Below are 144,179 nucleotides of genomic sequence, written 5' to 3'. Positions count from 1 at the left end.
ACTATTCTAATATATGTACTGCGTTAATATAACTACGAAGAACTATCTATGAATCCTCATTCAACTCATCGAATCCGTCACAAGACGTACTACTTTCATCACGAGTCCTTCACTTAGACACTAGGGAATCCAATCCCGAGCCAAAATTCTGATCCCGGGATTTCGGGATTACAATTTGACAATCCCGGGACTGGTCCCGAGATTAGCATGTTTTTCCATTGTTAATATAACATTTTTATATTTACAAATAACATTGATAAAATCGGTCAAAAATAAAATAAGGGGGGACATGCTCGTCGAAGGTCAAAATTGAGTTTTTATTGTATTTTCAAACCATGATCCTGGACACTCCTTAAACGTTGTAGATAATCTATTTATATAATTTTGAAGCCTTATTATCCTTTATAGTTATTTTAAACATTTGATGACTGCATAAAGTATTTTTGTTACATAAAATAGTATTCTTTTAAACCTCTCGCTCTAATGTTTTAGAATATAGTCATATTTCGGTAAATAACTGTGCAGTGGTGTTAAGATTTTTTACATTTATTAATTTTTAAACGCATTTATAAAACCATTAGTATAATTTATTACGAGATAATTTTTGTAAAATATTCACGATAAAAAAATATATTGCGAGAGACGGCAAGATTAACACATTTGAAGATGATTCTAAAGATACATATTATAAGCTATGTCTTTGACCATTCAAGTGTGATAAACATTTTATGAATAATGATTGCTTTATAATAATTATTGACCTAAGAATAAGGTAGTGTTTTGTTGAAATACGCCATTTCTTTTGTCATTCCCTAGTGGTTAAGCTACAACATACGGCCGTAGCCATCAATTGACAAACTATAATTAGATTAGAGAATAGAAATCAGAAACCAAGATTATCTACAACGTTTAAGGAGTGTCCAGGATCAAGGTTTGAAAACCTACGACCTGACCTACGACGAGCACGTGGGCCGTTAAGACATTTATTGTTAATATTGTATACGTTCAATCTTGGAAATACATAAGTTTAATGGAGTAAATAATATTGCAATATAAATACTAATGTGAATTTAACATGAAATTGCTGTTTCTGATAGTAAAGATGTAATGAATGGGTTAGCGAGATTTAAAATAGTAAAGCAAATCATGGTGTACTAATGGCCTTTCCACTTTATAAATCTAATTAGTCAGCCAAATATGAAACTGCCGTAAAACGTATGAGATCATGGTGGAATTACTTTGTTAATAGTGCGAAGCATTGTTTTTTCCAATCTTTCTCATTTTTATTAATTTATGTGAAAAAATAAAATGAACCGACAACTTACAAATGGGTATAAATCAAACTTCATTCAAACTCAGTTTATTTCTAATGTAGTTATTTGTTATTAAAAGTATTTTTTCTGTTATATTTTCGTTTTTATTTTATTTTCCATAAAAATTGATAAAAAAAATCAATCCCGAAAGTTTCGGAATTATCTTTATCAATCCCGGGATTCATAGGTATCGAAAATACCTCGGGATCCCGGGTTCATTAATATAATAATTAATCTCTTCATCACCTCGTTCTCAGCAGTACATCATTATCCGCGATAATAATTTCACGTAATCATTCTTATTATTGTATTTAGTGTAATTCTTGTAATGATCAATAAACTCTCATCTAAATAACCAAGCAACAACGACATTCTATCTACTTCATGTCATCCTACCTCCAAACTAATATATTTTGTCAATTTAGTGTTAACGGCCCACATGCTCAGCGTAGGTCAAAATGGAGCTTTTATGCTATTTTCAGAGCAAAGAGCAAAGAGCAAAAGCAGAGACCTAACCGAATTTTTATTTTTTAAAACGGTACATGTTCAAACACGCGCGTTACCATGATCTTACTCCCTACTTCATTTATCGTTTGTCAATTTATGGCTACGGCCGTATGTTGTAGCTTAGCCACTGGGAAATGCCAATAGAAATACCGTATTTCAAAAAAAATACTACCTTATTCTTAGGTCAATAATTATTATAATGCAAACATTATTCGTAGAATGTTTATCACATTTGAATGGTATCAGTATCTTTAGAATTATCTTAATAATAAAATGCATAATTCTTCTCAAATTTGGGATCACAGATATTATCAATATAATTTTTTATCTTAAATATGTCAGTATAATAATGTCGCCACAAATTTTACTAATGGTTTTATAAATGCTTTTAAAAATTAATAAATATAAAAAATCTTAACAACACTGCACATGGATGTACTGAAATATGACTATATTCTAAAACATTAGAGCGAGAGGTTTAAAAGAATACTATTTTATGTAATAAAAATCCTTTATGAAGTCATCAAATGTTTAAAATAAATATAAAGGATAATAAGGCTTCAAAATTATATAAATAGATTATCTACAGCGTTTAAAGAATGTCCAGGATCATGCTTTGAAAATAGCATAAAATCTCCATTTTGACCTATGCGGCGCACGTCCCCTCTTAAGGTTTAGGCACATTTGTTATAGGTAGGCCTCCGTTACCCTAGTATTGAGTATATTTGCAAACCTTCTTGACTGTCTGCAATGAGTACTGTAAGTATAGTCCACATACCACAAGTTTCCACTCAATTTACTTTGATCCTCTCTTTTCAACCAAATAAGTACACTAAAATCTAAAATATGTAGGTAAGTATGTATGTCTTTATTAAGGTTGACAGTCGATAAAAGTACCTATCCAAATTTTATATTCCTTTATTGGTATATTGACCTTTCCTGCTACGTTTTTTGTTTTTATTTTTAACATTGTTAGTTTTGTATATAAACTAAATGATAGAATAAAACAAACGCCTCCTATAAACAAGTTTTCATCCGGGACATGATAAAAAATGAACAAAAAACTATTTCTGACGCAAGTAAGTTAGTAGGTAGGTATTGAAAATGTGTATAGGCTCGCGAGATTGTGTATACAAATTCCGATCTCAGACGTTGATACAGGTTATAATCGAGATTTCTTGTCTCGAGAAATCATCAATGAGACTCTCGAGAATTAGTTGAGATTCGGATGTCCGGATTACATTTAATTGATTATTTAAGGAGTAGCTAAAAAAGATGACGACCTTGAGAAAACACAAACTCTATCTGTAGGTATTCGATGTTTGAAAATAATTGGTAATACTCAATGAATGTAAAGGTAAATTCTAGGTAAGATTTATATCAGCCTTAAAAGTGGCATTATACCCCGTTTAGACGTGAATGGATTTACTGTTGACAGTAAGTATTATCGCGGAAATAACAAGAAAATGTACCTATTGGTAAACATGTATTATCCTGCAGTTGCAAGCTTGCATGCATGAATCTAAAAATTTTGAAGCTTCTGAATATTCATGCGACAGTAGGGATTTTTTCGATCTGCTCCTGCGCAGTAGAACGATAGTGGCGAATCTGCCGGCAAAAATATGAACCAATTTTACTAATTAGGTTAACCGATTTTCACTACATACCTATCAAATAATACCATAAAATGACAACATCGCGTCTCGCTTACTCTTAAAGAATGAGATTGGAGAGACAGTCAGCACTTTTACGTGTAAAGAGACTATTGCTGCCAGTAAATCCATGCACGTGTACAGGCGCTGTTATGATCGGAATGATAATATACAGATGAAGAGGATAACGAACAGGACAGTGAAAAACGCGAAAGAATATTATGGGGGGAGGGGGAAGGGTCGCTTTCGAAAAAAATATCCATAATAATATTTTATTATTGATTGTTTAAGGCGGCGGGAGGGGGGAGGGTCACCAAATCTAGCACGCACAGCTAACTTCTGCATTTACCCCGCCTATTATACACTTTTATGGGTAGATATATTCCCCATAATCAGACACTCCGTACATTGAGTATATCAATGAAGACTTGACTGCAGATATAACTACGGGTGCTCACCTACGAGTTATTGCGACCTAGTGGTTGTCGAATACGCGTGCCGTAACGGTAATTATTATTAAGATCGTAGGTGTCCTTTGGAGACTTGTCTATTAGATATGCCACGTCAGAATACAAGCTTTGTATAACGTATAATGCCGAGAGTAGAAGGCTATTCGATAACCAAATCATCCTGTCATGATCTTCAGTCCTTATGAAGAAGAAGGAGAAGTAGTATTCCATTAAACTTCTTCGTCGTATTGCGCCATCCCCTAGCGGAGCTCGGCCACCATCGGGGTGATCTTAGCTTTGTCATCTGCTCAGTTCAGTAAAGCTGCACTCGTACTAATCACGGAGGTTCTTACGCCACTAAATGCGGCGTCGTCCTCTGATACGGTTACCGTTGATCTTTCCTTGTATGATAAGTTGGGGAATGCTCTACTTTTGTCCTCTCATAATATGACCAAGGTACTGTCGTTTTCTGGTTTTGATTTATTACGCAGAACTTCTCGGTCCTCTTTCATTCGATTGAGACAACATTTCCCGGTCAATCCAATTAATTTTGAGAATGTGACTATACAGCCACATCTCTTACCATTCGACTAATTTATTTCTATTTTTTCATTCCTGCGGGAAGGGGGTCCGGACCCGAAAATACCACACCTATGGGTGCGTTTTTAGACCGAGAGGAATGTAATCAGAATCACTAATCAGCTTCGAAATGCCTTCATTATGCCGTTGATAGATACAAGTTCGTGATGAAGATGACATAACATAAAAATCGCATTCGAGAATTACGTAATTTAAGACAGTAATATAACAATATTATTAATTTAATTACAAACAGATATAAAAAGAAAACAAAGTGAATGAATGAGTAATTTCCCACCACAGCTGTTTACATACAGTTCCGGTTGGGGCCTCCCCGAAATCACTCACAACGTTTTAAATAGTTCCTACAGGTTCTACCAGGTGGTCGGTTACATTGTTCTTGGAATATATTGGGCGATTTTTGGAAATCATTCTTGAGTAATACGATTTTATTTTTGAACAGGTTTTCGGGATATCCCACTAGGAATCAAGTTGCACTTTGAATCATTAACACGAAGAGTAGGTTACTCCAATATTGCATAATTGGTGTATAGATAGATACTTTTATAAAACTATGAAGATGATCTAGCTAGATATTATTATAAACACACAATATTGATTTAAATAAAAAAAAAATGTATAGGATTAACGGCATGTGGGCCGTAAACCTAACCGAACCTAAAAAGTCTAACCTAACCGATTTTTTTTAAAACTGTACATGTTCAAACACGCGCGTTAACATGATCTTACTCCCTTCTTCATTTATCGTTTGTCAATTTATGGCTACGGCCGTATGTTGTAGCTTAGCCACTGGGAAATGCCAATAGAAATGGCGTATTTAAAAAAAAAAACTACCTTATTCTTAGGTCAATAATTATTATAAAGCAAACATAATTCGTAAAATGTTTATCACATTTGAATGGTCAAAGACATAGCTTATAATCAGTATCTTTAAAATTATCTTTAAATGTATAAATCTTGCCCATTTTTTGAATAATAAAATGCCTAATTCTTGTCAAATTTGGGATCACAGAGATTATCAATACAATTTTTATTGTAAATATTTCACTATAATAATGTCGACATAAATTTTACTAATAGTTTTATAAATGCTTTTAAAAAATAATAAATATAAAAAATCTTAACACCACTTCACATGGACGTACTGAAATATGACTATATTCTAAAACATTAGAGCGAGAGGTTTAAAATAATACTATTTTATATAATAAAAATACTTTATGCAGTCATCAAATGTTTAAAATAAATATAAAGGATAAAAAGGCTTCAAAATTATGTAAATAGATTATCTACAACGTTTAAGGAATGTCCATGATCATGCTTTGAAAATAGCATAAAAGCTCCATTTTGACGTACGCTGAGCATGTCCCCCCTTAATCCTCACAGACAATGTATTATTATCTAATTTTATTTTTCAATAGTATAACGCTGCTTCAGTAAAGGGATACACTATTTGACAAAATATAAGTTTTGACTTATGAATTACAAAATATGGAGACTCAGTTTCTGGGCAAGGCTGCATTATTTTTGTAAAAAAATATTTTACCATACTATTTCAGATAAATTTGTATGACATCAATATGAATATTAATGTAGTATAATAATTTTTATTGTTTTAGTGCAATACCATACTTTATTACATAAATTGATTTAAGAGCGTACATAAGTGAAACGTCAAATAATTTTCAACAGTATGTGGAACGAAATTTCGCAGTCGTCGCCAATCGGAGACTGACTCGAGGTGTGAGTACGTCAATTTGTTTTGTGATGGCGTCGGAGGAATATATTTTTAAATCGTGTAAATATGACTAAAAAACGTTCCGTATGTACTTGAAAAGGGAAACATGTCAATGAATATACTATTATTATTACGAATATAATAATAAACATAACATTAGAAGGACGCATTTGAATTTTTATGACAAATTATATTTCGTTCGGCTCGCGTCATTTGCACAATCCACGCATCGCCTAGTCATGATATTTTTAGACCATGCCTCAGCTAAAGTATAGCCTTAATTGAAATATGGAAGGAAATATTTAATGTGGTTCTTTATGACTATATTTAAAATGTTAATTTTTTTTTATTATATTAACATAATATTAATATATAAATACTTATTATTATATTTAATTACTCTCATATTGGTATTCAAAAACTGCGACAGCCATTTTCTCCTAACAGGTATTTTTTTGTCAAATAGTGTACCTACCCTTGTACTGAGGCAGCGATAAGTTATTGATTATTTACCAACGGGGTGGATCATTCTAAGAGGGTGGCAAATTAAGGAAGCAATATGAATGCATATCTAATTTACATTGCCATTCAAATCAGTGCTCGAAGTAGATCGGAGTGGACTGGAGCGAGCAGCTTCCTACCGCTCCGTCTCGTGGAAAAATTAAAAAAATGGCCAATAAGTACATAATAATTCCGGTTCGCGAATTATTAGAAAATTTATTATATTTATTTACTTATATTTTTCTAAAAGTTTAATGCAGAATTTAGGTAATAATGTCATGTCGTAAGCCTCCATTTAAGTGAGAAATTAATAATGAGATTCTGTGTTATTTTGCTACATGGATTTTTGAGCCGATTTCAATTGTTATTAAAATTTTGCGAATAAATATTGTTTTTTAATGTTACTTTTACTGTTTTTGATATGGTAGACAGAGCATACACTGCTTATGGGCGACAAGAAAAGGATGATAAGTGCATTACCCATATTTCGTAGAAATTAGTTTTTTTCTATCCAAATTGTCAATAGATATACCATGTCAGATCTTTAACGACTAGTTTGACTTGTACCAGCGCCATCTTTAGATTAATAAAGCCTGAGCATGTCTTTTTGCACAAGCAACGAGTGGTTCATGTTCAGCTGTCAAAATCAGATCCCAGATTGCTTGACATATTGATTCGCCCTTTCTCGTTTCAAATTGAATTATAAAAATATACTCAAATCAAATATATTAATAATTTATAAATAATATACATTCCTGTTATTCATCAGCTGTCAAAGTCAGACTAGTCCTTCACACAAAAACCGGTGGTTATATCGATTTCCAAATAATATGTAGCATTGATCTATGCATTACATTTGTAAAAGGTGTGTTAATGCTAGTGTATTATTTATCATGTAACGCATCTATCCAAATCAAACCATTCCCTGTGTGAACACTATACACGCGTCAGTATGAGCACTCTACAGACAAATGCCAGGCAATGATAGGTCATCATTAGACAACAATGGTAGGGGCGGAAAAAGTAGGACCAGTCATTGTGGATGTATCGGCTTTCTACTTGAGTTGGCAATGTTACACTACAATTTTATTTTTTACGTTTTGATCCCTTCATACGATGTGTAATAGCGAAGTGTTTCGAAACCTTTCTGTATATTTTCACTAAGCTAGATGATTAAGAATGACATTTCTTTTATTATCTTATCAAGTGTAGTAATGTTGTGGTTTAGAAAATATTAATTGCTGTAATATTGTTGGTAGAAAAACCAAGAAGGTGCCGCATATTAAAGATAACAGATTGAACAATACAAACAGGACATTGGAGAAATGCATTACGCATCATTTCCGGAATTCAAGAAATTAATTATTAAAATAACAGGAATACTAATCTCGTTGTGTCATATTATTTTTCAATACGTATAATTACCTATCTTTTGAGCGCTTAATAATTTGCCAAAAATATTAACATAGTTATCTAATTTTATGTATATTTTATGAAAACATGTGAGTTAGATTTTTTGTTGCTTAAATGGCTTATCTAGCTCAGATGGTCAAATTAATTTTTCCACGAGACGGAGCGATACTTTTGAGGATTTCATGAACTGGCGCTCCGTGCGTTCCGGTCCATTTTGAGTTCTGGTTAGATACAGAAAAGTTGTCCGTAAATCTAAATGTATACCAGGTTCGCCGATCTTGCAAACCGCCTGATTTTCGTTTTACAAAATATCATTAAATCAAAATTATATTCCATATAATATAATATATTCCATATAATATAATAATAATTATTGTATATATTATTATGTGGAGTAATTTAACAATTCCGTCGTGTTAAATTTTCTTATAAAGAGCGACCGTTACGCGAGAGTTAATTGTATCGACATAGTTAAACACTTCTTCCATGTCTGCCCCATAGTCGGAGCATATGGGCCTCCAAGCTCCTCCAAGCGCCTCCAAGAATCCCTGTCCCTCGCCAGTCTTCTCGCTTCGTTCCAGGTCAAACCAGCATCCCATAGATCCGCCGTATACACTCTATAGATCAGCGATACTCAACCTGCGGCCCTTTAAGCTTTTATGTGCGGCCCGAAACACATTTATTATCAGGAGTTTCGTATATCTTGAGATTCGTTTTGACTTTGACGCACAGATAGTGACACCCGAAGAGGATTGTCATTATGGTCCACATCAGATCTGGTATAAGAGTGTTGCTATTGCACACGATTAATTTAAAAAACACGCATAATTTTTAAAATCTCAAAAATGTTTTGTAAAAAAGGGGGGTTTCATGATTTTTTTCGTCGTTACTTTACAAATATATGTATTTGGCCCGAAGAAAAAAAAGGTTGAGTATCATTGCTATAGATAGTATTTAGCGGCCTTCCAGGACGTCGGAATCCGGTCGGCTTGAAGAACAGGCAAGCTAGGTTGAAGCTCTCTTCTGGCATCCGCAGCACGTGGCCGAGCCAGGTCCAACGTCACCTCTTCACTCTCAGCGTAATGAGAGGTTGCTTGGTGCGTTCCCTTATCTCCTCGTTGCTCCTAAAGTCATACCCAGTATCCGTCGCAAACGTCTGTTTTCGAAGCTCACTATACGGTTGCTCTGAGGTAAGGTGCCATGATTTGCTACCGTAAAGCAGCATCGTTAGAATGCAAGCGTCGAATAGGCGGCATTTGGTTTGACCGAGTACAATCGTGAGTAACCAAATCTAACCTAACCTAACCTAACTCAAACTAACAATTAATAATCCAGTATATCGGGTATTTTCAAAATGTGTTTTCCGCTGTATTCCTCATAACCGAATTGTACCACCTAGGTACTTACATAAATTATTTTAAACTACTAATATTATTGTGTTTCCTTTTCTTATCAACCATTAGAATTTAGTGCCCACTCAATATGTTTTAAATTTTCTTAATTGTAATTTTTTTATTTCGGAATTATGATATTTTTAACTGTCGGGATTTTGATTATTGTGATTTTTATCGGCATTCATACTTTTTTTTTTTTTCTTTCTAGATGCCTTTATGGATACCTCGCATTTACTATCTATTAAGGACTTTGGCACGGAAACTACTCTACTTGATGCTAGTCAAATGAAAATTGTGCCGGCTGAGAGAATATGCCTTATTGAAAACTGTTCTTCTACCCGCATCGGGTATTGCTAATTTGAATTCGGCCAAGGCCTATGAAACCGCCTTGCAAAAACCCTGGAAAATTCTAAGTAGCGCAAGGCGGAGGTGATTCTGATGAATATTTTGTCGTATTCATTGGGAACTGAGGACTGCGATTTGTAGTCGAGTTTTTTCCCGTGGTAAAAGAAATGTCGCATAGGACTGATACTCTAAGTATATACTTATCCTATCTAAAATGATTGCAGTCACTGGATCTGAAAGGCATGAATCATCTTTACATGTCACCATTTATTATTTTTATTCTTTTTATTACATCAATACAGAAATTAAAAAGTGCATCTCTTCCGGCCTCGTTTGCCATGGTCCCCGGAAGGTCTCGAATGTCCGCATCTGCCATCTGTAATAAAAAATTCAGGTTGTGCCGCTCCTTGCTAAAGATTTGACAATCTAGGAGTAAATGTAAGACGTCCGGTCGCTTCCGTCGTCGCATGGACACTTTCCATCAGATGTTATTTTAAACCGGTGCAGGTATGCTCGCACGACTCCGTGACCTGTAAGAATTTGAGTCATCTCAAAACACAGCCCCTTATGCACCCTGACGTCTCGTGCTGCTAAAATTGAAGGTCAAAACTTTCGGGTCAACTCCCCTGTCGATGAGTTTATGTATCGTAAGTTCCATTCGTTTTTCACCATATCTGAAATTGTAATTTTCGCGTAGCTCAGAGGAAATTTGTCATAAGCTATCGCGGTCTTGGGTTCAGAGGCACCATGCCGAGCCAATTTGTCAGCTCTTTCATTTCCTTCTATCTCGGTGTGTCCCCTTATCCACTTGAAGTGCACCTCGGGGTGGCGCCGTCTCAGTAGAGCGGACTCGCTGTGAATAGAAAAGACAATCGGATTAGTAGACAAGGGATCTCCAATTGCTTGGATTGAGCTTTTAGAGTCCGAATAAATACAAATACTATGGTTTTCGGTGAGCTTTCGCTGGATTGGATCTGAGCCTGCCCACTCCAGAGCGCATTGGATGGCATAGAGTTCGGCCTGCATTACCGTACAATAGCTGGCAAGGCGGTACTTACGAGCCGCTATCTCACCGCCATTAATGTATGCCACAAACCCTGCACCAGTACCGCCATCAATTTTGCTCCCATCCGTGAAAATCGGCATGTTATTGCATTCGTTGCTTTCCAACGTTGCAGGATAAGAAACCACTTCAGAAAATAGTCTAGCCGGGTGTGACAGAAAAAAAAAACTTTTTTTCCCCAATTTGATTTTCGTCCTGCGTTGGTTTTGTGGTTTGACCAAAACCTACATTGCGTTTCTATAATGATTATTATTTTAGTTTGTATGTTAACATTCAATTTGTCATTTGAGCCTTTGAGCGTCTCGTGGCCAAAAGGAGAAACGAGTCCACCATCAGTGAGAATCAGTGAGGATATTCTTCTCTGCTCGGTTTGCTTGTAATGCGGTTTCTATATTTTTTACTACAAAGGTCAAAAGGTAGATGATGATCTTATAAAACGGCCGATATTTGATTAGTTTCAAATCAAATCAAATTTATTTATTTTACATACTATAATGAACATAACAAATTACAAATTCAAAGCGTTCACGACATTACATAAAATAAGTGTTAACAATTTTTTAAATAAAAATACAGAGAGATGTGACTTCAAAGCATGGATAGTATGAGACAGAACTCTGTCAAAATATTTCATATCCTTGACCTTGAAACTGAGAATGGTAATCACTGAAACAACTGGTGATGATATTGTTATTAATTCAGTCGGGTTTTGGATGGTGTGGGTTCATTTAGAACGCGCACACCCTCGTGACCTCCTCTTTTCGACGCTACCAGTATTCAGTTTGGTGGTCATCTGATTATGTGACCGATTAATTAATTGATGAATGCTTCTGTTGCAGATGGCTAAAATTCGATAATGCCAAGCTATTTCAGTACATTATCGTACGTGAACTGGTGTATGACACCGCGCTGCGTGCATGGCAGGGACGATGGACCACCTCTTCCAAGGGCAGACAAACGCATTTGTTTTTTACTAATGCAAAGTGGCGCATGGAGATAACCAGATTGACTCCAGACTATTGGAATTCTCAGTTCTTAGCCGGCCACGGTAGTATGCCTCCAAGCTCTGTCAGATTGGCCTTATAAAATCTCCGACTTGCTTATGTGGCGATTTTGCAGGATGCCGATCACATCCTCTGGGAGTGTCCCCATATCGAAAGGGAAGAGCTTCTCAAGTCGGTCCGACCCTCAGTCGGTGGTCAACCGGTGGGCTATTGCAACTTGGTATCTACGAGGGAAAATTTCTCAACTTTTAAAAAGTTTGCGGCATTTTACGGCGAGCGAGAAGGTCTTTTCTCATCGAGAATTTACCGTAATACATTATATCGAAGTAGGAATCGCGCACACTCTAGTGTACACCAACCAAGGACTTGGAAGTTACTCTTGGGACAGTTTCGGCACAGCTTCAAAGAGCGCTTAACGTTCGTTACGCCACGTTATACGCCTGCATAACGGGTGTGGAGACGTGGCGGGTGGTGGAGGGAAAAGCAAGTACATTAAGACATGTGCGCATAATCAGCATCATATTCCGAAAGTGTCCATTCTCTTCGTGTTGAATTCTCTGTGATTCAGGATTTTAAACAGTACCTATATAAAGATTGAAACTATACGTTTTATCTTTAGTTTTCATTAGTTTTTGTGATGCTATGGTATTTTTATAGTTAGAGGGATAACTAGGACGTCAGAATTCTTCACGTAATTTACTTTCTGCAGCTACCTAAGTCATTGTGTGATCATAATGATTGGGTGGAACTGTTTTGTTCTCTCCTGTCTTTTAAATTAAGTTTCTCCGAAATTTATCCTTCATAATAACTGAACGACTGTATTTTTGATTGTATTTATTTTCTTATATTGCCTGTCTTCTTTCCATATATGTATATATTTTACAACGTTTTTATTAGGTCGTATTCTTATTTGTCCGGTGGTTGTTTATCCGGTACAAATCTTGCAATCGATTTTAAACTAACTTCCCGACTAGCTAGACATTTGAAACTTTTAGAATATATCAGAACACGATGCTAATGTATTTTTTAATACTTTTAGCCATCTTTAAGTAGAATTGAATTCATTTTCAGTTAATTCTGTTTTGTATGAAAAGTTATTTCGGAAGAAATCCGTAATCCAATCCACTATTATTGGTTGCTAGGGGTCTGGGGTCCTAGCACATAAATTATTAATATATACGTGTGTTATTATGGAAATCAATATGAATATCAAAATGACATTTCAGTATTATTTCTATCAAGTACAAATTTTTTTGATCATTTAAGCTAGTCAAGTCAAGTTTATATGATTCAACAGAAAATTTAAAAACGTTGTATATAAAAAGTTCTTTTTATATTGTAATTATTTATGTTTTTTAGTACATTATAATACCATTATTTTTAATTTTTATTAAATTTTTATAATTAATTAATATTTTAATTTTAGTTTTTCTCTATTAATCAAATTTCAATAGATCTCTCTAGTGTTTTGCTAGCTCTCGTAGTCCAGTACGTAAGGCGCTGGTCTTTCATCCGGGGCACCAGATTTGATCCCGGTGGGGTCATAATATATTCTCATAGCCTGGTGTTTGTGATGGTTTCATTTATATTACTAACTACACTACTGTCATTGGGCGCAGTGGCCTGTTGTGGTATTAAAAAATAATGTATATATATATTTAATTCAATAGATACTAAATAAATAAATATTTTTTCATAACAGCTGTTACTGTTTGTTGGAATTATGTTTTCAGTGTTAGTCTGTTAGATCATATTAATCATATTCTATTCTGCTGTGATTGATCCAATAAATGATAAATGAAAAAAAAAATCAATAATAATAATACTATCATCATCATCAGCCTGAATCTATCCACTGCTGGATGAAGGCCTCTTCAAGCTGCTTCCACTTCTCCCGATCCTGTGCATTGCGTTGCCACGTACTTCCGCAGAACTTTATCATTTCATCGATCCAGCGGCCTCTAGGTCTACCTTGCGGACGTTTTGTACTTCTTGGATACCACTAGATGACTAGATTTGTCCAATGATTGTCTCTTCTTCGAGCTATGTGTCCAGCCCATCTTAAGGCTTTTAATAAACTCAATACAATAAGTGAGTTGTAATTGTTACAATACGTGCTTTGTTTTAACAGCACCTCTCTTGGCTGTGATAAATATTTTAGAGTGAGATAGACAGTTTTGACAGTTAAGACGGCTAACTTATTATAATTGTTACAATAAGTGTTAATATTTTGATACTTTTCTATACTAGTTAGCTGCAGCAAAGGCCGATAGCAGTCTTGTGTATAGAATAGATGCGTATGCATTGAAAGTCTTGGGTTACGATGAATGTTATCGAATAACGTTTGTCAATATATGGATATCTTCGTTTTTAAAGTAGGTACGTCAGTAAAAATACTTAAAATTGAATCTTATAAGATTTTATTGGTTAATTATTTTATAGTCGATAAATACATTGGTACACAAACTAATTACATCGCAAAGCCTTGTCTGCTTCCTTATCCACTCATTCCTCTTCTTGTCCTTTCGCGTTATGCCCAGCATGCACCTCTCCATACCACGTTGTGCTACTCAAAATTTCTGGATCTCTCTTTTACTTACGGTCCATGTTTTACACGCATATGTGATCACGGGAAGCACACACTAGGCACAGTGGAAGGTCACCTTTGAAGACATTATTCAGGCGGCCAAAAGGACTCCAGCCTAGCTTTACTCTGCGAATAATTTCATCAAATATACATCCATCTATAGACACTTGTTGTGCCAGATAGTTGTAGCTTTTCACCTGTTCGAGCTGAGTGCCATTGATGAGGATCTCTTTTTTTTGGCCTACAAAGCAGTTGAACATGACTTTCGTCTTATCAATATCAATCGTCAATAATAATATGATCCTATTTAATGTTCTTCTTCTTTTTGCATCTTTTTATGCTCTTTGTTCAGATGAGTATATTAATTTAGATCTATAAAAACTGTACGAAAACATCTTCTTGGTTATTGGTTAAAACTGTGAACTGCGGCTCCGCCAATTTTTAGCCGCACTTCCAATATAAACTAACAAGCTCCTCCCATTTAGTAAACAACAGCGCCTGGAAGCGTAGCCAAGAAGATATTTTCGTGCAGTACCACATTAATTTTTATATTTAATTTGAATTAAATAATATTTTAATCTCCTGAGTTAGTCTGTAAAGCAGACTCATTCCTCACCAGGTGTGCCCGTTCCCTAACGGTACAGATAACAATAATCCAGTTCAAAATTGAAGACCGTGACATTGTGTTGCAAAATTTTAAACACCTGTCCAAAAACGTATCGCTAAGCGAATTACATGCAGTTGCACAAAGTCTCTAATATTTACTGTCAAACTTTGGAGGTCAATGTCTCTGTTACAATAGAACTGTAAATTGAAATAATGTAAAACAGAGGCAACAGTGTGACAGATTTAACTCTATCATGGTAGGTACGATTAATATTTAAATTTATTTCATTAACTAATAAAATTATTAAACGTACGTTGCGTGGTTACTGCTAAAAGTCTCAAAATCATGTTATAGACTACTTATAGAGTAGTTGCAATTTGAAGTTTGACATGTCCTCCAAAATCAGGCACAATGCTTATTTTTTGTGTTTTATGTGCACGTTATTACCGGAAGACCGTGATTTTTTCTTCTAGATATATAATATCATTTGTGTTGAGTATTCTTGAATATGCCAGCATTATTTGGAGTCCTAATAGGTTCATCCACACAATTAAGTTGGACCGAGTCCTCAATAGATTTCTTAGATTTCTCTACTTAAGAACATACGGGTTCTTTCCTTATGACAATGATAATAAAATGAATTTCCCGACTCGTTTTCTTTTGGGTATGCTATCAATGCAATCCATGTCCACCCGAAGAGTGATTGCTCTTTTAAAGCATTTCTTTTCACTTCTTCGTGGATTCATTTACAATCCGTATATACTGGCAAATATTAATTTTCATGTTCCCACCAATATCACTTGTAACTCTACGGTCTTCAAGATACCTCGTCGCAGGACAGATGTTATGTTTCATGATGCTGTGTATCGTGCAATTAACTTATATGATGGCACCATGAAGGTTGATTTATTTTTTATTAACTATATAATGTTTGTGGACATGTTAAAAAGGATAAATTTATAATTGTATATATTATCATGTTTCTTTAATATTTACATAAACACATGCTGTATTTTCTACTTTTTTGTTATATTAGTTGTTATTTGTAATTAAGATATTTTTATAATTTTGTATTTATTATGTATTATGGTACATTGGCCTATCGCTGTAATGCCGTAATACTCTTTTTCTAAATAAATATTTATAATATAGATACATAATCCGTTGTTAACTACTCTAAATACATATATTATCGACTTACCAACTTGTTACTGCTAAAATTTGGTAAGTCTCGAAATCATGTTATGGAGTAATAAAATTGAAATTTGAAGTTTGACATGCTCTCTAAAATCCCGAAAATTGGCGCCACTTTAAGTATAATATTATAATATGCGTAACGTCAAAATGTGTGTAAATAGAAAGTCGGCGTTTGTGGCGGTAAAAATATATTTGATTGGTGAATTGATGATGAAGGTAACTAAGATATATTTTTATTATTACACAAATATTTTGAATTCGTAATTATTGATTGGTTCTGAAAGTGTTTTTAATACCTAGTGAATAAACGAAATAACTAAATCAATCATGACGTTTGGGCAGTTACAAGTGTTATTAAAACAAATAAATCGAATTTTACTCATTAATTTGTCAATTATTCGAAGTATCTATGTATCTAATAAAATTTGTCAGCCTCGGAAATGGTCATTCTGCCACTACTGCACTGCAGACGCATTCCAATTTATGACGTAGGCTTTCTCCACCGTAAAACTCGTAAAATCATAATGTAATACCAAATAAGGTATTATGATAATAATGCACTTATACAGATAACAAACAGCCATTGTCCTTTACTAGATAGTATACTACGAAACGTGGGTATATTACAATATAAACATTGTTACGTAAATCAGGGGTCAGCAAACTTATTGCAAGACGCCAGGATAAAAATTTTCATAATCAAAATACAACACAATATGTTAGGTTAACACCGCTCTAAGTGAGCTGAAAAGGGGTTTGTTTAGCTGCGAGCAAACGTTGGTCAAAGTAAAAAGGGGTGATAGTAGGGATTGCAATATCGGTATATCAGTATATACCGGTGGGGCACATACCTATATAAATCTAAGAACACTTCATAATGTAAATTTATTGAAAGATCATTATTAACGTAGGTATTTGTAAACATCAGTATATCTAATATGTCTTACCTTTATCCATTTTAAAGGTTTAGATGTATGTAGAATTGGGTTTCGGGAATTTTCCGACGGGAATTCTCGAGAACTGAAATTTTTACCATTTCAGGAAATCCCGGATCTCGAGAATCATTTCCCGGGATTCGGGATTTCTTTATTATCAAATATTAATAATTGAAATATCGATTTTCTAAATGAAAAAAGTAGACAGAAAACACAAAACGTTCAAAGACTGATCGGGGCATTGAACACATTTAAGCCAACGTTAACTCAAAATGAGCGCAATTTTTGCAACATCAGGGAATTTTATGTCTCAAAAGCGTACGCGATTGTCAGACGCAGCGATTGACAGTCTGTGTTTTTTGAAATTCTATTTTAATGAATTAATTAAAGTGTTTTGAATTATTTTTGTTACTATTTCTATTTTGTTTGTCTTCTTACATAGATAAAAAAAATCATATTTTTTTTAGAATTTGCCTCTTTTTACACTGATTTTAGGATTTTTACAGTTTTTTTTTGAAATTCCCGATATCTCGAGAGTTCCCGAAAATTCTTTTCTGGAAATCCCGAATCTCGAGATTGAGATTTTCTCGGAAAATACCCAACTCTAGATGTATGTAAATATTTAGATATTATGCTATAAAATATAGTTTTTTAAGATATTTTTATGTCTATATTTAGTAGTAGATACTTTTCTGTTTTTTTTTCATATACTTCACGAATACCGGTATTTAATAAGAAATACCGAAATACCGGTATTGGTATTTTCATTCGGTCTTGCAATCTCTAAGTGATAGTGTATTGCATCAGTTGCGATGAATAAAGATGCATACTAGATCGGACTCTTATTATGATTTTGCTGAAAGTGTATGAAGCGAGAAAAATATCCCTTATTTGGGCTCAACATGTTCGTCTCATAGTTAAATTTAATAACATCAATTAGTGTTCGGCATCTGCTGACATTGTGTAGTATTTTAAATGATGAGGAAAGAAATAGAAAGAACCAGCGAAACAACCAGATAAAATAAATTTTAAAAATCTTTATTTCAAAAAAATCATGGTTGTTGATGGTATAAAAATATGGTTAAGAGTTGATTATTATTTAGACAGTCAGCGCCTACTTTCAACTCATTTGTTAGATATAGGGTTTCAGTATTGTAAGTATTGTGTGCTTCATTGTATATTTTCTGGAGTCTCTAGATCAGCTATCACCATTCTGATTTGTTGTCGGTCAGCTTTATTTCTTCTGATTGTCAATTAGCGCACTTCTCTGCCTCTTTCGCCAGATAGCAGTGACGTCTCGTGTTGTTAAGCAGGTCATGCGTTGCACGGAGGTGGCGTATTATAAAGAGCGACGAATGAAGGAACGAATGCAAATATTACAATTTTTGAGAGCAGTGGCGGTTTTTAATGAAGCGGACAAAGCTGTTGGATCATTAGAAAGCATCGCCATCTCAGTTTCAAAAATAATCGAAGCATAAAAAATCTTGACAAACATGTACCATTTTCACAGGGGTTGCCTGTCAGCGCCACAAACCTTCACGTCGGTACCTAAAACCATCACTATGGCCGCGTGGCTTAAGCGTTGATCTATTATAGCGTCGTGGGTCCCATGTTCGAATTCTGGGTCTGGAAAATACACGTATTGTTTTTCAATTTGTGTTTGAGTCAGGGTATGGACCTAATAGGTTGAGCAAGTGGCTGACATCCATTTCTCGTAAAAACAAAAACAAATCTGTTAATACAAACCGCTACTCTGTGGAGGGCCATATATGATCTTATTAGGATTGGACATGGTCAAAGAAGAAGATAGAAGAATTTAGAATAGTAGGTTTCATGTAAATGCTCAGATTCTCAGTAGATGTTGTATATGTAAATTTAAAGATTTTTAGTGTATTTGTATTTTTAAGATATCGGAAAATTAATAATAAAATAAGTAAGTAGGTAGGTACATAATAAATTCGCAAATAATTTAAAAGTAAAAAATGAAAAGGGACTGCATTCTAAGTCTGCTTAATCACGGCACTTTGCCTAGGGACGTTACTGCCAGACAGAGTTTCAGAGCACCATCTTTTTAAATGTTCCTAAATTAATATATTTTTATTTGTTAATTCGTTTGTTATAAAGTCTACGATACTCTTGGTTATTTTTACAGATTCATCCTAACGTTTCTCAATTTTGTCGCGAAATGTGACGGCATTAAATTATCGATAAGATTAAGAGCTTGCACCCACTGCGACGACCAGCCGCTTCAACCCGTTGTAGTGGCAGGTGGGTGGGCATCACTAAATTCAATCCGTGCAGAGTGTATTCTGTATTATTTGTAAAAATAGAGAGGAAGGATGATGAAGTGAAGGAAAACGGGGGTAATAGAGAATCATTGTGCACTAAAAACGTCTGATGATTGACCCAACCACAAACCGTTGCGACTAGCGAAGTGGTGTTAATGAAAAAAGTCCTGGACCGTTGATTAATTAATTATACTATTTAGGTACCAGTAATCAGGGGCGGCTCTGCCTTAAGGGTTCGTAGGGACCATCCCCACATCGATATCATGCCAACAATACACGTCGGATATTTTTATAATAATTATTATCTTGCAATGAACTATTTAATTTATTTTATCCTTCTACACCCATGGTAATTTTATAGATTATTTATTATTATTACTTATACAAATAAATAAAGCAATGATTGTAAACTATGTTATAAATAACAATATAGTAATGATTACGCGATGTTAAAATAATTAATTCAACTAAATACGCTTTATTTGACGGTGATAAATATGTACAAATTAAGAAAGTTATGGCGTTTTTTGCTGACCGGGGTCACTCAGTCTCATCCCGTCGCCGCGGTACAAATATCGTTATACAAAAGATGTGAATGCATTAGCGTTAGAATCATTGATATACGACTGGATGAATCATATGCTTCTTAAAATGACGCCCGATTTTCAGCGACTCGGCCAGTGTTAAAAGTTACTGTTTTAATATCAGCGGACTTAACTAGATATAAGCTCACTTAATATTTGTCTCGAAAACGACCTGGCAATAATTATGAGTAAGCCCGATCTAGCTTGCATCTTACTCTAACTAATAGTCAGCGCATGACGACTTGCTCTGTCCGCTCAGACATGAATTTTTGGTAGCTTGCAAGCTTTGGGTTGCAGACACCCTTAGGGCTACTATTCCAAGAGCGCAAATTTAGTTTTACAGCCAGGGCAATACGGGTAAAATTCGGGAATCCATGTTAACGGTCTTAACGCATTATACCTACAAGGAAATATTATAAGTCGATATTCGTAATATCTTCTTTTGTGGTACATTTTTAAAATGACATTTATATGGGAACTCCTCATCTAGTAGTATATCAATGGTTAGAATACGCATACTGGGGAGTGAATCAAATGACCAAGTGGTAAGTAAAATTGCTAGCTTGTTATCGTTGTTCAAAACCGACAATGGTAAGTCTATAATAAAAATTAGGTATTATTTATTAAATTAATATTAAAAAGCACGCATTTTAGATGTGATTAGGTATTGACTCAGATAATCATATTAATATTTATTCTGAAAATTTACTCATTTCTTCATTAATAAAATCATATTATTGTAAGTAGTTTGGTACATAATGTAAGTATAATATGAAAAAGTAGGTGGGTATGTATATTTAATAATTAATGGCTAAACACCACCACCTAGAAAGTCGTCGAGCCGCCAATGGGTACCACCCAGTGGCGAAGGGTGGAGGTAGGCTGTTAAGATTCGCTATAAATAGTGCACACTAAACTTTTTAATCATATGTATTGGTTTTTATTGAACTAAGACTACAATTTACAGATGGTGTTAGTTAATTTTTAAAAATCAATTAAACCATGCCTAAATGAAACCATAATAGTTTTGGTCTAATTTGGGGAATACGACAAAATTGTGGATACTTTTTCATTCTTGTTATTTGTTTTCGTTGGATTAAAAATACATATTACACATATTGTTGGTTAATTTTTTTAATTCAATAAGCCCCTGACTAAACCAAACTATAATAAATGAAAAATATTATTCTATTTATAAAATATTCAAAGTTATGTATGATTTAATTGCATAATTTTAGATATTTTATAGATAGACATGTATTTTTTGACTATTATCTATTATGGCTTGGTTTCTCAGGATTTAATTGAATTTTAAAAACTAACCAACACTATCTGTAAATTGTAGTCTTATTTCAATGAAAACAAATATGTATGTCTGAAAAAGTTTAATGTGCACTATTTATGGCGTATCTTAACAGCCTACCTCCACCCTTCGCCACTGGTACCACCCATCAAAATAATGTTGTGTTTTAAGATTTTTATAATGAAGTCAGTGAGAAGTAACCTAGCTAAGTTAGAAATAACATTGCTACAACACTACACCACTGGTTGTGACGTATTGCAGCGGCTGTCTGCCGAAGTGGGTGCAAGCTCAAGAGTCACCTAAAGCTATTATTTTATATTCATACGTACTTATGACTAAGCGTACGGTTTTGGCGGGTAAATATTGTGATAATTAATCGTGTTGTTGTAGAAGATGTTAATAATGTTTCCTCAAGTCTGTTTCGTGTGAGAGTGGTTCTTGGATCCACCACGGGCTCGATGACGCCGCGTTATCGATAACTGGTGTAAATACTACCACCGGACTACGTAACTCCTTGATAAAAATGATAGAATTTATTCTTCTTTTAAATATGTAATATTAGTATGATAAATTTAACCACAAAACGTCATAGTATTTTCTTCACTGGGTTACGGATAAAATGCGAATAAGCTGTATTACCATTGCGGTATCTGTATATAAGCAGAGACGAACTAGAAATTGGGATGTCTGAAGAATTTTTTAACATTTAATTAATTTTTTAATAAGAAAATTTAGTGATTTATCTTTTTGCTATATGCGTTCTTCTTGCTATATTCTTTTGGGGAAAAAAGACTGATTTTTTTAGAAACACACCTGTTTCAAAAATCCTCCAAAAAATTGACCGATTGTATTGTGACTCACGTCAAATTGTTTAAATTAATTATTAGTAATCTTTTGGATTTATTTATTTAAGAAAATAAAACACTGTATATAAAAAATCTAAATTCAAGACGTCTACAACATGAGATTTACATTATAACAAATATTACACTCAAAAGAGAGAAGAAGAAAATAATAACCAAACATATACAATTTTATACAGAAAAATAAAATTTCGCAAAAATATACAGCACGTCACTCATGCTTCAAATACACTCTATGACGATCGGTCATATATATGTCGAGAAACCCGTTTCTTATGTTGGCGTCCTGTGTCACAGGGTGTCACAAAGTGTAAATACGAAGTCATAGCTGTCATACAATATGTATGTATAAATGTCGGAATGGCATAGAATTGATCATAGACACTAAAACGCTCTTAGCATATATGTGCCCGATCGTCATATAGTCTATTTGAACCTTAACAATGTCTATGTCTTTGGGAAGCGCATTCACTAGTCTTGCGCCCTTCGCTAATGTTGCCTGATAGGCTTGACACGAGGAAACGGTTCCCAGCCGGAATGGATCATGGCTGCGACCACGTAGATAATTGACAGGCGCATGTAAATTCAGATTTTTTAGGGGACCAGGATTGGAAACCATCCCTCGCGATAACAGGCAAAAATGTCTCAACAGCAGAAGCTACCTACGAAATTAAAGAGATTGAAAAGTAAGCATGCCTTGTAGAAAGGCAGTCGGAAAATAATCATTTGACGAATAAATATTGAAAGGAAAATAGTTATATGTCTTGATTAATTAATTTTTATTAATCACCTACGTATCATATTTTCAATACAACTAATGTTTATATTAACATTATACATTACAATTTTGAAACGTTCACTACATACAATATGAAACATAATAATATTACAAAGAATAAACATACATAATTTGAAAACACCTCATACCGCATATACACAATAGCAAAATTATTTTGTAGAAAAAAATACGACACCCGACGGGACTTGAACCTGTATCTGCTGGATTCGCGCCAGTATGTTTTTTCCGATGAAACTACGGATATCTTAGTTAATTACGACAATTTAAACTAGTATTTGTTACATGAAATGCTTATCGAATCGCGTTATTGGCGCGAATCCAGCAGACACGTCATGTTCAAGTCCCGTCGGGTGTCGTATTTTTTCTACAAAATGATTTTTTCTAGTGTGTATACTGTATATGCATGAGATGTTTTCAAATTATGTATGTTCAGTTCTGAAATTTTGTGTCTTATTCGTTGAATAAAAGAAATAGTTTATTAAAAATCATATTATAAAAGAAAATAAAAAGTACATTGTTATATTTATGATAAATTGTATTTAGGTTTTTAGAATAGAAATGACGTGTTCGGCTGTCAAGACGAAAAAGTGAAGTATTTTATTTCTTTTCATAGATAATACACACACAGCATTCCCCAACTTGTCATTCAAGGAAAGATCAATGAGAAGCGTAGCAGAGGACGGCGCCGCATGTCGTGGCTTAAGAACCTCCGTGATTGGTACGAGTGCAGCTCCACTGAACTGTTCCGAGTAGCAGACGACAAAGATAAGATCGCCTTGATGGTGGCCGACCTCCGCTAGGGAATGGCACAATAAAAAGAAGAAGAAAATACAAGCCAACAAGTTTTTACCTCTACATCATGGGTGGGGTGGGGTTAGTGATAAGTAAAAACATGATATATTGAGCATATTACAACATACATAATATTATCAAATACAATATAAGCAGTGAAATATTATAAAAAGCGATATACCTACATATAATAATAATGTAAGTAGGTAAAAGTAAGTCTTCGAAAAAATTATAAAACAACAACTAAGTACATTAATTCACGTCACGTAAGTAGAATGTATTAATACTACAAGCGATTTAGTTGATATTACAGATAATAATATTATTTATTTATTTATTTATTTATTTATAAAAAAGAGTATTACGGCATTACAGCTTTTGGCCAATGCGCCATAATACATAATACATACAAATATATAACAATATCTTAATTACAAATAACAACTAATATGACAAGAAAGTGGAAAAGACAGCATGTGTAAATATTAAAGAAATATGAAAATATATACAATTATAAATTTATCCTATTTAAAACGTCTACAAACATTATATAATTAATAAAAAACAAATCAACCTTTATGGTGCCATCAAATAAGCTAATTGCACGATACACAGCATCATGAAACATAACATCTGTCCTGCGACGAGGTATCTTGAAGACCGTGGAGCTGCGAGTGATATTGGTGGGAACATGAAAATTAATATTCGCCAGTATATGCGGATTGTAAATGAACCCACGAAGAAGTAAAAAGAAATGCTTTAAAAGAATAATCACTCTTCGGGTAGACAGGGATTGCATTGATAGCATACCCAGAAGAAAACGAGTCGGGAAATTCATTTTATTGTCATTATCATAAGGAAAGAACCCGTATGTTCTTAAGTAGAGAAATCTAAGAAATCTATTGTGAACTTTGTAACAAATAACAAATAAAGTGATGATCCCGATTTAATTTTTTAATACTTAATTGATTTTTATAAGTGACATTTGATTATTTATTCCAAGTACGGCCCTGTTTCGCTGGATATGTTTTTTTCAATGCTGATTTAAATAAGGCTTTGATCAAACTTCCGTCAGTTACTAATTCCGCGCCTTCAAATCAACTTGTTTTAAGTGTTGCAGTGGACAAGTTTCAAGTGCTTCCTCCGCACATTCTCTTGACAAGTGCTGTTGGTACAAGTGGAAAAATATACTGTGCTTTGTTTGATTTGAAAGTGCCTTGTGTGTGAACAAGTGTTTCGGAAAATCTGTTGAAAATTACCTTCCTGAATTGGGATTTTATACGGAAAATGTGCTTGACCAAAGAAAGGTTTGTCTTTATATCCAAATACTATTCTAAATGTCTATCAATTTATAAATAGCCGACGTAACGTCATGGTGATATTACTATAATATTATGACAACGTTATATCTGCACGCGTATCGTAGAATTGATTTTTATAATGTTCACCGATAAATCGCCCGCTATAGTTCCATTTCATAGAACCTTTGCATACTAAAGGGTATTTTTTTCTTTTAAGTAAATACTAAGCAAAATTTTATTGAAGGAATACAATATCAGATCAAAATTCGTCACGTAATATCGTCTAAGTATCAGGGAGACATGATGTACAAGGAGGAATTAAATTTTTAAATAGTTAGAATTGATTATAATACAAAAGTTTCTGTTTGAACACAATAATCATTTTTCTTTGATACATACAATTTGTGATTTTGACGTATTGTAAAGACGTAACGCATGGTTAATTCAGATTTTAATGGTCAGTATTAAGTTTTACTTCTACCTGGCGTGGATGCTATACACTTTTTATTTCATCGCCGGAAAGCAGTTATGAATTTTGCAATACTTACCATCTCTGGCGATGCTCTTAACTAGGCTAAGCTAATGCTAAAGATTTTCGAGCCAGGACTTTCTTATTCTGCCAGGGCTTCGAGTCCTGGAAACCATCCGTTGTATAATACTATCGAGAAAGATAGTTCTCTGGATATTGAAACATTTGGCTATAGTATGCTAGATTTATATTTATAGCTTCGTTGGCTTTTAAATAATATTAAACATAACCTAGGCCCTTAGACGTTCGAAGAAAACGTTTGTACATGAACTTTTAAAATATTTATGACAGTTCCAATTCTTCACTTTGTACAAGAACACTGAAAATACATCCATATAACATTCTCGATTAGGTCCCAGGTTAAGGTTATGGATGCTTTAAATTTGGTGGCCTCAGCTCTACTCAATACTTGTAGTACTTACAAACACAAATCATATAATACAGCAAAACCTAGGGGCGGCAGGTTATATGAAAGTATGGGGAAGCAGGCGAGTATGGTGAAAAAGTATGGTGAGGCAGGCTGGTAATCAATTTGCGGCAAAATTTACACGTTAACATTATATTATATGGGTACGTTGTAATGACCAAAGTAAATCCTCCGTGATGGCCAGCATTTTTTTATCGCGTCGCTATTTCTCGTAAGTTGTCGGCTATTGTTGGCCTGCTTCATTCAGTTGTATGGTATGAGAAAGCCGATTCCTTGCCCCTCTTTTTATTTAAGACCTTTATGAGGAAAACCAAATGAAATTTTGCCAATTTATTTCAATGTGGATAATTTATAAATCCGATATGAGTTATTAGTGTCAAGTGCTACTAAAATCATCATATTAAATGAGGAAAAAAATATCATGTCACATAACTATTGATTGCTATTATGCACCTAGTTTGATATTGATAAGTGTTTTTATTAATACTTATTTATAAAATGTGGTTATAAATTACATCTCCGCTCCCAGGGAATTCGGAAATAATGTTCTGTGTTCGCTCCTAACCAGAGATAATGGGCCTCAAGAGAGTAGAGACATCTACGAGAAATATTTGTTAGCCGTTCGACTAACCTAACCAATTGAATCATTGCACCGATCAATTACATATACATAAAAAAACATAATATATTTTATGATAATTTTACCCTTTCGTAACAAAATTTAAATTTTGATCAATTATTTTGAGTTATTATTTTGAACTCTATGCTTGAAAACATTATTGGATTAAAATAAGATTAAACATACTTGTTTTCAAAATTTTATTTTTCTGTATAAAATTGTACTCAAGTACCAATGTTTTTATTTCATTTTTATTATTATTATTCTTTTATATAAATTCCCTTCTTCTCTCTTGTAAGGGTAATATTTGTTATGAGGTAAATCTTATGTTGTGCACGTCTTGAATTTAGATTTGTTATGTCCATAATATTTAGATTTCTTAAATAAATGAATTTTAATACACTTCTGAGAAAATATATAACCAATAGAAAAAAAAAATATTTTGAAAAAATACGACATCCAGCAGGAATCGAACCTGCATCTCACGGGTTTCGCGCCCATGCACATAGACTAATATGCTATAAGTATCATATTTTATTGCGAAAAATTTTAACTAATGGCTCTTGATACTCTCTGAAGTGCTTTCCAAAGTGAGTTACTATTGGCGACCGGCGTTTGTATTTTTAAATCAATGTAGGTATTACTTTAATTAATAACCGACGTCACGGATCACTCCAAGATTTATTTTGATGTAACTTACTTGAATTTGCTAATAATTTATTATTTTTTTCAAAATAAGATTTATTCTGTTAGTTATAAGTGTTTTCAAAATTATGTATGTTTAATAATTAGAATGTTACATTCTTAAGTCTTGTGAAATATTCGTTGAATAAAAAAAATAGTTAATTAAAATAAGATTACACACGTTAAACTGATTGTTTAACTGTATAAATAATTGTAGTTTTTAGTAATTTAAATAAGTATCAGAAATATAAAAATAAGGGAGGTGTCTTTGTAATAGGGTACAATTTTCGAGTGTAGAGAAATATGGTATAAATTTAAACACGTGTTAAAGAATGTATTATTTTCAATATTTTCGTTCATTTAATATGCATTAAAGTTTTTTTACGTAACCGTGACGCATATTCAATATTTTTTGACGGTATTCAAGGGGTTTGTATTCTTGCGTATTATGGCATTACCGTAATACTAACTCCAAAGTATTGGTCTATGGCGACTGGCTTTTGCATTTCTATATTATTAATCTTTATGTGTTTAAAAACACTTGCATAGTAGTGATTATATTATGTAGGTATAACATATGTAAGGTGTTGAAAAATGGCTATATAATAATAGGATAGCTTTGTAAACTATGATAATACCTACCTACATCCTTAAATATAAATAATATATTATGTACAGTATGTACAGTAAAAAATAATAGTGTAACTTACTGTCCGATAACAAGATCTCGGTGATAACACAGGAAGTCGCTGTAGTCGCGTGTAGAAGATTAATTCTCAGTGTTGTCATTTTTAAGAAATCAAATCCGGAAAAATTAGGGTTTTAATGTTGTATATTAATTGCAATTCTATTCTCAGTAATTCACTTAGAAGTCCAATTATTATTCGATAATTAACAATAGAAAAATAAATTTAAATAATTTCACCTCTTTATTATTATTATTATTATGATAGTTAGGTTACTTAATATAATGTAATTATTGAGTTTGGAAGGAAATAAATCATTAAATTCACATTAACTTACTGATTATAACATTATTTGTACAGAAATTTAATTTATTTCTGTCATAAGCAGAGAGAGTCTAAATTCGGTATGGTCGTGTGACTCGTGTGGCTGTTAGAAAATAAAAGGTTGAAAATTGTCCGATTGTAGGTATATTGAAGGAATCGTGGTTATAAGGGTGGATAGGGCAGACACTTTAAAAAAATGAAAGCCTCTCTCTAAACCTGGGCACTCAGTGAGGGTGATCATAATATTATTGTGACAATACTGGTTTACGAAGTTGAAGCCTAGACATTAACATTAAGAGCATACTTCAGTAAAACGGCAAATATTTTTCAGCAATAAGTGGGACGTAATTTTGCATGCGTTGCCAGTTGGAGAGCGATAGTCAACCTGTGCGCACGTCAATCATTGTTTTGTGATAGCGTCAGCGGAATTAATTCTTAAATCGTGTAAAGATTACTAAAAAATGTTACGTATTTACTCGAAAAACAAAACATGTCAATGAATATATTATTATTATTACTTAAATAATAATAAAGATAACATTAAATGGACGCATGTTGAATTTTTATGACAAATTATGTTTTGTTCGTCACGCGTCGTTTGCACAATCTGCTAAGAAAAACGTGATAAAAAACAGAGGTACCTGTATACATGGTGATACTGTAATATCATACTTATAATAATATAATAAAAAAGTATAAAGAACTCAAATAAAACTCGTCTTGGCAAAATGATTTGCGAATAATACAATTATTTTATTTATGTTAATGTTTCCAAATTGTTTTCCTGTTGATACACGAACAGAGATATTATAATAGGTACATAATGCATTAAAATTAATTTTATTCGAGTATTGTACGTATCTTCAGTAATATATCGTATAGAAAATCTTTGTATTCATTAATCGTTAAAACGTTATGTGTGCATTTGAGCAGTTGACATCTCTAATGTGACAATTCGTCTATTTTTTTTAATATTCTAAAATGTACATTTATATTAGACCGTAAATTTTAGTAAAATCCACAATGTTACATATTATACCAAAAAATAAATAAAATATAATGTACTACCTGAAGCACTCAGTTTCGTACAAATCGCTTCGTTGATCGGAATATGTGAAAATTGACAGCAGACAATTAATTGCTTAGTAATATTTTGACTCTATCATGTTTTAACATGTGAAGCGCGTAGGTCCAAAAGCCCCTAAAACGATTTTAGGTAGTTCTGAGATAAATGAGAAAAACGATTTTAGGTATCGTAGTTTTGAGAAAAATGAGAAATAAAACATATCTATTAAATCTGTGAACTTTATCGATTTATTTTTTAATTTGTTACATTCTAAAGAGTATTTTGGCTTTCCATTTTAGAGGTATTTGAAAAGCACAGCCAACCATTTTAGCGGGTTTTGAAATTTACAGTAATTTTTGATTATACTTTGACGGTTTTTGGCGTTTTTTTAAGTTAAATTTTTAGCCATCATATAGGTAATAAAAATATCCATCTAAACACATATCTAACTCAAAAATTTTCAAAAACCGTTTTAGGGGCTTTTGAAACTAGGCGCTTCGTGTATCTGTTTACTGTCTTGCTGAATTATTAATTAAGAATAGAAAAATATAAAATTTTACTAATGTACATAACCAAGTAGAAAGCCGATACATTCACAACGACTGGTCCTACTTTTTCCGCCCCTCCCGTTGTTGTATATGTATGAACTGTCATTGTTCTATAAAGTGCTCATACTGACGCGTCTATCGTGCTTACACAAGGAATGGTTTGATTTGAATAGATAAGCTACATGATAAATAATACACTAGCATTAACACACCTTCTACAAATGTAATGCATAGATCAATGCTACATAATCGATATTACCACCGGTTTTTGTGTGAAGGACTAGTCTGACTTGGACAGCTGATGAATAACAGGAATGTATATTATTTATTAATAACACTGATAGTCAATATTTTTGATTTGAGAATTTTTTATAATTCAATTTGTAACGAGAAAGGGCGAATCAATATGTCAAGCAATCTGGGATCTGATTTTGCCAGCTGAAAAGCGGACCACTCGTTGCTTGTGCAAAATGTTATGCTCAGGCTTTATCAATCTAAAGATGGCGGTGACATAACTCATTCAATTGCTAAATTGCGACTTACAATCAATGGTATATTGTAATGCGGTAGCTTGTTCGCGGAAAATTATGATTTTCTATTGCATATTTCGTTCAAATTAATTAACGTGTAAACATATATATTTTAATAAACATAATATATAAATCAATTTTTTTTACAGTTTACAATAATGCATTTGAAGTATGAGTAGTACTCATTGAGTACTAACCAACACTACGATCGAAATTCACAGTTTCGTGCAACGGACTGTGTAACGGAGTAGTGGGACTTGAAAATTGTAAAGTACATAGTCCAATCCGTATGATTAGATGTTATTTTGTGTATTTTGTAAAACATGAAATTTTCTGCAATATTCTAACATTATAAAGAAAGAAGGTAATAGTTTTTTAACGAGTTTCTGAATCTGAATTTAATTCTGCCGCAATTTGAGGCCAAATATTTTTTAATTTATCTCACAGACTTTTAATAATATTATATTACGTGTATTATCATTATCACTAACCGACACCAATCTGTATTATGTATTCTTAATTCAACGAAAACAAATAAATATTACTGAAAAAGTGTGCACGATTTTCGTCAGATCGCCCAAGTTATCAGTATCACATTTGTTGTGTTAAATATGCTATGACGTTGTGATTGTTGTGAATATCTTCAACTTGTAATTTGTAATATCAACACATTAACACGTATGCGAATGGGTTAATTCATGAGTCGGTAATATTTTCAAACTTATGATGAGCCATTCAGGGCCGCAATTCAGTAGTGTTGAAATGATTATCAATTTTACAACGTTTTTATAAGGTCGTATTCTTATTTGTCCAGTGGTAGTTTATCCGGTACAAATCTTGCAATCGATTTTTTACTAACTTCCCGACTAGCTAGACATTTTAAACTTTTATTCAGAACACGATGCCAATGCATTTTTTTAATACTTTTAGCCATCTTTAAGTATAAGGTGCATTGGGGTAATTCCGACAGGAATTTCTATGAGATGACTAGAGGTTATATATTTGGGTTGATTATTCAAAGTGTTTTATATTTACTGCCATTATTGTTTTACCTCTGTGTACTTAAAGAAAAGATGTATGATAAATATATATTAGATTCTTGAATATATAGTTGGTTTCTTTAAATTGAGAATTTGAAATATTGAGTCATTTTTTTTTGGCATTGGGGAAATTACGAACTATCTTGGGGTAATTCCGAAATTATTCAAAAGTTGATTTTATTGCACTTTGACCGAAGGTTTACCTTTCTTTTTCGACCGTAATTACTCCTAACACAAAATATCATCAATTTTGTTAATAGTATCCATAATCCTTAACTTTTGATACTATTAGTTCGGAATTACCCCAAAAAAAGATAGTGGTTCTCAACATTTCAGTTAAGAACTTAGGATTTAAGGGATTGTGGAACGGGATGGAGCAGAGCAGGTTTATTCCCGGTTGTTACTACCAGTTTTGTTCCCACCGGTGACAAATAATGAGAAAAAATATCCCAATATGACACAAGTACCTACCACCTTATATCAATAAAATAAAAACGAGGAAAATCAAAGAAAGTGATAATTTTTATAATGATAATTTGACTACCTTGATAGAACAATATTTTTTAAAAAGATATCTTTTGTTTACTTACTGCTTTTTGCATAGCAAAATAAACTTTCTTCATACCCATACAATTAAATTAGTCAACATTAAAAATGTTAAATCAAAGTCGGAATTTGTCTTTTTAATCATTTTCATCTACTTTTATGGCATAAACTTATAATTTATTCCTGCTAGCAAACTTAAAACTAAAATGCGGGCTACACTGTTAAAAAATATAACAGAATTGCTTAAGACATGGTCTGAAAGCCTCACATATACATAATAATGATCTATTAGTTTGGTACGCAATCAGTCAAAATAAATTCTATCTTTATCATTACATAAGTAATATTCTTTTTATCAGCACTTTTTTTTGTATATCTATCCTCTTCACTATTAATGACTCTGGAACGTTGTCACTATCTTTTCTTTTGATCGTAATAAAGGTTAGCTGCTGCTGTGGTCTCAATAGTTTTTTAAGAAGCTGATAGAGAAGTATGTTTCCTCATGTTTTATTATTTCTTCTATGAACCCAATATAGTACCTCCATTTTTTCTGATTGAATATCTGACAAGCACTGAATCATTTAATTTGTAATTTTCCTTCATGACAGGGTCCTTTCCTTGAGTTTTGTATACTTTATCTTTATTTTTCAGTTTTAGTAGCAGTTCAGTTCATCTTTGTCTTTTTCTTTTGAGTCTTCTCTAGTTGTCATATTTTTTCCTTTTATAAAAACATCAACGCTGTCTTTGTCATCTCTTTCAATGTGTCTTTTCTCTTCGTTTTTTTGTCTGTTTTATCCGTTTGATTTTCTTTACCATTACTTTTTTTGCGAACACCTTTACTCTTAGTACAGAGAGAATTTGAATCGTTGTTGGTGAGTATCTTTTCGTCAGTTAAACTTTCACCGTATTTCACATCTTTTGTTTTTTTTGTGACCTTGGTTCTTCCTTGTATATTTTTCTATCATCTTCAGAGTATTCATCCATCAATTCTTCAAAATCAAGATTATCTATAATATCAGCATTGCTATATTCGCTCATGATGTCGGATACACTAGTTATGCTGTTAAGTGGAGGCTGGTGTTACCGCACTTATCCAATATTATAATAGGGCGTGCGATAGCTTCTTATTAGGACGACGCTAAATTTACTTACTTTAATATTAATTTAATTAAGTATATTATGTACATCTAAATTAGATATAATTTTAGTTTCTTTACAGATTGAGAATCACTGCCAATTACTATGAAAAAGTTAAGTGGGCTATTGCGGAATGAATATATATCGGAATAACCCCAAAGGGGTATTCCCGAAAAAAAATTAAAAACACAGCTAGGACGTTGTGTTCTCTCACAAATTCGTAAAAAACGATAATCTATCGTAAAAGCAATCACTTATTCAAATAACTTACCAGAATTCCGAGATATGTAAGTTGGGGTAATTACGAATCAGCAAAAATGACGCGAAAAACACTTCTCCGAAAAAACTTAATGGTATGCACGCATTGTTGACACTAGCGACTAGCGACGACTTACGAGGCGATCACAATGAACATGGCTTCTAGACTAAATGTTGCCAACAGGAAAATATCGCTTCGATTGGTAGAATTTTTGAACTTTCGGAATATACCCATATTCGGAATTACCCCAATGCACCTTAATTGAATTCATTTTCAGTTAATTCTGTTTTGTATGAAAAGTTATTTCGGAAGAAATCCGTAATCCAATCCACTATTATTGGTTGCTTTGCTAGGAGTCTGGGGTCCTAGCAACTAAATTATTAATATATACGTGCGTTACTATGGAAATCAATATGAGTGTCAAAATGACATTTCAGTATTATTTATATCAAATACAATTTTTTTTGATCGTTTAAGCTAATGAAGTCAAGTTTATATGATTCAACAGAAAATTTAACAACGTTGTATATAAAAAGTTTTTTTTATCTTGTTATTATTTAATATTGCAATATTTAAAAAAAAACATTAATATAAGTAAGTATGAGATATAGAACATGATTTATAAAAACGGAACTGAAAATTAATATATTAAAAACAAAATGCAGTTGATTCTTTACAGTCTGTTTTCGTGCTAAATTTGAATCTTTTGGCTGCATTCCTACTTGATGTGTAAATTCGAATTAAATGCAGAATAATAATATTAGAGATGTTCAACAGTCACTCGAGAAGAATTATTGATTCCTTTTAAAACTCATGATAGAAAATGTGGTTATTCCCAAATCTTATTATGATGTAATTTCAAAATTTTAACCTGTAGTTGGTTTGATACATCATTGGTGTCTACATTAAAAGCATTTAAACGTTAATAATAATGTTATATTTTAATATGTTGAAAATTCATTTTGAAAGCACAAAACGAAACATCCATTTTCATCCAACTGCAGTTTCAGATTGATGCTACATAATATAAAAAAGATGTAGACTCGAGGATCTACGTTTTTGATGCCTCGGTAGTTTTAAGACGTAGGTTACCACCCACTCAAGTGCACTATAACCGAGTCTTAATAATTGGTTAATTTATTGATATTAAAAAATTAAAATTATAAGTAATTGTAATTATACACAATGAAGCTTTATGTCCATGAAAAGACGCCGCAAAATTTATAATAGCAAAAAAATGCCTTTGTGGCGACCAGATCTGAGAATTTCTTCCTTCTCGGTATACACATTTTAAGAAATTCCTAAAGAATGTGGTTTGTATCATGTACTTGTCCGCTACATGGATATATTGGTCCAGTAATAAGTCGGAACTCATAGATATTGTCAGTGTATCTACCAGTGGCGAAGGGTGGAGGTAGGCTGTTAAGATTTGACACAAATAGTGCACACTTAAGTTTATCGGTCATACGTATTTGTTTTCATTGAACTAAGACTATAGTGTGTCAATTGTGTAGGTTATTTGCATTGATATACTACTAGATGAGGAGTTCCCATACAAGTGTCATTTTAAAAATGTACCACAAAAGAAGATATTACGAATATCGTCTTATAATATTTCTTTGTAGGTATAATGCGTTACGACCGTTAACATGGATTCCCGAATTTCACCCGTATTGCCCTGGCTGTAAAACTAAATTTGCGCACTTGGAATAGTGACCCTAAGGGTATCTGCAACCCAAAGCTTGCAAGCTACCAAAAATTCATGTCTGAGCGGACAGAGCAAGTCGTCATGCGCTGACTATTAGTTAGAGTAAGATGCACGCTAGATCGGGCTTACTCATAATTATTGCCAGGTCGTTTTCGAGACAAATATTAAGTGAGCTTATATCGAGTTAAGTCCGCTGATATTAAAACAGTAAGTTTTAATACTGGCCGAGTCGCTGAAAATCGGGCGTCATTTTAAGAATCATATGATTCATCCAGTAGTATATCAATGGTTATTTGATAAAATATCTGAAAGTATGCCATTAAATCATTGATAATTTTGGATATTTTATAGATAAAAGAACAATGAAGCTTAATGAATTTAAATAAAACTAACCAACACCATTTTTGTAATATGTACCTATTAATAATTCAACGAAAACAAATGAGTAGGTATGACTGAAAAGGTGTGCTCTATTTTTGGCAGATCGTCAATAGCATACCAAACATATTATGGTTTTATTTAGGCAGGGTTTAATGGATTTTTAAAAACTAACCAACAGTGTCTGAACATCACGTCGCAGTTCAATGAAAACAAATACGTATGACTGAGATAGTTTAGTGTGCACTATTTCTGTCGGATCTTTACAGCGTACTTCCACCCTTTGCCACTGGTATCTACCGAGTCCAGTCAAGTTGTCAGAGCAGGGAACACAAAATTAATGGCTTATCCTATCCCTATTGAACTTGCTTAATGCATCACATTTTCACTACAAGGTCTTCGACGTCGCTCATAAAATATTATCATTGAAATAATTCAATCTACTGATCCAGCGCAACCTTTAGATTACTAAAGCCTGAGCATAACTTTTTGCACAAGCAACGAGTGGTCCACTTTTCAGCTGTCAAAGTCAGATTCTCGTTAAAAATTGAATAATTAAAAATTCTCACTTCAATTATATTAACTATCAGTGTTATTAATAAACAAAATATATTCCTGTTATTCATCAGCTGTCAAAGTCAGACTAGTTCTTCACACAAAAACCGGTGGTAATATCGATTTCCAAAAAATATGTAGCATTGAGCTATGCATTACATTTGTAGAAGGTGTGTTAATGCTAGTGTATTATTTATCATGTAACTCATCTATCCCAATCAAACCATTCCCTATGTGAACACGAGTGACGCGTCAGTATATGCAATCTATAGAACAATCACAGGTCATCCATAGACAACAACGGGAGGGGCTAAAAAAGTAGGACCGGTCGTTGTGAATGTATCGGCTTTCTACTTGAGTCGGCAATGACTGACTGCATGTTATATTGGTATGGTCAACCATTAATGGGCCGCAAAAATTCTGCCGGTTGCCAACCACTGGGTTAATTCATTTAGTTTCACCCGAGATGAGTTTTTTTAAAAATATTATTTTGCCTTTTGAATGTAGCGCTTGCATTATTTGGCTAACCTTCAAACATAATAATAATATGATTGCGTATTAAAATGTTGAATTATTTCGGACGTTTAAAAAACATACACAATTAATTATTATGAAATCAAAAATTTTTTTTAAGAACTGCCGTTCCGGTGTTTTATTTTAAGACTTAATTAAATAAATTAATTAATAAATTTGTAGGTTTGTTTCGGTCGGTTTAACTGTGAATATTTTACCACTTACCTTAGGAAGAAGGTGATATACCTATATTAATTATAAGACGAAGGTGAGAAAATCACTTACCGGCTCCGTATATTTCATATGTATGCTATCAATATAATATATGCTATATAAATATTGTAAACACATAATCGTCTTCATAATATTATTATGGTAAAAGTTTTTATTAAATTATGTAGAAGCATGACGTCGTAATAAATGGGCAGAGGATGTGAAAAATGAAATGCTCTCATAAACGACCCTTCCCCATAAAGATCTCGATCATACATGGTATGCGGACGTATACTGTGGCGTAAAGAACGTGTTGCGCCTATCAAAAAACGTATAATTCACATCAGTCCCTCTATTTTATTACAACGTTTTTCTTAGGTCGTATTCTTAATTGTCCGGTGGTTGTTTGTCCGGTACAAATCTTGCAATCGATTTTTAACTAACTTCCCGACTAGCTAGACATTTGAAACTTTTAGAATATATCAGAACACGATGACAATGCATTTTTTTTATACTTTTAGCCACCTTTAAGTAGAATTGAATTAATTTTTAGTTAATTCTGTTTTGTATGAAAAGTTATTTCGATACCATTATTGGTTGCTAGGGGGTCCTATCAACTAAATTATTAATAAATAATATATACGTGCGTTACTATGGAAATAAATAAGAAATGACATTTCATTATTCAGTATTTCTATCAAGTACATTTTTTTGATCGTTTAAGCTAGTCAAGTCAAGTTTATATGATTCAACAGAAAATTTAAAAACGTTGTAAGTATATGAAAAGTTCTTTTTATCTTGTAATTATTTTAACTTAGAAATCAACATAATATTATATCACTTGAAAATATATTATATTAATACCGTAAAAGAGTATTATTGTAAGCATCATCATTTTAACATTGAGTATAAAGCCATTTTTTGTATTTAAAGTAGATGTCCGTGGTTATAGCACCGTTAAAAATATTATTTTCTTAATACGTGGAATATACATTTAATTTTTGTAATAAATACCCAGCGTGATTTGAAATATTTTTTTTTCAGCGAATGGTTCATAAGATGTAAATTATAACATATTAAGTAACCTTTCATATGAGTTTGAAATCGAAATTTGGAGAAATTTGCAATATGTTACGTTATATATTTTCCATGATATGACGTATTCTTCGTGATGGTTTCATTCAATAAATGAAGGAAACATATTTTTTTATAATATAACATATGATTTCTGTTGGCAATTTTAAGGCAGACATGTAAAAAACACATTCTATCATCGAGCCCTTTGTTACATCTAAACCGTTACAGTATCGGCTTTTTGCAGTCTTCCGTGAGCACACCACACTATTATAATATAATAACAGTTTTTCGACACCCCCCCCTGACATTAATCTCAATCCCCTGTTTAAAAAACCCCGTGGACAATAATAACACGTAATATAAAAATAAATTCTATATAAATACAAAGTCCTTGATACAATAAACAATGTATACAAAAATGCAAAACATACATTACAAAATAATATGTACTTACTTCATATTTATTACTGTTTTATTTATATTTTAAATATTGGGTAATAGATTTTTTTCACAATGTAACATGAAAAAATAATTATAATTAGATAAACATGTAAACATATACCTAACAACATATAAAAAATGTTTTAAAATTATTTTTTACACGAGGGGTTAATAATATATGGTTTTTTTTTAAACAGGGAGCTAATACCAGTGTGATTTTTCTTCAGGGCTGTATTTTTGGTTCTGTTATATTAATTATTATGATTTCATATTAAGAAAAAACAATTGTTAACATGAATTATTGCACCTGTTTTTTTCTTCGTGCAAGAAGAAAATACGTTATAATTATGTAATGTGATATTGGGTGAAGACCAGTTGAGTGATGCACAAATCGCGGCCCAAAATAACAAGTACTTCATCACCAATATGTACCTGACTATTAAATTTAAAATAATAGAATATATAACTCTTCTAGTACCTATCATTATTTTTCAATACTTTGTTTTACTCACTGCGGTCCGTGAAAATTAAGAAAATGAATAAATTGGTTCTTATTTCAAATAAGTAGTGTACCACTGGTGTAGACAAATGAGTCGTAGGTATTTATTTGTTTTTAGTTGTCGCATACCTAAAGTCTCTCTGTTACTATTATATCATATTTTTCATTGAAATAAACTTGTTTGGTAGGTATTCAATTAAAATCTATTTTCATTCTTTATCGGTAGGTAGGTATGTGTTTGTTTATATTTCTTAGAATTCGCGTCGACAGTTGTGAATGATAACAATGTAATACAGGATATTTCGGTTATACATGGAATTGGTAACAAGAAGTAATTATTATTCATGATAATAATATATTAAGATCCGTTAATAGGCAACGGCGGCTCTCTACTTTAGGGGGGAGAGGCACGCCAGCAGAGAACATAGCGGAAAAATTCGAAGCTTGCAATTTGAGATTTTTTTTTGTTAATTTACAATTTCAACTATAATAATTAATTAATATGTATCTGAAAACATTCAAAAGATTTTAATTTTTTTTTTTAATTTAAAGATAAACTTACAATTGTAAAAAAATGTGAATTCGTTGCAGGGTCATATCTTATTATTACATAATATATTATGGTCATATTTATTATTAAAATTTAGTTTATTAAGTTTGAAATTTTTGAACGTTTAGATTTTTGACTAATTTATCGTTTTAATATTTTTTATATTTATTTTAAAAAACATCGATTTTTATAAAAAGTATAATTAATGTGTATAAATTAAAATCCTTTTTATTTATATCAACTCTTATTTAGGTATGTTCCCAATATTGAAGCTCGATTTGATATAAATAAAAAGGATTTCAAGTTATACCTACACATTTAATTTTTTATAAAAATCGATGATTTTTAAAATAAATATAAATCGATGAATTAGTCAAAAATCTAAACCGTCAAAAATTGAAAACTTTATAAACTAAATTTTAATAATAAATATGACCATAGTATAATATAATGTACTTAATAAGATATGACCCTGCAACAAATTCACATTTTTTTTACAATAATTGTAAGTTTATCTTTGAATTAAAAAAAAATCTTTTTAATGTTTTCAGATACATTATTTTTATTAATTAATACAGTTGAAATTGTAAATTATCAAAAAAAAAAATCTCAAATTGCAAGCTTCGTATTTTTCCGCTAGGTTCTCTGCTGGCATGCCTCTCCCCCTTAATGAAATGGCAACATTTTCCGTCAATGTCTGTAGTTAAATGAATTTTAACTATTCTACGTGTGGCTGATGTAGCGAAATAAATAACCTTGCAGGAACCTAATTAAGTGGTACGTATTTACAACCACTGGATACTGCACATTGGAAGAAGAAGTTTACGATGAATTATTTTTGTATGTATGCCATCCACGTAAAAATTATAATCTATAATAATATTGAGTTTTACTCTAACTGTAACAGTTTTCTGGAGAGTAAAAAAAACTGAATTATGTACATGTATAGCTATGTATAAATAAAACTGCGATTTCTGCTAAAAATGCTTTTATATGAACAGCGGTGAATGTTTTATTAGCGTATTTGTTTGCAGCCACTGTATTATTTTATGTATATTTCTTTATAATAATTAATTATCCACTTTGAGAAATTCGTTTAATTGCTATGTTTTTGTCTGTGGTCTTATAACTTAGACCAAATTAGTTTGACACGAGAGTGGAAAAAAAAGATCTTTTTTTTTACAGTCTGTGTTTACGCTAATTTGATATTTCTGATAATTTTTCTTGTGGTAACATTTATTACCTATATATTATTATTTTATTATATAAATGACATTTAAACGTATAAGCAAGCCTTGATTCCGTGAATAAATATCAACGAGGATGTTAACAATCTGTAACGTAGTCTACATCACCTGCACATTGAGATATGCGGATATAACTGATTAATTAGGTACCTTAACAGTTTTCAAGGTGTTTAGGCAGGTACCTACGTAGTACCTACGGTATAATTTTTATCGTTAGGTATACTTAGATTCTTTAAGTATTATTTACCTAATTTAAAATAAAGTAAATGAAGATCTAATTTTTTGTTTATTTATTTTTTCTTTTGCTCTACAATCTCCGCATCGTGAAGGAAGAGGTTATAAACCTTCTTCAGGGGAGCCGGATATTTTTATTGTTAAATTGTTGATTTGGAATTTGAAAATTGTCGCGCACCAGGGCTTTTCTTCGTTTGGTAACAGTACCTAATATTGTTTTAATAATATTTCGTTGTTTCTAAATGTCATGTTGTGAACGTCTTAAACTTATAATTTGTAATGTCCACAATATGTAAAATAAATGAATTGAATTGAATTGAACAGTTTTATGTTTACAAGAAATGTTGTTCACTTGATCGACGTGTTATGTATCAGTAACTCCCCTCTCTGTGATATCTCCCCAATGACAATAAATTGTCTTTTGTTTAATTCATCGACACCATACGTTACTAATTACGTACCTACTATTGTTAAGAATATTCAATCGGTGTGTTTTCGACTATTGCAATATACCTACTCAATATTATATTATTGATCAACCCCATCTTATCAACCCTATCTAGCTGTGTTACTACACACATATAAAGCATTGTACCTAAATGAACTAGGCGTCACTAATTGTACTTACTTACTATTTTCATATTTTTATACTATTGTAAATGATTCAATCGCCCACGGTGGCCGTGCGGCTTAAGCGTTGGACTATCACGCCGTGGGTCTCAGGTTCGAATCCTGGGTCTGACAAGTACACATATTGTTTTTCAATTTGTGTGTGAGTCAGGGTATGGACCTAATAGGTTGAGCAAGAGGCTGACATCCGTTTCTCGTAAAAAAAAACAGAATCAAACCTCTACTCTGTGGAGGCCCATATGATCCTATTAGGATCGAACATGGTCGAAAAAAAAAGATTAAACAATATCATTCAACTCGGACCATTCTACTTGTTCAAACTTAACTCAGCTCTGCCCACCGAGTTGTTTCACTGTAGATCGAACTCTCCTGAGTTCTTTTCCTTTTATTTTTACACCATCTAACTTTACTTTGAGACCTTGACGAATAAACATCTCTGAATATTAACATTAATCGGTCTTATTACTGACATACACCTTCCACTGGACCATGTGAAGTATAGGGATCCGTTGGTAAGGATTTCCGTTGCCAAAAACATATTAAACGTATTATATTCATGCTATGGCTACAAGCACACTTTGAAAAACAATATGTATTTTTTCGTCCGACCCGACTCGCCTATCGTGAGTGCATTTTTTAAGTTCATTGGGCAAGTTGTTTCATTGTAATCATTAATTTCATCCTAGAACCTACCCACCTAGGAAGTACATATTTGTAATATTGTATTCAACAGTAAAAAAACATATGAGGAAAAATTATAATAAAATATATACTTAAAAAAAAACAATGTTCTTTCATTCGCCACGATGAAAACATTTAATGTAATATATCAGTCATCGACAACGTGGTAACAGCGAGGTCGCCTGCGGCCGTGTAGGATTCGCAATCATTTGGTTAATGTTGGACATAACTTCAAGATATCCCATCGCAGGACGGATGTGGTTTTGACTCTCTCTATCGTGCGGTTAATCTATTTGAAAGCACTATTGCTACTATATATATTTTTTTCGGGTTATTTAATTTAATTTTGGAACTATTGGATGAGTTAAGTTTGTAATTGGCTTGTCTTTTCTAATTACTTATACAAACATTCTTCCTGATGTTAATGTTTATCACTGATTACTATTTTTTACTTATTGTATATTATGGCGTATTGGCTATAAATCTGTAATGACATATTATATTTTATGAAATAAATCAGGGCTTCGAATCGTTATTTTTTGTCGTTTCGGTTTTTGTTTCGGTTCAAGTAAAAATATATATCAGTTCGGTTCCGGTTTTCGTTCCGAAAAAAAGAACGGTTTTTCCGGTTTAACTTCGAGTGATCAATTTTTAAATGTTTCCAAGACCCAAGATGTAAGACGTGTTACGCCCACGCCAACTTAACGACAGATGAAGTGAGAAGTAAGATCATCGAACCGAAAAAACGATATTTTTTTCTGTTCGGTTCTAGTTTTCCGTCCGACAAAAATAACGGTTTTCCGGTTTTCGGTTAAGTTCCAGTGTGAAGCCCTGAAATAAATAACGTTTTTACTGATATGGTTGGTACATTTGTTAAAAATTGATTTAGTATTTATATAAAATAGACACTCGTTAATAACAGTAATAAATTCACTTTTATAATACTAACTAGCTAACATCCATTTTTCGTAAAAACAAAAAAATGTTAATATAAAACTCTACTCTGTGGATGTCCATAGTATGATCTTATTATATTATAAAGATTTTGGTACAATTTATTAAGCGTATGACCGTTTAAACTGTTTCGAGGTCCACTATTATAATATAATAGTGGACCTCTGACGAATATATTGCGTTATTTGCATCAAAAATAATCGCCGCTGCTTGCAGATAATATAGTGGAACGGTACAGTTCGGTTATGAGGAATACAGCGGAAAACACATTTTGAAAATACCCGATATACTGGATTATTTGTTAGTTTTTGTTAGTTTGGGTTCGGTTGGGTTAGGTTAGGTTAGGTTAGGTTAGGTTAACCTAACAAATAATCCAGTATATCGGCTATTTTAAAAATGTGTTTGCCGCTATATACCTCATAACCGAACTGTACCAAAAAATCATAAGAAGTCAAGTATTAAAAAATAAAACCATTATAAATTCAGGCCAATTTATGCTCGTCTATCCAATGTGTATTATGCATCTATTGGAGTTTCAAATAATGTTTTATTGGATCCGTATTAAACATGACAATAAGTTTATTATGAAAATTAATTGTCGACCGCTGAAATCGATTTTTAAAATAGCGTTCTTAAAAAGAGTTACTTTTTTTAATATTGATTTTTTTATTGAATATATTAGCATACTTTTAGTACAACAATATACTTCTCTCATGGGTCATCACATGACCTTTAACACATTACTTATATAAACATGATTCTAATAATGAACCTGCAAATATAATATATGGCTCCATAGACTTCAAGTTTTTTTAAGAGATTGATTTTATATATTATACTTTTGAGTACTTACCTATGTACAAGACGTTATTTTATATTTTTATTTAGTATGTATCGGGGGTTTGGTTTAAATTTTAGTTTTAGTTTAATGATTCGCGTCCTGTGGATTGACTGAATACAAGCGCAATTTACTTCAAAGTTAAATACATACGTATTATAATATAAATTCTCCACAATGTCAACATTCTATAACTGGCGATGTGTTCTCAAAAATGATTATTTCTATAATTGTGAGTGAGAATCCGTTGTTCTGGTACCATCTTAGCGTGGTCTTCCTTCATTCATAATTCCAGAGCATTTGCGTGTCCGGAAACTTGTACGTATACAGTTCGCCGTATCACACTTTACCGTGAAATGTTGTATCGGAAATACGAGTATATGGCCGCATATAAAAGACCGTCTAACCTCTTTGGGTCGTATATTAAGCGTCAATGACATTGAGCTACTTTACGAGCTGCTTGTTGGCGAATTTACAAAGTCGCCCAGTGTCATCATCGAACAAGCTAATGAGCAGATTGAGAAAAGTTGAAAGCCGGTCAACTTTACATGCTACACGCCGGCGTGTGGGCCGACTGCGTCTGCGCAGTAGAGCGTAGTAGCAACCTCCCGGTAAAAAAAACGAACTACGTTCTGTCAAAATAGTCGCTAGCTTGTTGGCTTCTCAACGAATGGAAAGTTTTGTGTGTCAACATCACAATCGCAGTAATTGAATCGCCCGCTTTTAAATTCGCCAACAAACAGCTTATAAAGTAACTCAATGTCATTGACGCATTAATGACATAAAATCTATGTCTAAATAAAATGCGGTTCTTGTGGGTTAACACTTTACAGGAAGCCATCAGAAAACAGATTTTGTAAGAAGCCGATATATTGGATTATTATTTGTAAAGTTAGGTTAGGTTAGGTTTTCATTCATTATTTCATGAATTTTGCCAAAATCAGCTCAGAGCGAATAAAATTGTGCAACGGTGAAATGTTTTACGTACAATTTACATGCAACCGAGCATTTGAGCTCCCCAATGTTCTCAAATACATATCGTGCAAGTCGCAACGCTGTGTAGCTCAAATGTAGGGCATTGTAGCACTGTGTGTATAATATCACCCCGAACAGCACGTTGCATAGTTGAAAATTGCTACTCCCTGTGAGGACATCAAACATTTTTGCCCGTTTTGTTACTTGATCTTAATGTCAATATCAGATTGACTCCATATCTGAGCTCAGAATTAACTTGACGAATTAGTGCAGCGGGCATGGAGAAGCTAGTAAGGAGTTATTCAATTGTTCATTATCTAGAGATATAGGTACTGAATCCATCCATATTTTTAGGTACATTAATGGTTTAATTCCAATCCAGACATTCTGAAATTCATTACTGATCATTATGCCGTATCCACACTGGCAAAAAGTTGCTGGTAACATTAAATTTCACGATAATTATCAAAATTTGTTTGACCAAAAATTATTTTAATCGAAATTTAACGAGGTTGCCAGCGCCATGTTGTCAATGTGGATACGGATTTATGGCTGATTGGGTGACTGTTTGGTCAAAAAATAATCCACTCAATTTTCTTGGGATGGAATCCATTGAAGGCATATTATGTATACCAGTATACCCCACTATTTTGTTTGCCTTTGATCTGGTCAAAGGAGGAGTATGGTATGCATTTTTAATAGTAATTGTATTGTGTCAACGAGTAGCCGTGGTTAAGCACAGCTGTGGTTAAGCACTTCTATCTATAAGCACACCGAGTCTATTAATATGATAATATTTAAAGTTTTTAGTGTTTAAAAAAACATGTCAAGACATAATATTATGTTTAATTCTTAGAATTAACAAAACATCAACTTAATATTATGTGACCACTGACCTTTACCTAATTAATAATCACCGTTTTTAAGTGTTCCTGTTACGAAGTTGTACACAAAACCAATCATATTGTGACAGGTTGCAATAAATGGTGAAAGTCAACCATTTTTAATTATATTTCGATTAAAAAAAATAGACCTACCTTAAATCAGATGTACCTATATATTTTTATTATTTTATCGTATTTAATGTAATTAGTAGGTACATATGCCTTTTCAAGTAATCTTGAAAAATCAAACCTGTCTCAATGTGTTAAACACATCAGTGAATTTTAAGGAACACAAATGTAATGGGAAGTGTGTTGTTTTCTGGGTCGATGGAAGAAATGTATAAATTTCAAGAAGGGAGAAATATTGAATATATCTAAACACGCGTTATTGAATAGTGTTATTTTCAATAGTTACATCTGTATTATAATGTTTTATAGGCTAACCATTATAAAGTGATAAACCGAATCCAGCTTCTGATTGTCACAGTTCTATCATAAGATTCATAAGAAACTGACCCTGTGGTGCATACTTGAAATATTATTTCCAACATATTAATTTTTATTTAGTAAATTGTAAATAGTTAATGACGACAAAATATATACCTAATGGTCTCAAAACAAACAAAACATTACCTTTATAATGAAGTTCTGCAAACGTCGGTTAAATTACTGTCCTACAACAAGGAATCGGCGATAGCAGGCAGTCGCTGTAGTCGCATATAGAATACTTCTCAGTGACGTATCTGTAATGACGGCAACGCGTGCTAGAGGCGTTTTAAATAATGTATCGGCTCTCCTTTAAGATGCGACTCATTTTCTTCTTCACAATAAACCAAAATTTTACAAATAATAATTCTAACATCACTCCTGATCGTTTAGACATAGTTTTGTTATGAAAAACTTCAAATTACGTAGGTACATCGATAGATTCGTACACGACGGAAGCGTAAAACTAAATGATACATTTGGGTGCGTTCCTCATTTAAAAACGGAAGTGGAATTAGCTGCACTGGAGGGGATTGTTAGTTCACTGTTTTAACACGTGGACAAGAAGTTCTTGTTCGACAATAGGGAAAATCTCTCTCAAATCTCCCTCTCTTGTATCAGTAGTTATAGAATAATTGGAAATATTTGCCACGAATATTTTCTTTTTCGAAATATATTATTAACTCATCGCGACAATTCATAAAAAAAATGATATTATGCGAGATTTTAGCTTAGTTTGTGCGACATAAGAATTTAAACGAAAAAATAACACATGTTATTATTGACTTAGTCGATAATTTAGAATAAAATTAAATATGTACTTAGTTACTTCCTATTGCATAGCTGATTGTGTTTTTTTTTCTTTCTGCAAACCTATCCCAACTTGGAAACTGGATTTGAAAGACCAGTATTATTTTGATTTGCGCGTTGAGATATTAACAAAAACAAGTTTTGATGCTGTATTGACGTCTGAGCCTTACTATTTATTACATTTTTAAATGTTTTTCAAACCGGATTTTGATTAGAATTAACTCCCGATATTATGATTGTGTTTAATATGCGCGTAAGGCACATTTTGGCTTGTCTATCAATGTGCTAAAATCACGTGGCTAGGTATTTTATAAATACTGTTAATTTTTTGGATGAGACACTAGAATGGTTATTTTTATACCACGCATACTAACGCGCACACAAAGGGGAGGGGTTTCGGGTCCGGACCCCCCATGGGACGAAAAAAATCGGTGTGTGTACTTATGTACGCGCGTTAGAAGTTATACTTCTTTGGCGTAACAAAACAAAATCAAAACTTCTGACAACCTAGATTCTTCGACTAGCTCTTAATTTCTTGATAAATTACACACTCAAGAAAACGGGCCGCTGATTGGAGCACCGTTGGTTTATTTCTATACACTTTAACTTATATTACTATATTATATTATATTATTATATCTCGGTGTTTTTATTTTTAAAGTAACAACTGTCACTCTGACGTTTAATCGTTTGTTTACGTAAAGTATTGCAAACAGCCGACAATAATAAATTCGTTGCCTAGGCAACGGAACACTTCTACTATCAAACTTGCGTTTGTGTACAGCTGACTGATTCGCAGCTAACTTCATACTGTCGCGCACTTTCGTAACGGTGTGCGCGCGCAACTCTATATTATTTCACTCTATACCAAACGTCCCAAAAGAAGTAGATATAATTTCAAAAGCACAACTTATTTAGGTAAATGAAATATCACTTCTTCTTCTTCGTTAGGAATTCATGTTTGAGGATCGTATCCTGGATGATTTATCTGTTAAATAGCCTTCTGAACTGATTGGTCTCCTTCCTTTCGGCGTTCTACGACGAGGCAGTGTCAGCGGAACTCATGAATTGATACAACCATCTGAGGCATGCAATGTTTAATATTCTGACGCAGTATGTCTAAAAGACAAGATAGCGCGGACAACACACACGGACACTAACCATCGTAATAATTATGACTGTTAGGTCACATGCATTCTATAACCAGTCAAGGATGCGACATGTCGTAATAATTCGTAGTTATAACTGCGAAGATTCAAAGTTCGGTGTGTCTAGGTATGGAGAATGTACCCGGAAAAGTGCGTAGTAGGCGAGGTAAATACAGAAGTCAGTTTCACCTCATATATTGTGCAAAGTCCACTCCCTCCTGTCGTCTTAAAAATAATTTATAAAGTATTGTTGATATTTTTTTCAAAATAACCCCCCCTCCCCATACCTACCACTATGTTTCTGTACGCGGCCTTGCATGTATAATAAAGATTTTGGACTATATAGAAGAAGTGCATAGTCTGGTATTCAGTGTTCCTATTATCACATTTGAACGCACTCATTGAACGAATGAAGCAAAGTTAAGGTGGTTAACTGTATAATATTAATTATTAAGATCGATAAAGTTGGCATTTCTGATTTCCTAACTCAAGTAATGGCTGTCACTACACATAATATGATTCATGTATTTACACATTGTGTTACCTGTTAGCTTGCAGTTAAGAATGATTTTACCGAATTTTCAACTGAATAATAATGCCGAAGTGTTTCATTTAATTTTTGATTATTCATCCACTCATCGTGGCAGAATGGTAGATAGTCTTTTTTATACACCTTGTAAATTATCAAATATATCTCACAGTAGAAGTGTGAAGTTATTTACAAATGAACTCGCAATCCAAAGTCACTTGTAGCTAACCAAGGTGTTTTTCTCCAGTTTCATAATATTATGTTTATGCTATATTTTTTTTTAATGTAGAAGTCATCTTTGATTTGTACAACATAATATGTAATTAAAAATAGTATGCCCTATTTCATTATAAAATACTATTTAGTTATCTGTACCTATATATATATATAACAAAAAAAACATACTTCAAGCGTCAGAATTATCACTTAGTAGGTATTTACTTAAAAGTATCTATTTAAAATTAATACGGTATCAATTATAATTGGATAAAACACAGTTCAAATGGCGGATTTAAATAAAGCTAAAAATATGTCATTTTAAATGGATAGATAAATTATTAAAAACCTCATATACATTTTTTTAAATATGTAATAAAGACTCTAGAAAATCATTTGTATATTCAGTATTGAATGAAAAAATAATAATTCAATCGGATAAATTTATAATTATGATTTGATATATTTTTAAAATATATATTAATAAAACGATCAGCAGATATTTTGCCAGTAGTTTTGCGTATTTTTCGACAATGTTGTACTGATCATCGTGCGTGGTTCAATACATTTAATTAACCAATTCGTTATAATCAGTGTTACAAAATGTATAAGTAATATTGTATTATTTGTAATTTGACTGTCTTGCGAAATGGTTCACTGGAAGCGTTTCGACCGTCATTCATTATTACTTACTAATAACGCGATCAAATTTAATTCTTGATTTAGTGAAATTATTACTAATATTAGAAAGTAATTTAATAACTATTCTATTTATAAAATCGGTGATTAATTGTGTTACATGTGGGTCAGGTGTTTATTTAAAAAAAATATACCTATCCGACTATTATATGGTTAAGTTTGAACATAAATTTAGAGTGCAGTGTTGTGTTCAAATAAAATTTATACCTAAGTTGTTGATTGGATATCGCTGTCAAATACAATAGGTAAATAAATTTACAATAAATTTATTAACGAAGTACTGTATAGGTACAGTTTAAAGGTTAAACTCCTTAAGTGAATTATGTAGTTAGGTTGAAATAAATTATATGTTTATATAACTGAATTACAATAATATCATTTAACATTATTTATATAAGACTATGGAGTTATAGATAAAGCATTGGTGGCAAAGAAATTTATTTCAAAATAATACATTAGCTCTTATGAAATATTTCTAATTTCTACTAACTTAGAAACTTCGAGTCAAGTTACTTAGTTACAATTAAAACCCTATAAATTTATTCACATTTCATTTTAATTTTACAACATAATTTCGTGCTAAGTAGGCTAATTAATAGTTGGTCATGTATATAGGAAACATTCAATTCATAATATTTTTATTTAACATACATAACTTGAAAACACCTCAGATATATACCTACTCGAAAAATTTACATTTAAAAACAATACGATGCTCGACGGGATACTGGTATCGCGCCAATATAATTTAACAATTTAAGCTAGGAGCCTCGTATCTAATTGCGATAATTTAAACTGGTAAGTCCTACATGAAATGCTTATCAAATTGCATTATTATTGACTATCGGTTTTTATGTTTTAAATCAAGGAATTTGAATTACCTTAATTACTAACCGACGTCCGGCTTTCGCTAAATATTGAGTTATAACGTCTACTTGCACTTGTTAACAATTTTTAATAAACCGTTTCTTTTATTCAACGAATAATTCACAAGATTTGAGAATATAACATTCCACATAGTTACGTTTGTATCATAACAATATGCATTAACGTTTAGTTGCTGTAGGATTGGTTTCCCGAATAGACCAAATGTTCAGGAGACGAAAAACAAATTTCATAATCCTATATTTAAATACATGGAGATATTTAAATAGTTATTTTTACAGTATATGAATGATGTATTCATTACCATTACAAAGTGATTTAAAGAAAAGGATGGTTCTATTCCGTTTAGATACAAAAAAATATTCTGCATTAACAGGTCTATTTTGACAAAAACGGATATTCGGGAAATCAATCCTATAGCGACGGTTTGTCACGTAAATGTAACGCGCATTCAATATTTGAGGACAGTCAACGCGCTTTGTTTTACTTGAGTTTTATAGCCTGACTATCATGAAGTACCCAGTTTCAATACCTTGGTCCATGGCGATGGGTTTTACATATTACTATCATCTTAAGCTGTTCATTAATTGATAATAACCATTGCGTTTTAGCAAACGATATTATGCACATAAATATGTACTTATTGTCACCTAATAATATATTTACAATTAGATATGCCGTAATATTTACGTAGTATATATTAATTAAATTTAATATTTGGGTACAGGTATTATGAAATAATAATACATATTGTTATTATCAATATCTCGAGATAGCTTGTTCTAAATTACCGATAACTTTGGCCGAAAAGGTCAATAAAGCACACAGATTGTTGAATTTATTCGATAAACCATAACGAAATTGTTTTTTTTATTTATTTTTTGTCCTGTATAACTTGGCGACAAAAAGCATACTAGCATGACGTCTTTATGAGATTTACCACGGCAATATATTTTATTGATACGGCCGATTGCCAAGACGCCAAAAAAAACGTTTCTTTGTAACTAGATAGATCCCAATTATATCGATATATCAATACTACAACTAGATAACTTGATTTTCACAGTTTTTGAGATAGTTATTGAGTATTGAATATGATTTCTACAAAATTATAAAACTGGGTAAGTCAGGAGTTAATGCAGTGGTCTCCAACCTTTATGTTACTACGCCTCCCTTTAAAAAAATCTAATCTTGGCGCCTCCCCCCCTTTATTTCATTAAATAATACAGACACTTTTTTAACACACAAGTTTTTACTACTTACTTATATTAAATTCATTTTTTAATAATTTTTTTTTTCATGCGACGAATGAGCTTGTTTATTACCACAATCAATTTTAATAGAAGTCAACCAAATTCATCATCGTTCATTGACAAAAATTAATGGATTCTATCATGGGCTCCACATACTGAATAGGGCCCACAGGCCAGGATCTTTCACCCATATATTTAAAATATTTAATAGTCCCGAAACAAAGCAGCGCCGCAGGCGACTTTTTTTACTAATAATAAAATAATATGAAAAATGCATTAGCAAACTAACCAAGAACTCAGGAAATAGATTTTTGTTTGCTTCAATATATCTGGCGTAGAAATCATTTAAAAGTGGAGACATGTATTATTGTTATATTATATTAAAGAAATCACGTCAAAAACAATTAAAAAAAACAATATCACACCCTGCCTTCACGCTTCAGTTGACACTTTAGCTACGAGTGACATTTAAATTTGAGGTTATTGTTTTCATGCAACCAGCGGTCGTTTTGTGCATTACCGAAACAGAGCGTTTGCAAAAGCGCCATTTTTTAATTTCTCCGCTCCAAATATTTTTTAATAGCATTTAAATATATGTATTATGTATTATATATTAAAATAAACATTAATGCACTGAATTTTCACTGTTACGTTAAGATATGAAGTTTTATTTATTTGTAGATATTATGGTATAAAAATTAATTTATTAAAAAATTTTGGCGCCTCCCCTGGCAATAGATCGCGCCTCCCAGGTTGGAAACCACTGAGTTAATGAGAACTGTATTAATTACCACGTTTTTCTTAGCTCGTATTTTTGTTTGTCCGGTGGTTGTTCATCCAGTACATATATTGCAATCGATTTTTAACTAACTTTCCGACTAGCTAGATATTTGAAACTTTTAGAATATATCAGAACACAATGCCAATGCATTATTTTATTACTTTTAGCCATCTTTAAGTAGAATTGAATTCATTTTCAGTTAATTCTGTTTTGTATGAAAAGTTATTTCGGAAGAAATCCGTAATCCAATCCACTATTATTGGTTGCTAAGGGGGTGGTCCTAGCAACAAAATTATTAATATATACGTGCGTTACTACGGAAATCAAAATGTCATTTCAGTATTCTATATTTGTTTGTTTGTTGCAAAATAGCAAAAAAATGATTTGTTTACAATTGCCTTATTTGTCCTAAATTATTAATACATAGAATTGTGAAGTTTATATGATTCAACAAAAAATTTAAAAACGTGGTATATAAAAGGTTCTTTTTATATGGTAATTATTTTATGTTTGAAAATATTAGATAACTTTAAACCATAAATGCATTAAATAAATAAAATACTAGATATCTCTACAATATTTTTTCACACAATTTGACATTTATTATTTAATTGTTCCCAATTAGACAAGTAAATAATTATTATAACCTAGATTTATGTCAATCAAATAAAGTTTTAATTTCATTTTCCCAACAATGACCAAATCAGAGTTATCTAGTTGTAGTATTGAGGTGACGAATGAAAGTGAAGCTAAAATGGATTTAAATACTAACGTTTAAATAAAAATATCACTAAAACTTGTATATTGAATTTGCAACTTCACTCTGCTATCGTCCGCATTTGCAAGTACTCTCAAAATTTCACAATTTTAGATAAACAGTGCAATACTCTGAAAACTATGGTATTGATTATACATATATCATAATGAAAGAGAAATACAAAAAATAAAAGTAGTGTAACATGGTATAGAAATGAGCATGTTGTGCATAACGCGGAAAAACCACAAAAGAAACCAATGGATAAGGAGGTAGACAAGAGTATGTGATGAGATAAAGGTCGCTAAGCAGATGTCAATGAGTAGACAACCGCTAACTAGACAGATATATTGGTATCCAAGGGGCACTATGACCCGTTGGATTGAATAAAGCATACAGCTCGTGGCTGTACGCAGCAGCGAAGAACTAAAGACCGATAAGAGTGGAAGGAGCAAGGATCCTATATTCATCCTGCTGTGAATCGACCCCGGCTGATGATGACTAAATTTTGCCATTTCGATGATGAAAGATTTTTGACGTTGGAGCCAATATGGGAATATATTTTGTTTTTTTTTCAATTTTCTTTCATGATCTAGTATTTTTACTATCTTTAAAATAGGCATATTTCACGTGGCGTTCATTAACACTAGATTTTTTTAAATAAATAAACTCATTATAAATATATTTTCATATTAATAATACATTTACTGTTTGGCGATTTTTTTTCGATGGGATTTTAAAAAACTCTTACATTTTTAAATGTATTATTTTTTTTTTGATTATGTATCACCAATCACATTATTAATGGACAACGCACTCAGTACAGTAGGTAGCAAGTATTCGACATTCGCACATGTATAGGTAGACGTCACGCAATTTCCATTATGCGATATCACGCATCGGGAATCTATAGCAATATCACCTTTATTGTAATGGAGTTAGAACAGATTATGCCATTTGGCAGACCCGACAAAAAAGTGAGTGTCATTTTTTTTTCTAGATGCTTCGTCCATATTAATGTCATTGCGTATCACAGATTAAAAAAATAAAAACTAAAAGTTATCCTCAGCGGATTTTTTCCTCGACAATAAACGATGGCTACATTTTTTATTTATCTAAGGTAATCTTAGTTAAGTTAAATTTCAAGTTTTAAAAAATCTCGAAAAATATTTTTTTGCAACTTGTGTGTTCTTTGGTCACGACTGTTTTAAATATAAAAAACGAAGACCACGAAATGACTAGAGAATTTTTCGTTTGTATCCGGATTATTACTGATGTGGTTGATAATGATAATAATATTATATTAGTCATATGATATTATTATCATTATCATTTTAAACATCACGTTCCTTTTTAACATATGAATCACATCAAAAATCATATAATCGTATTATTTCCCTAATTTCATAAAAAAATATTTATTTATGGTCACACTAGAGTATGACTGTTCATTCCACAGCTGTAAACTGAAATTTTCAAATATATGTTTTAGTCGTGTGACATAAAAAATTACATATTTTTATTTTTGAAAAACATCAGAATCCTAGAATAAAAGGTGGACTCGTATCTCATATCTTTCACAGCCCATAATAATTTTAAAATATTTTTTATTTAAATTTTAGAAATATCATTTTTTTGTATGCAATAAATAAGATAAATGACGTAATATTATGTTGACATCAATAACGTCTTGAAACTTCGTCCAGATAAAATCAGTATAAAAATTCATTAATGCAATTTCAGTTCAATAGTTTGATGCAAGTGCCACGCTTGTGTGTAATAAATAATAATATAAATAATATAAGTAAGTATCTCATTTGAGAGTTTTTACGAAAACTAGTGGTCATTTTACAATACAATGTTTTTCTTAGGTCGTTATTTGTCCGCTACAAATATTGTAATCGATTTTTAACTAACTTCCGGACTAGCTAGACATTTGAAACTTTTAGAATATATCAGAACACGATGCCAATGCATTTTTTTATACTTTTAGCCACATTTAAGTAGAATTGAATTAATTTTTAGTTAATTCTGTTTTGTATGAAAAGTTATTAAATTATTAAATAATGTATGCGTGCGTTACTATGGAAATCAATATGAAATGACATTTCATTATTCAGTATTTTTATCAAGTACAAAATTTTCTGATCGTTTAAGCTAGTCAAGTCAAGTGAAGTTTATATGATTCAACAGAAAATTTAAAAACGTTGTATATAAAAAGTTCTTTTTATCTTGTAATTATTTTGTCATCATTTTCAGACATTTTAAGCTTCTGTTCGCTATACAAAAAGGTATTCTTCAAGTAACTGTACGGTATAAATTAGTAAAAATTATCAGGACTAGGCATTTTTTATTAAAGTATTAATTATATTAATAAAAATAATTTTTATGACAGCCTCAATCTAACAAAAGCTAAAGGAGCACTCGAAATTGAGCGGAGCGCACTCGAACGCAGCTCCGGTTTATGAATATATCAAGATTACAACTGCGTTTCTATTCCGGTTCGTAAAGAATTAGGAAAACACGTTAATTTCCTCTATTTCACCTTAAACTTTCATCTGAAATTTGTCGGATGTATAGTTAGAAAATACATTTATGATATGTCGTAATAGGGATTGAAATACCGAATGAAAATACCAATACCGGTATTTCGGTATTTCCTATTTAATACCGGTATTCATGAAATATATGAAATAAATAGAATTATCTACCAATAAAAATAGATACCTACCTATAAAAATCTCTTCAAAATATAAATATTTTTTAGCAAACATATCTAAATAGGTAAAGGTTAAATATGGTAGAGATGCTGATGTTTGACTTATTAAACCTTTTATTTCCACTTTCAATAAAGAATGTATCGATATTGTCTGATTTTTAAAACCGGTATTTTGGTATCGAAAAATACTGGGATACCGGTCTTGAAATACCGGTATGTCAATCCTTAGTCGCAAACGCCGATTTCTGCAAGCAATAATAAGATTTTGTTTTGTCACAAAGATTTTAACGCGATTTCCGTTTCTATTAAATTTCGGCCTTCAGCAAACAGCCTTTGTTTTACATACTATATAAAATCTTCCTCATAAACAATAAAATCAACGCGTATATTTAGCATTTTTTTCCCAACTGCAAAGCCATTGCATGACCAAATCTCCAATGGATTTACGTGTCAGGTGTTTCAATATTGTTATTGCATGTGCCTATTCCAGATAGTTATATAACGTACATATTGAAGACATGTTAATATTTACGAAAGAGTATCTATCGAGCGGTCCGGTTCGAATTTTCTTTCGTTCTGAGCACTGGGGTAAAGATAATTTTACAACAGTTGGAATATAATATTAATACCTGAAGCGATTTCTCATAGTCTATATGAGTGGTGGCCAAACCGTGGCGCATTGCATCTTTGCGCATACTTATTCTTTTGAAGTAGGCGCCATAACTAATTCCATCTTCATATTTTCATCTTCTTATTTGCACCTGAGTGCTCTCAGTTCAATTCATAGAGCCTTCTTACCCATCAGTTAGTCCAATTTTTAACTGATTCAAATTTTAAGAATTCTCTGCTGCTCTCAGTAACAAATTTAACACCAAACAATAAAAGACTAGGGAATCCAAACGCTCAAAGTGCTCCATCTAGCTCAGAGCTCTTTCACTCTCTCATCACATCCAACAACTGTGGTCCAGAGTTATCTTCACCAAACAAGACTCTCCGGCAGCTGTAGCACCATCAGCGGGGTCCACGACAGCGATCACCCTCTCGTCTAAGAGATCATTTCTGACTATTGTGGATTGTTGCTCTAATAAACGTGTCTTTTTTGAACTAGCATTAATTAATTAATTTAATTGCGTGATTGAGATATTCCTTTTCCTCCCCAAAGCGAAGCAGATCCTACCCCATATTCCTATTTTTCAACCATAATCGTGAACGTAAGAAGGTGGAAAAGGTGCTTGAGTTGTATGGGGCATCTGAACACGTCTGTTAAAAAAATTGGCGCATGTTATGCAAACGGTTGGCCATCCCTGGTCTATATAATATGCGGAGCTGTGCAACTTTTTATTGTACACACAGTGACTCATGAAATTTACCAAAAGAGTAAGAAAACGTATTGAAATCATTTCATGAGTTAATATTTTAAATACCAGGTTAACTTTGCTGATCTGCTAAGAATAATATTATTGTATGTGAATGTCGGAACGCCTCACAAAGTACGATGAACCAAAATTTATCCAGTGTAGTTTAATAAAATTAAAGTAAGACTGATGTCAATATAGGAATACCCCCTTAAGCTGCGGCAATACCAGTGGCGAAGGGCGGAGGTAGGCTGTTAAGATCAGCCATAAATAGTGCCCACTAAACTTTGTCAGTCATACGTATTCGTTTTCATTGAAATAAGACTACAATTTACAGAAGGTGTTGGTTAGTTTTTAAAATTCAATTAAACCCTGCAAAATCAAGCCATAATAAATAATAGTAAAAAAATACTCGTCTATCTACAAAATATCTAAAATTATGCAATTAAATCATACATAATTTTAGATATTTCCGCTAGGTGCCTCAAGTAAGTAAAAGCATCCCCCTTAATGGTAATTATTCAATTTATTTCGAGCAGCTTTCATACTTCTACCGTTGTAAATAATTTTCTGACAATCGGGATTAAAAAATAGCAACAATTTCAATTCCAGAAGGCAACGTTGCCTTGTTAATTGAAAAAATTCTCTCATTCAATTTTTATGTAATTTGAAAAATGGAATTTGAGATGCATGAATGGCTTACGTCGTTATTTCGAATAAACGTAACGCCGACGCTCTATGCATCTGGGCATCAAATTTAGTAGTACCTAGCAATTGTTTGTTACTAGAAATCTTTATTTATTATATTAATTGACAGAATAAATGATACCATACGTTTATTTATTATATTGTGGTAGTGATATACACTTTAATTTAAAACGATATTCACAAAAAAATTTGAACTGTTGTGGTTTATGATCATAATGTTTTCACCACAGTGTTATTATTTTGTTATTTACACATTGATATAATATGACCAAATTCATATATTTGGAATATTCATAAGTCGGCACTGAAGAACTGTGATTTTACGCGTTTATATAGATTTATCGCAATCGTTTTTATCATTTGCGCGGTCATTGAAGGCTTGCGAGATGGGATTTCCCTTTAACCGATTTCCCCAGTGTCTGGCAAATCGTAAATTTAATAACGTGAATCATATCACAATAATATATTACAATTTTCATATTCATAGAATTGTGTTGCGTGTAATACAAATTAAGTACGTATATCACTGTTATTTATTTTAAATCTGGAAAAAACAGTGATGTAAGTAAGGCCTTTTTACTACGTGCGAAAGTAAAAAGATTGGATAAGTCATGTAATATTTTATAGAAATACCTACTTCTTATTCTTCTTCTTTTGATACTTCAACTTAGTATAGATAGGTCTTGGTCTTCTCTCAAGTCCATCTATATGACTCCATGTCCTGAGCAGCTTCTATCCAGTTTTTTAATATTCAGTGTCTAAAGGAGAGATCAACATTTTCCATCCATACTTCTAAGATTCAACTCGCTTAAGTAGATACGAGCTTTGTTCATCCTGTGTATAAATGGCTTAACCATCTGAGGTGTGACGAGTTCTTTATTGTTTCTCCTTCTCCCCTTTCACTGACCGTCATTTATGGGTTCGAAGATACAATGGAGTTCCAAATGTTCCACTGCTCAAATCGGTATAATCAGTTGTTGAGCCCATCGGGCCGTCCAACCTGGTCGCCACAAAAATCAATCTTGATGCATTTGAAATAATTGTGGTGTCATTCTCAGAATACTTCTTCTTTTGGATCGTTCGATAGTTTTATAATGCTTGTGTTTTATATTTTTAATTTATTTTTTGTCTGTTCTCCGTGGTTCACTTTTCTATGGGCACACTTAGTTCAAATTATTTTATACTTTAGTGTGTAGTGACTTCAGTTTTGAGTAACTGTTTCTGGGCCTTTATTAGCCATAGACAATACTGACGCTTTACACCTAAACGTGGAGTCCCGTAATTCACCCGATTAGAACTAGGTATGGTGCGGGGCGGTATGGTTTGAGTGGCGCCATTAGCTACTTTAATTTTTAGTCCTGATATAACAGAGTGATAATATTAGTCTTGGGATTGTACCATCAAAATTCAGAGAAAAGTACTAACAAATAACAAATTTTTAACCAAGTTAATTATGCTTGTTACTTCTGTTAACTAAATTTAATTATTCATCTTCTTCCAGGTGACACCACGCCAACGTAGCCAAGACGTAGGAAGAGATGATGCGCGTATTTCACCAGCACATGTTATGAAACTCGAAATGTTCTGAAAATGAGAAAAGGCGCGGAGTGGAAAGGCAGCCAGAATAGATATAGATGAGATTTAGAGAGAAGAAGTTGAAGACAGAGGGAGTCGCACTGAGAATGGCGCGAATGATAGCTCTGGTCGTCTCAGTGCTGCTGCTCATTCAGATCTTGGTTGTGGCTTCAAGTCCTAGTAAGTATTTTTTATCTTCTTAATATTATTGGCTTGCTTCTTTTCGCCATTAAATTATTGATTCACCATGACTTTCTCCTAACCAACTCGATTTTAATCATGCCTATTAGCAACTTTATACTGATTTAATCTTAGTATTACATAATTGAATAAACTATTTTTTTTCAACGGATAGATTCACAAAAAATAAAAATGTAATACTATAGGTAATATGTTATTGAACATATTCTATAATTTGAAAACAGTTCTGAGATATATATATATATATATACACTTGAAAAAATGTTTTTGAAAAAAGATACCCAGCAGGATTCGAACCTGCGCCCCTCAGGATACGCACCCATGTGCTCTGACTACTAAGTTGTGAGAGAGTTATTTTTACAATACTCTCTAAAGCGCCTTCTAAATTGCACTAATTACTGACAATTGGCTTCTTTATTTTAAATCAAAGTATTATAATTAAGAACCTTAATTACTAACCGGTGTCAGAATCACTACAAATTTTTGTTATTCATCATCATAATAAAATATCCAAGAAGTGTTTTCAAATTATATAATATGTTCTAGAATTGACTGTGTAATATTCTGCTATTATCGTGGGTACCTATTTATTATCTAGGTACCTCACTTCCGATCTCATTGCAGAGTTCCGTAAGCAGGCTCGCAACTAATACAAACTTCGTAACTGTGATATATTATGTCGTTCATAATAATATGAGTGTGACTATCACAAAACACATATCGTAATTGCTAGGTACCCTGCCGTACTAAGCACAGAGGCCGTATCTGCATTTTAGGCAAGTGGGAGATCTGAGCTTTCATATTATTTTACTTTTCCTGCTAATACTGGGAAACTTTTTATTTATTTTATTTGCCTATAATAGTTAATTTTGGTTTAAGATTTGTTTACATACCTTGAAAATTTGATTTATGTTATTATTATTATTATTATTATGTATTGATATTAGCCATATATATGTCAGATACGGCTAATATGCCTTAGTAAATGATAGTTACAACCAAATCGCTTAGTATTTATCGAGTTTATTTCTCAAACTCCGTAGATACGGCTATTAAAACCCTTGATTTCTCCGTAACTATAGCAGTTACGGCTTGGATTTATTCACCGATCTTATACAAAAACTCTGCAGAATCCAAATATCTAAAATTACGGCCTCTGTGCTTAGTACGGCAGTACCAGAGGCGATTATATTAGTAATTATTTGGAGCCAAACTTACTCGTAATTAGAAAAATACATATTAATTATTATTACTAACATAATATATAATAGTGTCGAATACTCAATAGGTATTCAGCCACTGGTATGTAGAGATACCGCATTTACATTAGAGTATAAACGAACGCGACATTCATGTGTCTCCGTCTGCACGCGTCCATTTATTTATGTGTTACTGTAAATGCAGTCGCTCGACACGCCGGTGGCTGGACACAGGTGTCCCGCGTGAAACAGGCCTTAGTTTTTTTTTAAATATTGTACTTACACCTACTTTTACTATAATAATATTACGATATTGCATTTTAATTTATATTTTATATAGCCATGCTAATAAATAAAATAGACAATTATTAGTTTTTTTTCTTGTATGTTTGTTCGGTTTTAACTCAAAAACTACTGTACATTGATGACACTTTCACGGCTTATAGAGAAGATTTCATATAATGGATTTATAACATATAACTTCATTGTGAATCGTGATTTGAGTGGTATAATAGTGGTCAGATAGCAGAGATGGAGTGGTGTAGGAAGACGTGACTACGTTCAACCATTGCCAATCGTGCGGGATTAGTTGATTTAACAGTCGAGTGTGATTATGTACTAATACTGATGAATGTTTATAAATGCACCGAATGTATACTTATAGAACTGTAACGGTTGGATAGAGGAACCCCCGTTTAGATTCAACCATTAATAATCTAATTGATTTGAAAAATAATTTGACATAGATAAATTCCATTCAAATCTGTTTAGTTGTATTTCCGTACATCACATAGACGATGCCGTAGGAGATTGCTAGTATTATACTATATTCTACTAATTATATAGGTACCTACTTCTTTACTATCATATATATTCAAGATCACATAAAAACTGTATAGAATTACTAAAACATTAAAAAATAGTATTCTTCATTTTGATTATAGCTCAGTATGGAGAAGCTCCGGTGTCACAGGACATGGGCCCGACAGCGCCTGGACTCTGGCGATTCTGGAGACAGCCTGCACGCTACACCAAAGCGCCCGAAGACAACATTGTCTTCGAAGTACTGGACCCTCACGCACAGAACTACGCGCCAGGATTCTGCGAGTGCATCGACATCGAGGAATGCCCTGCCATAACAGCAGTCTTCAGACAAAAGCCGCCTCTCAAGCAAGACCTGGATTTGATCAGGGCTTTGACTTGCGGATACCGAGGCTTAAAACCTTGCGTATGCTGCGAGGCATTTATTAGAATAAAGATTCTCAACAGGCACAAAAAGCAGAAGCGGGCGCATTTCTCTTACGGTGGATATTCTGGGCATAGGCCGGAATACAACGTTGATGCGAGAGCGAATCATCATTTTTATTGGGACGGATCCAGCTTCCCTCATTGGAGTCACGCCCCTGGTGGGCGCGCTGATAACGGTCATGACTGTAATCAAGAACATGGAGGAGGATCACATACTTGGTGGTCTAATATGATGCATCGAAGGCCGCCGCCTCCACCATCACCTGAAATGGACGGAGACGGCAATCCGTTTATTTTTGAAGGGGATACAGTTGACAGTGAGACACCACTCACAACTACAACAACTGTAGCCCCAGAGACTACTGTTGCTGAAGTAACAACCCCAATCCCCCCTCCAGAGACGACAATTGCGGTTGAAGTTACAACAGTTCCAGTAGTTCCAGCAGTTCCAGCAGTTCCAGAAGTTCCAGCAGTTCCAGAAGTTGTTGACAGAGACTCAAAAAGGACGCAATTAGTTGATCAAGTTTGTGGGACAAAAATCGAAAGCAGAATCGTTGGAGGACAGGACGCGAAGCTTGGAGATTACCCTTGGATGGCGCGGCTTGGTTATCAGAGTAATAATTTATATACAATTTTAATTTAATTATATTATCATCTACAATTTGGGTAGACAAACATATGTTTGAAAAGAGTATCATTGGAAACCCGAACACATTTATTACATTTGAAGAAGTCAATGACTTGTCAGAATGTCTGAGAATGTCAGAATCTTTAGCGACCACATTACTTCAGAAGTTGGCAGAAGCAACCACGTTTTTCTCAGCTTATATTATGTTCTTGTTGATATTCTGCCGTACTTCCAGATTATGTCACCAGAGATCCTTCGTTTCAGTATACCTAATAATATTAGTACCCCTACTTTATTTTTAAGTCTGTTGACTGCTTTACATATACTCTGATACACGACTTTCTTGTGTAACTAATACAATCTTCATTACGAATATAATATATATTTTAATATAATTATATTTCTCATAGCACAGTATTATTATACAAAATAATTTTAGGTCATTTTATGGCTTGACTAAAAAGATTTCTTACGAATTTTTCCTCAAAATAGATAATTTTAAAATTTGCACAACAGGTTATTTTATAATGCACTAGTCTTAAGCTATTGTATGTTATGCGAATATTGATTAATAATATGCTGTTATTTTATTACTAAGTTATTCAAAATCTTCAATAAACATTTTAAATTATATTTTTTTGGGTTTCATACAATAATTATACAAAGCGGTGCTTCCCCCAACAATTTGAGCCTAAGTTGATACCTGCAATAATATGACAAGGAAAAGGTACTATTTCTAAGCATATACTAATCATCACCTATTTCTTTTCCAGGAAACGAAGCTCCAAGAACTCTTTTCAGGTGTGGCGGAACTCTGATCAGCGAACGCTTTGTCTTGACGGCAGCTCATTGTGTCACGAATCTTCCAATTGGATTAGAATTGTAAGTACCTAGTCTGTACTTAGTCCTATGAACACATTATTTAATTTATATATAATATAATATGTTTATTATTATTTACTTTTATTAAATTATATTAGAACCTGTTACCTCCCCTCCCAGGTATTTCTTGAGGGAAGACCGACCGTGTCCGGTAACTTGTTACAGTTGTCCGTATCACACTTCACCGTGAAATGTTGAATCGGAAATATATGGCCGTGTATTAAAGACCATTGAAGTTAAGTGCCCTCCACCGAAACCCGCCCAGCATCACACTCTGTATTATTCGAGCGTATCGCGGGACCCTACAATTGGTGATGTGAAGCATCTGAAACAATTGGACTGGGGGTGTCCTTGGAGAAGATACCGAAGACTTAAGTTGCTACGCTCAAAGTGAGCTTTGACTGAGTTTAATGAGTTTAATTTAATGCAAACTGCCAGGGAGAAAAAAGCACAAGGAAATTACGAAAAGAAAATAAAGTTACGTTGTGTATATATAGCAAAGAAAACGAAGGTAATCATATGGACAGCAAAAATTATGTGAATAGATCTTCACGCCCGTAGTAAGACGCCGCAATTTTTTTAAAAGCAATATAAGTGGCCTTAGTAGCAACAGTTGATTGGACCGACTTGAACATTATCTCCCGTTCGGATCACATACTCAGACATTCCCAGAGGATGTGGTTAGCATCCTGTATTAAAGACCATCTAACCTCTTTTGGTCGTATACTACTGACATAAAATTGACACCCCGTAAGTCCGGGTAGGGAGGGGAGACGGGGCCACACGGCCGATCCGACCTCCGCACTCGACTCTCCGGTCGGCCTGACGTTAACGACGCCCTCGTAGCGTGCCGTCGGCAGAACGCGGGAGCCACACGACCAGCTTCCACCCTTCGACTAGCTCAGAATAGTTCAAGGCGGTCAATGGTAGCTGGTTTTTAGTTCGGTAGAGCACGTTCAGTGTACGGTAGGTCTTGACAGTTGGGGGTAAATGCAGGATTGACGGGATGGTAAAATGATGAACGCACGTTGTTCGTAGCACAAATCGTTGCCGAAAGTTTTATTATTAATTAGGGTTCACAACAAAAACAAAAAAATTACATACACAACACAATACACAATTATTAAGTTTTCACAGTTTATAAATTTTGAACAGCCCTAAATTTTTTTTAAATGGGCGCCTAGGCTGTCAATTAAAATCTAAAGGATCTAATCCTTCCACGTTCGTAACACGTGTACGCTGAAATTATTTTTTTCACAATAGGCGAAAACCCTAGGAATGGTTCGCGAGGACACACAGTCCTATCCAACGGCCTCGGTGGTACTACCCCGCCAGCCTCGACACCTACCGTGTCGCGGCTAGGTCTCCTCTTTTGGGCTTTATCGCTGTCCCTTTCAATCTACCCCTGAACGTCCACCCCTCTCTATCATTCTTGCCCGCAGCAGAATGTTTGGCTTTTGCCTGGGTTTTACCGTAAGGGTCGTCCAAGTTACCTTTTTGCCAGGTAGATTGAAAGTTACAGCGGATTTCAAAGAATTGAGCCCAAAAGAAACAACATTTGTAGTAATTACTAAAGAGCATTATATTCATACGGCGGCGATAAAAGACCTTTTGCTTGGCGGAATATAGGAAACATGAATGTGGCATCCATAACTTCGCTCGTACTTTAACCATAAAGGGGTCCTCCACGCACCTAGAAACGTGGAGGTATCAAAATCATATCTAAATAAAACACAGTTATTGTCGGTTTAAACTTTACAGGAAGCCAGCAGCAAACAAATTTTGAAAATAGTCGATATACTGGATTATTTGTTAGGTTGGGTTAGGTTTTCATTCTTGAATTCATGAATGTTACCAAAATCAGGTATTAAAATTGAATCAATATTCATATTGTATCTAATAAAATTGGTGAACGTATAGTATACGGTCAACTCTTTCCAATAAGAAAGCTCACGACGAACTGTGCCACGGTGAAATGTTTTACGTACAATTTACATGTAACCCAGACAGACAGGCGATACGTCTTTGCCAGAAGAACTTACAGACATATGGGAGAGACTTTAGGAAAATACAGATTGTAAACTATCTACCCAAAAGCACTAAAAAAATATAAATATATGGCGACAATTAATTATTTAATAATTTTCGCGTCTAGACAATGTGGATAGATTCGCCCGAATATAATGAATGAATAAGAGAAACCAAGTACAAACTAAAACAAAATATAAAGAATTGCGCCTCCAGATGGACAATAATGGATTATTTTGGCAAAAAAAATATGGCACAACCAAACTACAGATTATAATACATTGAATATTATATTCGTTTGGTGACAGTAATTAGCTTTACTGTGGGTTAACAGTTTATGTTAGGTTAGGTCTAGATTTAGGTTTTGATTATGTTAGCAGTTAGTACCTATTACGTCATGATACCATGTAAGCTGCTGACCTTATGCTCTCATTTCAAAGTTTATCAAATATGCTGAAAAAGGGGCTAAAAACACTCTGATATAATTATCTAATGTATTATGGTAACAATGTACTGTAAGGAATATATTTTGAATTTCAGCATGTTGGTTCGATTGGGAGAATTGGACGAGAGATCGAACCCTGACTGCAATCCTGACGGTGGACAATGTGCTGATCCTCCTCAGGATTTTTCTCCCATGAAGGTTGTAGTGCATCCATCTTATAATACCCCAAGGCTATCTAATGACATCGCTCTCATCCAGATGAACAACCCCGCCAAATTATCTGGTACGTTCAATTATAATTTATTATTCTAATATATAATTATTATTACACTTTTTTTGGTATCTTGAAATTGAAAAAAGTGTTGGTATTCGTATTTCTCCGCTATTGTCTTCCACGCACCAAGAAAGTAGCTTCCTGTCTCGCACCACTGGAAAGGTTTTCTCCAGAGCAGAATAATGACTTTGTAGCATCGCAATCACAAAGTCATATTATGTCATTCGTTATGATAAAATCATAGATTTAGAATACATACCAGCTGTTAATTTCTAATAATTTATTCAATTAAATAGTATTTATATATTCTAAAGTATTTTTTTCTATTTTAAGGATCCGTCAGCCCACTTTGCTTGCCGTTTGATGGAACTCCGGAAACTCTTCAAAATTTGACAGGGACCAGAGCCATCGTAGCCGGATGGGGTTCGACAAATACAGGTATATACAGAAGACCATCTCAGCATTCGCCATTATTTAAAAATATATATTTCTGTAAGGAGTGTTTTCAATTTGGTGACACTTCATTTCCATTTCAACAAAAATACGCGAATAGAAAACTGTAGGAATACCGTATCCGTGAATGCGTCAATTTATGCGATTAAGGCGAAGTCTTCACTGAGCCTTTTTTAAAGAGGCACCTAGCGGAAAAATACGAAGCTTGCAATTTGAGACATTTTTTTGATAATTTACAATTTCAACTGTATTAATGAATAAATATGTATCTGAAAACATTAAAAATAAAAATATTTTTTATTTTAAGTCAAAGACAAACTTACAATTCTAAAAAATGTAATAAAATGTGAATTTGTTCTATCGGTCCGCACCCTATTACATATATTTTATGGTCATATTTATTATTAAATTTAGTTTATTAAGTTTTCTAAGCATCACCTAAGCGATTTTTGACAAATTCATAGTTTTAATATTTTTTATATCTATTTAAAAAAACATCGATTTTTATAAAAAATATAAATGTGTATAACTTGAAATCCTTTTTATTTATATTAATATAAATATTTTATTTATATTTATAAAAATAATTGATTTGATATAAATAAAAAGGATTTCAAGTTATACACATTTATATTTTTTATAAAAATCGATGTTTTTTAAAATAGATATAAAAAATATTAAAACTATGAATTTGTCAAAAATCGTTTAGGTGATGCTTAGGAAACTTAATAAACTAAATTTTAATAATAAATATGACCATAAAATATATGTAATAATAGGGTGCGGACTGATAGAACAAATTCACATTTTATTACATTTTTTACAATTGTAAGTTTGTCTTTGACTTAAAATAAAAAATATTTTTATTTTTAATGTTTTCAGATACATATTTATTCATTAATACAGTTGAAATTGTAAATTATCAAAAAAATGTCTCAAATTGCAAGCTTCCTATTTTTCCGCTAGGTGCCTCTTTAAAAAAGGCTCAGTGAAGACTTCGCCTTAACCACTGATAAATTAACCATTTAATTAGTTCATTATCGTTTGTATTAGTTAATGTATATTGTGCAGTTTATATACGTTTACCATCAATAGTTAAATCAATTAAATAATACTTTAATAAAGTAGTAAATCTAGCGATTGATATACAATGTTACCTCGCTAATTAAGATTTGCACAGATGTCATTCACTCTTCATTTATAAGTATGCATATCTTTTGTAGTTAGTCACTCGACATTCCATGCATATCGGTCTAAGTTAAATTAGGTTAAATCATTGTCGACTAGGTAATGATATTTATTTTCAGAAATTATCTACATTAACAATATATTAATTAATCATTCGGCAACTATCACATAACTGTGGTTTTCCTTATCTTCAATATCATATCAGTTTTTTTAACAATTGTATGCTACGTGAATATTATTTAATACTTATGTTTATTTGCTAAATTAGGTATATTTTAAAACAATGGTTCTTATCTTTGATTATACTTAGTAAAATTATTATTGTCAGAAAGAATTAAAAGTAGTATAATTCACTAGCAGCAATTACCTAAAATTTTCTAACGTGATTGAAGCTGCACGCCGACATAACCATAAAACTTTGCGTTTTTCGCATCTTTGGTCATTGAAGGCGTCTCCCGCCGACTGCCTCTTACACTCCCTATCAATGAAATGTGGGAGTGGACGGGTCAAACGCGATGGCCAGATGTTGTATGGGAGGAGGTTATTCTATAAAGGATTAGATTTTGTATAACAATATTAATAAACAAACGATAATACGTAAAGTTCAGTGCTTCTCAAACCTTTTTATACCACGGCCCCCGAAATCAGAAAATAAAAATCCAACCTCCATAAAAATTTTAGTTTTTAGTAACCAACAATACTTTATTTACCATTAGGTATATTTTCATTAAAAATAATAGAACATTATTTACTAGCTTGTAAAGCAAACATTAAAAAAAAACAAAAATTTATTACATAATATACAGCCTACAAATACAATTTAATGAGAGGGGAATGATTGCATATTTTTACGTCATAATAAAGCAATATCAGATACAATGTATGAAATGATAATTCGCAGGGTTTCAGTCTTGAAAGAGTAAATTTTGTAATACCAGTAATGATGAAAATGCTGTTTCGCATAGGTATGTTGTCGCAATTAGGTTAACATTCATTATGTATAATATTTGTTTAACTGAAAAATTTTAATAATTTATAAATTTAATATTAGTAGATATTGTGATCGCGTGAAAATTCAACCTCGAGATTTTGACTGATTTGTATCAGTTATCGTCCAGTGATCACATTTTTATGATTTTTTTTCAAATACTGAAATATTTCGCGGCTCCTTGGCAGGGTCCCTCAGGGGGCCGCGCTCCAATTTGAGAAGTACCTATTGGTCTAGTTAATTTATGTGTGTATTTAATTTAAATTTAATTGTATATTAAGAAGCAACAGTGACATCTATAAGTGAACATACGAACATTTAATTTAAAATGAAAATAATGTAAGTACTTACGAATGCTACATTAATAAAATGCCATACTTATATTTTTTTTATTGATATGACTCAGGCATATCATATTGTTATATTTCATAAAATAATCAACTCTTCGATGGAAAACCCGTAGGAGGCTATGTGCCCATTTAACCAAAATACAACGTAATTCAATACCGCAGAACCCACTAAAAATGACTGGACGGAAGGGGCACGGTTTACACAGTTTACGCCGCTAGAGGCATGATAGAATTTTTGTGGTTTTTCGACCAAGAGTTTAAGATTCCAGAATTCTGGAATAAAAAAAATAATCTCGGAAATTCGAGGTTGGTTTATTGTTTTTTTTTCTACCTCAGGGAATTCAAGGATTTTCATATCAGATCAAAGTGTATGGCTTTCTTTTTCCATTTCAAGTTCCCTTTGATAGTAGTTTTTTTTACTTATTACTCTCTAGTATATGTTTTTTAAGAATTATTAATAACCATGTCTTTGCTTTTTCGTACAAGGTGGTTGTTAGTAATTTTGAACAATCACAAACACCCAGGCTTTGAAAATATCACATAAATATTGTGTTCTCACCGGAAATTTAACCCAGAACTCTCGGGTGGAAGGCCAGCGCTTTACGCACTGCACCACGAGAATCGTTTAGTATATATTATTATTATTAAGTAAAATCTTATCGTTGATTTTTGTTAGTTCATCGTGTTCCTTTCTCCCATGGACACATTTGTTAGAAAGTCTCTGTAAAATCAGTCAAAGCATATTTGAGTGTGTAGCGACCTCAGTTTTGGCTACCTACTTATGAGACTACTGCTGATGCTTCACATCAAAATCTAAGGCCTCGGGCCTCATGATATGCTTAATTAAGACCGAGTGTGGAGCAGGGCGAGAGGTCTATGTTTGTGTTGATGATTTATCGAGAAATAAGAATTCTCGAAATCTCGTCGTCTTAAAATAATAAACTATTATCCATAATTAATTAAAATACTCAAATAATAATTAAGTATTTATGTTTTATTAATTACAGGGTTCACCAGTGGTTCGCCGACTTTAAAATGGGTTCGTCTAACAATTATACCCATGGATCAATGTGTTACCACATACCGCTCAAGGTTTGACATCACTGTAAGCGATCAGCAGATTTGTACAGCTGGGGTGGAGAATATGGACGCTTGCGAAGGTACATTTCATTAATTCATTTTTATTGAGTTTTTCCTTTCTCCATAATCATCTGCCCATTTCAAAGGGATCGAGGAGATGAGTCAAAATCAGCGATGGCATTTTTTTTGCAAATTTGTCAAATTCTTAAGGCTATACTTCAGCTAAGGCATGGTCTAAAAAGATCGTGACTAGGCGATGCGCGGATTGTGCAAATGACGCGAGCCGAACGAAATAAAATTTGTCATAAAAATTCAACATGCGTCATTTTAATGGTATGATTATTATTATATTCGTAATAATAATAGTATACTCATTGACATGTTTTCTTTTTCAAGTACATGCGAAACGTTTTTTAGTCATATTTACACGATTTAAGAATATGTTCCTCCTACGCCATCACAAAACAAATTGACGTGTGAACAGGTCGACTATCCGAAAATTCATTCCACATACTGTTGAAAATTATTTGCCGTTTCACTTATGTACGCTCTTAATATAGTCAAACGTCAGATAATACTCTGAAAACTAAATTAATCAAAATGTATCGGATAATAGTTCTATTCAGTACATTCTCTTATGCTACGAGACGGTTTCTATAGGTAAATTAAGTCAGACAAATTTATTTATTACGATTAAATTATTTAGAATTTAACTAACGCCAATTCCAACTGTTTAAAAATTAGCAAAAATTTTTTGTTCCGTGTTATAACTCAGGGAACACAATAATATGGAATATAATGTAACCTTTTTGGTGTGGCCGTATTATGGTAAATTTTTCGAGTCTAGAGAAAATATGGGATAAACGTGTTAAGGAATAATATTATGTTATTTTTAATATTTAGTACGTCTTTAAACAGTTATATTAGTTGTAGCTGCAGAATAATAAGCGATAGAATATCTATTGTTTATAAAAATATCAAATTACTTTGCAGTAATATATTCCCAGCGAATCCATTTCCAGTAAACAATTCAGCTAGACCAGCAAGTCGATTGGCGTAGAGACGGTGTATTATTACATCATATTTAGTTTAATATGATTATGTAACAGAATTTAATGTTAATGTACTACCTTTTATTGTATAAATAACGAAGAACAATTTATCTCAATGTCACTCGAATCAAAGTACTTAGCTAGTAACTATCATGTATAATATACTATTGTACCGATACGCTGCTAATAAATCTCACCCTGCTACATCGTAGACTTCGTCATTATCATCATCCTCAACCCACACATCGAACACCACACTAGAGTGACCCAACATAGTTAAACAAATATTCTTACATGTATATACGTATATATACATTTTGACGATGTATACCTACGCCTATTGATTGTATTATTAGTGATTGGCGTTTTTTACAAACAATTCATAATTTGTTTGTTATATTTTGTATTGTGATCCTTGACTTAACCCATAGCTTACGGACCGCACAAAATTGTGTTTTTGCTAATTACTTTTCAAATGCAAATTAATACGTTAATTACAAAATTAATTAAAAGTGCCCTTAAGCATTGTGTTAATAGGGAGGTGATATAGTTTTTACCCACTTTATTGTATTAATTCATTCATTACCTATATAAGTTAGAATTAATAATTATATTCGTTGTTAGTGTATATTTTTACCTTTTGGTGATTGCACATAGATGTCGCAAAAAACGACTCAAATGGAATAGTACTAAACTTAAATCCATTAAAATTAAAATTTTAAATTCCATCAAGTACCTTCGGTTGATAGTATTAATATAATAATACAGTATATTATCTTATTTACATTATTGCCATCAACATTTACCTAACCTACCTATATGTTATACCTAATTTCTATTTAGATTTTAGAAAGTGTACAATTTTATTAAAATATGACATTATTTTAACAATATTATATTTTGTTTTATAGGGGACTCCGGTGGACCTCTCTTCATGGAAGGAAACGACGATAGAAGAGCCACTCTTATTGGAATTGTCTCCTTCGGACCTCGGAGGTGTGGCACTGCAGCCTTACCCGGAGTTTATACGCGGGTCCATGCCTACCTCGATTGGATTTTGGACTCATTATAAATCATTAATTTTGATTTTTTAGACTGCTAACTTAAAGCTGAAAACTTAAAGGAGAACGCATTTGGTTTTAAATTTTTACTTAGTCGAAAGAAGACGTACACATTCACATTTAAAATTTTCATTTTGGTCAAACTGAATTAATGAAGCCGGGCTTTCATATTCATACCATCTAAAATATAATAATATTATGTTTCGAAATATAGCATCCAAAACAAACCACAATAATCAATGTTTAAGTATTAATCCAAGTAAAGTGGAAAACCTACGTACTGAGTTTTAATGTATTGTAGAATAATTATTGAGGCGTGTATTTTCAAAGTGAACTTATTCCAGTTCAATTTTTTTTAGCAAAAGCCAAAAAACTGTTTGCGGTATTGATGTTACATATGTTTTTTGTATTGGAATAAGTTAATTTTGTAACTAACACCAATTTTAAATTCGATTTTTCTACTGGATTGAATGCTATTAGGTTATTTTGTACAAACAAATACTTATCCTACTATCCTTTAAAAATTCTGGCATTCATAACTCATTTTCGTCAAGTAGTGGAATAAGTTCACTTTGAAAATACACCCCTCAATTGTTCTTCTTAACATAACTACATGGTGTGGCTGTTAAAAAAATGATTGATATACCTACAAAATTATGGTATATTGTAAAAGTCTTATAAGGCTATTTTCGCCTCTTATAAATACTATCAAGCATTTTATCAAAATAAATAACTGAATACGGGTTATCTATTGTTTGAAGTAGTGGTGCAACTGATCATTTGTAAACTCCGTCAGCTGATATGCAATTTTTAGGGTCAACTTCTTTATAAACTGAAAATACCTTTTTTTGAGCCTCAGTAAAAAAACACAATAAAAACATGGTCTACATCTTGATGCGTTCGGTTAAAAACTACCACTATCACACTGTCTTGGTGCAGAATCCACGTACTCGACCTTTTTGACCATTTTGGTGTTAAATCAGTTATGGAAAAGTTGTCGTCCAGTCTTTTTGAATATGTTTGTAATCGATGGATTTCAATCATTTTATCAGTTATATATTACATGCCTGGACGACCTGCAAGTTCACTACTTTCTTATAACCATTGCCAAACCTTCTGTAGCTACTTTCACAAAACTGGTCTACCTAAGTGACTTGGTATTATCCCCATTTATTTTTTTATGGCACTACAGCTTGGGGTAGATTTTGAATGCACCTAGTAGACTCATCCATTCTGCTGGGTATATCGTTCTTCTTTTCCAGCTGATCACGTTCAGTGCCCGTAATGTTTTAATGTTTATGGCCTCTCTCCAATCCGTACTCTGTTTATTTTGGATTCACTAAACTTGATTCATTTTACTGTCCAAGCTTGTCCATGGCAGTCAGCGTTTTGTGATATATCTAAATTCAGACTCTGTGAATAATTTTCAACAGAGATGTTTTCAATTGGACGAGATCTAAAGACGTTACTTCGTTCTTTAGTTTGTTATGATGATCTAGTAATATTCGCTTTAAATAACAATCGGTGACCGTAAACTAAAGCTCTCCGCACATTACGATAGTTAGACTTTACCGCAAAGCCACAGATTGGACATGAGGATGTAATGTACTGGTATCGCACCTCCCTTATACCCAGTTCATCCGTCCCTCGCTAGACCGACGGGCATGCAATACTCAACCTAATATCTTGCACTGAACATTAAACCTGTGACTTATAGCTGTTTGGTAACGTGCGAGAAACTTAGACACAACATTTGTTTTGCTGGTAGGTACACTGATCCTTTCATACACTACCTATATACACAGGAAGTCAAGCAGACAATAAGAGGGCATCGAAAATGTCTGGTGGTTATGCTCACACATCAGTAGTTGATATGTGTAGCACCCCGACATGCTGTCATTGTCAGAGGCAGTAATAGCTCCATTTAACAGCCATATTATGTACCTATATACATGTAATATTTTTTATTAAGTATATCTTTATCTTATGTCTTATATAATTAAATTGAATGCGTTCTCCTGGTGGTTAATGGCTTATTCAACGAGACATTTTGATAGTAGCTGATAATACCATAGATATTACTATACGCGACTTTAATACTGTCCCCAGTGGATTTTTGACAATGTTCGATACTCCAAACGTGCGTACAAAGTTACCTAGTGTATAATTCATAGAGCTTTATGAAAATATAAGTGATTTTTAAAAAAAATATGAAAACAACTGGATTTTTACTGCTATTATGAAATACCAAATAATACAATAATGATAATTGATAACATAACGTAATAATATATACCTCAGACAGATTATGGTTTATCAAAAAAAATACTGAAATAATAATATTATCATCAATACACATACTTTATAAGATCCCTTGCACATTAACGCTACTAGATGGCTTCCAAAGATGTTATTCTATACATTATATGGCGCCCAAACATTTAAAAATTAAACTAATGAAAAGACCACTGGCCTATTCATTAAGTTAATTATAAATAACTTTGCACTGCAAGTTCATTTGAAGAGAACTTCACACTATATATATATAAGCATAAGCTATATAAGCAGTCAATTATACAACGTTTCAGGTTTATTTTTAGTCGAATAATCCGATGAAATCGTTTATAACTGCGTACGTAAATAGACGCCTATGATGTTCGAGCGGTTCGAATTTGGTATATTGTTTTTCTTTGTGTGCTTAGACCCAGAGGATGGACCTCATATACCTCATAGTTTATGCAAGTGGCTAACATCTATTTATCGTAAAAACAAAAAAAAAACTGTTCATATAACCTACACTCTGTGAAAGCCCATATGATATTATGATCTAGCATGGTAAAAAAGTAAATAGCGTAAAAACGATGAATATAAAATAAGTGGAAGCAATTGCGTAAAAGCTCACCTAAAAGCTCAGGGGAATGCAAAAGCCTTGCCAAATATTCATACTATCTGTGCATGTTAATAACTACTAATAAATTAACGATCTTTCTTTCGCTCAGTGAAGAAGACTAATTCTATATATTATTATTATTATGTAGATAGTCTAAATTCATTTGTAGTACCACTAAGTAGTGTTTCAGTTTTTGAAACATCACTAGTGACCAGTGGCCCTAGTTATTATTATTATGTATACACATGCACGCAATGTACCTACCGTGGAAGTAATGGGCAATTCGGCCATCCCATGTAGAAACACTGTATAAACCGTTTTGTTCCAAAATTACCTTTTTTTGCATTTTTGGATTACAGGATGGTTATCTATCATTTTTGTATTTGATTTTGCACCTTCAGATTCTCTGTAAATCTAGATAGGTATGCAGTTGAATGCTGTATATCCACTGATAGATAAATTGTACCAAGTATATCAAAAATGGAAAATTTTACGAACCAGAGCGTTCGATAATTTTACAAAAATATTAACATAGTTATCTAATTTAACCCACGATGGCCGAGTGGTTTAAATGTCGGTCTATAGCGTCGTGGGTCCCAGGTTCAAGTTCACATATTGTTTTTCAATTTGTGTATGAGTCAGAGTATGGACCTAATAGGTTGAGCAAGTGGCTGACATCCATTTCTCGTAAAAACTAAATCTGTTAATACAGACCTCCAGTGTGTGGAGGTCCATATGATTTTATTAGATCGGAAAGAATCTAATTTTATGTGTTTTTTTATTTGTGTTAATTTTTTTTGTATTAATTATGGCTTATCTGGTTCAGACGGTTAAATACTTTTCCACGCGGCGGAGCGAAAAATTTGGAAATTTTATGAACCGGAACGATATTTCGGTGCGCTCCGGTACATTTCGAGCCCTGATATACTGCACAGTGTTCTTATTTGGGAAAAGTATTTCACAGTGTTTTTGCATTCTATCATAATAATATTACTCACATGAGCAAAACCATTTATTGATATAAATCAATGATTAATAATTATTGTGTCACTGCGTGTTAGTAATTATCAATAATGGGACTGAGTTAACGAATGTTGAAAGCATTTTGTTTTAATTACATGACAGCGTACATTATTCGTGGTAATATTGGAAAGAAAATCAAAGGAGCTGGAGAAATATTTGATTTTAAAGATTTCATATGAACTAAATCTGTAACACAGAACTTTTTTGTTAAGAAAATAAATTAGTAGGTATGTGATTAAATGTGACAATAAATGAGAAAATTGTTATATTTTCCCACACCAAACTTATGGTCGGATGTAAAATATAATAAATTTATTGTAAATGGGATGTACAGTAGTCTGTTTGATAGCCACTTTATCGTATTGTATAATATTATGATTACCAAGTATAAACACTGTTGGCGCGTGTCTTGCGGTGAGTGAATGTGGACACCTCAATGAGGTCACCTGTACCGCGACAGTCTTCACGGCGCGAGTGCTTGTGGACCGCTCAATGAGGTCACATGTCACATGGAATGCGCGCGAGTCAAAAACGCGCCATGTGGACAAGGCCTAAAACGCCCTAAACTCTAGTCAGTTTAGGCATTATGGGCTTTGCATAAATGACTAAAAATACAAAATAAAATAGTTATTAAAAAACAATTAAAAAAAACTAATTAGTTTTTGAATGGCAACCAAAATCACGTTTTATCGATTGCTAAAAAATTTACTGACAGGCTTTTACAGTGTTTATACTTGGGACAGCCAAATTTCTCCCATTGGATTCGCAAGCAGCGGCTGCACTGTGGCGCTTCTTTGCCACGTGGCAGAACCACTAAAAAGCCAATGTGTAAGGGCTCTATTAATGTAATGGACACATAATAATATGACATTTAAAAATCTATATTTATTATTGCATGTTATTTATCTTATAAAATGTTATTATAAAACGGTCAGTAGTAATTAATAACTTACATTAAATGTTGTCTTCATCATTAAATATTACCTGTCATAGGTTATGTAGATAGGTTTACTATATAAATACTAGATAGGAGATACTATATAAAACTATAAGAGCATTTATCCTGTGAAAAAAAATGAGTGTTAAGATTAATTATATCTGACTTTACCCATTCTTTGAAAATTCGCAATGATACATTCTTTTGTGAAGAACAGCTGGATTTTCAGGAATAAAACAGAAATAGGATATTTTTTTGCAAAACGTTTAATATTTTCTTTATAATTAATAAAAAAATATATTCTTTTTAGGACTTATTCAGAGAATTTTTTTTCTATATTGCAACCAAACCGTAACATAATAATATAATCATATAATCAAATGATTTGAATTGTGGACGTCATCTGTTAGTGAAGCCTTAAACTTAAATAAGGAAAATGTATGCATGAAAAGAGCTTTGAATTAAGTGTATAGGTGCAGTAAGCGACAGATTAATTAAAAATTAATTACAATTTCGCCACCAGATGGCACTGGTAACTATTATCGCCCACCTTAAACACAAATTAATTCAATTTTCCTGAAATCTAAAAAAAATGTATAATGAAATCCAGTTTAATTATATTATTAAATAGCCAGATCAGTCAAGAGTAGTATTTGGATAATTTTTATATAATATTGTATAATTGTATGCAAAGAGGTTGTGCTAAACTAATACATTCATAATTATTAATAATTATACAGCGCTCGAAATGGAAAAGTTTACGAACCGGAGCGCTCGAAAATTTTCTGAGGATGTTAACATGGTTATCAAATTGTATGGGTATTTTATAAACATAAGTGTGCTAGATTTTTTGTTATATGGCATATCTAGCTCAGACGGTCAAAATATTTTAACCACGAGACGGAGCGATAACTTTACAGATTCCACGAACCGGAACGGCGCTCCGGTGCGCTCCGGTCCATTTCGAGCCCTGTAATTATATTCGAAGGATACTATAAATAATGTTCAATATTTTTTTATATAAATAACTACATAATAATTATTTTCAATGATTTTAATGAAATATTATAATATACCTAATGTTAAGTAAGATCATCTACCTAATTAAGTGATTTACTTGATTAAAAGTTCCTTGAATAAGATTTTATAATTAAGTATATATTATAATAGTATAATTTGAATTTAAAATATGTGAGAGCAGATTATTATAATTTTATTTTTGTATAAAATATAAACATTAAAAAATATCGAATAGTAAATGCAAAAGAAAAGTGATATGAGTGAACAGTCATAGTGAAATCTTAATAAACTGATAAATATACTTATAAGTTATAAGATACTCAACGATAATAAAGACAATCATAAATTAATTTTAAGAAGTTAAATGTGTAGAAATAAGCTATTAAAAAACAATCATGAAAATAATAGTCATAAATAAATAATAGGTGTTAAAATTGTTAATAAAAAAAACTAAAAAAAAAAGTTTTTACATGTTTCTTTTTTCAAACTTTCTGTATGGTAGAGTTTTTTTTACAAATATAGCATGGCGGAGATCGGAAGATAATCGCATCGATAATGCCTGCAGCGAGTCGCACGCGTTTGATGTAACAAACGCAATATGTGTATTTATTTTGTTTCAATTAACAGATGTCACAAACAGAAAATTATAAAAAAATACTTAAAATGCTGTACTATTTTTTTGTATGATATTTTTAAAATCCAATATTTATACTGTTTGGTAAGAATCCCTGCTATCTAATATATTCACCCTGTAGCGAACTTATCTCTAAACACATTTAATACCAGAAATCTTCAATAAATGCCCTAATATACTGGAAAAAAAACACGAGAATTTCTCGTGTTTGGTCGCCAGTGGGTTTTAAGCGGTGCTGTTTTTCCGGAGATAATCGGGGTATGGCGTCATATTCTTATATTTTTAAAAATATGTAAGTAAGTCAGTAGCGAAGGGTGGAGGTAGGCTGTTAAGAACCGCCATAAATGGTGAACGTTAAACTTTATTAGTTTTACTTTATTAACTTTAACTTTATTAGTTATACTTATTTGTTTTTAATGCCCACGGTGGCCGCGCGGCTTAAGCGTTGGACTATAACGCCGTGGGTCCCAGGTTCGAATCCTGGGTCTGGCAAGTACACATATTGTTTTTCAATTTGTGTGTGTCAGGGTATGGACCTAATAGGTTGAGCAAGTGGCTGACATCCATTTCTCGTAAAAAACAAAATCTGTCAATACAAACCTCTACTCTGTGGAGACTGGAGGCCCATATGATCCTATCAGGATCGGACATGGTCGAAAGAAAAGAAAGTTTTTATTGAACTAAGACTACAATTTACAGTTGATTGTGTTGGTTAGATTTTATAATTCAACTAAACCCTGCCTAAACCAATCCATAATAGTTTTAGTATACTTTGGGAGATACGACAAAATTGTGCACACTTTTTCATTCATGTTTATACGTTTTAGTTGGTTTAAGAATACATACAATTACACATATTGTTGGTTCATTTTTTTAAAATTCATTAAGCCCTGCGTAAACCAAACTATAATAGATAAAAATATTATTCTATCTATAACATATCCAAAGTTATGTATGATTTAATTTCATATTTTAAATATTTTGTTGAGAGACGAGTATTTTTTGACTATTATTTATTATGGCTTGGTTTCGCAGGGTTTAATTGATTTTTAAAAACTAACTAATACCGTCTGTAAATTGTAGTCTTATTTAAATGACAACAACTACGTATGCCTGTCAAAATTTAGTGTGCGCTATTTGTGGCTGATCTTAACAACTTACCTCCACCCTTCGCCACTGAAGTAAGTATAATACAGTTTTTAAATATTTTAATTTTAAAAATTTCATTTAAATAGGCACGAAACCATCACATGCACAATTTTTAGACTCTTAAAAATGTCAATTAGGATAGAATGTGATATTTCAAATGCGATCATTAAGAAGAAATCGTGCGATAAATTAAAATTGGAATGGCTCTCTGAAATCGACGAAACAGAAATGCCATCTTCAATGCATTCACAAAAAAGTTAGAATTGGTGATGTTTTTATTTATTTGGAAACAGTTTCCAAAAGTATCGCCATCAAATCGGGGCGAAACGCTTCACATGATAACTTGCGAGCTCGTGTTGCTAAAATTGATATTTTTTGTGTTAAACATAAAGTCAGTGGTAAATATTTTTGGTTAATTAAGTAGAAAAGATGGTTCTGTGTGTTGTCTTAACTACTTACTGATAAGCAAGAAGATGGTATTACGTTTCATAAGTAAGTTGATACATGTTCGTGATAATTTATTTGTATTTTATTATATATTTTAAAATCAGTGACCTAGTGTTTCTTTAAAATAACTTAAATTATGGATATCTTTATCTAATGGTTGCATTTTGACCGCTTAAAAATACTATATAACGTAAATAATATAAAATTATATTTTAATTCTGAGCGTCTAGTGCGAGCACTTTGGGCGACCACTAGCGAAATGGTCTATGGTCTCGAACATTTGTAGACGAATGCGTTTGCTCGCTCACAAACCAAACGCAAGGCACGTGGCTTCATTTAGCAATGCAACGGGTGGCGTCTAGATGTATCTATAGTCTAAGATTCTGACACTTTTTGCGGCGTCACAAGTTTCTTTCTTTTCAAAAATGGGACATTTTGGCGTCCCGAAGCTTTGTTCGGGGACACCGGGACACGCCACATGAAAACGGGACGTCTGGTCACATTAGGTATACATTGCTAGAATCAAAGTGCGGAGTATCTGGCCATGACAAATATATCCAAAAATATTCGGGTGTTCGCAGTGGAAATGGTGTAAGTATTAGGTAGAGTCAACACACTTTTAAGTCATATCATAATCAAAATTAATAAAACATCCCTCCTTGCAGTACCTAAATAATATACATTTATTACGGATATCTCGTCGAAATGGCACTCCCCCATTCCAGGTTTTTTTCACGCTTGGTGTATATACATAAATTTATATTTAGCGATATTATTGTGACTGTACTATACGACCAGGGATTTCCAAACTGAGAGGCGCCGACTGTCGATGAGGGAGGCGCGAAAAGTTTAACACAAATAATGTAGCCACAGGTTTTCAGTTTGCAAGTGCATGGTTCATAAAACGGCCGGTAGTTATAACTACATAAAAAACAGTCTTTTAAAAGTTATGTTGCTTGAAAATCTGTCTGGGAGACTAATTTTATTATATCTCACTTCTATACCATTAATTGTGAAGTGCGCTAGCTATTTCATGAAAAAATGATATAAAATGGTTAAATCATATTATTGAAGAGACAAATTTGTTTAGGAACGATAACTTTATTGCTGAACTTGTCTGTTTGGGTAAAATTGAGTGAATAAATAAATGCAAGCCCATTTAGTAGAAAAATAGCATTTTGTGCTAATAGATAAGCACACCAATCGCATGAAAAACAAATAAACTTAAAAATGAATATATAGTAAAACCTTGTTTTTTTTTTCATTTTTTGTATTAGTACATTATTTGTAGACGTAACAATGTGTCTATATTATTTAATGGAATAAAGGGAGGGGGAGGCGCCAAGATTAGATTTTTTAAAAGGGAGGCGTAGTAACATAAAGTTTGGAAACCACTGTTCTACGTTGTATGGGCGCATATTCGTTAGATGCAATCTTCGAAAAATAAAGATAACCCTCTCAAAAGGCTATCCACTCAGTTGGTAAGTATTGGAACATAAAATAATATGATTAAAATAAATAATACAATGATATAAACAAATCATATTTTAATTAAATAATAATAAATCACATATTTTAAAATATATTAGTCTCACAATATTCCTACGCTAATAATGTTATTTTAAATTTATTTAGTGCTTCTTTTTGGTGTAAATAATATTATTTATTTATACAAGTGATAAGTATTATTTATTATAGGTAAGAGATAATATATAAATTAATATTAATTGAACAATACAATTAGATTCATAATATTATTGAGAAAAATGCAATCCTAACAGAACTGATTTAAGATGTATGTGTATTTTATTTATATATTATTATGTGTGAATTATTCAAAACAATGGAATTTTAGACGTCGGTACTAGTAAGTAGTAGAATTTCAAATTCTGGGCGTCCCCGCCCCCACCCTTTTATTATCATATCAAACTATATAGGTACTAAAATATTTTTTTGAATAGGTATGGAATGTTTTTTTAACACCTAAAAGCTTCAAAATGTCATTTTGAAGCTAAAACTAAGTAGATACTATCTAAAAAGATTTTTTTTGTTGTAATATGTATACCAACCATGGCCTCCACAATCTGACGCGGTCATCCTTATTTCACACTATACGGTTTTAACCGTACGGAAAAAATTTGAACGGTAAAAATCCGAATCGGCAACAAGTTCACGCTCTTTTCACACTACACAGTTTATGCACGGTTTTTTCAAGCTCAGTTTGTGGTTGAGTGTTGTGCTGTTTGTATGATTTAAAACCGTCTAATGAGAAAGCAGGCATTAGGTCACGTACTCCACTGAGTCATCGGAGGCCGTCCGGGCGCTACAGTGGAAATGGACGGCTACTATATGGCGCCGTTTCGGTTTTAAGCCGTCTCTATGTTCTTCTTCACGCCACTAAAAAAATGTCGCTGTTCATTTTTTACCGTACGGTCAAAACCGTATGATGTAAAAGGAGCGTTAAAGGTTAAAGGCAGTGTCGATTCCTGCCGGGTGTCTTACTTTTTTCAAAAAGATTTTTTCTATTGGTTATAAAATATTTTCTCAGAAGTGTTTTCCAAAATTATATAGGTATGGTCAATAATTAGAATGGTACATTCTTAAATCTTATGAATTATTCGTTGAATAAAAGATATAGTTAGTTAATAATTATTGTTAATTATTACCTCAAACAATAAAATACTTTATTTGAGTTTCCCTAGATGGATATTTCGACAAGCTGTAATAGTGTGATGCAATACCTTAAATTTATGTAATTTTATATTATAAAAAAGGCTTTTATTGACACGCCCCCATTGCACATTACGCAAACCAAAATTACAATACGGATACTAAGAATAATATTTACAGTGCAGTTGCACACAATATACTGATATATTATGTACGCTTGTTAGTAAGTTAAGTATCGTGTAGGTAGTGAAAATTCCCGATAATCTCGTGAACGATTTCTCGAGAAATGAGAATCTCGAGACACGACAATGAAAATTATTCTCAATTTCTCGGCCATTCTCGATTGTAGACTGTTCATTCAAGACGATACTCAGTGTCATGAAACACAATATTATATAAAAGGATTGTAAATGTAAACACGATGTATCTATAGTCTAAGCCTAAGGTATACACGAATAAGACGTGCTTCTCGTACAATAAAGCATGAACTATGCATTTTCAATGTGTTTCGTTAATTTTGCGTTTATAATATTATTCTGACTCATTTTATTTTTCAGATAATTCTCGTGTATTATAAATTGTAACATAGACTTGTTTGGATTCTGACAATATTAATATATATCTTCATCTTAATATAATCACAAAATGGAGGATATGGATCGTTTGACAGCTGCTGTCTTCATCTTCACATTGTTCTTAGAAGCGCATAGTCGTAAGGATATTTTCTACATTTTGTAATCTATGTGTCTTTATCACCTTTATCTCTCTGTTTTCATATCCCTATGTCTCCACACTAGTAGGTATTCAGGGCATTCATTGACAACTTTACTGTTCATTCACTATTCACAGTCGAGACGAAATTCCGCCTAGAAACTGTTGCTGTTTTTCTTTCTCTTTGAGTTTTTTTAAATCAATTGCATGTGAATTGAATATATTTCTAGTTTTATTCTCTACAATTAAATTATCGATTTCACAAAAAAATGAGTCTCAGTATTTTTGAAAAATAAATTCTCGAGAAGCGAGAATACTGATTAGTTTTTTCATTGCTATTTCTTGAGAATTCTCTGTCTCAACCTCGAGGCACAACAAATAATTTAATTTATCCCAGGAAGTATATCTAAGTACATGCACGTTACTTTAGAGTTAGTCAGTAGGTAATACTTAATAACATAGATAGTAGTTATTAAAAACTATAACGAATTCAGAGAGAGTTAATATTAAAATATTTCTTTATTTTTGGTTAAAACTATTTCTGCGTTTTATAAGGCTGATGGCTTTGGCGAATTTTATTTACATACATATTTTTATATAAGTTACATATACTGCACTATTCTATTAATCACTAATTAATTTAAAATCACTCAGGTTTTATTATAAAATTAAGTAAAAACCATAATATTTAAATGGGTATAATTTGCAGAAGTCAGTTTGCCTTGTGGGGGCAACGGATGTTCTTCACAGCAATGCATAAAACTGAAAGACTGTACTGAATTGCTGGAAGGATATTTACCGTTAGAGTTTCCATTATCAAGAAGAGTTATCTCCATTTTGAAAAAGGCGCATTGTGGTTTTGATAAATGGCAACCAAAGGTACTTCCACATACTTTTTTACTTCACCTTGTCACATTACAGCCTATAAGGCCTTGTCCAGGTGGCGCGATTTGACTCTCGCATAACAAGTCGCATGTCCTCCAGGTACATCTAACCTCATTTAGCCATCCGCATGTGCTCACAGCGTATCGTCTGTCGCGCAATAAGCGCAAGCATCAGTTGAAAATGTCCCACTGAGGCGGACGAAACCGGTCCTAATATATATTAATTAAAGTGGAATAAGTACTATAAAAAAATTGCGTTTTATTAAATAAAAACAACAAGCGCAAGCATTCGCTAGATTCTTGACAACGCGACGTTTTTATAGAAATTCCAAAATTAATTATGACCGCTTCGCGCTCGACACAAGTTTATTTACAAATAAATTACTTTACCTAGCTTATACTGTACACCTACAAGAATATATCTTGCTAACTTGCTTGCTGATATTAAATCTCAGAAGCCGTGTGTCACGACTGAGTTGCAGTCTTTCTTCTCGCACTCGCGCTTATTTTTTTATACCCATTTAAAGTGAATTACGTCACCTAGCTTATTCACTACTGAATGAAACGTGTTATATGGGTGGAACACATATTTAATAATCGCGCGTAAAGCGTGGTGAGATACGTGCCACCTGGACAAGGTCTTAGTGTACGTCCTGAATGGCAGCATTCGGCGCAGCGTTGAGCGTTTTGCGCAACTCAAACGTATAACCGTGTGTGAAAATGTTCGTAGACAATGTCTTTTTTTGGTTATAAATTTATACAGTTGTACGTTTGAGTTGCGCACAACGCTCAACGCTGCGCTGAACGCTGGTACTGAGGCCTCACACTAAGAGCAACGTCTCGCTACTTCCCATGAACCACGTCAGACTCGAAACCCCCCTTCTTTGCGTGCATGCCTTAAACCGTTTATAAATGTTAATTCTAAAATTAAATATTAATCGACTATAGAAAGGAAAAAGGGCATAACCCTCAGTTTTTTCAAAATAGGTTTCATTGCATAATGTCATTGTACACGACTAAATACAAGTTGTGTCCAAAGGATGTAAGCGGTTAGCAGATTTATTATCTAAATTTAGCTAGCAATTAAATAAAGAGAAGGAAATGACGTGGGAAGAACGACTTAACCATATTTTTTTTGGTTCATTTAATTAACTTTATAATTAATATTAGATTAAGGATTTAAAAACCAAACTATAAATTACCATGCACGTCAAGGTTATGTCTATATTGTATTTTAACTTTGACCAAAAACCATAATAAAAACGTTTTCGTGGCTCCTGTAAAATTTGATTTGTGTGAATAACGCCCTTTTTCCTTTCCAAAGTCGAAATGTTAAATTAGTATTTACATTGCACAATGATTTTTAAATGAATATTTTAGGTGTGCTGTCCCTCAAAAGATTCACCGACAATTACAAAAAATAAAGAAAACAACCAGTCAGAATTCTGGCAACTTGGAGAAGATACTTCTCATTTTTTGGTTGAATCTAATGTGAAAGATAATTCGTTTTCTCAAAATTTGAATGAGTCTAGGTTTATCAATATACCAGTTGTTAAGATAAACCAAACAAGCCCATGGGAACTCTTAAACAAATTACCGTCTTCAACTCAATTGGGAACTGTGGATCAATTTACTCCACCACCAAATCAACAACCTCCGCGTGAAAAGGATATTTGGGACGACCCTATTGCATGGGGAAACCCAACTGACCCAACCGATTCTCAAGGGTCAACAAATAATTTCGGACAATTGTTTCAAGAAGTGACAACGCCGATACCATCATCACGTTCCAGTCTGATGACAATACCCTCAAAAGCTGCTGCTGTTGACAGATTGGCAGATGTAACTTCCATCTCCAACTTACCAGATGTCACTAGACATAAAAATTATGGTCTCTTGCCAAATGCAAATGATTGTGGGGAATCCAAACACAAAAATGGACAGACAAGAATAGGTGTTTACAAGCATTCTTGGATGGCATTACTTGCGCACAATATCCGTAAGTCAGCAGTATTTTAATCTTTATCTATATTTTAATTTCCTATCATATTAACCCATTTCTAAATATTTTGGGTATTCTGCAAAAAGTTTGAATATTGCAAGTGGTAGAATTTTAGAATTTTGGAACGAATTAAATTGATCGAAGCAAACATGATTAATTTATAATATTAATAATTTAATATATAATAAGTCAAAATACCCTATTACTCTCCAGCATCAAACCATAAGACAAGCACAAGGTATTTCCATTTCCTTCTATATAAAATTAAAAATGAATATGTAAAACAGGTCAATATGAAATTAAATGTAAGGGGTCCATCTTCACATTAATATGAAACAAATTTCAACAATTATTATGGATTTGTAACTCTGATATTTTTTGTTATCACAGAAGGTAGAATCAGATATGCTTGTGTTGGAACTATCATAAATAATCTGTACATACTGACAGCTGCTAGCTGCATCACTCAACTTGGCGATGGAGTATCTTTCGCCGGTTTGAGGGTAGGAGAATACGACCTCTCCAAGGATGAAGACTGTGATGATAATGGACAGAACTGTGCTCCAGCTCTCCAAGATTTTACTTTCGAAGATTTTAAGGTGCATCGTGAATTCAACAAAGAGACTTTGCAGAATGACATTGCACTTATTAGACTCACTAGAACCATTGATTTTACAAGAGGTAAGAATTAACATTATTTTTTCCATACATAATATTAATAGTATCGTCTTGAAAATAAAACGTAGGTACCCGGTTTTTATACCCAGGATTAGATGTATTGGATTACTCAAGGCCTCTAGATTGGCAGGGGTCTTAGTGTCCATAAAGAATTTGAAAACTTTTTTAAGTTGAGGGAGATCAGGCATATTTACCTGCGCAAATAAATTTACAGGTCCAAAGGGTCGACAAAGGTAGTATCATTTCCTTCCATTGTCCTTCCGAAAACAAACTGTCACTTTTATTTTGTTGTCTTTGTGGTTTTTCGTCTGGATTCGGGATGTGGAGGTGAACAGATAACACACCGGAATTGTTTTGGAAACGGCAAGGTATATTTACGTTAATATTATATAATAGTTACATTTTTTATAATTTAATTTTACGGATGCCGAAATTGGCGTGTTCGCGATTTAGCTGTTTGTAGCGTTCTGCGCGCCATCTTGTATTCCGTTTTCAACGGCTTTCAAGGCGACGTTGCAATATCTCCAACGGTCAAAATTTACGGCATTGCCGGCTCGGCTCTGTAATTATTATTTATTTTCGTAATCAGCGCTTTACTATTTTTTGGGTTTGATACCGATTCGGGCCTCTCCAGATACCAGAGACATCCCCAAATGGGGTCCATACGGGGGTGCCACAGTAGGTAGCTACTGCCAGTAAGCTATATACTGTCATTGAAATCAATCTTAAAAAAATATTTCAATGACAGAAATATATATAGGTACTATGAAAAAAATCAGAAGCCATGTTCAACGATCAGACGTTGACACGTAAAAATCACCAATAGCCACTGTTAGACAATACCTTTACCACAATAGATATTTTTGCTGTATTATAATGCATGTCTTTCAAAACACAGATGGTTTACCTGATTAGCCGCGTACTGACTGAGCGAGCAGTTTTGCCATAGATAATATACGTAAAAGCCTCCCGATGCAAATGCACGCGCCGCCTCGCCAGAGCGTTGCCGCGGCCGATCCAATCGTTGTCGGTTTGTCGATGCTCAGACAGGGGCTTCCTCGCGTAACATGAATTTTGATGCGAGCTGGAAAATGCCCGAGGTAGCCTCGCGAGGCTGCTCGCTCAGTTAGTACGCGGCTAATCAGATAAACCATCTGAGGTTGGAAGACATGCATTATCATATAGCAAAAATATCTATATTCTACATTTTGTAAAATACCATTGCTACAACTTGTTTTTCTGAGGGACTCAGTATAATATAATTAGTTATAAGGTTTTAAGTGTTTTATTTAAATATGAATTTTATCTCAATGCTATAAGATCATCTGGACAGGCTTTTTTGTCGTCTGTCTACACACGAACAAGTCTGGTTGACATACTAATGGAAATTTATTGCCAACACTTATCTTAGATTCTTAGAGGCCCATTTTTTGTCTCACCGCCCTCTTATCAAAACATTTTTTTAGCGTTTCCGTTAATTAAACGCTCAATATAAATTTATTTCAGAAAATGCGAAACCGATTTGCCTACCAACGGATGCTCAGCAGATGAATTTGGAACTGGAAAGCATGACTATGATTGTGGCTGGATGGCCTGAAGAAGATGGTTTGAAGACTCAGAAACTTGAGGAAAAAACAGTCGCTTTGATATCCAACTCACGATGCAAACAACTAACAGCAGGGTAATAGCAGTTAATTTAACAATAGATTCATTGTACCTACCCGGGAACTCTTTGTTGACAACCGGGAAATTGGAGTAAGCTACAGGGAATAGCGCATTTTTCTATCTCCTACCAGATCGTTGATGTTTACACTCACCCTTTTAAGTTTCGTTCACTGTAGAGAGCTAATGTAGAACAGATGACATTAATTGAAGAGACTACAAGCCATTTTTGTCAGGTTATATAGATTATTACTTATCTCCTCTTGAGCACTTTTTGGGTGGGAAAGGACCGATGTTTGCCGTGAGCTCGTGTACATGAGAGAAACATTAAAGTAGTGATTATATTGAGATGCACTTCGTGTACTATCCCTTGACGTCACAGTAAGCTGCCACTATGTGTTAAAGTATTTAATGCCGTTTATCTTGGTGTTAAAAATGTTATACGGTTGATGCTCCCATCCCGTAGTACATTTTGAACCTTTAAACTAATATTGTCAGTTAGCAAAATCTGTCGAAAACACCAGAATAACAATGAGGTCACCTCACGTTGTACCGTACTGTATCGACAGCTGCATGGCTCAATGAACGATTTTATCATTTCATATATTATATACCTACATATTTTCGAATCATGTGAAAATCGCGTGTTTTTTGTATTCAGCGGTTGGCACGGTATGTAATGTATTTTCTATAAAAATGTTGTCTATTATCTATGGTCTGCAGGTTGGGTTCTGTTCAAAATTTTGTCAATTTGGAAAGCGCTTTAGTGAATATTAAAAGCCATTAGTTCCAAGGTTCGAAATTAAGTCAAAGACATAGCTTATAATCAGTGTCTTTAGAATTATCTTCAACTGTGTTAATCTTGCCCATTTTTTGAATAATACTCGTAAAATGCCCAATTATTGTCAAATTTGGGATCACAGAGATTATCAATATAATTTGTTATCGTAAATATTTCACTACAATAATGTCAACATAAATTTTACTAATAGTTTTATAAATGCGTTTAAAAATTAATGAATGTAAAAAATCTTAGCACCACTACACATGCATGTACTGAAATATGACCATATTCTAAATCATTAGATCGAGAGGTTTAAAAGAATACTATTTTATGTAATAAACATACTTTATGCAGTCATCAAATGTTTAAAATAAATATAACGGATAATAAGGCTTCAAAATTATATAAATATACTAGCTGACCCAGCAAACGTCGTTCTGCCATATAAATTATTTCTAGTGAATATTTTGGTTGTTAAATAAAAAATAACGAATGCATCGTAAGTGTATGGGGATGGGATCTATGACAGAAAGAGGAATAGAGCGCTGTAGACGATGACCGCCGATAAAAACAAAAAAACATCAACCATTCATTTTCTCAATTCAAAATGAGTAATGATGTTCATAATGAATGAATTACCTGTGACAGGATCTCGTTGTTTAATGTTTATGCAATATCCGTCTTGTCCCTTCCAGAAAATTTGCGGATATTGGAGAGCGTCGTATGAACTGTGTGTGTCAGCGATGAACTCCAGATTATTGTTTCTTCTTCGAATCACGACTTCTCGCGTCGATGTGCGGTCGCCAACCATGATTACAGCAATGTCGTCAACAACAGTCGCATTGAATCAACGTACGTGCTCTCCAGCTGGTGTTTTATCAGGATTGATGACAATATCGTGATTGTCACTTTGCAATTCGTGTATGTGTGCTTTGAAGAATTTCAATAATTCATTGTGCTCATTCAAAAGGACGTCCAGTTCGCCGACGATGCGCCTGGTATTAGGCGAATTGAGGCTATTGTAGCCGCAACGTGCATCCACATGATTGATGTACTTACCACCTTAGAATGGAATTTTTGACCATTTGCCGCAGTATTGTGAACTATTTCTGTTGCTCCGGACGAAGTCATTTGGAAGCATGAATTAAATGTGCGAATGGACTTCAGGAACAGGTTTGAATCTGGAACCGTGCCGATGAGCAAGCCGTTCAATGGTTCTGGTGGTATCTTAATTTCTGGTAGTTGCACTTTTCCTGATGCGCAACACATCCCGGCTGACTCATGTTTGAATTTGAGCGCATGACAATGGGGACATTCTTTATCCATAGCACCAATCAGCACTTTCGGATGAGCGGAATATTCAATATCTGGCTCGTACTCGAATGCGAGACGAAGGAACGGAGCGGATGTAAATGTTCGATGTACTTGTTGGCGTTGTCGGTCATTTGCTCTGCGTGTGTTAACTACGAACCGGCGCGCTTGGCTCCGTTCCAATTGTCGTTGTTGATTTCGTTCAGCTTGTGCCTCTTGTAATTGAGATGCACGCAATTGCGACATGCTTACACGCACGTTTTTGTTGTCTTGTTAGATTTGTTCGTCTGTTCTTTCTGCTCTACTATTTCGCATGTTTGTTGCTTTATTCGTTCGACGGCCCAAATGGCCCCCCCTTGCGTCTTGTTGGCACTGTGCACTGTAATACACGCACATAAAAATAGATAAATTAAAATAAATCGTACAAAATTTTGCACGCACTGCGTTGTGATATGCCGAATGAAATGTCAAAATGACGCAACGCTTCTCTTGAATTCTTCTCGGACGTAGCGCCATCTGTCATTCAACAACATAAATAATTTCGTTCTGTTTGAAATACGAACGACGGTTAAATTTGTTCATACAAAAATAATAAAATCGCGATTAAAAAATGGGAGGGTGGGGGTAGGAGGGTGAAAATTTTGGGTTATAAGTATTTTTTATGCCAATTAATAAAAAAAATACAAAAAAAAATTGTCAAAAAAATAAAAGAAAATTTTTCTGGATAGAGATACCCTAATCACCTAGCGGTATGAAATATACTTGTTGACCTATTCTCATACCTAACAAATATACATAAAAAAATTCATAAAAATCGGTCGAGCCATTTCGGTGGAGTTCGACCACAAACATCGTGACACGAGATTTTTATATATATAGAGATTATCTACAACGTTTAAGGAATGTCCAGGGTTATGCTCTGAAAGTAGCATAAAACCTCCATTTTGACCTACGTGGAGCACGTGGGCCGTTAAATAAAAAAAAATAGTTAATTAGTAATGTTTTAATTTAGAAAATTGCCTTTATGATATGTACTTACCTATATTGAGATCATGTAGGTACCTACAATATCATAAGATTGGTTATGTAATGAAAAACACGAAAATATGATTGTTTTCCTGATACATCATGTTTATAGGTTTAAACCTCACATATTTATACCCTTTTCTAGTTTTTTTTTTAAAAAATTAATCATAACGTGTTTGCTATTCAAAAACCGAAAAAAGTCGAAACCAGGTGATGTTTGATGTTTTTCTTTCTTAGTCATTAGGTACTAACTTTGAATATACATAATTTGAAAACATATCATACATATTATACACACTAGAAAAAAGCATTTTGTAGAAAAAAATACGACTCCCGACGGGACATGAACCTGTATCTGCTGGATTAGCGCCACTATGCTTTTCCAATTAAGCTACGGGCATCATAAATAATTACGACGATTTTAACTAGTAGTTGTTACACGAAATGCTTATCGAATTGCGTTATAATGTTGGCTATCGGTTTTAGTACGTATATAAAATTAAGGTAGGTATCAATTAATTCCTTAATTACTAACCGACGCCGCGGATTACTCCAATATTTAGTTTTTATAACGTACTTAGACTTGCTAATAATTCTAATAAACTTGCTAACTTTAACCAGAAAACTTTTATTTCAGGAAGAACATTCCCATAAGTGACAAAAATGCATGTGCGGAGAAAACATTGCCATGTTCATCAAACTTTGGTTCACCGTTGATGCTGTCCAGCACAGTTGGCTCAAAGACTTCATATATCCAACACGGTATTGTCAGTTATAACCCAGAGAACTGTACACTGGCAAACGTAGTTCTCTTTATGAGAGTATCATACTATATGGATTGGATTCTCGATAACATTAACTCAGAATGAAGAAATTTAATTTATATGTACGTATAGTCTATTATATAAGAACTAAATATACTACAACGTGAGACTTATTGATTTTATTATTCTATTTTATGCAGCCCCATGTATATACGTGCAAAATATATAAAGGGTGATGAAAGAAATCAGTTTTGGTTTTCATTTAATGTTAAATGTTAATGAAAGGTTAATATCCTCCCTGTTGAATGATAAGCAATTATAAATTTCATCATCTTCAGCCTGAATCTATCCATTTCTGGATGAAAACCTCTCCAAGCTGATTCCACTTTCCTCGGTCCTGTGCGTTGCGTTGCCATGTACCTACTTCCGCAGAATTTCATCATTTAAACGATCCAGCGGCCTCTTGGTCTACCTTGCGGACGTTTTGTACCTCTTGGATACCACTGGATGACTAAATTTGTGTGAATCATTTTGATTATTATTCTATCGAGTCTGACCGAAAACCTACTGCTAGAGCTAGATGATTGGAAAATACGGACATACATTTTTATGAACGACCCCATGATTTATTTTATATTAATTAATAGTTGATTAACCCTTTACTGCATAGTGTCGCAAATTTGCGACATTTCAAACTATTTAGATATAGCCAATGCCACCTGTGTAAATTATCAAATAATATCCTTTTTTGATGCCAAGAAAACTGTTTTACAATAAACATCCTACTTTACCGATTTTGTTTGGACATTTCAAGAAATAAAGCATTTCTGCATTATAGTCTCTGCATTTCTGTTTTGACAGTAAAGTTGACGAATTCGTATGTACGCAAAAATCCGCATTTGTAAATAAATAAAAAAATATACAGAAGATTGAAATTGGTTGAATAAAAATATCTACACATCAAATAAGGTGTGTAAATTAGTTTTTTATAATTGTTTTCATTTGGTTTTGTATTTTGTCATACTAAAATGTAAGATTTCCAAATGTCGTAAATCTGCGACACCACGCAGTAACATACAAAATTTAATGAAATTTTCGAAAAATATTTTTTTCATTATTTTTCATTCATTCACAAGGCATTTTTGACACCAAGAAAAAATAAAAATTTTCAAAAAAAAAATAATCATGCAGTAAAGGGTTAAGAGGTAATTTTAAATTATTTATTTTTCACAATAAATACGTTCTAATAGTAATGGAGTTTTATTTTACAATCTGATTTTTCATTTAATCATTCTTCTCATTATTGAAGATTGTGACTTTTGAGTAGTCGCACGCAATTATTTTCTAGCTGATTTCATCTCTCTATTTTACCTTTTACATTGCCTATTATGACCAGGATCTTCAAGTTATTACCATCCTCCGAGTCTCGTGGTTTTTCTTGGAATGAGTGGCAATATTTTCACCAGCAAGCCGCAATCAGACCAATTAGTTATTGATTTACCATAGGACAGGTCTTTAGATTCACAGAGATTTGATGCGTACACAGTTTATAGGTCGGCGTTTGCCCAAACTGAAGGTATGCAATCTACGATTTTCATTTGTAAGAGCGTCTCAACGAAAGCAGCAAAAATTACTATATTATTATGTTCACTTTCTTGACTGTCATAAAAGACAATCTTCAGAGATCTAAGACCTTTTTAGTTAATTTGTTTTTAAAACGAGGTTGATTCCTGTAATGTCTAGAATATCGTCATTCATTCATTATTTGATAATAAAATATTGTAAATATTGTCGGTGTATTCAGATTTAAAATCGATATATTTTTGACATCGAATAATGTCTTCAGACTATTTATTTTGATGCTCCGTTATCAAGGTTATCGATTCAAAAATTAATACTGGTTGACATTTAAGTTGAATAATTTTCAAACAATCTTTAATTGAACTGGTCATTTCGAAAACCCCATAACTGACAGAAAGCAAAATTTTCAGGAGAGATAAAAAACTGTGTATTTTTTTGTTTAGTTACATACATTAAAAAAAACTCCTTGAAAGATGTAGAATAATATATGGAGAATTTACGTTCCAAAATAAATATGAAATTTTATCTAATTTAATGGCAAAATCTGTTTTAATTTCTTGTAATTGTCTTGTTTTCGAAATGAACATGTGAAATACTATTGTAATTGATTAATTTCATTGCAATATAATTTAAAAAAAATTGATATAGATTATACAAATTTAGTATTTCCAAAGAGATTAAAGAGTCCAATCTCTTTGAGTATTTCAGATAATAAATTTACCAAAAAAATTCATCAATCGTTATTTTCAGTTTTTGTGGTTTGCCCCTGGGAAATTGTTTCATAAAAAGAGATAAATTTTTCAGGAATATACTGCCAAAGTTTTTTTTAAGTCATTTAATATTTCGTCACTGTTCTGGCAGAAAACACTATTTCGAAAAATGACATATTGAGTTAGTACCAAAATGTTCCTTATTTCAAACTTTACCGTCTGGAAACCTTCTTAATAAATAAACAGTCTTTATTTTAAAGTCAAACTCACATGATAGACCATTATTTCAAACATTTTAACAACTTCAAAGTCAAACTACTCAAAACTAGTATTCTCCAGTTAGTGTGTTCTGCCAGAATAGAGACGATTTGTTGTACTAGATCTTTCTATGAGAGAAGATTACTCATATGGAGTATTGATCCTATATTGACGCCAGATTAAGCGTTTTGCAGTACCGAAAACCCCATCACAGGGAATAAATGAGTAACCCCGCATTGGTACAACATGAACAATACTTTGAAATCTTTTTGTGTTAGTCAAAGAAAGAAAAAATTGAACCACGGTCTGAAACAATGTACAGTTTTATAATTTGCGAGGGTAAAAATCGATCTATGTAGTCCTTCAAAAATGTGCACACTTCATTGGACCCTTTTTGTTAGTCCTTCGAAATAGCAATAAAATCCTGCCTTATTTGACTTAAGGTTGTGTATGAAAAAAGAGTTTACCCATAGCTGGCAATAAACAAAAAAATCATACACAGGAATATTCGGAAGTGAAAGATTTTGCATACAGTCGATATTGACTTAATGACTTGAAACTTTGATCAAACAAAATCGTGTTGCATATTCATAATTGAGTTGTTTTTGAAGAGAATGATAGGTATAAACAATAATCCGCAATAAAAGCATTTTGCCATTTTCTGTCAGTTATGGGGTTTTCGAAATGACCAGTTCAATTCCGTTGCAGTATTTCTTTTATGTAGGTATTTAAATGATGATGTCTAGAGTAAAATTCAAACGACTATTATTATCTTGTGAATTAAACCACAAATTTGCAATTTTTTCTGCGTTGATCCTAATTTAGACCAAGAAATCTTCAATAGAAAAATTAGAGCTATTGAGCTTGCCGGTTTGGTGCGTAGGAACTCTGACAAACTTTGTGTATAAATATAACAGTCGGCGATGTATTTGCGTTAAAATGCTGTAACTACAAAATGTTGATTGTTTTGAAATCAAAATAAAAAAAGTTTTTGTGCAACTTCAAAAACTATATTTCCTTGAAAAATTAGTATTTCTGGAAGAAACATATGATAATATCATAAACTTATTTGTAAATGATACTTATACTTAATGTAATATTTATACTTAATGTAATTGTTTTTTTTAGTAAAAAACATTACCGGCATGTGGGAACGCGGCATAGATATCGAGACTAGAGGTGAGTTGGAAATACTGTCACCAGTTTGTGTACTCAGTATGTGTGGCCCAATAAACTTGTTCCAAAAAACTTGTGATAATATCACCGTGAGTCGCTCGCCAGTTGGTAGATTTTCAACACTATTGACATTAAATGAGCGCGAGCGAGATAGCACTTGCATTCGAATGACATAATCGTATGTATGAACAATAGGTGATAAATTTTGTTTAGTAATCGCGAATGTAGTAAGATGACGCACAGGCTTGTTATGACCACTCAAAAAATGTTGAAAATATGTTAACAAGAATATTATAACCTAACAGAAAAATAACTCACAAATTTACAATGACGTGTTTAAAATTTTATAATAAATGGGACATTTCGAAAAGCCGAGCTCAGTGTATTTTTAGCGATTCTATTGAAACCGATATTTCAAATACTAATATGGAGTTGGTTTTAGTTGCAGTTGAGTAAGACTTCAATGTCGCATACGCACGCCAAACGCTCTATATAGTATTCCAAATACTAGTAAGTATTTTGTTATTTTTTTTTATACTGGTAGTAAGTATACTTAGTCTTTAAGATCGACCAGTTTTCCCACCTCTAATCAAGACGCACCATGCTGTAAATCGACGTAGACTGCTTTTGTGTTGAAATAAAACATTATTTCTTCAAAATAAAACATTATTTCTGTGTCGTGTCATTATCGACAGTCATTTTTTGTAGATACAGAAATTTGACACTAAGACCTCGGTATTCTATGTAGGTACTTGTGCAAACAATTAAAAAACGATAACCTCTATCACATGAGTTTATCGAGTTTTTTTTACTTAAATATATATGGGAATAATATTTGCTTAGTTCGTTTACTAACAATAAAAGTATTATCTTTTATGCAATGTTTTCCCATATTTATATTAAAATAACCTAGCCCAGTTAGTGTTAAATGTTACCTCTTATTAGTTGTGTCGTTTGTTTTAAATAGTGTGTAGCCAATGTATTTTATGTCTAGAAATAGCACTTCTATGGACTTTCAGCTCATTAGTGTTGGGAATTTCAGGCTAGTGTTATATTGCGTAAACTCAAAATTGGCTCTGAAATATTATACCTACTTTAGATACAAAATCTGTACTTAACTAATTTTTTTTAAAAGCATTTTATTAAAATTTTACAATTTAAAGTGTTTTAATGCATAAATACGTAGTTTTTTAAAAACATTGAATAAATCGATCACAAAATAATGTTTAACCATTTTTAAATATAAAATAATATGTATATATAGCATTCGAAAAGAGACCCATAGATGGCGCGGCCCATTTACTAGACATCTCAAGCGCTATGTATACAGATTAGGATTTAACTCTATATACAGCGGCATATTTTCGAAAAGAGACCCATAGATGGCGCTGCCCATTGACTGGACGTCGCAAGCACTCTGTAGACGGATTAAGATTAAACTCTATGTTGACTCCAAAATTAATATCTCTCAAGCAGGGCGCTTAACGTCAGCGGACAGCAGAGCCAGTCCAAAAATATTTTTTTTCTTCCTTCCTAACTTTATTCTTTAAGCACTACGGTGTAAGGTAGCATCAGTCTCGTGCGGCTCCGTTTCGGGAAGGAATGAGCACTTAAAATCACTTCTTTCAGACACGTTTATAGTGTCACAGAAGGCGGCTGTGCATATCCACGGCTGTACATACATGACGGGTGGTGGTGGAATATTTTTTATAATTTTTTAGATCTTTCACGGATCTCTCACAATTTAGTCTGATTAGCTCTGACCCTTTTGATCATACAGGTCCTCTATTTTAAGACTAAGCACTTTACACTATCGAGATTCGTTCCCTGTGATAAGTGTGGTATCTAGTTTTCAAATGTGATACCTACCTGAACTGAACTAATCCTTTGACAACTTCATCTGGTTATTTGGTCGAACGAGTCATCTTATCTTGTTAATCTATTTTCGTGTAACGTTTGAAGTCTTCTCTGTTATTGTTGATTAATCTCTGTGAACTCAGAATAAATACTAAAACCGAAAGTGTTTCCATTTTATAACTAAAATATACTATAACTGGCGACCAACGCGAGCCCAAAGTGTTTCTAAGTTATAAATAAATAAACTCATTATCATCATTTATGGCACTACAACTCTTGGTGGGTCTTGGCCTTTTTCAAAAACTTCTTTCGTCCTGGACGATCTAGCGCCAACACTCGTTCGTTTGATTTGACCGAGCATTCTTAAAGCGCATCTAGTCCGCCTAGATGGTATATCATCTGGCATTCTATGCATACTGTAGATCCAAGGCCTTCAACGGACTGTCCTCAGTCGGGACGCTACAGTTTTACTAATCTATTTGTTTATGTATTTTTTTGTTATAGAAGTAAAATTTGTAAGTACGTAGTCCCACAAATAAATCAACTAATTACACACATTTTCAACATGGGGTATGTAAACTATTTTTTGAGTGTGGCAATCATCATCATCTACTTCTCAAGAATATATGGCCGTAAGGAAACAGTGTTATTTATTTTGTATATATATTTTTTTTCAATAATCTAGATTTTATATAATATGTAGGTAGGTACTGTAACCTTTAGTTACTTTTTAATGGACGGCAGAAAACTATTCGTTGTGATTTAAATTCGATGGAGTGGTGTGTTTGACGTTTCAACGTGGTTACTACGTCGTGTTTATTATGATCATACTACAGTGACAAAGGGTGGAGGTGGGCTGTTAAGATTCGACCTAAATAGTGCACGCTAAACTCCGTCAGTCATATTTATATGTTTTCATTGAATTAATAATACAATTTGCTCACCTCTCATAATACTCATCTCCTCTCACCATACCTAAATTCCAAAGTATGATGTAATTCTTTCAACTCAAACTAAAATCAAAATGACAGTCATTTCTCAGTGCCGTGTTATCCGAACTTTATTAAGTACCATAAAATAAAACCAAGAAAATACCAACTCGTGTATTATTATTATAATATAAATGAAGGGTCTCCACCCTCCCATCAAGTAACTTAAATCATTGGTTCTATGCGGACAAGCTTATTTTTTTCAATATAATTTTCAGAAGCAGATATTTGTGGAGGGCATAGGAATCCACCTGAGCAATGCGTTGTGCTCAGAGACTGTCAACATATAATTTTCAGTCCCTCTTATAACCAACATAGGGTACCAGTGGAAACTCCATGGCAGTTACCATTAGCAGCTGAGGTTATTGCCATCTTGAGGCTAGCTCATTGTGGATATCAACAAAATGTACCAAAGGTAATATTTTAAATAATAGTACCTACCTACCATAAAATGAACACAAAGAACCCGTTGAATAATTATTATATAAAAAAGTGCTTACCGTGCGCATGTGCTAGAACAGGGTTACCCAAACTTTTTCTGCAATGGATCACTTCGCAAACCCGGAAATTTTAACGGAACACTTACTTTATTTTGTAGGTTATTTATTAGCGTATTTTGCGTAGTTATTGTCGTTGAACTGATAAGACTTGTCAGCTGGTCAGTTAAAAACAATATACCCCATCTTTTTCATGCGCACAATGTGAGAAAAGATGGTCTTCCGTCTGTACCTAGATCATGTCCCCCACATCAGCGGGCCCCCCAGGCTAGGATCTTTGGAGGTCCCCCTACTTATCGCTAAGGTTAAAGGCAATATGACGATCTACAGTTGCATATTCCAAATGGTGTTCGAGGTAAAATTAAGGGTATTTTTTAGCGATTTTTTGTATTTTTAATACACCCACTTTTATGTTGATATGCACAATTATGGACATGTCAAATATCGACAATAATCAAAAATTGTAAGTATGGCAAAACAACATATCATTAAATGTTAGTATGCTTGAAGTGAAAATACGCCGCAGGCGACATTTTTTACTATTAGTGCATGTTTGTGAAGTGTGTTTATCTCACTTGGCTGGTCGATCTCTCACGCCGGGCCCCCCATAAGTCCAGGCCTCCAGGCTAAGGGCCTGTCAGCCCCCTCCTTGTGGGAGCCATGACCTATCTAGATACTTGACGTCATAAACATCAGTGGAGATTGATCATCACTCGCCTTTCAATATGAAGTAGATTCTTTAATTATTTTAGTTTTACTTATTTTACTTCTACTTATAGTCCAGTCAATCTGTACTTTATGGTTGCAAAAGGTCGGGTAGAAGATTTTTTTTTTTTAATTTGTATATATGGTAATGAGTGATAAGAAAACGAATTTTGCCAATTCGGATGACTTTGGCACAACTTTTGGCGGGCAAAAAACCGCAAAATTTTGGGTGTTTTTTTGGTTTTTCGCTTATATCTCAAAAACGGTTGGTCGTAGAAAAATATTGTTTTACATAGAATTAAAGCTTATTAAATTTCCTAAAAATATTTATAAAAAACGTTTTTTTATATCTTTAACCGTTTATGAGATATTTGCTGTTGAAAACACGCGTTTTAGTAAAAATCAAACTTTAATGAGAAGAAATACTAATCTAAACTTAAGATCTTACAAATAAAGTATATTCATAGTTTTAGTAATGATTGAAAAACAAATGTTAATATGTACAGAATAATAATATTCACCAAATATCTTAACTTTTTAACCATTTCTGCCGCTTTGGTGAGGTGGAGTAGGCAAAGGTTTTACGTCGTCAAAGTCTTGCAATGCAGCTCCCATGTCGGGATCATTATCCTACAAAACTATATAGGTATATTCCGTTAATTTGAAAAGAATGGAGAGATATTATATATATATATATTAATTTCATATCATCCATTACCTGTTCATTACTGGGAAGTTCTGCTTGAATATAAAAGTCATCTTCTTCAGCGTCCTCTTCCTCCAATCCAGAAATATCTGCTACATTTTCACAATTTACTCCACTGCAGTTCTTTCAAATTGACGAACAGTTCATCGCTGATTTTCGACAGGTACATGCTTTACTGCACCCCTTCTTGCATGCACAAGAAAGTACTTTCAGTATTTTTTTAGGCGCTGGATCTTTAATGATCTCCACGGGTATTAGGCCATTGCTGGTTCGCTGCCACCCCCAATATTCTGGTTTTTTAACATTGCCAAGCCAAGTTTGCATTTGGTAGTAGGATCTTAAGTGAATGGTGTCGCGCTGCGTCTCGAGTTGGTGGTAGTCTTGAAAGATTAAATTTATTGTATTGTTTGTCCGATTTCATGAATAGCCGATAACGCAGTGTCCAGTGTTTCCTCAGGTCTACAGGCATCACTGTACAACCTCATAAGTACCTGTTCTCCTGCTACAGCTATTTCATCAGTGCTGGCATCTGGATTGTTGAATACTGTGACCACTTCCTTCAACTGAATATTCTTCTCCAAAATACCACACAATTTAATCTTTCCATGGCCAAATAGAGAGGATGTTGTATCACACCCACTGAACGCGTGTGTGAAAAGAATGGTACGTGCGTCATATTTAAACGATTTTGTCGAGAACAACACATCTGGTTTACTTCCCTTTCCAGGTTTTCGAAAGAATAAGTTGTTCAAGAATTGTCTTCTTGCCGACATCAGTACAAGAAGGTCAATATCTTCACCTATTATTACTATGCTTTTAAATTCATTTGATTTTGAAATGGCAGTAGTTACAATTAAAACATCGGCATCCTCTTCTGCCTGGTTCACTTTTATGCCAACCCGTGAGAAATGTGTTTTAAGTAGTGTTATCAAGTGATTTTTATTACTTCCGATGCTCAAAAAAAGTTCCTGGTCCACCTGATTGACAGTGTTTCATTGAAACATAATTTCAGGGCATGGTTTTAAATTTATACGGCGTAATCTTTCTACAAACTTTGTCCCACTGGATGCAGCATTGGATGGATATCCGTCAAATACAACTTCAATTTGTAACTTATAATGTTTTGTCAAATAATCCGAATACATCTTCGCAATGTCATCAAAGCATGAATTTCGGGGCCAAACTACTTTATGTATGAGATGTCCTCCGTCAACCACAATAAACTGATTGTTAATGTTGGTGCTGTGAGTCTCAATGCTGGTGAAAGTAGAAATTAGAATGTGGCCCTTTCTACCACTCCCACTAACTCTCCCCCCATCCCCACGCACCATCTGGAACATTGCGCCCATTGACAAAAAAGACTAGTTTGTAAACCCAAACAAATTAACTAATTAATAAATCCCAAATATTTTTTTTAATAGGTAACTAATATTTTATTGTTATATAAGTAGGTACCCTAATAATTTCAATTCTTAATAATTTTAATATTACTGACCATATTTTGAATCAGAAAGATATTCTTAAACCAATAAAAGGTAATTATAGGATAATTTCAAATAACAATAACAAAATATTTAATATCAATAGCATATTAACTGAAAAACCCCAGCGAAATTAATGGACTTTATCTAACTAGTCACTCCATTACCTGTGGCCCAAATTCCATGAATGTAATAAACCCACCATTACCTACCCAACCTATTTATTAAATGTAAAAATAAAATAATAATATTGAAATATAAGGTAGTGAACTTTGTTTTTCGTGTCCTGAACATTCTACATATTGTTGCTTTGGACAATATAATCCTAGAGCGACGATATACTGTTTTCAACAGCAAGTATCTCATAAACGGTCAGAGATAGAAAAAAATGTTTTGTATAAACATTTTAGGAAATCTAATAAACTTTAATTTTGTATATATCAATATTTTTGCTACGACCAACCATTTTTGAGATATAACCGAAAAACCAAAAAAACACCCAAAATTTTGATAAAACGCGTGTTTTCAACAGAAAATATCTCATAAACAGTTAAAGATAGGAAAAAACGTGTTATATAAATATTTTTAAGAAATTTAATAAGCTTTAATTCTATGTAAAACAATATTTTTCTACGACCAACCGTTTTTGAGATATAAGCGAAAAACCAAAAAAACACCCAAAATTTTGCGGTTTTTTGCCCGCCAAAAGTTGTGCCAAAGTCATCCGAATTGGCAAAACTCGTTTTCTTGTCACTCATAACCATATAAACAAATTAAAAAAAAAAAATCTTCTACCCGACCTTTTGCAACCTTAACGTATTTTTCGGTCTAATTTGACTGGACTATTAGTAGAAGATCTTTAAATGTGTTGAAGTGTATAAAAACTTTCCAAATGGTCGCGGAACACCTATTCAGGTTCGGCAGAACACTGGTGTTCCGCGAAACATAGTTTGGGAAACCCTGTGCTAGAAGATATCAATATTTGGCCACGTATATTTTTCGACTTAACGTGGTGTAAATGAGAACTCGGCCATTCTTGGTAGTACTGACTTGTGTGTCCCTGATAACTATCTTAGAAATCGGGAGCATCGGTTGTTTGTTCTCCCAAGGAGCAGAACTAACCTGCCATTGGTGATGCCAATTGGGACGGCAACAAGTCTGTTCAACCAAATCGCATCGGATGTTGATATATTCCACGTACGCGATGATGAGTATAAATAGGTGGACGTTATTTTATAAATTATTAAAATAGGGTCTGCATAGCTCATTCGGTGTAGGTACTTCCTTGTATCTGATTTATGTTTTTTTATATTTACACTTTCTACTGTTTAATACTTTGGACGCTGAAGACGCACCTGGCGCGTAATGACCAGGCGGTCGATCGATGTAATTAACGTGCATTTTGAAGGTGGTATTTAAAAAATCATTATCTAGTCAGCAGCGAATGAGAACTTAATACTGATCTATTTCTTTTTATATAATACTGTTTTAATAATATTTATTTGTTTCTAAATATCATGTTGTGAACGTCTTAAATTAATAATTTGTAATGTTCACCATATCGCACATCTAGTACAAGACTATCGTATGTCCAAATAGTTGATTGTTGGGTAATCGACTTTTCAAATTGCACATTTTTACTATGGAGTGTGAACATTAGAAAATACATTAAATAATGTGTTTTATTTTTTTCTTATTCAATCGGGTGTAGTTGAATTTATGATATTTGATAAATATTCTTTATTATGAGTTGGAAGAAAAATAAATAACGTAATAATTTTGTATGAAAAATGTATTCAAGTTTAGTATAATTTTATAACCGTTAAAAGTAATTTAATGGGTTACAGCATGGCCCCCACAAAGGGGGCTGACAGGGCTCTAGCCTGGGGGCCCGGGCTCACGAGGGGCTCAACGTGGCAGATCAACTAGTTAAATGAGATAAGCACACCGTAAATTTATAAGCTCTAATAGTAAAAAAGTCGCCTGCAGCGCTATAAGACGAGTAGAATTTTATTTTATAATTATTTTTAGTGTTTCCTGACTAATGAAAATGACTATTTATCCAACATGGCGAAGGGTCAGATGTAACTTGGCTATCACAGAAGAGGGTCGCGCTCAGTGCTTCATAATATGATGCTGAGTGCCGACAATCCAAACTGATTTATTTAAAAATACGAAAAATCGCTGAAAAATACACGGAATACCCTTTATTTTACGCGGAACCCTGGAGTTCCACGGAATATCTGGGAAACACTACTATAGAATCGTACACTGCCCTTAACCTTAGCGATAGGTTGGTGGGCCTGTCAAATATCGTGACCTTGGGGCCCGCTTCAGGATGTGGGGGCCATGGGTTACAGTATACACATTTTTACTCAGAATCAGAAATTGTCCCTTCATTAAGCTCAGCGGCAATTTGACGGGACTTTTCATGCAGATTTTCGAAAAAAGAATGAAATCCGCGCGGTATGGGAAGTTTCTGACAACTAAATCAGACCATTTATTTTTGGCAGATTACAAGTGCCTACGCAGTTTCAAAACTACGTCTGCAAACAGAGGTTTGATTCTTTGACATTTCTGTACATCGATTTCTTTGAATTGGGTGTCAGAGTATTCGAGTTTGTAAAATATTGAGAATGGATGGCTGGTTTCCATGTGTTCCTCGGCGGCATTTATCAACGATACCGTCTGAACTTTTTTCTTCTCGTTGTCATTTCGTCGCTATAGGATTTGTTTCCCGAATATCCATTTTTGTCGAAATCGACATTTTAATGCAGTTCAATTTCTTTTATTGAACTCTACCGAAATCATTTATAAAAACAATATATTTTTATCTAGAAACAGAGATATTTAAAAAAAAAACCCGAATACGCCATGTTAAGTTATAATTACTCCGTGGTGTTCTCCCGAATGTACAACTATTCGTACCTGAATATCCAAGTTAATTTCGGTCGAAATATATCTCTGGCTGAGTGTTTATTTCCCGAATATGACTTTAGCCAATCAAACCGCGCTCACGCCGTACATCTCGCTTCCACATTCACGCTGTCTAGCTCTAAAACAATCACTCCCACTTTCATATTTTTAGGCCGTCCGGAGACTTCTTTAAAATTTCGTCTTATTGATATTGTTTTTAACGTTACTATTGTTTTAATAGTGAATTCATCAAATTTGAAGAGATCATTCATAGCTGATACATCACCAGTTCGCCCTGAACTTACAGTAGAGTTGTGGAAGTGAGTATTTTAACCTAAATAACTGCATTTTGTTTTGATAAATCACACAAAATCCCAACGGTTATATGAATTCTACAGTATGACCCGGCAACTACTATGACGTAAAAAATAATTATTATTTCAAATTATTATTAATCAAACATTGTTTGTCTTTATTTTACTTTTAATCTAGGTATTTCTATGAAAATAAAGGCGATGCTATTATTTATTTTTGAATGCGCTGATAGTTAATTTAATTTAATATGTATGTTAGTAACTATTTATTTGGTGGATATTATATACTTAGGATATTGGTACCTACCTAATATTAGCAGCCAATGGTAATTAATTTATACATGATATTATTTTGTGTTGTTATTCCTTACAATAGTAAATATATAATATTTATTTGGTGGTTTGTAATAAGTTTAATTGTCAATTATAGAAATATATAGATATAATAATATACAGATATATATAAATAGATTTTTTTTTTTTGAAAAAGTATTAATATAAAATTGTTAGCAAGTACGAGTAAGTACCTACCATCATAAAATAATGGAGAAATGACCGTGACGGCGGTTAGTAATTGAAGTAGTACCGTATAATATATTTTCTCAGAAGTGATTTAAAAAAATTATGTAAGTATGTTCAATTATTAGAATGGTACATTCTTAAATCTTGTGAATTATTCGTTCAATAAAAAAATAGTTAATTACTTAAAAACTTTTTTATTACTTAATCCGAAAAAACCCGAAAAAGCGATTGCCGCATGTTATTATTACATACGAACTTGGGTAATTACGATCAGTAAGTATTTAAATAGTAGAGGTAATTATTAACAATTATCATGTAAATAAATATAACATTTGAGGCGCGTACTTTTTGACCACTCAGTAATCTGTGGGACGTGCAGCAATACGCTACGGTCTTAAATCCCGAACGTCCATGTTTTGTCACGAATATCCATTATTCTGAGAGAGCGCTAAAAATTTCCCGAATATCCACAGTGAGTACTTGTAAATAAAACGTATTTTCTGTGCATTTAATGATTTATACCAGTATATTATTCTTGGAATCTATTCTTAGATAATGTTGCAATCTTACAGTATAGAAAGAATGATTGATACATCTACTGATATTAAAATATACGACAATGAAATTTGTTTTTCGTCTCCTGTAAAATTGACATTTGGTCTATTCGGGAAACAAATCCTATAGCGACGATTTATCACTTACACACGAATTCGACAGAAATAATACTTTGCAAATCTCGATTTGCTGTCCATCAACGATAGATGTATACCCATTCCGAATGAATGTATCGCTTTTTTGAGTATCAAATTACTTTTTCAAGTCGACCATTGAATATTTTAGCATGCAAGTACATCTTCTTGTCTGATCCATGACCATATTACGTGGTGAAAATGTTATTCAATATAAATTAATACGAATTTTTTTTTGAAGGTGATTAAAACACTGAGAAGTCTTTTTTCAATTATTTTACGGAGACTTAATTAATTATTTATGTAGCAAATTGATCAATATAATGATATTTTTGTAGGTTTGCTGTCCACGAGTGGAAGATAATCCATATGCAGTGGAAGAACCAGTTTCCTCTTCAAATATAACAGCAGAAGAACAATTTCCAAAATACTCAACTGCTTCTCACGATATTACCAATGTACACTATAAGACAAGTCACACAAAGTCAACTACGGAATTAAGTGAAACTTTGCCATCCTCTTCTTTAAGCCCAGTTCAAGCACATACTATTATTCCTAAATCAAGCAATGTAAATTCATCAGGAAATCCACCTCTTTACAATCTAACTGATCCGAATTATGATGAAACTAAACGTCAAGATTACAATATTACTCTAACAAAACCAGCTATTGAATTATCTACAACTATTCAACCTGATGGTTTAACACCATTTCAAAGAGATGTGGTTTCTCTAAAACAAAACAATTCTATTACTTTACCAAGCACATCTTCAAATCAATCCGTACCTCTAGAAATTAATGGTTGGCGCCCAAATAATGAATGGGTCAATGGCGGGAAAGATAATTTGATAAACAACGATTCTGTAAATACAGTTCAGGAAAATAATAATGCTGTGAATATAGTTCCTACAGATTCTGTTATCACTGAGACTACGCCAAAACCATGGGAGCCGGAAAATGACTGGCAAAGTGCAAGTGACGTCAATAAATATTCTAATAATTGGGCGCCATTAAGTGGTCAAGATATTACAAAATATTCACCGAGAACAAAAACGCACGATAATAATGAATGGAGTAATCAAAACAACTCTCAAAATGATATCGATACTTCAGAAGAATCTTCGAAAGAAAAGGTATCACCAGGGAAGTTGCTTTCTCCAAATTTGATACTACCAACAAGACTTACATCCAAAATGACGATTTTTTCTGGTGTTAATGGACATAAAAATTATGATTTACTACCTACTGAATGTGGAAAAATCAATTATGAACATATAGGAAACAAAGTTTATAAGCAACCTTGGATGGCGTTACTTGCTCATAATATTCGTAAGTTAAAACCGTTATATTAAAAATAATAAACGTGTATACATTTAAAACTATAACAGGACATGACGCAAGTTGTATTGTAAGGTTTAAGTCCAGGTATTAATTGGGCGTATACATCGCCATCTTAAGACCCAAAGCCTGAGCATATCTTTTTGCAAAAGCATAATATTTCTCAAACGAGTGGTCCTACTGTTCAACTGTCAAAATCAGATCCTAGATTGCCTGAAATATTTATTTGCAAAACCACGTAAATATAAGATCTTTCTCGTCTCGAATTCCGAAAATTAAATTAAGTATAATGAGGTATAATGATGCATCTATAGTCTGGGCTTAATACAACATATTTTATTTAAACAACGTGTTTTACTTAAAGTGAATTGAGTGATAGTTGCGAATGATTTTTCATAAACATAACCTCAAATTGGGGTAAACAGCATTTATAATTTTACGAGAACTTCAATGTCTTCACCTACTGTGCGAAAACATCTTCTTGGCTACGTAAGGAAGCGCTGTTGGCGACTAAACGGGAGGAGCTTGTTAGTTTATAATGGAAGTGCGCTTAAAAATGGGCGGAGTATGTTAGTTCACAGTTTTAACACGTAGCCAAGAAGATGTTTTCGCACTATAAAATAATATTTAACACCCACGATGGCCGCATGGCTTAAGGGCCGGTCTACAGTGTCGAGGGTCCCAGGTTCGAATCCTGGGTCTGGCAAGTACACAAATTGTTTTTCAATTTGTGTATGAGTCAGAGTATGGACCTAATAGGTTGAGCAAGTGGCTGACATCCATTTCTCGTAAAAATAAAATCTGTTAATACAAACATCCACTCTGTGGAGGCCCATATGATCCTATTAGGATCGGACATGGTCAAAGAAGAAATAATATTTATTGATAATTATTATGATTATGACTGAAATGCGGTTTATTATACGGCTTTGGCGTATCACAAGGTCCTACGTTTTAGCCAAGACAAACACATCACTCAGTATTTATTCAAAACTTCCGTTCAATTGAACGAAAATCTCCGAGTCTTCGAGAAAAATAATTAGAGGTAATGATCGGTTCTGACCAATTAGTTCATTTGAGTCATTAGGTATTTGAGCCAGTTGGAAACATAAATATATTTCGCAATAGCATTTTAACAAGCGAGTCTGTTTTCTAATCTTCATCATTCATGACGTCTCACTAATCTCGTGGAAACTTTTCGTTATTAGTTCTTAGTTCTCATGAATCATGAAATTCTCGCCAATTTTTGAATCTCTTATGTCATTTAAATACACTAGAAATTTTCATTGTATTTTCACCATCTGCCTACCACTTTCAACAGTGCTAACGTATTGGTAGTTCTTTTCTTCGATTTTCAACTTTTCTAAAATTTGAACGCCTACTTGTATGCACACATAATATCGCACCCCCAGTAAAATACTGTCGTAAGTCTGAAATGGGCGTTTTCGAGTTATGGATGTGGTTGGATTCGTATTTTTTTTTGCTATTTTAATAAAATACTATCGTATCTCAAACTCAAATAGTGTCGGAGAGAAAGCACTTAATACAGTACATTACTTTCCGAAAACTGTTGAATAGATAATAAAATAGTGTTGTAACTAAGTTACGACAGTATTTTACAAGAAGCTTTCTAAAAAACTAAAACAATACTTTTCAAAAAAATACTGTTGTAACTCTGTTACTACAGGAAAATCTTGAGATACAGCGTAATTTTCTCACTAATTGCATGGATATTATTGTTCCAAAGTATTCAAACAAAAAACACTGGAAGCAGCAGAGGCAACAATTTTTGTTATCAACAATTAAATGGAAGTAAAATACAAGAAGTATGCAAAAAATACTTTATCAACACATTTGGGGTGAGTGAAAGGTACTGCTCCACTGCATGGAAAACAAGAGATCTTCTTTCCGGAACGCCAATTCCAGAACAAAGAGATCACAAAAATCACAAAAAAATTAGTGATGTTTAAAAAAATGATATAAGAGCTCACATTAAGTCTTTCCCAGTGATCGAGTAACATTATTTGCGTGCACAGACGTCCAAATTGTATTTAGATGGTAAATTAACAATTGCTGAAATGTATCGGTTATACAAAAAACAACAAGCTGACAGCAATATGCCATTTGGAAAAGAACACTATTATACGCATCTATATTTAATGACGAATTTAATATTGGCTTCTTTAAGCCTAAAAAAAGATTTGTGCGTTGAATGCGACCTATACAATAATTCTTCACCACCAGATGAAAAAAAACAACTTCAAGAAAAATATGAGACACATCAACCTGGAAAAAAGAGGCAAGGGATGAAAAGATCAAAGACGTAGCAGAGTCCCGAACTAATGGCCAAAATAGCGTCATTAATGTAGCTGTATATGATTTGCAGGCTGTTTTACCGCTTCCTTGCGGAAATGTGTCAACTTTCTATTATAAACGAAAGTTTAGCAATGTACAATCGTACAGTCTATAATATCACTGAAAATATTGCAAACTGATACATGTGGGACGAGAGTCAAGCTGCATGAGGATCCAATAAAATTGGTAGCTGTGTACTCGATTACAATGCATGTAAAAAATATCACCACAATGCGCATTTTATTTTTTACAGTGACAATTGTGCCGGGCAGAATAAAAATAAATGCATTGCTGCAATGTATTAATATGCCACCGGGATTCACAAAAAAATACAACGATCTCTCATAAGTTTTTGGTCACCGGGCATAAACAAAATGAAGGCGATATCGTCCATTCTACAATTGAGCAGCAGAAGACCAGGGCTCTAAAAAGTGGACCAATATTTGTGCCCAGCCAAATGATTACCATTGTACAAACAAGTAAGAAAACAGGACAACCATACATAGTTAAACCCATGACGACAAATAATTTTCTCAACATGAAAAAACTAGCAGATGAAATCGGTAAAAATTACAACACGGATGAAAATGGAGAAAAAGTTTTGTGGCAGAAGATTAAAGTTATAAAAGTAGACAGAGACTATCCATACATTATTTTTTTTAAAACCAGTTATCATGAAGAATGTAGGAAATTGAATGTTCGACAACAGCAAATAGGCAAACCGTTACCAATGGATGGTCTCAATATATCCAAAGCATATCAAGAGTGGCCAAAAATAACGACAATTAAAAAGAAGGATTTGCTTTCCTCTGCACCGCTAAACATCGTGAATTTTATTATGATTTTTTGCTTCTCTTCCAAGTGATGTTTAAAAATTAAAAATCGTATGTAAAAAATTTATTTTCCCATTAAATTAAATAATTAAGTATTTTTTTGTTGTTTTGAACTAATAATTGTATTTTTCTTTTTTTTTCAATAAATCTTTAAAGATTGTACCATAACTTAATATTTTGAAAACCTTCCTTTACAGTGCCCAACAAATTAGTTGAAATTATTAGAGTGATGGTAGGGAAATTTACATAGAAAGTATTGAGTTGATTCAAATTTTACCATGAAATTGTCAAATATCCTAATAAAATACAGTCGTAACTCAGAAATATTCAAATATCTCCGTTTGTATATGTTTTAGAGAAAAATGATGAATACAGTTGAAAATAGATCATGTTTTTCCATAAAAATGAGTAATAATTTTTACATTCAGACTTTTCCTGTATTTACAAAGAATATTTGAAACTTCAAATGGCTCTCCTGCAAAATGCCAATTTTTGACTTACTACAGTATTTTACTGGGGGTGCGATATATATGTTACTTTCCCAATTGCTTACTAATAAGGTTGAAATTTTCTTAAACATGTTCAAATACGAATACTTACGTGGTTATTATCAGATCGTTGGTGCGGAGCTCGGTGCAGGAACACGGAGCAGTGGAGCAATGGAGTTTTACCTGGAGCAGGAGTGTAACTGGAGTACCTACCGAAAATGTGTAGTACTCCACTGCTCAAGATGTTTTTCTATTATTAAATTTACCTCCTAAACTCCAATGAAAATATTATATTTGACACTTTGCAACACTGGAATTATTTGAAATAAGGCAATACTGCCGAGTGATAAATAACGTCAGTTTTTTTTGACAGAAGAGGCAGATAATGAAAGACGATTTGCTGGCGGTAATTTTGTTTAATATAATTAATAATGAAAAGGACGAATAATAAACCTTGTTTCAAAACTACTTACTTTACTAACATTTGTATGCATATAATAACTATTAAAACTTTGTACCAGGAGCGGAGTAGATCCTGGAGTGGAGCAACTCAAAAGGGGTCCGCTCCAACCCTCTGGTTATGATACAATTATTATTACTTCAAGATTGACACTTCCATTATGGAAATAAATTTATCACAGGTGTTCTTCTAATATTTATTATTACATGTTTAAAATTTATTTTTATTTGAAATATAATTAAGTATTTAATTTTGCAGGAGGAAAGATTGCATATAGGTGCATCGGTACTGTCATAAATAAGTTACATATATTGACAACCGCCAGCTGCATCACACAACTTGGCGATGGAGTAACTCTAGGAGGAGTAAGAGTTGGAGAATACGATATCTTACAAGACAAAGACTGTGATGTCAATGGACATAATTGTGCTCCGCCAGTCCAGGATTTATTGTTTGAAGATTACATCATTCACAGTGGATTTAATAAAACCACAATGCAGAATGACATTGCACTCATCAGAGTCAGTAGACCCATCGATTTTACAAAAGGTAAGACGTTATATTTAGGGATTCCGAGCTATTTTCGATACCTATGAATCCCGGGATTGATAAACATAATCCCGGGATTTCGGGATTGATTTTTTTTATCAATTTTTATGAAAAATAAAATAAAAGCGAAAATAAACAGAAAAAATACTTTTAATAAAAAATAACTACATTAGAAATAAACTGAGTTTGAATGAAGTTTCATTTATACCCTTGTGTAGGTTGTCATTTTATTTTTTCACAATAATTATTAAAAATTAGAAAGATTGGAAAAAAAACAATGCTTCGCACTTTTAACAAAGTAATTCTACTACTCTGTGGAGGCCAGGCCCATATGATCCTATCAGGATCGAACATGGTCGGAAAAAAAATCCACCATGATATCATACGTTTACGGCAGTTTCATATTTGGCTGAATAATTAGATTTATGATACGGAAAGGCCATAAGTACGCCATGATTATTTGCTTTACTATTTTAAATCTCGCTAATCCATTCATTATGTCTTTACTATCAGAAACAGCAATCTCATATTAAATTCACATTATTACAATTATTACAATATTATTTACTCCATTAAACTTGTGTATTTCCAAGATTGAACGTATACAATATTAACAATAAATGTCTTAAATAGTATAAATTATACTATATTTATTTTTGACCGATTTTATCAATGTTATTTTTTGTAAATATAAAATTTTTATATTAACAATGGAAAAAAATGCCAATCCCGGGACCAGTCCTGGGATCGCGGGATTGTCAAATTGTAATCCCGAAATCCCGGGATCAGAATTTTGGCTAGGGATTGGATCCCTAGTTATATTGTTCTTTTCAAATACTATCACAATCAGAATATCATACCTTCCATACCAATTCAGTTAGCATGGCCCCCACAAGGAGGGGACCGACAGGGCTCTAGCCTGGGGGGCCCGGCGTGGCGGGTCGACCAGTTAAGTGAAAAAACACACACCATAAAATTGTTCTAATATAAAAAAGTCGCCTGCGGCGCTATTTTCTTTGGTATTTCTTAACATTTAAAAATATGGGACTGTGCGGTGTAATTTGATGTGATATGACGATTGATATAATTAAAATATAATAATTTACGTAAGTATAAAATTTAATTTTATAATAATTAATGTAAGTGTGTTTCCTGAAATGGCTTTTTATCCAATATGGCGAAAGGTTGCATGTTACTTGGTTACCACAAAAGAAGGTCGCGGTCAGTGCTTCATAATAAATTATGCTGAGTGCCGAAAACTCAATAAATCAACTGTGTTCATTTAAAAATCGCTAAAAATACTCAGAATACCTTTAATCCTGGGGTTCTGTTAAAACCACTTGGGTTACACTACTGTAAAAAATCACATTATCCTTAACCTTATCGATAGGTAGGGGGGCCCGCTATAGATCTTGGCCTAGGAGCGCGCTTCAGTACGTGGGGGGCATGGCAGTTAGTATATAGTCGACATCATGGCCCCCACATTGTGAAGTGGGCCCCCAGGCTAGGATGTTTGGCGGGCCCTCCTACCTATCACTAAGGGTAAAGGCAGTGTGACGCGCTACATTAGCGTTTTCCATGGTGTACGCGGTAAAATTAAGGTGTATTTTTAGCGATTTTTTGTATTTTTAATATGTACATCCGTTTAAATTATGTAGTCACACAGTTAACAATTGCATCGTACAATCAAATATTTTATTTATTAATAATTATTGTAGTGGTATAGCCTTTTTTTACCATTAGCAAATTTGTGGTCTGCGTTTATCTCACTCATCTGGTCGACTCATCACGCCGGGCCTTTCCTGAGCCCGGGCCCCTAGGCTAGAGCCCTGTCAGCCCTCCCCTTGTGGGGGCCATGGTCGACATAATAACGGATATTGATTCTCACATAACCTGACATTTTATGGGTGAATCCAATTATTAATTTCAATTTATTTATTTTACATAAAGTGAACGTTACAAATTACAAATTTAAGGCATTCTCAATAATATGACATTATTGAAAAACAAAGAAACAAGTAACAACATTAAAAAAACAAAATGAGTGTAAATAGTAAATACAAATATCATTAAAATAAAGTAAACGGAAGTACACAGAATGAGTTAAGTATTTAGACCCTATTTATAAAATTTATAAGTCACTCAAACTCACATAAATCAGTATCCAAAGTGATTTAGAGATTAACCACCAATTATTTATTATAAGGCTAGGTATTCACATCCACATCACACACATCCATGATGGCCGCGCGGCTTAAGCGTTGGCCTATTGCGTCGTGGGTCTCAGGTTCGAATCCTGTGTCTGGCAAGTACACATATTGTTTTTTTCAATTTGCGTATGAGTTAGAGTATGAACCTAATAGGTTGAGCAAGTGGCTGACATCCATTTCTCGTAAAAACAAAATCTGTCAATACAAACCTCCACTCTGTTGAGGCTCATATGATCCTATTAGGATCGGACATGGTCGAAAGAAAAGAAAGAAAAAAAATTCTTGAGAGAACATTACCAATGCCAGGTTATTTCTCTACCTTCGGAGAACAAGGTTTTTATGAGTTTTAAAATAAAAGTGTAGTGATGATGATAGAAGAAAGATTAACGCAATTAAAATAAATGCAAATATGCAGGAAGATCATTAGAATTCCAACGTATTCTTATTTCAGAGAATGCCAGCCCAATTTGCCTACCAGTTGACTCCCATCAGATGAACTTGGCACTGGAAAATGAGACGATGGTTGGAGTTGGGTGGTCTAATCAGGCTGGTACTAAGACGCAAACACTACAAGAAAAGGAATATGTAATGACATCGACTCAGCAATGTAGAGAATTAACGAAAGGGTAACAAAATAACTTCTTCTTCATAATATTACAACCCAACATGAATTTTAAACTCTTCTGGTATCTGCTTACATCCAGGTCTACCCAAAGTGGTTACATGTAAATTGTACGTAAAACATTTCACCGTGGCATAGTTCGCCGTGAGCTTTCTTATCGGAAAGGGATAACCGTATACTATACAGTCTCTAATTTTATTTGATTCAATATGAAAATTAATTTAATTTTCATAGCTAATTTCGGCAAAATTCATGAATTCAAGAATGACGTAACCTAACCTAACAAATAATCCAGCATATCGGCTATTTTCAAAATTTATTTGCTGCTGGATTCCTGTAAAGTGTAAACCGACAAGAACCGTGTTTTATTTAGACATGAATGTTATGTCAGTACTATATAACCCAAAGAGGTCACGTCTTGAATATACGGCCATATATTTCCGATAAACATTTTATGGTGAAGTCTGATACGGCAAACTGCATTCGTACAAGTTTCCGGACATGACACAAAGTTGCTTCACTCCAGTCTCGGATAATAAAAGTTTAAATATTTTACAGCTATCAACTGAGGTTGATCAATAATTATTGCTGCATGAGGGTATCCCTATGGGTTTTTCACTCTATTAGGTCCCTTATTTTTCTGCTGCCATGCACTTAGGTACATGCTTTTCTCTTCATTACTTCTGACCCCCGATGTTATGTTTAAAGTTCACAAGATTGCTTGATATGTGTGACATGGTATGTTCAGGCAGTGATGAATAATACACGGAGTTGGTATTTTCGTGGTTTTATTTTATGGCAATAAATTTCAGATGAACACGGCACTAAGAAATGACTAAAATCACATTGATTTGAGTTGAAAGGTTTACATTAATTTGAAATTAAGATACGGTGAGAGACACAGAACAGTGAGGCGCGTAGGCTACATTATAAGTCTATAAATGGCCATAGACAATAACATGTCGGTTGTAGGGTTATTTACAAAACCTCTACACCACCATCTGTTATGCGACCATATGCCATGGTGTAAATAACGTAATATACTAATAAAAGTTATGATGAGAGAGTCCCAAGATCTTAGAAGACGCTCTTCATAGTGTATATGATTCCAATTCTAATTTATTCTAATATAAAATACTATCTTTTATTTTAGAAAAAATATATTCATAAGCGAGGAACAGGTGTGCGCTGAGAACATCTTGCCATGTTCCTCAAACGTCGGTGGACCCTTGATGATGATCAACTTAGTAGGTGTGGAGACCTTGCACATCCAACACGGCATAGTCACTTATAGTCCAGAAAACTGTGCACTTGCACATGCTATTATATTTACGAAAGTGTCACACTACATGGAATGGATTCTTGATAAAATGATTCCTTGAAAACTTAGTATAATATGTTTGAATAAATAAATGAATGTTGGTGAAACTACGTCTGAGATTTACTATTAAAAATAACCGTTGAAGTGAAGCAACAGATGACAGCGACAAACATTGAGGTAGGTCACCGCCATCTTTAGATTAATAAAGCCTGAGCATAACTTTTTGCACAAGCAACGAGTGGTCCACTTTTCAGCTGTCAAAATCAGATACCAGATTGCTTGTCATATTGATTCGCCCTTTCTTGTTTCAAATTGAATCATAAAAAAATTCTCAAATTAAATATATTAACTATCAGTGTTATAAATAAATAATATACATTCCTTTTATTCATCAGCTGTCAAAGTCAGACTAGTTATTCACACAAAAACCGGTGGTTATATCGATTTCCAAAAAATATGTAGCATTGATCTGTGCATTACATTTGTAGAAGGTGTGTTAATGCTAGTGTATTATTTATCATGTAACTTATCTATTCAAATAAAACCAATCCCTGTGTGAATTTGACAGACGCGTCAGTATGAGCACTCTATAGAAAAATGACAGGTCATCATTAGACAACAATGGGAGGGGCGGAAAAAGTAGGACCAGTCGTTGTGAATGTATCGGCTTTCTACTTGAGTCGGTAATGGCCATATACATGCCGACTCAATTAATTTATTGCACAAATTATGACTGTGATGTAGTGAATTTAAAAAATCCCATTAATTGGCACCCAATTTTGATTAAGAATGTTCTAACAGTTATCTACCGGCCTTACTTTACTATCAAAGGGTTCTAAAATAGATTCGATGGCACCAATGCAAAACTTAAAACGGTCAGGCAAAATCTTTAGACGTAATTTTAGACTTCTACGAATATCTTTTAAATATTTATTCCTAGATAAGCGCTTACAAGGTCATGCGATGAGTCATGTCATGGCGGCAGCATGGTCTGACAGCAAGTATAACATGATCGCCACAAAGCAGTGTTGCGAAACGTACTATATTTCTGGCCCGCGTACTATGTACGATACAAAAGTCCGAAAATACTATTTATTTTTGTCTGCATACTATAATTCGGTGACAAAAATATGGCAACATTGTCACAAAGGCAAAACAAATTACGGCCTTTTACTACGGACGTGAAGATCTCTTCACTATTATTATTAATGCAGGATCCCATAGACTTGTCGTATACATAATACGCGGAACGCATTCTGACAATTGGAATAGGTTTTAGGGGTCACCAAGATATATAATGTCGATGTTGCCAGGCGATATTAGTGGTCAATTTTTTTTTATTGACGTTTTAATTTTTTTTCTTATAACCCACCAAAAATTGTTCCGAATTCTTCAATAAAACCAAGACCGAATTAGGGATTGATTTAAAATGCAATAATTGTACCATGCCATCGGCATGGTCGTAGAACGGTTCGTCCCATTTGAAAAAATAAAAATAGCGGGTAGTGCAATGTGTTCAAAATTATCGATTCTTAGGATCCTCCTTGGCTTAAATTATTTTATTTAGTAGCATTTTTGTATAAAATCACCCAGATTGTTTCTTTACTATATCTATGCATATGACATTAGTTTTAGTATTATGGTTAATCCAGAAACAGTGTAGGTTACATATAGACCATAGACCATAGTACCATGTTATTATCTCGGATTCTATATACTATATTCTATATTTTCACGTATAGGTATACGTGAAAAGTCTAGGGATTGTCATATTAGCATTTTTTTGTAGCTTGGACTTTGTAACTTAAGAATGGACCTGCGCAGAAGCACACTTACTTTCATGCGCATGTAGTAGGTATGTAAACGATGCATCTGAGTGTGAAAAGTCTGTTTTATACGATAAAATAGTATATTTACACTTTTACCATCTCTATCGGGCTATTACAAACAACCATTACACAAAAATTATTGTTTTTAATGTGACCGAATATTTAAAAGTGATGAATGAAAAGTGAAAAACAGTACAATTATAATGATAGGTAGGTATGTTTTTACAACTACTTTACTAAAAATACCAATTAAAAAACATTATTTGTAAATTATAAAAAATGTGATTGGGTCATCGATATATTTAATATGTACACTGTTCACTTCTACTTATTAATTAGTCATAGTTTGTGTTCTCCTAATTATTTAATTAATAAATACCTGCAGCAATATAATCAGTAACAGTGGGTTTAATAATTTATTTTCTTCCAAACTCAATAATTACCCAGTTTTATTAATTAACATAACTATCGTCATAATATTAATTAAGATGTGAAATTACTTCAATTTATTTTTCTATTGTTAATTATCGAATAAGTGAAATTACTGATAATAGAATCGTTTTACCCAATTTTGCCGGATTTTTTTTCTGAAAAAAATGACACAGAATTCTTCTACACGTGATTATAGCGACTTCCTGTTATCACCAAGATCTTGTTGTTAACATCGTAATAGATGCTTGGGTTTCCAACGCGTTTAAGTACTTCTTCCTTCTTTCCTCGACATTTCGGGCTCGTTGCAGGGGCCATTATCTAGAGATATGTGTTATAATTTTTTTTTGAAGTGTAGTGTAGGTGTATGAATGCAAACGTCGCTCTAAGAATGCCAAATGGAATCCGATTAGCTAAAAGCAAACGTTGCTCAGATAAATGTGTCACTAATGTTGTGGATAGTAATTTAATAATTATTCATATTGAAAGTAACTTTGACGATTTGCTACGTGTAATACGGGCTGTTCCTTTCTTAGTCGCTCCCGTACTGGCCGAAAATAACCGAACATCAAAAATTTAACGTTTATGTTGTCGGACTTATATGAAACATAATATCCATAATAGAGTTCTGCAAGGGTTCTTTCTCGAAATGTATTAATTTTATTGATTATTAGTCTTAATATGTCAATGTTATAGGTATGCTGCCAACCTAATAAGCGTATCCGGTTAAGTTTAAGAAATGAAGATAGGTCCAGTTATCAATATACAAATACAATACACACACCATATGCGAATATTGCAAGAATGGGGCCAGCGCATAATACCCATTTCACTCCAAATAAAATACTTAAGTCTCGAACGCAAGGAGGAGTGATATTTCAATATGACGATCGTTTTGTGTCTTCTTTAGAAGTAGAAGAAGGTGAAGAAAATTATAGTGGTAATTTCGATGTATCTACTCCAACAAAAGTTTCATATCATCCAAAACAATATCCAACGACGCATCAAAGACTACCAAATCAAAATTCATTTACATCATCAAACGAAATACTTTTAACGACTCCAACAACGAATACGTCATCGTCATCTCCAATAGATAAAACGAATATTATAAATCCAGTAATCAAAAACGAGGCATATACTTTTAAGCTCTGGGGCTTAGAGAAATCACTACAGATCCCGGATAACTGGAAACCAATAAATGAATGGGGTACTCTAAATCCGGACAATGAAAAATCCGACGAAACTAATCTTCACCAAAGATTTGTCGATCAATTATTGGATATATATAAACAACTAGAGATTTCAAATGACTGGATACCACAAAATACATGGGGGGCACAAGATCAAAAAACTGATATAAATTGATGCGAAACGCAACCAAGACATGATTTTTTGAAGGGGTTATTTTAATAATTAAAGTACCTGCCAATTAAAAGGTACTATATAGTAATAAGGCGCATATGACTTAAAATTATTTTCAATTTGAAGTAACAAAACTTAAACAGAGTGAAACACCAGAATGAGGTATATTCAAGTGAAGGGAGGTGGCTATTCGGACTCTGATGGACCCCATGTAGCAAGAATAGACAGTGTTCAATAGTCGAGGGAAATCCTGGATATCAGTCCGGACAATGTGTTGGACGGTGTCAACAAAGATGTCAGTGCGTCTGGCACAGAAATCTGGAGGACACTGGCATATAATAGGAGGAGATGGAGGAAGACCTTTAAGGAGTCTATGACCTATCCTGGGTTGTAAGGCCACGTATGGTGATGATAATAAAGGGTGTTACGATGTAAAATCTTCAGGATATAGAGGTCCTGAAGCACATTAAAGTTTATTAAAATTTAATGGCAATATTTTTGTCTGTCAGTGTTGGTAACATGAACATATCTTTAGTTTGTTTACCTTGACATACTGGACCAAATTAGCCAATGAGCTATCATCATTTTTATAAAATATGTCAGTCGACGAAAACTGACCGATGAGGCGTTTCGTTTGGAGGTTAGATCGGCAGTAGTCACACAAGAATCTCTCTGTACGTTGGGAAGAGGGTCAAGTACAGACGTCTCACGAGGGACGGTTATCTGGTAACCGTCCGGTGGAACAGCACCTGTATTATCTTTGTATTTTATTTATGTAACTTCTGGATAATTATATATAGTCAACGGTAGCTTCACTTTAACATTATTCATTATTTTATGTTCTCTCAGTATTTTGCTCACTGATATACTTTTGTTGTATTATTGAAATTGTTAAATAGAATGGATTTCAACAATTTCAAGTCTTATTTATTTTTTCAGTGTTTCCTAGTTCATATGTTTCCTTTTCAGAGTATGAAGAAGGTAAATATTGATGGCGTCAGCTCTAATTCTTAAGTCAATGGCAGTGATATTCCGAGACCACATGGTCCAGCCTGACTGTGGTAGTGGTGAAAATGGTAGTATACATCCTGATAGGTCTGTGGGACGAGGCTCTGAACCGGGGTCTATTTCAGATGAAAGTATATGAAAGATCTGTTGTTGAAGATTGGTGTATTTCTGAGGCAACGGACATTTCACAACGTCTACGAAAAACAGCCGTTTGTCTTGCTTACGTCTATTTATTGCGCTTATAGCGAAAAGAGGACAACATGCATATACGTTGATGTTTAGAATGTGCCAGACGCTTTTACAGGCTGTTCCTTTATTGATTAGTTCGATGGATCTTTTTTTTGTGAGAGGTCGTGTAAAAGTCGGTTTAAAAATTTGAAACACTGTTTGTAAACAATGCGTCTGTGTGAGTATTGTCGTCGCCTCAACTTTGGTTGTGAGATCTATACGCAACAATCAAGAGTTATAATAGTGAAGAGCGGTATTTATTTGAAGATCGAGACAACTACAACATGACATACAATATTCAAGCTGATTATACTATCTTGTAGGGGAATGGGACGATTTGGCACCGCGAACTGGCCTCCGCCGATTGGCCACCGGTAATTGGCCGCCAGTACAATCGGACGCCAGCCCAGTTGGACGCCGACCAAATTCGACGCCGACCCAATTGGCCTCCGGGAGGATTGGACGCCGCACAGTTGAATAAAATGCGCAAAGGAATAGACGTACGTTACGATTTGTTGGAGTAAATAAGCAAGTCAGTTTAATATGCTTCTATCTTCTCAGTAGTTGTACCTTATACATTTCGCGCTTGACACATTTTTAATATAGATTGATAATAATTATTATGCCTTGTGATGTTTATTAAAAGAAAATAATTCTTCACTCGCTAAAACTTAATGATGTGCATAATCAATTAATTTATAGTCTATACATGGGTAGTTATTTATATTTACAACAAATAATAAAAATAATGTTAGATGTTAGAATGAAAATAACATTATATTTCAGCGTTTTATCGACTTAATATTATAATAAAGCTCAAACATGTATAGTATTATGCATAAATGCGTATTTTAAGATAATATGATTGATAAACTACTTAGGTACAGGGTGCCGGATGAAATCCCGAAGGCCGAAATCCCGAATGCTGAAATCCCGAATGGCCGAAATCCCGAAAAATAAAAAAATACAAACATCAATAATTGCGCAATTTTTGCAAGAGAGACAAAAACCCATTTTTTGTGGAAATAAAAAAAATGCAAAATACAAACATCAATAATTGCGCAATTGTGTGCGCAATTTTTGTAAGAGACAAATCCCATTTTTGCGGAAAATGGGTTTTTCCGATTGCGCAATTTTTTTTCAGGAGAGACCATTTTGTAGAATGAATGGATTTTGTGTCTTTTGCAAAAATTGCGCAATTCACGATTGCGCAATTATTGATGTTTGTATTTTACATTTTTTTATATTTCCACAAAAAATGGGTTTTTGTGTCTCTTGCAAAAATTGCGCAATTATTTATGTTTGTATTTTTTTTATTTTTCGGGATTTCGGCCTTTGGGATTTCGTCCGGCACCCAATACCTAAGTAGTTTATTAATCAAACTACTGAAACATTTATACTTAGCAGATAACTTACTTAATATTTTGTTTGTAATTTCATACTATCTGAAAATACGCATTTATGCATAATAATATACATAATTAAGCTTTATTATAATATTAATTCGATAAAACGCTGAAATATAATGTAATTTTCATTCTAACATCTAACATTATTTTTAAAATTTTTGTAAATATAAATAACTACCCATGTTTAGACAATAAATTAAATAATTATGCACATCTTTAAGTTTTATCGAGGGAAGAATTATTTTCTTTTAATAAACATCATAAGGCATAATAATTATTCTCAATCTATATTAAAAATGTGTCAAGCGTGAAATGTATAAGGTACAACTACTGAGAAGATAGAAGCATATTAAACTGACTTGCTTATTTACTCCAACAAATCGTAACGTACGTCTATTCCTTTGCGCATTTTATTCAACTGTGCGGCGTCCAATCCTCCCGGAGGCCAATTGGGTCGGCGTCGAATTGGGTCGGCGTCCAATTGGGCCGGCGTCCGATTGTACTGGCGGCCAATTACCGGAGGCCAATCGGCGGAGGCTAGTTCGCGGTGCCAAATCGTCCTAGACCCATCTTGTAGTACATATGGCATGGAATCTACGGCATGCCTTCCTGAAATTTGGCCAGCTCACCTTCGGCCGGTAAAATGTTTGTTACATTCTTACTGTTAATTTTGACATAAAACACAAAACAAAATTTGATAATAATCTAAATTTAAACTACTCCTAGTTATGAGACTGCTAGAAGCCGGTTACAGTATATTCCCCGATTTGGGTCAATTTAGTGGATAAATACTACTTGCTTTTATTTTTTTAAATGTTCAGAAGCATTGAATTTATTCTGTTTGCCTATACATTATTATATTATTATTTGCAATTTGAAACACATCTTAAACGTATAATGTAGCTTGAAAAACTGTTATAATTTCCGTGAAATGAATAGGTAAGTCCATAATCAATTAACATGCATACAATATTATGCTAATATTATAATTTTAGCACTTTTAACAGTAAATCAGAAATGTCATCATAATATTTTTTAGATGTATTCAGATATCACCAAAACAGTTGATTTCTTTCCGTTTTGTATTTAAAGTTGTTGAAAAGTTTCTGTTTTTTTCCTAGCAGTTAATAAACAGGTATTTATTTTTGTTTATATGCCAAATTTTATTCAGTTTAGTTTATGTAATAAATAATATTGAGCTTGACGCATCGAAACTTCATACCATTGGACTTCCAAGTTCGTCATTTCGCACAGTGGAAGCAGGCTTGAGAGTGGGTGTATTGTTTGGGCACCGCATCAGTTGAAGTATGGCCTTATGGCCGAGAGGCTTCAGAAAAAAATCTTGGGACTCCTTTACTTGTGGTTGTATGAATACTATCCGTGGCTTTTTCCAACTGACTTTCTCTTAGGTATGCTTACATACTGCAGACTGTAATTTAGAAGAGAACTTTATTTAGTTACGTATTTTTTTCGACTGTTCCTGTGTGTCCCTGATAACTATCGTAGAAATCGAGAGCAACAGTTGTTCATTCTGCCAAGATGCAGGGCCAACTTGCCACTGATAATGCCAATTGGGAGGGCGATAACTATGTTCAGCCAAATTGCTTCGGGTGTTGATATATTCCACTTGCGTGAGCTGAGCTTAGGTGGACGCTATTTTATAATCTCCTTAGCAAACTCTGTGTACTTGTTTGAACTTCTATTTTCACTGCTTTTGTATGTTTATATTATTATGTTCTCTTTTTATACTTTCATTTTTATCGTTTTTATTACTTTTTTCTTTATGATAATGTTTCATGTCATATTGCGAACGTCTTAAACTTATAATTTGTAATGTCCACAATATGATTAAAAAAAATGAAATTGAAAATGCTGCACTAATTAAAAATAAAAGATATCTAAAAATAGGATAAATTGATAGTGATTTCAGATAAATTACCTTTGCTGAAAAATGCTGAACAAAAGTGTATTTTTAATCCCGCTGTTGATGACTACAGCTATAATAATAGACTTCGCAAGAGGTAATCACGATTATTTAATGACACCAAATTGTTAATGTAGTAATATGAGGCAGTTATTCACAACTTTTTTTGTTTTGTGGAAGCCTTGAAACGTTTTTAAAATTTTTGCAGGATGGTAATATCTAGATATACTAATAATGATATACTAATAAAACCATCCGTATTAAATTAACCTTTTCTACAGTCATGTTGACAGTTTAAAAATTCCATACCCTGCCGAATTCACGCACTCGGCAGATATTTTGCCTAATTCATGAATAAGACAACGGGCTTGCATTTTTCATGAAATAGGCAAAAATTTGGCGATTTCATGTAATACGCAATTTCACACATTCGGCGTAACGTACATACATTAAGGTCCAAGGTGAAAAATTACAAATTTTCACTGCAGGCGATAGATTTGACATAATCTACTGTCAAAAGTCTTATTATTCACATTACTTCCTTATTCTGTCGCCCTCTTAGTATAAGTTTAAATAGGTCGCAGTGACTCGAAGACGATCAATATTCTATCAGTGGTTATTACACCTGCATACCAGGTGTTCATTGCTGAAATTACATTAGAGTGTCTGGGAATTGGTAATGAATGCAGAAAGTCGTGAATAATCCTAAAATTTTGTATTATGTACATACATGTAGATTTACTATATGAAATAATAATATAGGAGTGAGAACATGTGAGAACAACACACAATTTTATCGTTTTATTTTAAGAATTCCATAAATTCAAATATAATAATAATTGCTGGAAATAAATCTTTCATTTCTAATAATACATAAATTAACAAATAAACCGATAAAAAAGTTTAGAACAATAATAGATATTTTTCGATCCGATTAATTGCGTATAAAGCTGTAGTTATATTATGATGCACGTCGTGCACTATCACGTGAAGTGACAGTAATTTGACGCTATTGGAAAAAAATTGTAATGACGTTTTTCTTGCTGTTTAAAATATTATCAGACTGATGCTACCAACCCGTAACTTTGCAAAATCTGTCTTAATCACCAGAACAACAATGAAGTCACCTCACGCGTACCACACTGCATCGACAACCGCATGACTCATGAATATTTTTTGTCATTTTCTACATGCCTACATATTTTTGACTCATGTCAATATCGCGTGTTTTTTTTTGTTTTTAGCGGTTGGCACTATGTATTTTCTATAAGAATGTAATTTCAACGTACGCACACGTAGAAACTGTTAAAAGTAATTGAAATTAGTATGTATGAATAATAAATAATATTTCAAAATACTATAAATACACTAGAGTTGGCACTCTCCATCATTGGATTTATAGAGATGGTGATCGTTCAAAATATTCTGCAAAATGATGAAACCATAGACTAAATTTGTCGCCATGACAGCGTGACAGTACGCGACGTGCATCAAAATATAATCACAGCTTTAATGTCAGACTGAACTCAGGTAGTGGTTGACGGCCGATTTCTGGCAACTCGGCCAGTAAAATATTAAACATGTTTGAAATTCAACGAACGAACTTAAAAGTCCGCAGATTTAGGGTGCTTAACGTGAAAAAAAGTCCGAAGACTGAAGAAGAGGGGTTATCGAAGATGCTGATGTCGCCCCGATGCTAAAATTATCTTATTTAGAAGGTTGTGTTGAGTGTGCGTGATATGGTAAATTCGGGTAGTAATGAATAATACACAGTGGTGGCATTTTCTTGGTTTTATATTGTAGATTTAAAGTTTGTACAAACACGGCACTAATAAAGGACTATCACATTAGTTTTATGTTGGGTTGGAATGTTTATATTATAATTTGAATTTAGGTTGAATGTCACGCGGAGTTGCGCGCGTAAATTGCCTACACTGTTAAAAGAACAAAATGCAACTGTTTTAGGACAGTCGAGATGCAACCTTTTCCGTTTTTGCGTAGATGTCTATTGTCTATCAATGACCATAGACAACAACATGACAGTTTTTAGGTTTATATACGAAACCTTTACAAGCTATCATAATGGACGATGACCCTTAATTTTTAAAAAATACTCTGAAAGTACCAATTATTACAGTATTCTTTACGGCATACAAAGTAATGTTTCTCTAAATCAATTTTTGGATTCATATTTTATGTTGTTTGAACTAAATTTGAATAGTGATTCTTCTTTAAAGTCCCTAATAATCAAATAATCTATTTATTAATATTTCACCAAAGGTTCACTGAAGCATCCATACGAATATTCACCAGGTGTTAACCCGACATTTTGGAATTACTTTGATTTAATCCTTGAGTGCGGAACACACGCTTCGAGTGATAAGGATACTGGAATTTATAACCGGTACACCATTGCAAAGCATCCTTGGGTAGCAAAGCTGGTATACGTATGTGAGTACAGTTTTGTTGAACATTTTCGCTTCTTGTGGAATTATAAGTACTATAAACATGCACAAAACATGTGAGTTTTCCTAATATTTTTCATTTTTAGCACCTGCTTCGACTCCTAAGGATATAAAACTGATTTCAATATGTGGTGGTGTTTTAATAACGTCTACCGTCGTCCTAACAGCTGCGATCTGCATCAGACCTGGCTTGTAAGTTTACAGTTCATCGATACAGTTTGTACGACTACATTATGAGCGAAAACATTTGTACCTATTACAGATGGAAAAATAGCATTGTGTATACATGTAGCACATCAATAAGTATCTTTGGCGAGCTAATGTAGGATTTAAACAATAAGATAGATTGAAAAAATAATACAATTTATATTAATATTAATACGATCAACCGAAGGTACTTGATGGAATTTGGATTTAAATTCTTATGGATTTAAGTTTTAAACAATTCTATTTGAGTCGTTTTTTTGCGACCCGGGTTTTGCCTTTCGGCACCTTCAGACACTATGTGCTCTCACCAAAAGGAAAATACACACTGTCGTCAGTCAAATGGAATAGTACAAAACTTAAATCCACTAGAATTTCACTAGAAATATAATAAGTTAAGTTAAGTTAAGGTAATATGGAGCCAGAGCGGTTATCTTCTTACAGTATACCTATTTTTAAAAACAGAAAAAAACAAACATACCTAATAATAATAATTATAGCCTGCCCTTGCTAGAGAAATCTCACCTATTTCGCCAAGTTTTCAATATCACATCCAGCGCCATGAAACGGATGGTCCACTTCCTCATATAAAGCTTTTCGCTAAGTGAATGAGGAGGCGGCATCATGTTTCTCAGGTGCTTCCGTGATGTTGCTTTTGCTTAGAAACAAAGACAAGGACATTGATAACTTGTAGGTACATGATTAAAGACCAGTAAATGAAGCGAGTCCTCCGTCTGACGGGAGTAGATGTGACGATGACACCTGGCAGAGCAGGTGCCTGGTGGGATCCATTCGTGATGGCAGGCAAACACACTTTTGTTCTTGATAAACAAGTGGAGAATGGGGATAACTGTTTTGTCCCTGGTTCATCATGTAAATATCAATTCTTGACTGGTCATTCATTGGCAAGTTCTTTCAGCTTGTCGTACTAAATCCACATATATGCATATGTGGTTCTCACTTATAAAATTATAATCACATTCAGTGGGAATGTTCTGAAATATGAACCGGAAGAAAAAAAGGTACACAGGTCAGTCTAACTAGCTGTTCAACCTATCAGGCTATCCGAGTTGCTTACCATAAGGGCTAACTATAAACATTTAAAAAATGTGGCACATGATGATTATAAAGATCTCTTCATATTATAGTCAAGTCAATGGCGTTTTAATTTTTTATTATCACGTTTTTCTTAGCTCGTATTCTTGTTTGTCCATTGGTTGTTTATCCAGTGCAAATCTTGCAATAGATTTTTAACCAACTTTCCGGCTGGCTAGACATTTGAAACTTTTAGAATATATCGGAACACGATGCCAATGCATTCTTTTAATACTTTTAGCCATCTTTAAGTAGAATTGAATTCATTTTCAGTTAATTCTGTTTTGTATGAAAAGTTATTTCGGAAGAAAGCCGTAATCCAATCCACTATTATTGCTTGCTAAGGGGGTTGTCCTAGCAACTAAATTATTAATATATACGTGCGTTATTATTGAAATCAAAATGACATTTCAAGTATTCTGTATTTTTTGTTTGTTTGTTTGTTGCAAAATAGCAAAAAAATGAGTTGTTGACAATTGCCTTATTTGTCCTAAATTATTAATACATATAATTGTCAAGTTTATATGATTCAACAGAAAATTTAAAAACGTCGTATATAAAAAGTTCTTTTCATCTTGTAATTATGTTTCTTTTCTTTATTTTCTATTCTTCTGTGAGCAGTTTTATAAATAAATTCAGTAAAAGCACACTTGAGTACGTGGCAATCCAAAACTCGGATAGTTTACTCCTGAAAATTTTTCAGATCTATAAAAATACATACCTACCCATGTTACCGAATATATAATACTTATGAGGTAAGTTTAATGGTGGATTCTAAGTTATTCTGAATATATCGTGTATCAGAAAACTACCGATAATACTTACTAATAATACATAATACTAGATAATAATAGATAATACTTACCTACTATCTAGTATTATTTATGCTTCGTTGTTTTAGGATGGGAGCGAGGCTTGGCGATTATGATTCAAAGAACGAGCAGTATTGCATTGGTGATATATGTGCTGATCTTCCTCAGAGCATCTTAATGAAGGAATATATTAGGAAGACGCTCGATAGTATAGCTATCGTCGTCCTGAAGGAACCTGCTAATTTTACTTGTAAGAAAATTATATTTTTGAAGAATCTCGGTTGCCTCTTGTAAACAGAGCTGGTCCTAGCAAATGCGAGGCCGGATTGGAATATTTTCGTGAGGAAATTTGAACTAGGAATACAATGAAATGAAAATTCTTAAAAATATTGCAGACAGACGATACGTCAATTTGCATTTAGAGCAGAAGGAACATGTAGTATTTCTATTTTCCACGAAAGATAGTCTGAAATATTATGATATTCACATTTCTTGCCCACTTTTGCAGCCGCTCAGCAGTAGTGTACAAGTTTCCACTGCTCTTTCTTCTTCGTCGTCGGCCATACCCGGCCCCTAGTTAGAGCATATATGGTCAGCGCGTGGCGCCTCCAAGAATCCATGTCGCTTGTCAGTCTTCTTGCATCATTCCAGTTATAAAATATTACATTCACATTGATTATACATACTTTCCAACAACAATATCTAGTCGATGACCGGAAGTCATTGTAGTCGCATATGGAAGACTTTTCAGTAACATACCTGTCATGGCGGCAACGCGTGTTTAAATACTGTAGCGGCTCTCTTTTTAGGTAGGCACGACTCCTTTACTTCTTCGCAATAAACAAAAAGTTTATTAATAATAATTTTAATATTTTTTCCTATAGTTTTAGACATATTTTTATTATAAAAAACATCAAATTACGTAAATGTATAGATCTGTACACCACGGAAGCGTAAAATGAAATGATTAATTTAGGGGCGTTCCTAATTTGAAAACGGAAGTGCGATTAGTTAAACAGGAGAGGATTGTCAGTTCACAGTTTAACACGTGGACAAGAAGTACTTGTTGGACAGTAAGACAGATATCTGTCGGAAATATTTAGATGTTTGTCAGGAAAAATTTTGTTTCACTGTTCACAGGTTTCGAGATAATATATGGCTGCGTAATAGAGCGGGACCTATATTATGCAACCAAATTTCCTTGGACTGACAGGGTGTTAAAATAATATATTGACGTCCTCAACCGATTAAGAAGTTTTGAGTCGTATCAAAACTAGATAATATAAGAGAGTATGAAGATCGAAGACGATATTGCATTTCGTGTCTTGGGAACATCCACGATTAGTACAAGTGCACCTCTACCTAAATTTTCCGGGTAACAGATGGTTATGGGTACAATCCATGGCTTTACTAAACGGATTCCCTCTTAGGAATTCGTACATACTGTAGTCTAAATGCTAGAATATATTATTTACATTTGGCAACGTATTTTTTCTGACTTATACGCGGTGTAAATGAGACTATGCCGTTCTTGGAAGTATTTATCTATGTATCCCTGATTTTTAAAATAGTTGTTTGTTCTCCCAAGGCGTTGAATTAACCTGCCATTGGTGATGCCAATTGGGAGGCCAATCACTCTGTTCAACTAATTATTGTTTTGATTCTTACTGATTTTTTTTAAAATTGCAATGTTGTGACCGTCTTGAATTTATAATTTGGAAAGTTCACCATAAGTATCTACATAAGTTTCAATTTATTGACAATTTTATTTTAATGAAAATAAAATGAATTGAGTAAAATAAAACACATTGGTGGTGCTTTTGCAGTGGGCTGGCAACGCGACCGCTTTCTTGATGTCACTAGAGCTAACTGCATGTTACTCAGTCACCGTCGATTGATGCCCCATAATTACTCGTAGTAGGCGGGGAAATAAGAGATGACGGCCACCATATTTGGTTCAACCACACATTATACAGAACTTATTCAATAAATTCGGTTTTGTCCGCGCCAAGTTTAGTGATCCCAAATGTAGGTTTTTAAACAAATTTAGTATATGAATTCAATACAACAAACATTTTTGTATGGTTGCAGCTTTCGTAAGACCCATATGTCTTCCGTGGAGCAATGGCCACATTGTGTCAAGTAATGGAACCAGTGAGGTAGCTGGCTGGGCCTATCGACACGAAGTAAAGAAGAGAAAAGAATACACCGTGCTTCATTCTCATGAGATGTCTATAGTGGACAAAGGATTATGCGAGCAAACTTTGAATATAACTGTGACGGACCAACAATTTTGCGCCGGAGGACATTTTGGTCCAGATCTGTGCAGAGGAGTTGAAGGAGGTCCAATTATGAAAGTAATCATACTTCTTCTTTGTTGTTTACTTTATTTGTTAAGATCGCAACTCTATTAAGTTTTTGTTCATTTTCTCTCCGGCGAACAGCACCGTCCGTGTGGCTAAACATATTGAAAGAACTATAGTGTCATTCACCGGGTCATATACAATCGAGTAGTGGAATACCCTTTTCTAAGTCTGACATTTCCGCTGATGATAAGCCTCTCCAAATGATTTTAGTGCTCGGCCGTAGTGGTTTGGCGGGCGCGGCGCGGCGGCGTTTTGCGGAAATCAAACTTATAACCGTATGTATTATGCCCCGAAAAAGACACTGTCTACGAACATTTCACACACGGTTATACGTTTGAGTTTCGCAAGTCGCCGCCGCGCCGCGCCCGCCAAACCACTACGGCTGAGCACTTAGGCTTGACCAAAATATCACACACAACAGTGGCGCACCCAGGATTTAATATTGGGGGGGCCCAAGGAGGAGAATGTTAATTAGCCCCATAGGATCTTTGCTTCTTCACAGCCTAATTTCTCGTTTATCGGCCTTTTGTCTATTGCACTCGGTGTACCTACACCATGGTCCCCACATCCTGAAACAGGCCCTCAGGCTAGGATATTTGGCGGGCCCCCTACCTACCGCTAAGATTAAAGGCAGTGTGAAACACTACATTAAAGTTTTTCAAATTGTGTTTTAGTTCAAATTAAGGGTACTCATACAGTGAATTATTGGCGATTTTTAATATATCTACTTTAATAAAGGAGCTGTCAAGTATCGACACATAATAATCAAAAAATATAATATTGCATAATTGTATAATAGAAAATGTTTATGGCCATGAAGTATAATAGCGCCGCAGGCGACTTTTTTACTATTAAAGCTAATTTATGATGTGTGTTTATCTCACTTATCTGGTCAACCCGACACGCCGGGCCCCCAGGCTAGAGCCCTGTCAGCCCTCCCCAGCCATGACCTACACCACTCCGGAATTCGGGTGGACACCGAGAATTTTTTGACAGTTACATTCCACAGGGATTGGGTTTCTAAAAAAATCTGACATTAGTGTTTCGAAATTTTTGTGTTAGAAATTAAAATCTAAGATTTTTTTCTAAAAAGGGTGCTGGAGAATTACAAATCATTTTTTTGCCGTGTTTTTATTTGTCTAAGCCCAAAGGTATAGTTTATCGGCTTTCAATTTCAATGTTTAAAATCATTATGATAATTTTGGGGGGTGCCAGGGCCCCTTGCCCCCCCCCCCCCCTGGGTGCGCCACTGACACACAAATAATACACACGTTATACGCCGGTTGTTTATCATGTAAAGATACATTTTCTGTCCATGGCGTCCTTAAAATGCGTCAGCTATGTCATTACCTAGTAGGTATAATAAAATGTAATTATGCTTTACAACAATGATGGCCAACAGAAAGTTGAATAAAATTATATTCTAATGGATTTAAGTTTTGGACTATTGCGTTTGAGTCGTTTTCTGCGACCGAGCTTCGCCTTTCGGCGTCTTCAGGAACTATAGCACTCACCAAAAGATAAATATACACTGACAAACAGTGACGTCCCTAGACAAAATGCCGCCCCTAGGCAGCAGCGCCAAAATGCCGCCCCATTTCGAGTGCTTAAAGTCAGACAACGTTATCTACAAAAAAGTGTTTTTTTTTGTTTTGTTTTTTGAGATAACGTTATTTTACATTTACGGCTACATGATAGTCAAACAACGTTATGTCAATCTTTTCTAATTTTTAATTAAATCGTCAGTAAAGTTTAACGCTAACTACATAAGTTACCCTTGTTTTCATATTTTTTAAAAACTATCCCTATAAATTTTAACATCATCATAAGCAAGATAAATGTACAATACACAATAAATTATAAAATATTAACATTAGGTTTTAAATAAACATTACACTTGTTGAGTTACAAAAATCTAAAATAACGATTTTTGGCTCTCCTGTAAAGTTGCACTTTTGTAGATAGTGTTGTTTGACACTAAGCCCTCGATTTTATGCAGTATTTTTTTTATCATCCTTTCATGACTCCAATATCTAAGACACGTGTTGTATGGATACATTAATAACAAAATATATGCCACTTGATCTAATTTAAATGCCATTTCTACATCAATAGATAATATTGCGGGTCCACAGTTTCAGATAATGAGTGGTAGACTGGCAAAAATATTTGTATACTTAAATTAATTAGGTAAGTTTGTACCTACCTATATTTCAAATATAGTTCGCACTCTAATAATCACAATCTACACGTGTCATTGCTGGTCATCAATGAGGCGACGTTCAAGGACAACGGAAGTAAACTAGATATTGCGAAGCTGACAAAAAATTACAGTCCTGTTAAGCCTTCATGTTAATTAATACATTTTGTTTCCAACCAGTGAGCTGAATTTATGAATTACTAAGTTTAGGTAGGTACCTACTCGTATTTATATATATAATTTTTCTCGATTTGCCGCCCTTCGAGTAATTGCCGCCCCAAGCGACGCTCAATCTGCCTACCCCCACGGAACGTAACTGCTGACAACGAATACAATTAATTCTAATTTATATAATAAATTAATACAATAAAGTAGATAAAAACTTTATCACCCACCTATTAAGTCAACAAATTATGAATAGTTGAAGTGATTGTAAAAAAAAACCCTATCACTAATAGTAAAATCGATAGGCGTATACATCGTCAAACCCTAATAAAACGTCATAATTAAATAATAATCAATAACTACTACATTCAAGAGGTCTAAAATCGTCAATGTTAGAAAGTGAAGTTAACTAATGAGATATATCATTAATACCTATCAGTCTTTAAAAACTAAAGTGAAGATGCCGAAAGGCAAAACCAGGATCGCAAAAATTGACTCAGATAGAATAGTACAAAACTTAAATCCATTAGAATTTAAATTCGATACGTTTTTATAAGACGGAAGCGCTCTGATTGGGGTTTTCTATAGTTTTGAATCAAAGTATTTTTGTTAATTCTACAATATTTGACTTAATATTTATGGTGAAAACTTACTGTTTCTTTTATACACATTTATATCCTCAAAGTGATAATTAACAGGTTTTGTATAGTTTTATTTTAAATTTCTTTGAGTGGAGTATTGATCTTAAGACCCGTTTCACACGGGACACCTGTGTGGCACTACCGACGTGGCGAGATTCCTCATGTACATATAAATGCGTAATTTCGCGAAGCCGGTGGCGTCACACAGTGTCCCGTGTGAAACGGGTCGAAGAGTTTTTTAGAAATCATAATTTTGTTCCCCATAATAATTCTTTCACTTATTTCATCCACTATTTCGATAAATTGAGAATATACTTAATATGTACTTACTCAATAAAATGCTATATTTTTTCAGCATACGACTTCATATGGTCTCAGACAGTACTATCTCACTGGAATAATGACTTTTGGTGAAAATATTTGTGACGTAAACAATCCTCTTGGTTTTACCAACATTTCTACGCAATTAAGATGGATTCTCAACAACTTGGAGCCAGTAGCAGGTCAAGCCAGAAGTTTGTTTGAACGCATTTTAGATTAATAGGTTGTGACTATTGTATTTTCATGTTAAAATTGTGACAGTAAAATTAAGTATAAAATAATACAAAATTTGTGTTTAAATTACATTTTGTTTCTGTGCAACATTTGCCTTCCTTAATAATGCCTTCCGTGTTTCCGAGTTTGCTAGTTGCCACAGGCCTTGCATATCGTAGAATGCAGAACCACCAGGGACACGATCCTTAGTAATGAGATACCGCGGAAGACTGGGAAAAGGTAATATTACATTTGCTTAAAAAAATGCAAAATTACAAGTTATTCAATTTTTTATTTGAAAAAAAATGGATAATACACAAGTGTGAAAGATTTAAGAATTACCGAATAGGTAAAATGCTGATCGATGAAAATGGTAGTCATTCTGGATACATTTTTTCCTTTTTGTGAATTATACTTTCAGCAAAATTGTGGAATAACCTTTAAAAGTTGGGCATATTATTATTATATTTCCAGTATGTATAGTCAGTGCCGCAGGCGAAAAGAATATTATCATATTGATGAATTCTTCTCTAATATTTGAATTATGTACTTACTTCTTTTATTTTCCGCCCCTTTAGAATGTGTTGTCCCAAAGCAGCCTACGTGGCGCATGTGGGCCTTTAACCCAAAATAGCTGTCAATATAAACGTCTCGATTATTAATTAATAAGAACTTTGATTATAAACCATTAATGAAAAGCCACATTAAAAAAATAACATGTCTAGGTAATCAAATGATAATCCATGTGTACATATCCAAACGTTTCATTTTAAAATATTTTTTTTAGTTGGTTTTCTCTTCACTTTTTGAATCTATTCATATCAAAAACCGTAAATTCATTAAATTATAAAGCAATAAGTACGTTGATGTGTCTTATTTTTTTTTGTCCTTTGTCGATATTTTTTGTTGATATGATTTATCAACAAAAGACAAAAAATAAGACACACAAAAATAAGAAATATTTCAAAAGCTGCAGGCGCTCTAATCCATGCTCAAAGACTTAAATGGAAATGGGCGGGTCATGTAGCGTGACTAAAAGATAAGAGATAGACTAAAAAAATTACTTCATGGCTAACGCTACAGAGGAAGACCCTATGCGAGGTGGCAAGACGACATCACAAAGACAGCGGGCCCAAATTGGTTACAAATAGCCAAAAACAGGGCCCAGTAGGACTCTTTGGAGGAGGCCTTCACCCGAGGAGGGGTTCTTGCAAACCAAACTAACTAGTATCTTAGCATTAAAAATATTATTTAAGTTACAAATACATGATATATGCTAATATAAACGTAACATACCACTGTTTAATATATAAACATTATTTAATAATATTATATACAAAATAAAAATCTTAATACATATATGTATTATACAAAAATATAAAAATAGTAATAATTAATATTGTATAAAACTAGATAGGAAAAGAATAAAAATGAAGAAAATACAATCATAGATAGATATATATACAGAATAGATATATTAATCATAGGTTATAAATATACATTAGATTTAGTCAATTCACTGTTATTTACTTTTTTTGTTTGTAAGAAATAAAAGGCTTCTTTATTTTTTATTTATTTTATTTTAAGTACGTTGATAATACAGACATGAACAATTATATTATTGATAGAGATCTGGTTTAAATTGGTTTTTTATCAGTACTAATTCCTGCCATTTACATGGTTTTGCTTAAGTATATAAAAATACTAGATATAAAAACGTATACGTATTTAATTTAAGTGGAATTATCTATTTTAGTACCTAAACAATGCCCAATTGTTACCACCTAGATTATGCAATTAATATTTACATTCAAATCCAAGTGAAAATAAAGTTTACTTATAATATAGAATAACGAAGACACCATAGAGCTATGGAACCACAGATACACAACATCCGCCACAGGATCAATAACGCAGAAATTTATTCCAAACATAAACTGTGCCATCACTCTTGCCAGGAACTTAAAAATATCACACGAACTCACACATATACTAAGAGGCCACGGAGTGGTGCGAGCTTATCTAAAAAGATTTAAATTGAGGGATGACGACTGTTGTCCATGTGACGGCAACACATCTCAAACTGTGTGGCATGTCATCAACGACTGCCCTATACTAGAAAGGGAGCGATAGACTCTCAGGACTCGATGTAGACAACATAATCACGAAATTGACCTCCGAAAGTCTCACGAAGCACTAAGTAATAGAACACAAGAACACTACACAAAATATTTAATCCTGGCCATAAAGAAAATTAAAGATATAAATGGAGGCACCTAATTAGCCCCACATCAATGCAACTAACCCACCCAACCACCTTGTACGAAAAAGCAAGGGCATGGTTATAATTAAAAAAAAAAACCAGCTCGTAAATAACTAAGACTAACGAATATTAAAAATATCAATTGCAACTTTTCATCTAAAATAATTTGTCGTTAAACACGAAACCGTCCCACCAGAACAATTGAATATTTTCTTTTCTCTCTTTATATATTATGTCAGTATTTCTTATTAATTAAATATTAAACCACCCACGGGCATAGCAAATATATATTACTGAGTTTTTGATGGCAAATGAAAAGCACCCCACAAAGTTAAATTAAGTAGCCCCGAGCTTGCTCTATTAGGTTTGTGTGTGTCGAGGAAGGAGTGCGTATCAGTAGCTACCAGTATCAGTAGGTACGACGAAAAAGTGTTTTGTCGTTAACTAAAAGCTTATTTTAAATTTGAATAACTTTATTAATAAAATATATATTCATATAAATTATATTTTTCTCTCTATTAACCGTTGGCACGTGAGCACAAAAAAGTTTAAAATTTATGTGATTGGTACCTAATAATAAAATCATAAATTTATTATCAGAAAACTTGTATGACTATATCTGTAATTTCTTATAAGTAACATTTTTACCGTCTATATTGATTAGCAACGCATTTTAAATATTCATTAGGTACGATGATTAGAAAATGTATTAGGTACACAATTTCATATAGGTAGGTACATAATATTTTGTTTGAATAAAATACATTTATTACAAATCGCGATTAAAAATACAATAACGAACATCACAGCAAATACACATATTGTTATTCATATTAATGGTGGTTTATGCGGATAAGATTTATTTAAATTATTTAAAAATGATGTGTAATATATTGTGGATTATCCTGGTTATATTTAGTCCATATTTATCAATGGCAGGTAAATACAAATTAATGTAGTTTATGTTTACATTATTATTCAATGATTTCTATTATATTATAGCCTTATGTGCATCGGTACACGCGTCCACTTTGCGCTGCGATACGTCGAAACGACTAAGAATTTAAAAAAACTACCAGTCGTTTTTCACGTCCATAGATTTTTCCATATCTCCGCACACCATACACGCAGGAAGGTGCACGTCTTACCAAAGCCTGGATAAAAAACTAACTATAATTAATGAGAGTGAGAAAGCATTGACCACGTTTAATCTCTGCAATGTGCGTTAGAGTAAGATAGAAGACAATATATGAATAATCGACTTTGTGACGATAGAAGTGAAGCCTCTAAATATTGGTATTATTTACGTGCTTAGGATGCGTGTTTAAGAATTACATAGTTTTTTACGTGACATAAAGATACTGATCAATAATATTATTAGTTAATTTATTAGAAAATATTATGGTTAAGTATGAATGTTGTACTTACTACAATTAAAAAATCGCATGCGGCGCTATTTTACTTTAAGAATATTACCATTTCAAAATATGTGATTGTGATGCAAATTTTGAATATCGTATGTCGATATTCGAAAACTTCATAACACAAATGAATTTATTGAAAAATACAAAAAAAACGTTAAAAATACACTGAATATCCTTAATTTTACCTGGAATACCATTTGGGAAACGTTTTTGTAGAGCATCGGTTTTTAAACCTAATGATAGGTAGGGAAGCCCGACAATGATCCTGGCCTAGGGGCCCGCTTCAGGATGTGGGGGCCATGCAAGTTAATAATAATAAAATATACGTTATACCGTGATATATATATATTAAAAACGGCTTCATATAGCTGAGCAATATCTTCTCTCTTTAGTAGTATTAATTATTTCTCTGAGGCACACGAACTATGCGTGCGGTGTATGCGAGGTTTAGTATGCTTCGAAAATGACTATGTTTTTCAGTAACCAGCCGATATGCGTTTCACCGACAAGCCATCCTAGTGGGGGAAGACACTAACTTTAATCCAGACCAAGACACATAGGTTCGGTGATCAAATGAACATTGTACAATAACTGTTCTGCATTACATTTACGTTCTAGCATCAGGAGTATTTATATCTGATTTAATAAATAACATAAACTGGTTATACTTTACAGCTGGAAGTGATCAATCAAACGTATATTCGCCAGGAGTAGATCCTACGCCCTGGCACTACTTTGATTTAATTGAAGAATGTGGTCTGCAAAATTCATCCGTTAACCTGAACACAACCCTTACCACAAACGCAGCAATTGGTCAGCTGCCTTGGATTGTCAAACTTGTCTATGTTTGTGAGTACTGTACGACAACATTATTTAGGCGACAACAGGAAGTCGCCCTTGTCGCCCATAGAATATTTCTCAGTGTTGTCATTTTTTGAGAAAACAAATCCCGCGAAATTAGGTTTTTAATTTATATCAATCAGTTAGTTCTCAGTAAGTAATTAATTTAGGAGTCCAATTATTGTTCGATAAGTATCAATAGAAAAATTATTTTAAATAATTTCACGTCTTAATTATTACTATTATATTAGATAATTAATACAGCGTAATTATTGAATTTGGAAGGAAATATATCATTGAACCCACATTTACTGTGAATATTGCTGCAGGTATTTATTAATTAAATAATTAGGAGAACACAAATTATGACTAAATAAGTAGAAGTGAAAGATATAACATATTCAATATGATTTTGATGACCCAATCACATTTTTTTATAATTTACAAATGATGTCTTTTATATCGTATTTTTAGTAAAATTGTTGTCGAAACACATACCTACTGTGAAAATAATTTTCTATAAATTAAATTATATCCACCTAACTTTATAAATTTTAAAACAATATGTACCTACTTATCGGTTTAAAAATACAAGGACAATTAATTAACTGTCTAAATACATTAATACTAAATTAAATGTAACCGTTGCCGTAAAAATTCTTTGCTTCCTTGAAAATCCATGCACTCTCCTAAGGAAACCAGTAAGTTTTGCAGCGTCGGAACTTGTTTGTGGACAGTATAAAACTCCTGCACTTTTTGACGTATGGTGCATAAGTCCATACTGTCCAATGCAATCTTATTTTTTCCAGGCGTTACGATTTTTGAAGAGGAGGCACTCGCTGTAGTCATTTCTTTCATGATTCTAGAAACTGCCCTTGGGATATTCTTGTAAATTAATGATATACTACGTATAAGTATCTAGATAATTTTAAGCATTTTTGTAAATTTTACATCTCCGTAATAATTGATTTAATGCCAATAATGTTTATTCTTGAAAATATTCTTCATGCCAATTTATTATTACACTGCCAGTGTACTTAAATGATCATTTATACTTAATTATTATACGTCAAAAATATTAATAAAATAGATTACAATACACACAACTATATAATATACAAACATAATTCCCAGTTTTTGGGGAAATATTTCTAGTATTACAACACCGAATTTTGACATACCTGACAATGACAGCAACCCGTGATATAGTATTGTATATGCTCGCCTTTTAAGGGGGGACATGCTCGTCGAAGGTCAAAATTGAGTTTTTATTGTATTTTCAAACCATGATTCTGGACACTCCTTAAACGTTGTAGATAATCTATTTATATAATTTTGAAGCCTTATTATCCTTTATAGTTAGTTTGAACATTTGATGACTGCATAAAGTATTTTTGTTACATAAAATAGTATTCTTTTAAACCTCTCGCTCTAATGTTTTAGAATATAGTCATATTTCGGTACATAACTGTGCAGCGGTGTTAAAATTTTTTACATTTATTAATTTTTAAACGCATTTATAAAACCATTGGTATAATTTATTACGAGATAATTTTTGTAAAATATTCACGATAAAAAATTATATTGATAATCTCTGTGATCCCAAATTTGACAAGAATCAGGCATTTTATTATTCAAAAAATCGGCAAGATTAACACATTTGAAGATAATTTTAAAGATACTTATTATAAGCTATGTCTTTGACCATTCAAGTGTGATAAACATCTTATGAATAATGATTGCTTTATAATAATTATTGACCTAAGAATAAGGTAGTGTTTTTTTGAAATACGCCATTTCTTTTGTCATTCCCCAGTGGTTAAGCTACAACATACGGCCGTAGCCATAAATTGACAAACTATAATTAAAATAGGGAGTAAAATTATGTTAACGCGCGTGTTTGAACATGTACCTAACTGAATTTTTTTTTATTTTTTTTTAAATGGTACATGTTCAAACACGCGCGTTAATATCATTTTATTTCCTACTTCAATTATAGTTTGTCAATTTATGGTTACGGCCGTATGTTGTAGCTTAACCACTGGGGAATGACAAAAGAAATGGCCTATTTCAAAAAAACACTACCTTATTCTTAGGTCAATAATTATTATAAAGCAATCATTATTCATAAGATGTTTATCACACTTGAATGGTCAAAAACATAGCTTATAATAAGTGTCTTTAAAATTATCTTCAAATGTGTTAATCTTGCCGATTTTTTGAATAATAAAATGCCTAATTCTTGTCAAATTTGGGATCACAGAGATTATCAATATAATTTTTTATCGTGAATATTTTACAAAAATTATCTCGTAATAAATTATACTAATGGTTTTATAAATGCGTTTAAAAATTAATAAATGTAAAAAATTTTAACACCGCTGCACAGTTATGTACCGAAATATGACTATATTCTAAAACATTAGAGCGAGAGGTTTAAAAGAATACTATTTTATGTAACAAAAATACTTTATGCAGTCATCAAATGTTCAAACTAACTATAAAGGATAATAAGGCTTCAAAATTATATAAATAGATTATCTACAACGTTTAAGGAGTGTCCAGAGTCATGGTTTGAAAATACAATAAAAACTCAATTTTGACCTTCGACGAGCATGTCCCCCCTTATGCGACTCTTTTTCGTCTTCACAATAAATCAAAAGTTTACTAATAATAATTCGAACATGACTTCGTATTGTTTTAGACATCTTTTGAATATAAAAAGCTTCAAATTACGTAAATTGATAGATGCGTCCAATACGACTGTCAAAAATGTAATGAATAATTTGGGGGCGTTCCTTTTTTGA

At 33.2% G+C, this 144,179-nt stretch overlaps 3 protein-coding genes across 15 annotated transcripts; all 3 read left to right on the top strand.

Annotated features, from left to right (window-relative positions):
- The first annotated feature begins 25,026 nt into the window (after positions 1-25,026).
- On the top strand, positions 25,027-77,691 carry LOC147071569 (uncharacterized). Of its 3 annotated transcripts, none has more exons than XM_085948225.1 (8): positions 25,027-25,241; positions 59,852-60,105; positions 62,249-63,187; positions 63,975-64,083; positions 66,652-66,839; positions 67,164-67,268; positions 70,817-70,969; positions 72,853-77,691. In XM_085948225.1, the coding sequence occupies exons 2-8, from the start codon at positions 59,985-59,987 to the stop codon at positions 73,011-73,013; spliced, it is 1,776 nt and encodes a 591-aa protein (XP_085804351.1). In that variant the 5' UTR covers positions 25,027-25,241; positions 59,852-59,984; the 3' UTR covers positions 73,014-77,691. The 3 variants fall into 3 exon arrangements, with proteins under 3 accessions (XP_085804351.1, XP_085804352.1, XP_085804350.1); XM_085948226.1 differs by lacking the exon at positions 25,027-25,241 and adding an exon at positions 49,825-50,140 and having other exon boundaries at positions 62,270-63,187; XM_085948224.1 differs by lacking the exon at positions 25,027-25,241 and adding an exon at positions 49,825-50,140.
- A 2,894-nt stretch (positions 77,692-80,585) lies between these two features.
- LOC147071568 (serine protease ea-like) lies at positions 80,586-94,113 on the top strand. Of its 7 annotated transcripts, none has more exons than XM_085948494.1 (7): positions 80,586-80,687; positions 84,330-84,484; positions 85,193-85,362; positions 86,748-87,366; positions 87,760-88,050; positions 89,554-89,728; positions 93,468-94,113. In XM_085948494.1, the coding sequence occupies exons 2-7, from the start codon at positions 84,418-84,420 to the stop codon at positions 93,697-93,699; spliced, it is 1,554 nt and encodes a 517-aa protein (XP_085804620.1). In that variant the 5' UTR covers positions 80,586-80,687; positions 84,330-84,417; the 3' UTR covers positions 93,700-94,113. The 7 variants fall into 7 exon arrangements, with proteins under 7 accessions (XP_085804620.1, XP_085804625.1, XP_085804622.1 ...); XM_085948499.1 differs by lacking the exon at positions 80,586-80,687 and adding an exon at positions 80,763-81,147; XM_085948496.1 differs by lacking the exon at positions 80,586-80,687 and adding an exon at positions 82,690-82,751.
- A 4,126-nt stretch (positions 94,114-98,239) lies between these two features.
- LOC147071567 (uncharacterized) lies at positions 98,240-122,709 on the top strand. Of its 5 annotated transcripts, XM_085948492.1 has the most exons (9): positions 98,240-98,285; positions 98,362-98,481; positions 99,681-99,808; positions 100,384-100,580; positions 108,334-109,324; positions 113,728-114,018; positions 116,680-116,854; positions 118,004-118,348; positions 121,126-122,709. In XM_085948492.1, the coding sequence occupies exons 3-8, from the start codon at positions 99,742-99,744 to the stop codon at positions 118,230-118,232; spliced, it is 1,950 nt and encodes a 649-aa protein (XP_085804618.1). In that variant the 5' UTR covers positions 98,240-98,285; positions 98,362-98,481; positions 99,681-99,741; the 3' UTR covers positions 118,233-118,348; positions 121,126-122,709. The 5 variants fall into 5 exon arrangements, with proteins under 5 accessions (XP_085804618.1, XP_085804617.1, XP_085804614.1 ...); XM_085948491.1 differs by lacking the exon at positions 98,362-98,481; XM_085948488.1 differs by lacking the exon at positions 98,362-98,481 and having other exon boundaries at positions 98,240-98,361.
- Positions 122,710-144,179: the final 21,470 nt, after the last annotated feature.

Source organism: Rhyacophila brunnea, unplaced genomic scaffold (genome assembly GCF_057557595.1).
Source record: "Rhyacophila brunnea isolate RB1 unplaced genomic scaffold, BYU_Rbru_1.0 scaffold_20, whole genome shotgun sequence".
NCBI classification, from domain to species: Eukaryota; Metazoa; Arthropoda; class Insecta; order Trichoptera; family Rhyacophilidae; genus Rhyacophila; species Rhyacophila brunnea.
Note: the sequence above shows the minus strand (reverse complement) of the source record. Positions and strands in the feature narration are given on the sequence as shown.

Bases quoted from the DNA above. Each gene is read 5' to 3' on its own strand.
- LOC147071568 (XM_085948494.1), top strand. From the start codon at position 84,418: ATGGAGGATATGGATCGTTTGACAGCTGCTGTCTTCATCTTCACATTG. The intron at 87,367-87,759 runs GTAAGTCAGCAG...TTGTTATCACAG, and splicing joins ATTACTTGCGCACAATATCC to AAGGTAGAATCAGATATGCT. The intron at 88,051-89,553 runs GTAAGAATTAAC...AATTTATTTCAG, and splicing joins AACCATTGATTTTACAAGAG to AAAATGCGAAACCGATTTGC.
- LOC147071569 (XM_085948225.1), top strand. From the start codon at position 59,985: ATGAGATTTAGAGAGAAGAAGTTGAAGACAGAGGGAGTCGCACTGAGA. The intron at 63,188-63,974 runs GTAATAATTTAT...TTTCTTTTCCAG, and splicing joins GGCGCGGCTTGGTTATCAGA to GAAACGAAGCTCCAAGAACT. The intron at 66,840-67,163 runs GTACGTTCAATT...TTCTATTTTAAG, and splicing joins CAACCCCGCCAAATTATCTG to GATCCGTCAGCCCACTTTGC.
- LOC147071567 (XM_085948487.1), top strand. From the start codon at position 99,586: ATGCATACTGTAGATCCAAGGCCTTCAACGGACTGTCCTCAGTCGGGA. The intron at 100,581-108,333 runs GTAATATTTTAA...ATATTTTTGTAG, and splicing joins ATCAACAAAATGTACCAAAG to GTTTGCTGTCCACGAGTGGA. The intron at 114,019-116,679 runs GTAAGACGTTAT...TTCTTATTTCAG, and splicing joins ACCCATCGATTTTACAAAAG to AGAATGCCAGCCCAATTTGC.